Source organism: Rhamphochromis longiceps, linkage group LG1, assembly GCF_057381845.1.
Source record: "Rhamphochromis longiceps isolate RC_006_pf linkage group LG1, R_longiceps_female_GT1.1, whole genome shotgun sequence".
NCBI classification, from domain to species: domain Eukaryota; kingdom Metazoa; phylum Chordata; class Actinopteri; order Cichliformes; family Cichlidae; genus Rhamphochromis; species Rhamphochromis longiceps.
This window is the reverse complement of record NC_140557.1, coordinates 32,218,157-32,340,500: the sequence shown is the minus strand read 5'-3', so window position 1 is coordinate 32,340,500 and position 122,344 is coordinate 32,218,157. Positions and strand designations below refer to the sequence as shown.

Genomic DNA, 122,344 nt, shown 5'->3' with positions numbered 1-122,344 from the left:
CTCAGCCACTGTTTGCAGCTATGGTGGACCCATCACACGCACAACGTAGAAGAAAAATCAATCATGATCAAGATATGGATGGAAACACTTCTTTTGATGAAAGCCTAAGGTCTTCATTTGCTTCCGTAAAACAGTGTGAACTTATTTTTAAGAAAACTTTTCAGCAACTAGCACCACCTGTTGCCACTTCCCTTGTTTGCAGGATGACGAGCACACAGAGCTTCGTTTGGGACATCTTTATTATATTGCCAAAGCTGTACATATTTTATAAATACTTTTTGAATACTGGAATACTTACACCATCCATCTCATGTCATTTTTCCTTCTCTTTACAGCTATCAGATTTCACAGCAACAGAGATGAGTTGTAATAATCCAGTTTAAAAAAAAAAAAAAAAAGTTAACTCAAGCAGAAAATTCTCAGATCAGTTTTGCAGATGCTTCAGATCAAGTTCTGTCATTTATTAACAGCATCTTCTCCACATTCAGATTTCCTTTTGCACAGTTAAATTCCTTAAAAATACAAGCATGTCAGGATCAAAATAACATCTTCCAGCCTTACAGCTGTACTGATATATTGCTGATCTAGAGAAAAGTGTTCACCACATTCACACACGCGAACCACAAAAAACCCCAAAAAAACCCACGCACTCTCACTGTGAAAGTAAACGAGCCAGCGATGGGACCAGACACGACAAAGACTCAATCGTCTCCTTGGAGATCAGGTGACCACAGATGGCATCTTCAGCGCGTCTGAAGGGTCAGTCACAGGAGGAAGAACTGCTGCTGTGGGTTTGGTGGCTTATTTCTCATTTCTCCACACCCCATCAGTCGATTATGCAGCTCCTACACTGGTTTCGGCTTCTCTAGTGAATATTTGTGTTTTCAGTTGCGCAGGAATAATTCCAGCACGGATGTTACACTGTTACTAAAAATGCCTTCTTTTCCCCACTACTTTTTATTGGGGTTTCATTAAGTACCAGCGTGTAACTCCAGTGTTTGTACCACAGATATGGAAATATCTACAATTATGTCTCTAGATTATCACCCACCACTGAATGTTTTAATGACTTACATACTTGTATTTATGGTCAAGTGAAAGAAAAAAGTTTTGAAACATCCGTTGTTCAAAGTGGGCACACAAACAGCTCACATGTGTACCATCAAAGACATTTTGCACTGCCTTTAGTAGCTCATTATCCATGCAGCCTTTGCCTACAATTAAAAGCTGTAAGAAGACGGTGACATTTACCCCGGCATCCCCGCCGCCTGCTGTGACATCGCTGATTGGGGTGGGGTTTGTTAGCACCCACAGAGAGCGACACAGCAGCCGTCCTTTGCACCGATTGACCTGTGATCACCTTTTAAAACTAAATGCTCGTGTCACACTGAAGTCGTAATATTCAATCGATCGATGTGTACTATAGAAAACAAACTCGTTCTTACATTCGTCACCCTGTGAAAGCCAGTTCACTCGAGAAAACCTGGCTCTGGCAATGGCTAACTACTTTTTAAGTATTGCACATCTAGCAAATTAACAGTTGTAACATTTTGTTTTCCAGAAATGTACAGTCAATATATGTATATATTAAATAAATACTATATATAGAAATATATATATAATATTTATTTGTCATCCTTATAGTAACATGCAATTGATAACAGCAGACCACAGACGAGAAATTTTACAGTAGAACTAGAACAGTAATTGAGCCGGGTGGGCCGGGCTAGAGTACACATCTGAGAACACTCACAGTATTTTAGGGTTCAAACACCATAACGAAGCATTTACATGCGGTGCTCTGGTGCAGTATACAGTAGCATTTTCAGCATGGAACATCCCGCACTACACGACAGTCTCTGGTTGTTGGACCAACTGGGACAGACTGGACCTTTACAGTAACCACATATCACAGAATACGTCATACAGTCATATGGAGACAGGCAGGAGAGGGCAGGAAGCTACGCTGTACGTCGAGGCTGTGCGCGGGACCTGCAAGCACTCAGTGCCTCGGGGTTTGGGGGGTGATGGGGTAGTGGAGCCCTCACATCACATACGAGTAAAAACTGTTGGGTCCTGCTAGCAGGAACAAGGAGCAAAACATTCACCGGGAGCAGAGGAGCTCTGGGGGGAGCAACTTTTCCAGAGTAATGAAGCGGGCAAACATTTAGCTAGTTTGGGAAGAACATCTGGGCAACAGCGGTGAAGAGCTGGAAGTATTTACATGACATCACAGACCAAACATGTCTACACAATTGGATCTAAAAAGGGTCTCGGGTTTGTATATACACAGGAGGGGAGCGCGGGAGTTGTGTGCTTAGAGTGAAGTTGGGGATTGTCGAGTCTGGTTTTAGGAGCCGAGATGCCATTTTCAAGTAGAGAGAGGCACGCCAGGGATGAGGGAGAGGGGAAAGGGGAGGAGAGTGTGGGGTGTAGACTAGCTAGGAAGGGGTCTCGGTGACAGCATCTTGGGTTTTCCTTCCGCCTCCTTCCCCTTGACTGCCGCCACGTACGAGAAAAGGCAGAGGACCGAGTAACAGATCTGATGTGCCTGCAGAGGAGGAACAAACACGAGGAAGTGAGAGGGAACCACCTGCGTGCAGTTATTAATAATACAATGAACAAAGCTGGATAAGAGGCTCCTCTCGGTCTATATAGTGTGGGGTATTTCAAGGCACTCTGTCAATCATTTGCCACTAATGATGGTATGATGCACTTTTTACAAATGCTTCAGTTTTATTTGCGCTACGGGAGCTGGCATCATGACACACGTTCCTGCCACTGGCTGGAAACCACTAATCAGCGTAGCAACTTAATGAGCAGTTTAAAAAAAAGAGAAGTACAAAATCACAAATCTTTAAATGTCCCTGCACTTCTTTAATAGGAAGCACTATTTGACCTTTAACCTGAAGGCTCATCATCCTATGGTCTTACTTGAGTTGGGAAATGTGTCACTTTTTGACACATTATTGAGAAATGTCATCGTGGGGTTTTACAACTGCTAAAATGTCCTCATTTTCTGAGCAAAAAAGAAGCTACAGCACTGCAGTGTGGTGGTTTGGCAAGAAGCAGCGTTGAGCCACAGATACATGGAAGTGGGCATCTTTAAACGTTATATAACCTCAGGTGATGTCACTCTGCTGTTTACCTCTTGAACAGTGGTTAAAATGCAATTTTCTTGTGTTAAAAGAACCTGTCTAATACTATAAAATTAAGAAAAAATCCAATCAACACAGAGGTCAGGTCAGGTCTTTCACTTGTGTCAGCATACTGTCGAAATGAAATGAAAACCAAAGGCATTTTCAGACCAGAGCTCTACAGACGCCCAGTGCCCACTGGGGAGCTCGCCCCGAGAACTACGTTTACCTTCGGGGCTTTTTCCTGTTTGCATTTGCACCACCAGAGCGCACACGGATATTCTCCAGCCCACAAAAAATCTTCTATAAACTTTGAGAGTTCCTGCTTCATGTGGTGCAGACGCACAGAAAAAAGTCAGTTCTTTGACTCCAAGAGTTCAAAGAACTATGAAATGAACTCTGGTCTGAAAGCACCTTAAGTTAAGCGCTTTTATTTAAGGAACATTTCTGCTGTGTCCATCTTGTCACTGGCATTCAGCAGTCACATAGCTGTATGTATTCATGATTTCAGACAAAGGAAGAGAGGACTCACCATCGGGGTCTTGTACTTGTGGATCACCACTTCTTTAGTTTCAGGAACTACGCCGGTGCAAGAGACAAAACAGAGAATTCAAAGGCAGCAGAAACCTCAATGAGTTCATATTTGAGAGCTTTTGGGAGGGGGCGGGGGTGTGGTTATAGGGTTGGACTTTCAACAAGGTGTAAAAATGAGATGTGGGCCAAGAAAAGTTCACCATAAAGGTCAATTAAAGATCAGATTGAGGGGCAGAAGGGGCTGTCTACTTTTAGCTTAGATAAAATTCAATTGTGAAATCCTGCTCATGTTGCGTTTCCTTATTGTGACTAATGAACTGATCAAATGTTCTCTTTGTCTTAAAATAAGAAAGCAAAATGTTAAATTTCAGCTTGGATTGGTTGGTGAGACGTTCATGGCCCACATGATGAACAAATACGAGCACAAATGTCATAACAAGAGAGTTTGCGACCAAGAAGGCCGCAAAGTTAATATATGAAAAAACAAACAATAAAAAGGACGACCTCCCCAAGCCCTTCCAGCCAGTGAACTCAAAGTTAAACATCACAGAAGAGTCGATACAAGAGGCCAAAATCCTTCGACCCGGGACCACGTCGCTGTCCACGGGTCAGGCTGACTTTTCATTAGTAACTGAACCCATAGCAGAGATGGAAAGGCTGAGATCTGGACAGGTGAAAGGGCTGAGAAATCCTCAACCCCCACAAACTAACTGTCCCACCTAAGATCTCCGCTTGCTGAGATACAGATGGTCAGAGAGTGATGACCACGTGAGTGATGGAGTCTGGGGTGATCTCCGAAATGAATCCGAAGCAAGTGATGGAAGAAGCAGAGGAAAAATTAGCGGTACAGAAAAGGGGAAAGAGGAAGGGGGGAAGAAAAAAAAAATCTATGAAAAGGACGGAGTGAGGAAATATTCTGCACAGGTTTAGTTTCAATAAGAAAGGAGAAAGGTGACGACACTTTACCTGCTGGAGAATGAAGGTTTTCATAGTGGCAAAGATGAGGGCAACATTACAAAAGCAGCACAGAGACACAACAGTAACCCAGCCAGGCGCTCGACGTCTGAGCAAGTTTAAGAGTTACAGCTACTGCTCACCATTCAGTCAGACATTTGCATTTTCCATGAAACTTAACAGGAACCCACTAACTGTGTGACGCATCTCAGGTCGGACAGAATCCTCATACTTGAGCTGTACTTTCAGCTGCTCCCTGAAGTAGGGGGTCGCACAGCGGATGGATCAGTGTGACTGATTTGGCACAGATTTTAGACCAGATGCCCTTCGTGACGCAACCCTCCCATTCATCTGGCACTACGAGTACCTAGCTTGTGACCCCCTGAGGCTGGGTCTGTGTCTCCTCCGTAGGCAAATGTGTTAGCCACTACACCATCCTACTAATGAGACTAAATGTCTTCCTCTTCATGTATCAGGCACGATGCAGTATCGACCGCTTTTAAAGACATTCAGACTCTGCTGCTCTCTTCCCTCAGGCTGACTCAACATGGAACAGTTTAAACCAGGCCAAAAAAAATACATGGTTTAAGATCTAAAAAAGGTTACAGTCTTATTGAAAAGGTGGCAGCTCAAATTCTAGTAACAACTTATCTAACTCAGGGCTAGAACACATCACTGCTGTCATGGAGGACAGGCTGCCATTTAGCTACGAGGGGACTAGTGTTACTTGAGAGATTTAGATCTATTTATGGCTTTTGTCAACAAATGAAAACCATAATATGAGCAAAATGCCCTTAATGCTTACATATTTCCAAGCATTATAAGCTTTGATTATGTCGTTTCTGGAAAATCAGTTAATATGATGCTTTTATTTCTAATATTTGTATGGCACCTTTAAAGGGGACCCTGTCCTTATTTTCTGCTGAGTTTGTGTGTGTCTACATGTTAATACTACAGTGGTGGATTCTCATTTGAAAAATGTGCAATATTTTAAATATATAGAACCAAAATCAGAGCATTCAGACTAGTTTGAGAGCAAATATCTTTATACTGTGAGCAGAGCCACTCTACTGCCACGCTGTCCAAAGCTGCTGTTGGTGGGTAGCAGCGAATCACAGAAAGCTGGCTTAAAGTTAAATAGGAAGAGTGCAAAAATGAGACTAAACTGCTTGCACCATAATCTAGTATAAGATCAATGAGGATTACTAATTACTCCAACATAAAAATTGAATTGGAAACAAGCAGAACAGGTCCCCTTTAATTCACACATCTACACAAACTGGCATAGCTATTTATGATACACGTTTCAGCCTTCCTTCTCTACACTGCGCACACCATTTCTCACAAACTTTGGCTTTTTATTACCTTGCTCTAAACCTCAACACTTGCATATGACTAAGCGCAAACCACACCCTCGAAATAATGCATGACGCACTTAATCGCCTGCAGATGTCAGTGTCTCAATGCTCCAGAGGAGGGCGGCTATCCAATTTAGTGAACCCTTATTAGCTTTCATCAATACATTTGCCGTGAAGCTGAGTTACTGCCGTGCCGAGTACAGGCCTAGAATCAATAGATGGTGTAATTACCAAATTCCTCCAGGACAAAGACTCCCTTCACTGTATTGCACTTTTTAATGTGACTCAGCTCTATGAAAACCTAAAAACAAACAAAAAACAAAACAAAACAAGACAGAACATTATTAACTCAACAACACTGGATGGTGAACACGTCATATTTAAAGAATTAGCCATGTTTAAACTTGTTTTATTCAGTGTGAAAGGTCAAAATAAAAGGCTACACATGGAATGCAAGCTTTGAACGGCTAAGAAAGGAAAAGAAAAAGCACACTATGAGAAATTTTCCATGATCAAACGCATACATGGGCAATGAGGAGAAGCTCAACGCTGATTCAACGTGGCTCATCAATGAAATGAATCAGAACTGGGACAGTTTTGTCATGTTTGGTGTAAACAGCATAGATACTTTAAAAAAAAAATCTTTTCTTTATGCTCAAAGATGCAATATGGCCCATATGATGCATACATGGAAGTTCCATATAAAATGTAGACAAGGACACAAAATTAGAGTTGCCATACAGCTACAACAGGAAAGAAAAGAGGTAGAGAAAACAAAAGGAACCGAATAAGATGTAACTGCTAATAAGCAAACACAGCAGAGGTTGTGTACCTTCCGCTCCTTGCAGGGGGAGAGAGCATGGGAGAGAAATGGTTTGGATTATTATCGGACAGAAGAGCACAAACACTCGACGACACTCTGAGAGGGCACTGTCCACAGGAGCCTCGTACAGATTCAAATCAAAAATCCAGCTAAGTGGTTACAAGAGCCAATATGATTTGAAGGAAAAAAAAAATCCATCACCAGAGGACTCAGCCCACAAAAAACTACTAGGAAATAGGAAAGAAAAAAAAGAAGACAACAAAAAAAAAGAAAAGAAAAAAAAAAAGAGAAGACTAGAGGTTTGACTAGGGTATTAAGAACTGGATTCACCTCTGTTTTCCTGGACTTTAAACATCTCAGTTCCCCCCCAGAGCCCTCCATGCCTCCTCCTCCAGCAACAAGGGCTGGCACCAACGCCACTTGCTCACACAGCAGAACAAATAAATGAGGGTAGTTACTGATGGACAATAAATCCCACTATGTGCAGGATGCCTCCTCTGATACATCTCACTGCAGAGGGACCCAACAAGGCGGACACTCACTACACTGCTTAGTTTTCAGTTAGTCTTCTTGACCCCAACATGATCTATGAGGACGTTTATTGAGCTGATGCAAATACTGTGCATGGAAATTTTTAATTCATCATGTTGTATTTGGGATTAGTAATAGTGGTCTGTTGAAATATGACAGAGCTACTGGAATTATATATTACTAGTTTGATATTATTTGTCACATTAGGTGGGGAAAAAAACAAACTATGAAAGTAGACATGATTGTTAGTTTTGACAATGGACTGTATTTAAAAGATGGAAGAAGGCCTTTAGGCTTTAAAATACCAAGATGGTCATTTTGATTTCCTGGCATTTCAAAAATCATGTGGCTCTGTCTAAAAACAAAAACAAAAAAACTTCAAAACTATCATCTGATATTCCACAAGTTTTCCAAAAATGGAGTTACTCAGCATATAGGGAATTTTTTTTCCCACAATGTACTGAATCATATGAGGGCAGTATATATATATATATATATATTAAAAACTACCACTTATACCTAGAATCTGAGTAATTTTGAACCCCACAGCTCAATATTAGCACACCTGGCTGTGTAGCAAAACAAAGTTTACACACATTTTGATGTGAAAGCTGCTACACCATGAGCCAAAGCTAGCTAGATGTGATTGATAGATAAAAATCCTTCTAAACACATACACACTGAAGAAGATGAATAATTACTGCAGGACTGAACGGGTCGTTGATGGGATGTTGAGCAGAGGTGCTGCAAGTCAGAGCGGGGTAGTGTACGACTGTGCAGAGTGTGGAGAACAGGTTATTGAAAGGGTTTCAGGCCTGAGAAGGAGAGTTGGGGGGGTGAAGGGTGGCAGACCGATGTGGAGCAGTGTGGACGATGGAGGTGGTTAACTAGGTTCTAGTTTTAAACCTGCAGTCTTTCTAATGGCCACCAGGGGTTGTTTCCTCTGGCTGCAAAACCAACTGAATATGTAAAAGTTAAGTGGAAAACAGTCCCATTTCTCACTTGATCTATGATCTTATATATTTTCTGATTACTTTATTGTCTCAATTGTTCGTTTCAGTTCTTATTTAACACAAAATTAAAAGCATTTTGCCAATTAGTGTCCCATAAAGTATTAAAGCAGGCTATTATTTAAGGTGCCTGTCAGTTCCTTGGTTGGATCTACTTGTCATGTCTGGTTTCAAAGAAATCAAGATGACAAGGGCCAAAATGTTCAAGTCGACACTTCATAAACAGGGTCTACAATATCACCGTGGCTATATCCGTCTTTAATATACAGTCTATGATTGCTGACCAGCCAAACATTTACACACATGTATATATCTACAGTCAATAGTTTGCATACACTAGGTTGTTTCTTTATTTTTGGTTATTATCCACATTTTATCTCTACTGTGATTTGTGAATAGTTACTGTAGAGTTATTCACTGACCAACAGTAAGTTGAGCTCGTTTTGCTGTAGTACTGCGCTGTCCACCAAATATGTGTATCTTGGGTATACCTTACTTTTCTACTACATAGTTGTTTAAGATAAATCAATAGTAGCTCACTGAGAGAAAAACTAAATTATAATATTTTTTCTTGTTTAGACTGAATTTTAAGACATTTACATTTTCCAAAACACTTGGGAGTTTCAAAGAGTTTAATTTTGTGTAATTTTGCATCAGATTTTTATTAAATTCAGTTCATGAGAAATATGCATGCCCTCACTATGCCCAAAATTTTGACTGGTATTGTATTGGGCACCATCATGAATTAAAACTAAATAGAACAAAGTTCCTCATTTTGAGTACTGATATCCGGTCGTTAAGTCTGACATCACTAGCCGTGTCTGGGTCTAAACTCCGCTGCAGGTCCATATATCAAACGATCACTATGGCATTACTGAGAGTTGAAAAACTGTCTAAAGTCTTTCATCTTTAATAAAATGATCAGCGTTCTGCTCTACCAGGTGTAACAATTGAGTTTAACATCCAGGCATCCATGAAAACGGAATTTATGACATTTAACGGAGTTAGAAGTTAGCAGGGAGTTAGCTCGCTAGCTTCTATCTAAATACAATATAGCATGTCCTGACTGCGGGGTTTTGGAAACAAATTAAAACGTACAGCTCTGCTATCACTTCCAGCATAAATGAAGACAGAAAACTAAACAGCAGTGACGTTTGTAGGGTTACTGAAGTTTGGCTAGCTGGTATATAATGATGTGCTACGTGACCACTAGCGACACAGCTATGTTAGCATAATATAAACAAGCTAACTTTTTTTCCACTCTATAAAAGTTAACGTGAGTGTTCTCGGTGGTCAGGAACAAATGTAATCGCATGGCAGGATGCTGTAAAAGGACCAAACTTCAGCCAGGAGAACAACTGAGATAATCCATCCACAATACGAGGTTAGTCATTCATGTACTGCTGCATGGGCTGGGCTGTAGTTACATCCTAAGGTTTTAAAAACTGAGCTTAAATAAATTATTAGCGGCAATAAAAGCCGAGGGAGGCCAACAGGGATCACTGACTGTTTTAGGAGCTTTTTGAGATCAAATAGAAGAAAATACATAACATTAAACATGTTAACAACACAAAAGCCATATTAAACGCAGACTACTTTAGACCCGGAAGTAGGATTCGTCGCGTCATCACTGAACAACCGGATACAGTACTATCCCAAAAACTTGGGTTTGGGCATTTTGCTTCTAATTAATCACAACATCCAAAATATAACAAGGTACAATTAAGTCTTTTGCATAATACTGCAGTGCATGTAATTAAAATGGGAGAAATTTATGCGGTAACAGAAAAATTATATTTCAGTTTTTGGGGGGTGGAAAGTGGGTCCAATGACACGTCTCTGCAGTGTGATGGACCGTCCAAATTACCCAGAACACCACTGCTGCAGAATTTTCTAAAAGGAAAAAACAAAAACAAAAAAACGTAGGACCTCGGGTGAACTGATGCCAGTTTAAAGATAGTGGGTATCTAACAATGAACACTTCTACCCCTAATTTGTATTATTCAGCATAGTTCAATCAGAGCTACACATTTTAAATGAACCTGTGGAAACAAAGCACCCAACTATCACTACTGCTCAGACATGAAGACAACACATGAAGATGTTCAAGGGGTCCAAACTTAAAATCAAAGGTTGCTATAAAATAGCCAATTATTAATGAAAAGTCTTTTCTCAAGGTCATCCGTCTTACCACTGTGGAACGTCACTCTTACACACACACGAACAGATTAACATCTCCTCCCACACAGTAACTCAACATGAAATCAGAGCACCACAGATGTCGAAAGAAACTTGTGTGGAAGGATGGGTTAATTTTTTGGCAAAGACATGCACACAATCTCTCTCTCTCTCACACACACACACACACACACACACACACACACACACACACACACACACACACACACACACACACACACAGAAACGGGGGGGGGGGGGCAAATCCAAAAAAAGCAAAAGCACAAACAGGAATTCTTCCTCTATGGGAAAAACAGGTATGAGTAGATGCCAATCAAATGTGTTGTAAGGATTTTCTTAGTGATAGAGGAAGACGTCACACGATGAAAGGAAATGATTCAGAGGCAAACACGAGAGACGAGCGGAGAGGGTGGACAGAAGGACGATGAAGTCTGAACCATCATGAGTGATTCTACATTGTCATGCCCTTCTGTGAGATGAGACGCAGTTTCTTTGCAGTAGAACTGGTCTCTTACCTGGCTGTGCATGAATTTAAGGTTGATTCCCTCCAGTGTGACCTGCAGTAGTCCACCTTCACCAGTCTTCATGTCCTGGACGGGGAACTCGCCGCCCAGTTCGGGACCTGAAGGATGGACACAGGAACAGGAATGTCTGAAAGCTTGTCACATGTTCTTCTTACCTTAAACAACCTGGAAGTACTTGGAAATTTCAAAACTGCAGCAGTGCTTTATTAAACTTTAGGTCTGTCCATGTTTTGTGTTATTATCAACATATCTATATCTATGCAATACTGACTGCTCTAAAATATTTAATTAATCAAAATAAAATACTATTTTGTACTACTCAACAATCAAACTGTCAAAAGAAACAATGTCCATGTTAAAGAGAATAATGAATGAAATAAGATGCAAAAAGGAGCCTGTGGTTGCTCTAACTCACTCCATACCTGGTTTAATGCTTTGCTGTCTTGCTGCAGCCCTTTCCATACTGTCTTTAACACAGTAGTAGAGTTCACGACACTGGAAAGCAATCAGAAAGTTATTCTATTTTAGAATCTTCTTAAGAGATGCAGACACATCTCTTAAGAAGATGATGTGTCTGCATCATTTAACACAAGAGATGCAGACACAAGAAGCCTCTGACCTTTTTGGTATAGAACTTATTCAGCTGCGTCTCTTGGCCGTTGCGTCTCCAGAGACACAGCACCTTGGTCTTGGGGCAGTAGGTCATGTTGATGAGTTTCTCGTACCACCAGCGTTCATAAACGGTACCGATGTTGCTGCGCAGGACTATGCAATCATCGCAAACCTGGAACAATAAAGCACAAGTAAAATAAGCACACTATTTCTATGTTCAGGAAAGTTTCAGACACTCTGAGACCATTTGATATTTTAGAAAAATATCCTTTGCTACAACCTTTGCGTTATGCTACAGGCACACTGGTGAAAACAGTGGTTTAAGACCACAACATGACCTAAAATTACTGCGACTGTGTAATGAGCTTCCAATCTCCATCCATCCATCCTCATCCGCTTTGTCCGGGGCCGGGTCGCAGGGGCAGCAGCCTAAGCAAAGAGGCCCAGACCTCCCTCTCCCCAGCCACCTCCTCCAGCTTATCCGGGGGAATACCAAGGCGTTCACAGGCCAGCCGAGAGATATAATCTCTCGAGCGTGTCCTGGGTCTGCCCCGGGGCCTCCTCCCGGTGGGACATGCCTGGAACACCTCACCCAGGAGGCGCCCAGGGGGCATCCTTGTCAGATGCCCGAACCACCTCAGCTGGCTCCTTTCGATGTGGAGCAGCAGCTGCTCTACTCTGAGCCCCTCCCGGATGGCCGAACTTCTCACCCTATCTCTAAGGGAGAGGCCAGCCACCCTTCGGAGGAAGCTCATTTCTGCCGCTTGTATCCGCGATCTCGTTCTTTCGGTCACTACCCACAGCTCGTGGCCATAGGTGAGGGTAGGGACGTAGATCGACCGGTAAATTGAGAGCTTCGCTTTTACACTCAGCTCCCTCTTCACCACGACGGACCGGTGCAGCGTCCGCATTACTGCGGAGCTTCCAATCACATCTATGAAATGGTTACGTCAAAGACAGGGACTAAGTCTGCAACCAACAATGGTTGCAACTTTAGTGCGCCAATTTGGCAGTGAAATGGTCTCAATCTGCTATTGGTTGGAGGTCAAGTCGGCAGTTAAACAAACTCCATTTATGATAATGTGAAATTTACAAATCTGTTGCCATTTGCATACACAGAAATGCACATCATCTACTTACATTTAGAGTCTAGCCAGAACCTCAACCATCTGAAATTACTTCACAAATAGTGACACAGTTGCTGCATTACACCAATTTAACTGCAAAATAATATAAGCACTCTGCAAACTTGCTTTTATCTAGGACCAGTAACAGTTGAGTCCCCTGCTGCAACGAGATACACAATCTGTTTGAGTTTGTTACAATCAGACCAAGTCAGAAAATGATTGTTTGGAGATCGGTTGTTCCCAACAGGCAACCTGTGCAATTATCCGGAGGTTGACGGCGGTTACGTGCTCAACCTGTGAGCAAAAAGTTGTAACTAGTAATCAATCTGACAAACCACAAATTCTTCCTAGTCACAAGCAGAATGCCCTCTTATTTTTACTCTAATGTGACCAAGTCATTAGGGAGACAGTACACATAAAATGCAGACTTTGCATACCTCCATGAAAAAGATGTCTCCTGTAGTATCAGTGCCAGCATGAACAACAAATGTTTGTTTCTTGATGTGACGGCTTCCGCTGGGCCTGATGGACAGCTCTCGGCCGTTCTGCAAATGTAGTTCAGCACATATTTCATCAAAACAATGAACTGAAGTTTAACTGGGTGAAATAAAACAAATACAAATTTTTACCATTTGAGCCAGTTTGTCAAGTATCTCGTTGATCTCTTGGCTATACGTGAGGCCGATGTGGGACTTGCCCATCAGGCGCCTCACTTTCTTCCTGATGTCATTTTTGCTCACCTACATGAAAACAAACAAACACAAACCTCAAAGGCTGACATATTCACAGGGAAACAAAAATTTGTGTATATTAACAAACAGTTTTACTGTGCTTTGAATGAACTGACAAAAAGCACTCCATACTTTCATCATTAGCATGTATGCAATCATGTTGTGCAGCAGGGTGGCCAAAAGTCTGTCTTCATCATCCTCCAGGCGCTTGCGGTCATGTTCTCCCAGTGACAGGTATCTGTGTCGACATGCAACACAGAAGAACTTATTCACAGTCCACAATGAGTTCCATGGAGTAGATATGAAAACGGTGATGCAACATAGTGAAAAAACCAAGACCAAGAGAAAAAAAAAAAGCATATGAAAATTAACATAAATCACACTGGCTGAACTAAAACAATGGCCAAGTGGAACCTTTCAATCATCTCCTGAGGTCCTTGGTCCATGCCCATGCCCTCACGCTCCAACATAACAGCATCTAAGAAGGCATCCTCCCAGAACTGCACCTGGTCCCAAAGTGTGGAGCGCTCCTTACCTAGAAACATCAAGAAGACAGATGAAGCTCCCCAAAATTTGAAAAGCTTCTGTCTGCACCTTGGCTGGTAACATATTAACACAAACTACACCACATGCAGCCACCAAGCTCTTTCAAAGATTTGCATACATTTCTATAACAGGAGAAAATATGCGTGTATCGGGGTCTGATACATGCTGGTCGTTAACACATCTTACACACAATAAGGTTTACTGGAACATTTGGATGAGCATAATTAAGCGCACATCAAAACAGGTCAAATGAAAACTAAACCAAAATGGTTTGGTTAAAACACACACACACACACACACACACACACACACACACACAGCAGGTACAGTGTTGTCTGCTGCAGCTTTTAAGTGCGGTTTTTGTAACCTTTCCAAAATAACAAGTTAGTGGAGCTTTTTTCCCCCTTTAGCCTCAAATTAGTTGCTTTCACTTTCCATTACATCATTTTTTCTCACCCCTATTACAATGTGGTAATTGGTTACTAGGAATCTTGACATTTAACAGTATCACTCATCAGCTGGTTGCTTGAGTGTGTTCAGCTGGTAATTACATCTCTACCAGCACTTAAAGGTAACACTCATTCAGTGTGCAAACCCATGAAATGTTAGGCTGTTAGGTTAAAATAAAAGTTAGAGGGAAAATGTTTGTGAACAGAAAAATCAAAGAAACATTAACTAAAAGCTCCTAGTTTAACTGTGATCTTCCTGTGAGACATCTTCCTATTGCTTACATGCTCTACCCCTCTGTATGTTTAACACAGATGTGCAAGGAAAAAAGAAAACCCCACGGAGATTAAACACAGAGCTAGCTGGGGTGAACCGTGGATACGCTCCACAAACACAAAGGAATTAAAGGGCAAAGGCAAGAGATCAGCCCTACTTAGTGAAAAGGTTTCCATGGCAGCATCCTCTAGTTGATCCCAAACGGAGCTCTTATCACGGCCTGGAAGAATTCCCCATGAGGAGCAGCAGGAGGGAAAAAAAGCAGCAAAAGCAGGAGGGGGTTAGGCGAAGAGGTGAGTAGGTTTAATGGCAACAACAAAAGCGGAGCGGGTCGAAACCCACACGAGACGAACAAAAACAAGGAGAAATGGACAAAGCAAGCCCAGATATTCACAGATCTAGAACTTGGCTGGCTTGTTATTTTATAACAGCACTCAAGGAGATGAGCCACTATCTTACGTTCTTACTTTAGTTTGACATTCTGTTTTGTTACACAGAGTCACAGTTAGATACCATTTTTTCTGGTGTTCTAAATTACAGTCATTCAGAAAAAGTCACAGACAAGTGCCACCTTCAGCAAAGAAAATTAGTCATTTGCACAGGTTAGGAAGGAGTGACAAATTAAAGGAAAAACCTGGCAGAGAATAAAGCATTTCTATCTTAATAATGGGAGTGATCAAAGATGACAATTGTTCCAGCTATAAGGCCTTGTGGGAGGGGCTTCACAATTAGAAATATCTGTATACGCTTTTATATAAAGTCACCAAAAATTTTAACCAAATGTATATCTATGGAGATGTTGGACTCCATTGAGTCCAAAGTCAACAGCACTCTGAACCACCATGATGAAAGCATCAAATGAGGGAATGTTTTTTGGAGGAGTGATGTCTGAGCCTTCAGTGGCGTTCCAGACACTTGAAGAATCAATGGAGAACACTGAAACTGTTATACTGGCATGTAGTGGGCTACTACTATTATTACAATTATCTTTACAGTTTATTTTATTTTTTAGACAAAACAAAACAGCTTTTAACCTTTAGCTGTAGTTTACTGGTTTGTAGCATTTAACATTACATAATCCTAAATCATCACATGTCTGACTTCTGCTTTGCTCTATTATAAGCAACTCCCAAATTAGTGAAAGTTCACTGTGATTACATTAACTGGCAAACCAAATTAGGAAGTTGCGTAAGTTAAAGTAAGTAAGGGGTAACTGAAAGTGCTTCCGTCTTTACTTTAGTGGAAGGACCAATTTTAAGTTGTTAGTACAGCAACAAAGAACAGAAAGCAAGTTTTTACCAAGCATCAGCTGTTGGAGCAAACTGTAAGAGAAAGCCTTAGAACAAGAGAGCAGGAGCCTACCCAGCAGGCCTTCGAAAAGGTAAATCCTCATACTGGTGTCCTCGATGGGCTGTGCAGGCAGCCCCTTTGCCAAGGCAGGTAAATGATCTTTTACACCAGGTTTCAGAGTATGGGTCTTCCCCTTTGGAAAAAAGACAAAGTGAATCAGAAGTTATTACAATAACCCCAAATATGTTCGCAAATGTGCAAATATAGAAAACTAGCTTAAATTCATTTAAATACGTTGACACCACTTGGGCTTTAACGCAACACGAACACTGAATTGCTGGAAGATGTAGGTTTCCTTAGTTTAATCTTAGTTAAAGAAACAAAAACTATTTTCCACTTCAACTTTTTCAAGTTTTAACCTCTACTGGTTGTGACTGAACTTCAACTGAACCTTGAAATCCCACCAAGGCCCAGTACCTTTTGTGAAGCTTTCACTTATTTTAACTTGTGAAGTCATAAACAAAGCAGTGAGTCCTTTACTTACAAACACTGAGCTGGTGGCTGGGTTGGTTTCAATCTCGCTGTCAGAAAGAGTCCCCCTGGACTGAGTTAAATGAGGGGCGGTTCTCCCGCCAAGGCCATCGCCTGCTGTGCTGCTCAGATCACTGTCAGCTCCGAGAGTCTCTCCAGAGCTATTGCTTATCTACAAAGTAAGAACCAAGGTGTAAGAACAATACAGAAGTGGGGAAGGTTTATTCTTGGGAGTATTTAGTTACTAAAAAACATTAAAAAAAGAAAAAAAAGAAAAAAGCACAATCACGCAAAATAAATTAAACAGTTATGCAACATATTCCTCATCTTAACCCAGCACTACACCAGTTTTAAAAACCACCTTAATCAGATATACCTTGAAATTATTTTTTTTTTTTTCCTGTGTACTTTTATCAACCTCTCACATTGTGGAAGAAGTTTGGCCACAACACACTTCTTTACTCTGATACTGCTGTTTCTGTTCATTGAGGTTTATGTGCATTTCTTCTATGCACAGCTCTGATAAAGACCAACCACATCATTTCAATCATAGTGAGGTCTGGGCTTCAACTGGTCCATTGCAACATCTTAATTCTTTTCTTTTTCAGCTGCTCTGCTGTAGATTCACTGCTGTGCTTGGGATCATTGTCCTACTGCCCTACAAGCTTTAGCTGGAGAACCAATAGCCTCAGATTTGACTCCATGATATTCAGTGACTGTGAGGTGCCCATTTTCATTCTTCTTAACATCACTGTATGATGACTACATGTTTTTAAATGGTTGCACTCTTTGAGAATGACATCTGCATCATTTTTATATAATTACTTTTGTTCATGGAGAGGCTGAAAACTCATCATCTAAGGACATTTGGCATTTTCAGTCTTCACTAAATCTATAACCTAGCAACAGCAACGTCACAGCTCACAGAGGACTGGTTTGTTTTATTACAGCTAACAATATGCTAACACATACCACCCACATTTCTTGGTTCTTTTTTTTTTTTTTTTTTTTTAATTACTTTGTAGGTGGAATAAACCGAAATTTAGTGACTAATATCTGAGTTGGCCATGCCCTACCACTGTGCTGGCCTCTGAGTCCTGGCTGGTGCTCCTTGTCAGGATTGGTGGCTCTGAGCTTGCTACAGATTCAGTGTCACTCTTCTGTAACCCAAAAGAAAAAAAAACAAAAAACAATACATTGGTATTTTTATATGTAATGGTATTTTCAAGGGAAACAACATCAAAACTTGAATACTACAAGAATTACAGGCTCTGGCAAAAACATATACAAAGACTGGGGAATTAGATTGAACTATTAAGCTTTTATATTTTAAACCTAGTTTAATCTTCTCTATGCTTCACACATGTTTTCGCACAGTGCTGCATATACAAACCTGAGATCCAGATGTTACACTCAGGCCACTATCAGCACTGATTTGGGACTTCTTCTCCTCTGCATCTGTCACCTGGGGGCGCTGCTGCTTTGCTCCTTCTGACCCTGCAAAATAGGCATGATTATAAGCACATTTTCATGAAGACAACTACGCTGCCTTCTTACCTTATTCAGAGCCGCCTCACTCAAAGCCAGCACAGCACAGCGACACTGACGCTACATCCATCTGAAGTGCCAAAGCCTCAATTTAAACATTGCATTGCACTTGTGCACAGCAAAGCATACAGTATAACACTAGCTTATCAAAGTTTGGTATCAAAGACTTGGTGCCTTAACCTCATTCTAGCTGAAAAATACTGTAAGAAGAAAAATTAATAATTCCTGCATCTTAAAAAAAAAAAAAAAAGTTCTAATTATTTTATTTTTATCTTTCCATATAAAATACTGGTGTTATAATGAAAAAAAAACAAACAAAAAAACAGCTTAAGTTGTTCAAGACCAGACAGAGAAAAGACAGAAGGGGCAAGCAGAGTGCAGTAAAATTGGGAAAAGTTACAAATGAAAACAAAACTGCCAGAGCGTGTGACATTAAGTCTCAGTCAATGCTGCAAATGTGGCCCAAGTTACACCAAAAACAGACACAGGCAGTTAGGCATGCAGACAAACTGATGGACGGTAAAGGAGACATTTTCTGTTTCAAGTGTGATTTGCAATTTGTTCCATCACCTCCGCAGGTGCAGATGGTGACGAGTACATCCTGACCCTTCCTTGTTCCTTTTTCATTCCCCCCGTGATTTTGTGACGTTTAACTTTTCTAACATTTCATAAGGCTTTTAAGTGTACCTGTGAAATATTGGCTGCAAACACACAGTTTACAGCAAGCCACTTGAAACTGGAAAGAATACAGTTAAAAGAGGAGGACAGGGCAGCAGGTATTCATCTCTGTTCATCATAATGCATGTTTGCAAGGAAAAAGAAACACACTGGTAAAACAAAATGACATATTGAAATTCCCCCTTTTTTTTAAAAAATGTCAATTAAGTTCCACAAGATTTTGGAAACAGTCTCTATTAAACACAGCATGGCATTTTTGAAAATAAAATGCTTTCTTTTCCCTAAAAGTATTGTATTTGTGTAAAATGCTTTAGCCTTAATTATTTTATAGAAAAAACAGCCTGATACACATTTTATTTGTAAGAGTAAAATCAAGACCTGTGTAACTATATTTCTTGGGTTATTCTCCTTCATTTCTTTTTTATTTATTCATGTATAAAAGATCCTGGTAAGTTTGAAAAGGTAGACAGAAGGCAGCAGGAAAAAAAGGTCAGCAGCTGAACACCCTAATCCTTTTTTGTTGGGTTTTTTTGGGTGTGTGAAAAGTCTCTTACTCTGTTGTTTTTCCATAGCTTTTTGCTTATCCTGGTGCTTGCTCCACAATTCTACCCAAGATGCATTGCAAGCAAGGAGAGAAAGACAGAGAGAGAGTCAGAGAGCTGGTTGAAAAGGCATGTATGGTGGATGAGCATCAAAATCAAAAGCAAAACAAAGTAAGCATTGAGAATCTGTCAATATTGACGGAAGGTATTTTGTAATGTTTGCATGTAGCTCTGCTTTAATCTGGAACATTTTAAAAAATAGAAAAAGAACTTTTTTTTTTTTTTTTTTTTTTTTACATTGAATCCATCATGTGTAACAGCTACTAAGGGAACATTACAACACACCCGTAGTTCCTGGCACAAAGTCCTGGAGAGCCACACAGTGACGTCAGAATGAGCTTTTGCTCTAATTACAGGCCACTGATTTGCATTTATTGCATTTGTCTGGCTCTCCAGAGCACAAGTAAGACAGCAAGAGAGAGAGATCAGGAGATAGAAAGAGAGCGAGAGAGGGAGAGAGATGGATGATTTGGAAAAGAGCATGGGATGAGGTTGAGAGGCCGATTAGCCAGCATGTGAAATGGAGCAGTTGCAGAAGCCAGGATGCAAGTCTCACAGCTTTCTGTAGAATTGAAGGTGCAGCTTCTAACAAGAAAAGAAGGGGGTATGGGTAGGAGAGGCGTCAGGGTGGTTTAGCTGAGAAAGTCCCCTGTATACAGACCCAGAATAACTTTTGGAAATTGAAATCCTGAAGAGATTATTAAAGATTTTTCCACTTACTTCCATCTGGACCAATAGAAAAGCTTCTTAGGTGACATTTGCATTCTTACTGGGACTGTTTACTGGGGAGTGATTCTTCCACCCACCATGCTGAGAGCAAAGGGAGCTGCTATTTTCTACAGCACGCCTTGCAGAAAACCTGCAGTGAGGGTAGTCTCGACTACTGATGCGCATACCTCTGGTTTCCCTCATCCACTACTGCAGATTTACGTATTGGAAGACCAAAACAATGACATGCATTCAAGGTGCCGAGAGGCTAACGACAGAACTCTGGGAAGGAGGCAAACAGGGGCACAGATGTTTAAGGGAAGGGAGACAAGCACACGCAGTCCAGGCTGAAAGACAGGGATATATTCCAGACACTTTGCAAGGCTTTCATCATGTCTGCAACCAAGGCCTCATTCTGAATTTGAATTTCGAAAATCATCTAAGCAGAACATTATTGTTATTATTGTTGTTTTGGTTTTTTAGTTTGGCTGCCCACTCTTGCGATTATTTTTAGTCAAAATGTGTGGAATATTATTACCCTGCAAGAATCTGAGTCTGGAACAAGTGAGGGGATCTTTCTTTGAGACGGCTGGAGGAGGGGAGGGAGACTGGTATTAAGGGTGATGAGCTTGTAGGGGGAGGGGATTTTTACAGTGCACATGCAACCGGGCTGGAGTGGTGTACACACCAATCGAGGCAATAAAGTTCTCCTCATTCAGACTCCGGGTATCAAAATGGCGGGCTCCTTTGCCCGTTGTGTGGTGTGGCAGCTGCAGGTGGGGAATATTCAGAAGGCCCTGAGGTCTGGCAGTCTCCATACGACCAGAAGGACTCTCTTTACTCCCTGGGCTGCCAGCACTGTCTGTGGGGCTTCGCTTGCGCTTTTCTGGGTCTACCGAGTTACGGAAATTAAGGGGCCAAAAACAGAGGTCATCAAAAATACACAAAAACAAAAGAGGCGGTGGGTTAAACTGGGAATCAATTAAAAGTAAGAAAAATCACACTTTTAGTGCTTCGAAGTCTAACATGCAACACAAAGCTTAATATAAACAGTGCAAAGACGGACAAGTGTTAGTAGCACAGGCTCGCTGCCGTTACACTCCTCAGCACAAAGAATCTTAAACAAGCTGAGAAAAGTAAAAGTAAATAAATAAATCCTCTAACTCACTCATTTCCACTCCTCCGTGTTAAAAGCATGAGGCATACCTTTGGTTTGATAATGTGTACGTGCTATTTCCAGCAGGCTGAATACACTGGCCATTCCCCCGAGGCCTGCATTAGTGTAGGAGTGCTCCAGACTGGAAACGGTGCACTTCAAGATGTCCAACATGCCTTTGTACACCTTCCTGTTCACCTCCTGGAAACAAAACACAGTAACATGGTTTCTACTGAAAAACTGAATAGAAAAATACAAATAACACTACAAGCTTCCATCGTCAAAGACTATCATTTCAAAACCTTAAACAAGTCTCAGTTATTAAAGGCAAACAATACTTTGAACAAGTCCCAGATTGAAACACTTCATATATAATATATAATCTCATGGAATTATTATTCCAATAGTTATATTCTGAAAATTAAAAAAATCCTCGAAGTTCACTGTTCTTCTAAGTGTTTATACACCATAAAAACATGCAGGATAAGTTGCTCTCGAAAATCTTGTGTGATGGAAGCAGCTGCAGGAAGCCAACGGTGGGACCATCACTCAAACTCAAAGAGTACCAACCAGGGATGGGTGGAGAAGGCAGAAAGGATACCATAATGTTATACATTAATGTATGTATACATTATGGGGGGCTAGGACTCTTATTGAAAAGCTGTTCTTTTGTCACTTTTTGCAGTGATTATGTTTCAAACGAAATAACGACCGCTAGTGAAAAAGGAGAAGAAAACCTACAGCCAAGCACTTTTAACAGATAAGTGCTTTAACATGCTGCAGAGTGGTGGAACTGTGGTTAGCTTTATTTTGTTGCATCTGTATATGCAAAAGCCTGGCAGGTTGATATCAAACACAGCAGAGCCTTAGAATACTGTTTCAGAACTTCCTTCTATATTGTTCTGGCTCAATACTGGACCAATTCCAAATGTTTTTGTCCAGATTAATCATTTAGACTAAACAAAATGAGAAAATATAGCCCAGGTTTAAAAATACTCCTGGTACAGGCAAGCGCTGTCATGGAATAATGAATAAGAACAAAGATCTCACCACATCCCGAATGATCTCCTGCCTGGCGTCTTCCTCCGACTGGACGGCTCTGTTCAGCTTACTCAGCACAAACACACGAAGCTGCTCGTTCTCCAACAGGCGGCGCACCTTTTTCATATTGAGCCAGCCCACTCCCTGACCATCCAGAACACTCTGCACTACTTCCTTAAGGAACTGCTGGTTCTCACTGAATGGACATAACACAGGTTCAGTCACACTAAACAGCAATTACACAACAATTAAAATGCATCCAATCTAAAGCCTTTAGCTTAACAAATACAAAAGAATTAAGAAATACTTTTAATCTAAAATCGTTTACTACCTTGTGTTGTTTACCCGGCCCTGAGGAGAGGGCGATTCTCTTTTCACAGTCGGACTGTGTTTGATCACTGAAGACTTCTGGTCAACAAGTGCTCGAGGTGCGCGTGCGCCTGGAAGAACAACCACGATAATTATGTTTCTAATACATCACAAAATAATAACACACATAAACTACAAACTACTAGCTCGCTACACAGAGGAGCACTGGATTAGACTCACACAGAGGCACTTGCTAACCAGGAATTGTAATCCGGGGGGGGCTTTCAAATCAGATTTTTATAAGATTCAACATCAGATAGGAAAGAAAGCAGTTTACATCACTTTGTGAAGAGGACAAACACTGAAGGTTATCTACTGCTGAACACACAAATTACTGGCGTTGCTAGAGTCTATTATTACAACAGGAGAAGTGAAGGACAAATCAAACAGGGACATGGTGCACACACTCTTCTTCTCTTGCTCTCTACACACAAACACACACAGGAGTCCTAATGGTGCTCTTGGTGGTGGCATCACACATTAGCAGAATAGTGATTTGAGGTCAGTGGGAGGACAGTGTGTAGCAAAACTACATCAGTGATAACATGCATGAAGGAAAATAAAGACGTGAGTGGATGGATACCACAATGCAGTAGATGTTAGGACTGTGGAAATCATTTCATCATTGTAGTATAAAATGATCAAAAAATGATTCAAGTCCAAGTATTGCAATTTCCATCCATTTTAAACCTTTACCTAACTGTGTGTAAGAAACCTAAACGCTGTTACACATTCAGCCATTTCAGACAAAATAACTTCCACTGATCTGATATTTTATTATTGTTTTTCTATTCCAGCTACACCGTGTTGACTCAAACTACACATTTCAAAGAGCCTTTCCTAATAGAACCCGCTCCTTCTACGACTCACCCTGTATGTGCCGGCGTTCATGCTAAATACTAATGTGCGGCACACCTGTTCGGTTATGTCAGTTAACAATTCCAGTAAAAATTTTCCAGTAAAAATTATTCAAACACAACACTGACCAAAAAAAAAAAAAAAAAAAAAAAAAAGCATTAAATGGAGCTTTTTCACTATAAATGTAACATAGAAATAACAAGAAATAGGCATAAGTGGAGGAAGCCTGACATTGTGTTCAGTCTGGTGGCCCAGTTCTAAAATTGGTCAAAGGTTCCTTTCATTTGCTGACAGAGCATGCTGGTTCCGACACAGAAACTCTGCTTTGACTCATCTGCAACTAAAATGGCCAGTCATGCTGTAGCAGCAATAACCAACAATATGAAAGGATGCTGTCCATTATAACCACACATACAAACATAACACGCGGGAGCGCATCAAGCTTCAGCAGTTTTTAAGACTGGGCTGGGTGAGGAGCATCCCCCAAAAAGAAGGGGATGGAAATCTTTCTTTTTCCTTTCATCACAAGCTTGTTTACTTCCACTTTTATATGGCAGTGGAGATCTATTGTTTATTTCTGTTGTTGAAGTTTTATTGGAGATCAATGCTGTGACTGCACAAGAAGAATTTTTCAGCATGCTTTAGTCTGAAAACCAATAACTCATAGCTGTTCTTTCGGTTTTCCTTATGATTTATTGTGGAAGGGATGGCAACTGAAGCAGCACTTGAAACACGGGGAATTTTCAAGTATGATGAATGTTGCAGCAGGAAGAGGGTGGAGACTGTATGGACTCTGTCCACTATGAATATGAACAGATAAGTCTGAGGCCAAATGAAAAGAAGCTTGTTGGAAACTCAGCTTCTCTATCCGGAGACTCAACTTTCATAATTTTTTGTTTGTGGCTTCTTAAAGAAGCTAGAAAACAGGGGTAAAATGCTCGGAAGACCTGAGTTGAAAAATAAACTGGAAGTGAGATCAATCTGCATACCAGTCTGAAGCCTGGAAATAATATACAACTGTAAAAGCAGGTCAGGGTACAATGATTGGTCAGATTTTTGCACTGACTGAGCCAGGTGGAATAACAAATTCTGTCAATAAATCAGAAACACTGATTCATCATGATACAAATGAAATAAATCTGTAAAAATATAACAGGCATAATTTTAAGATATGATTTATAGTTAAGATATTATTTGTGGATCAGGTGACAGAGTTGGTTGCCCCACCATTATCAAAGGAATCAGTGGGTTCTCATTCCTAGCATTAGTTTCAATGTCTCCCCCTGCGATGCACCTCCCTGTCTATTCCTGGGAAGCTTTTCTCATTACACATATTCTGATTGGCTGGTGACTGCAAAGTACAGCCTGCATATAGCTCTACTGCACAGTCATTATTCAAACACCTCTTCTTGTTTCGATATGTTTTATAGGGTAGCCAGCTCATCCATCCATAGGCAGGTGTGCTTAGCCAACTTCTCCATCACCAGGCACTAACTGCCTTTTTGCTTCACCTCACCCTGAACATGAGTCTTCACCATAGGCTGGGACATCCCACCATTTAGCTATGCAGTAAGGTAGTTTCTTTGTACAGTTTAGTATGCCAGCTAACACATGCTGTCCTTTTTGTCAGTACTGTACTTTGATTTGTTCTGTTGTTGGTCTGTCTGACAGAGTGGCCACAGACCATTTGTACCATATGCTCTGCACTTTGCCTGCACTCATCAGAGGGAGGCAAAAGTGGCCTCCCTCTGATGAGATCTCTGTAGGCAGACGGGCCATCCTTTGAGAGCCAGCAGACTGCAAACATGCTAACCCTGCTGGACAATAAATTCCACTTTACCTGCCCACAGCCAGCATGCCAACAGATGATGGAGTTCCATCCGGGCCGACTATACCTTGGCCCAATGTAGTAACAGAAACCACCAGATCAATTTTAAAAAATTAAGAAATTGTCCCAGGCCACCAGCATGGCAAAAACAATGTTTCCTCCAGGCCGCTGCTTTCAAAGCAGAGCTATTTGAGAACGTGGCCCTTAAAACTGACCCAAATATGAGGTAGGAGACTAATGTGACTATGGACATTTGCATGCAACAGTCTCAAGTCCTGTAATGTGCTCTTGTATAATACTACTGGTGTTCCCAGAGCTATGGTCAAAGTTCCAGTAGCTCTATTCAGGAAGCGTGCTGCAGCTGAGGTGTAAAACAACCTACACATGTGATGTATTTCTTACATCCTTTTATCCGTCTTGTGTTTCATTTGCTTCTCTGGGCTTAATAGTTTTATAACATATTGCTCTCATTTCCCTGCGATTGCTGAAAATATCCTCATTTGTTTTAACATTTTGTGATATTGCTAGTGAAATAGATGAGGTTAAACATACTGTGGCATGAACAGTTAGTCTGAGAAAGAACAGTCACTATGAATGGCAGTGCGATAAGACAACACTGGACCTTTAATGACAAACACAGTGACTGAAATGGAGAGAGACACGAGGAATGCTGGGAGATGTAATTGACTGGCTTGGAGAAGCATGCAGCTCACGCGATAAAAGGGCAGAACCCACCTTCTCCGCTCCCCGGGCCGGCCTCTGTAATTATCTCCATTAGAGAATTTAGCCCAAATACTGCACACAAAACCCAGAATTAGTGCCGCGAAAAGGTGGACAGAGAGAGGGACACCGGCCCAGACACAACCAGTCTGAACATCAACCCATAATACAACACACATGCACACTCAACATGGCGTCAAACAATAGAAAAAAAAATATTGAAGGAAAAAAAAAAAAGGGTAGACAGAAAAGAGAAATACACAGTATGTACTGATGATGGTGTTGACCCTGAAAATGTTGGATAAAATGAACAATGCCAGCAAGATGTTCAACATTTACAACCCAAGTAAGAGCAGAGTATAGCTCATACTTTGTTGTGCACACATCAGTAGCCTGAACCACATGAATAATGCTGAACAGTTCAACATAGACAGTGTAAATCTAGTGCAATGGACTGAGTCCCTTCTTTTTGAACATGTGCATGAAGGAATTTATCACTAAGTGATTATCTTGTTTCAAGAATTAAAAACAAACCAAAATAGAAAGCAGTAAAATACTCAAATCTAAAATCATATTTGTTAAATAGTTCATTAAATCAAAAAGAAAACGCCACCAAACAAGCAAACAACACAAAAGTTTAAGAGACAAGCGGCCAGTGGGAGATAAACAGATCATTCAAAGACTTAAATGTTACTCCATTATATATATATAAGGACTTGACATTTTTCCTCTAGCGGTAATGATGAGCAGATGCCACACCAATTACAGATTATAGTCAAAAATCTTTTGACTGTAAATGTGTGCGTCACAGTGCATCAAGAAGACTCCCAACAGGCACACAAAGAGGGATGGCAAAGAAACAAAGGGGAAGATAGGGGTTTAGATCTGTGGTGTTATAAGTGTGTCTTAGTCTAAGAAAAAGAGGTATAAAGATAAGCAGAGGTCACTTCAAGGTTAAAGAAATGCCTATTCAAGAGGTTACAAACTATCACACCAGACATAACATACCCGGGCTTTCAGGGGAATCTGGACAAAGACAAAACACATCAAAATCAAAGGAACAGAACATTTTCTATGGCAGCTATTCCACATGGTGTGGAGCTATTGAGTTAGTTTATCATGCTTTACCTTTTTTGTTTTTTTTTTATATTATTTTGTTTTTCTCTCAGCTAAAGTGAAAATCCAGCCTAAACAGAATTCATTATAGAATTTCAATTTGCTCATCTCTGCAAAAACAACCTGCACAAGACCATGAAAATAATGTGAACTCTGTTTCTGAGTGGATTTTCTGACTCGAGAGAAATTTATTTATTTCATACATCCTCAATATTCTCCTTTAAATAGTGCCATATATGTTTGCCAATCCAAAAGGAGGAAAGTCAGGCTACAAAAAAAAAGCAAATTCTACAAACCTGCTTGCTCCACTTCCTCCTCAATATCAAAATTAAAATATTCTTTTTACCCCAAAACGAATTAGAAAAAGAAAAGAAAGGCAGAGAAGGAAAGTAAATTAATCAGTCAATAACATAAAAAATAAAAATAAAAAAATAAAAAAAATAAAAAACTTAAATTGAATTAGAATAGCATGTAATTTAAAGCATCCAAAATTGTATAATTGAGTAAATGAAGCCAGTGATGAACAAAAAATGTATCAAAATCATTTTTTTCCCCCACGATTCCTATTTTTAGGTCTTTTCATATCCCCACAAAATATATTACAATTTTTTTTAATCACCGCTGAAACCACGCTGAACAGATAAGTATACTGAACAACTAAGTGTTCACATAAGCCACCTACCCTTTAGACTGGGGAACGGTGTTGATTTCTCCCTTGCTGCCTTATTAGGAAGGGCAAGATTGGACAAGCTGAAACTTGTGCCGTGGTTCTTGTAGAGATTGCCTGTAAAAGGAGTGATGAGAAAAATCAAATACTGCTTTGTGTTTGAATTCCTCCTCCAACATGTTTATTAGGGGTGCAACGATACACAAAATTCACGGTTCGGTTCGATACTTTGGTGTCACGGTTCGATATTTTTTCGATACAAAAAAAATGTTCATGCCTTTTTAATTTGTCATTTATTAAAATTATAAATATATATTTTAACTCAAAAGTACAGTTTTTAAATTTAATGTTGCTGAAACAACAAAGTAATAAAAATAAATAAATCTGATTGAGAAATCACTCATCTTTGGAAAAGAGTTTATTACAGAGGAATGGCTCTTTCCAAAATAAAAGCTATACTATACGCTTCTTCTGGGCTATACTCTCGGCAGCATATTAAACAGCACATGATCCTCCTTATGGGGACCTGATATAACGGCTGTCTAAATGACTCGGGTAAAGTTTGTAGCATGCGTGCTTGTTGTTTTTGTCTACTTCCACTTGCACTAGGATGATGTCGGAGTAAATGTGCAGTCATATTCGTTGTGTTCCCACTAGTGCTGTCAGCGTTAATCTCGTTGAAATGACATTAAAGCCACAACACGGCAAATCTCCGTTAACGAGCTACCGCGGATCGCCCCGTGCATGGGGCTGGACGGCCAACACGTTAACGAGCTAACTGCGCTAACACACTAGTTCCCACCAATGTAATTGAGCATTGCATGGCACATCCAACATACTGTTTTACTTTAGTCCATGACGCGCTTACCTTCAGGGTCATACGTCACATGAAAACCAAAATAGTTCCAAACGCCAGATCTAAATGAGGGTGGGGGAGGTTCAGTTTGCCTTGTTGCAAGGAGAGCTTAACTTCTGTCTCGCTAGCTTGCCCTGCGCTCAGTGAATCTGCGTTCGACTACTCCGCCTAGGCTGCACTGTTGAGCGCAGATCCACTGAGTGCTGAACACAGACAGCATCATCAGAAGGAAAGTTGATAAAATAAATTAAAAATTTTGAATTGTTCGATACATATGCGTACCGAACCGAAAGCACTGTACGAGTATCGTTGCACCCCTAATGTTTATATCTGTGTTTATGCAGACCCATATCATATGCATATACAGTACACACATTAAATATACTGTCTTTGCTATTACATCATCATTTCATCTTGTTTTTAAGCCTCCATAGCATTTCATCACCAAAGGCTGTGACATACCCTGCCTTCTTCAAAATGTTGGTATAACTTTTTATGACATATATAAATTCCATATCTCAATATCAATACTATAGCGACACCATATGTTTACATTCCCTACTGAGCACAACAACAACACAAGCAGTGTGTTGGTTGTGATGGACAAGCGGTTTTATTTTTAGGTCCAGGGAAAATGGTGCAAACGCTACTTTTGTGCTTACATTTGACTTCTGCTGTATATAATGCTGTCACTATTATTGCACTATAATGCTGCTGCTAATAGAAGGTTTTTTCCCGTTTATTGACATAAACATCAAAAATGTCCTTGAAATGTAATGATTTAATTTTGAGACTATATTGCAAAAACTCTGTTTAACATCGCTGACTCTTATCATTAAGTTTGGTAAAACATGTTTACTCTCAAAACAAGCCTTGGGTAAAACGAGGAAACTTGAACTTAAAAAGTAAAACCAAAAGCAAATATGTAAATAAAGTATGTCACATAATAACAGATTTCATATAGAAACAAAATCTCCTAATTTAACTCATCTCATCAACCTTATCTGGTCTTTCTGGCACTGCTGGCAACATGTTCTTCATCTTAGCATACAGTTGCTTTTTCTCCATATTCAGATCAATCACATTATATTGCCTCAGGTTAGCCGACAATACAATAATATTTAAATGTTCTTACTGGCGAAGGACATGAGTCCTCCAAATCCATCGTTGCTGTTGTTGGAAATGGTGGAGTTTGGTGAACTGTTACGTGAGTCTCCCTCCCCATCGGACTCTCCTGGGAGCCTAAGGCTACTGGGGCGTAAAGGACGCTGTGCCCTACGGAAATAAAATGGTGAAAAGACATTACAGTGCATCGTCGACACGGGAAAATATACATACACCACTGGTAACCCTCCAGCATTCACACTGTATAACATAACACCACCAAAGATTCAAGACCATGAATGAAGAGAGTATTCTGACATGCTAGGTTTGGAAAGAGATCATTGCATGGTCAGAGAGCCCATTTGAATGAAGATAATGCATTCATTCAAGCGATGAACAAGCTTAACACACTTGTTGCCATTGAGGTTCTGGTTGAATCGAGGGGTGTATGATTCCACTTGCTCTTCTGCATCAGGGTCATCCTCTGAGGGGAAGCCATACTGAGGCTCAAAGTATGGGTTGTCATACTCTTGCTTTTTGTTGGCTTGCTCCACCAGACCAGCATCAGCTGCAGGTCTGAGGAACGGCTGATTGGCCAATCCCGGCACGGGGTTCTGTAAAGCAGCGCTTGCTGATGCCTCAATTTCAGGTACTTCCCCTTGCTCCTAAAAAACACATGAAAACACATAAGAAGGGAATTTTGTAAATGTTCCTCAATGTGCACAACTATCATGCTGAAAAAGATGCCCACTCAACAGATAAAGACAGTTTGTACACACTTATCATAAACAAAAGGAGATTTAGTTCATCAAAAAATAAAGAAAAGAAGAGAAGGTTAAAGAGGACCAATCTACACAAGTCTATTTAATCTTGAAATGAATTAGAAAGATCACATACATGGTTGACCCCCTGGATGATTGTGCTGGGGCTTGAGCTTGCAGTTGTGCTAGAGCTTGAGCGAAGAGGCTGTCCATCAGAAGGCTCAGCAGGTCCGTCCCCACTGGGTGGGCCTTCAGGGCCATGCCCTTCCCTGAAGTCATGGTAGTCTTGAAACTCAACCTCACTAGCATCTCCCAGTGCTGCATGGGTAGGCGGGTCCAAGCCTGAGACAATAAAGTAAAATTTTACAACAGAGGAAATGCTATGAATGTGGTCAAAGTGGATCATTGGGCAAAATAACCACATACTTGGTGTGTCTCCCTGGATGTCACCTTGAATCATCTCACTCACTAGGTCTCCAAGTGAGGAATAGGATGAGCTGGAGTCGTCGTAAGCCTCACTGTCACTGCCGCTGCAACATATTGAATTTATCACAACCGACAGCAATCAAAGTGAAAATATGCTAGTATATGGCAGAATTAAACAAAAACCCAGATAGTAGACTGAACTGGATTAAACAGAAAGACCTTGGTTTAATCCTACCTGTCTGTGGGGTCAGACTCATTGCCTTCATCCTCCAGCGGGCCAGCCATAGCCTCAACCAGTTGGGAGCTTCCATCATATACTCTGTAGACCACTGGCTGCAGCTGATGTGCATACCACTTGGGCTTGTCTCCAATTAAGGAGGGGTCAAACACATCTAAAGAGATATTCAAACGAGTTCAACACAAATTCTGTAATGCATACTCACATAAAAGACAACCTATTATGATCTTTAATGAGTCTTACTGTTATGGATTCTCTGAAAGGCAAGGTTTGTGGGATTGAGAGCCCACTCTCCATAGAACTCTACGGCCTGGGTGTGAGAAAGCTTGTCTGCAAAGGTAGAGCGTCTTGGCCGAGATGCAAGAAAAGACGTCGACTGAAAAGCAACCACTGGCCGCGGGAAGAGGCGCAGAGTGCGAGTGTGCATCTGGAACCCCTGAAGAACATTTGGAGAGTTGAAAAACCGTACCATGGCCACCCTGCAAGACAAAGAAGTTTTAATTAATTTTTTTTATTTAATTTTATTTATTAAGATCAGTGTGACTTCCGTGTTAACGGAAGCTCAGACAGATGCTGATAAACCCTGACAGTTCAATTCTTGCCTGGTAGCTACATCCACAGAATCGACATCATTGCCATAAATTAGAGGGTTGAATTCGGTGGATGACGGCGAAGCTTTATCTCGTCCAGGTGGGAGCAGGGGCATCTCCTGACCTTCCTGAAACTTCTCCAGGTTGAGAATTGGTTGGGTGTTCAAACTCATGCTGGTCAAAGCCTAGAACAGGTACCGGTGACATTAATTACAAACACAGCAGTGGCTCTGAATACAAAAACACTGCATTGTGATAGACCACACCCACATTTGGCATCAACATTTAGTTGGAATATAAATTTCTTTACTTAAATTGGACAGACTGGCAGGCAGAATTGAAATAAAAGGGGATTTGATTGTTGAGCCAATGGCTCTTATAGGTAGCAATTCTGCTGCTTAGCATTGTGCTAATATTAGATTATTTACCAGAGTCCCACGCCATTACATTACTTCAAGTAGCTAAAGGATGAGGTTTCCATATGTTGATGCCTGCAGTGGGTGTGTCACTTTGGAGTAGGAGGAGCAGAGGAGGGAGTAAGTTTGCTTTGAGGGGACTGCTGCAGACTCAAGAGTCAATGTTTAGCTTAGCATAATGGAACATTTAGTTGCTGCGTCTGGATGAATGTTAACTTTGTCAAAGTGATCAGCTTCATCATACAGGATCGTGTTTTCATTACGAGAATACTCACTGATGCCAAGATTAGATGCACGCACATTCAGTCATGCTCAAGCCAGAGCTAAGCAGTGTATCAAAACACTGGTTTGCAACATTCTGTGACGCTGTTATGCATTTTTGGGTCTTGAAAATAGGAAACAAGTAGAAGTGACAAGCAAAATAATGTGAGACAGAGAAGATATCCGTGCAGGGGGCATGGCACATTCCACAGGAGGAGAAATAAGTAACCTTATTCTCAGAGGAGAAGATCTGCTTTTGGGTGATCACGGTCAACCTAACCAGACACTAGGAAGGGGATAAGAGAGATGCGAGGAGAATCACATGAAGGCCTGGGATGACAACTTTGTGACTGACACTGGAACAGCACATGACGGAAGGGTCACCACCGTAGCCCTTTTCTTTTCTTTGTCTCCTTTCAACAGCAGTTCCCTATTTATTAGATTTTTTTTGCTGACAGGAAATAAAAATATTTGTAATTTAAACAGATCTAAAAAATCACGAGGGAAAAGGTTCCTCTTGATTTTTTTTGTGCAACATCAGACAGGCTTTGCTCTTTTATCATTTCCATTTTCAATTCTACTTTTTACTGAAGAAAGGAGATAAGAAAATATTCATTTGTGCCCGCTTTGAAAAAGTGATGAACAGCCTGGAGAGTAAGACTGAGTGACAGTGACATGTGACAAAGTCAGAGCAAGAGAGACAGAGAAAGATGAAAAATGGAAATGCTTTTATGTTTGATGTGAAAGACAAACAGAAAAACAAAAACAGAGGAAAAACAATAACATGACCAAATAATAGAGTTCACCTACAAAATCCAGCCACTACAAGATACATGAAGGACATCCATGGTGACCAGCTGGGACAAACCAGTGGTTACAATGGAGTGGTAATGACACACAGAAAACTGCAGATCTTTTCACAAATAAATAAAATACTTGCACAATAAAGCACCTGTAGCAAAATGTAAGCAGTATATAAACTTCTAGTCCTTAAGAAAAGTCAGGTAAGTTGTAATAATACAACCAGCCTTGCAAAAGTACACAAAAAATTATTGGCTGTTATAACCAGTTTATCTCAGTAACTCAACGGTCAAGTGCAAGTATTTTCAGAGACTGTAGCATCAGTAGCACTCTGCTATGGCATCAAAGTCTTCAGATAATCACTCCAACCATATTCAGTGACATTTTCTCCACTGCTCATATTAACACTGTGAACTTGTTTCCGGATATACAACAGCTATACTGAGCCTTGCACACTCCTACAAGTACACACAAGCAGCTCGGTCACACGCCCGCACACAGGGAAAGGGATGCTAACCACACACAGCTAACAGACTGGCTCTGATTCAAGGTAGAATGAACTAAATGAATGTGCAAAGACTTTAACTGGATCTTTGAAAAAGCTGTGGTCTGTGTTTGCTTCATGAATGCAAGGGTGGCACAACAGTTCTGATGAACACCATATTTAAAATGAAATATCAACATCAGATTACAGACTGCAGATTGCCTACAGACTCAAATTTATTAATTTAAATTTTAAAAAAGGTTATTTTTGCAAAAATATTATGATTATTATCATTATTATGATTAGTTTTGGTTACATTTTCAATGACTTTACTGATTATGATCTGATATTTCCTACAAAACAACTATTGCTGTTCATACCTCATATTAAACATATGATTACAAAGTGAATAATAGGTAGTCAGTATCTTTTGTAAATAAATATCTTTTGGAATATTAATAGTGTAGCTGTTCAACTAGGAGAGATAAAAAAGTAAAGTCAAAATGTAATAACATAAATTAGAAAATAAGGATGCATGGTATTCTGAATATCAGCAGCTAATGCCATCTAAGAATTAGCCATAGCAAACATTTCCTGGCTAATGAGCACACTAAGTAAACACATATTGGTAGCTTAAATATTTTTAATTATTTTAAATAAATATATTTAATTACATTAAAGACGTGAGCGGATTTTGTGACATGTGCTGTATTTCCATGAATCAGAACCAGATTCTGATGTTAGATAATCAGGTTAGAGGCCAAGTTAGTTGCTACCAGTAATACTAAGTATTTATTTTGGGTAGCAGCGACCTAGCATCTGATTTTACCTCCAAAAGCTAGAGCATGCACAGAAAACAGAGGGAAAAAGAAAAATTTGTTTATGTTAGTGCACTACAAAACCAGTTTCAAATGCCCCCACACTCATCTACAGTACATACAACTTTGATGAAGAAGGAAGCCCCTACTCTTCACATTGCTGAAAGACAAGTTTTACATTCAATGGGATTAACTAGCAATCATGGGATTAAACTTTAACGGTCCAGAGAAGTACCCGGGTTCCAGAAATTTCTCTGTGAAATGCTCATGTGTATGCTAGTCTCACTGTATTTGGGGCAAATATATGGCTGCCACAGTTGAGCAGAATCAGACAAATTTATAGTCATAACAATTTAAGAGGAATCAAAACAAATCGCATACATTACCTGTTTTAGATGTTTCTTAAGCTCGCCTGCTTCAGGCTCTGGAAGAGGTGGTAGAAGCTCTGCATTGGTAGGTGCTATAACCTGAAGGCAAACATAGCAGTCTTAATTTTTGCAATGTATTTGAGCTTTTTAAAAACAAATTTTTTGTGCAAGTCAATAAACATTAGGTAAATGAACCACAATATAATAAAATAGAAAATCCAAGATGAGAAGGAGCTCTTGTTATACAGACCTTGCTGCTGTCAAGGTCAACAAGCCAAATATCGTCTGGCATTTTGAAGTCTGATTTGTAGAGGAAGAAGCTGGCTGGTACACCTATAATGTAGGGAGTAGGAGCAAGAAGGAGCTGCCAAAGGAAGAAAAATGTTCATTTAAGCAAAGCTGTTATTAAATGAAAAGACACCTTTTTTTTTTTTAATGTACACATACACAGAGAAATGACTTATTTATTTAACGTGTATCTGTTACAAACACTAAGTTTCACCTGTTCAGCAGAGGCCATACATGTTGGCAGTAAGGGAATGACTGGGAACATGTACTCCAGTGGGTAAATCATGGCCACAAAGGCCATGACGCTCATAGACAAAGCATTATAATCTCGGGACTGAAGAATGACCTGGGGAAAACACAAAAACAAAACAAAAACATACAACATGCAGAAGATTAATAAAGTGAGCGTTACAATGCAACAAATTTTGTATTTAGTTGGTTCTCACCACCCTGATACGTTTCCACCACTTGACGGTTTTTGATGTATGATTTGACTCTGATTTTGAAGCCATGTTCCATTCTTTGTTCATAATTTAAAGCCATAAAAAAATCATTTTCGTTATATACATATGGATATTTAACAGCAATAAAATCTCAGCAAGAGCGGCAAGAAATCTCTGAGTGGCAGAATACATATCAAAATAGAATACCTTAAGAACCCCATATCTGCTAGACACAGAGTGACAGAAAAGTAGAGAAAAAAGTCCAACATAATGGTCTTTAAACAGTATGACTCAATCTGAGAAGCGTAGGTTTGATTTGGTTGCAAATGAGCCCATGTATCAGTGTCAACGTATGCACAGAGTAACACTACATCAAAATCAATTAAACAAAGAATCCTATTACATCTACACTAATGACTCTAGTGTTAAAAATACAAGATGACAGAGTCTTTCCTCTCTATCATAAACTATTAACACTCTTTTTACCCACTGTGCTCTGTCCACACGGCTTCAGTGAGCTAACAGCAGAAAATGTGGACATTTCAGGACATTTCTAACAATGTCCTGAAATGTCATTGGGAAAGAAAAAACAAAAAAGACAAAACTCGTAGACATGCAGCTGCACTCCAGAGGAAACCACTGAACAATCAGACTAAATATAGCCTTGCTTGTACCTTTCACTTCTAAAATCGGCATGATCTTTAATAAAATCCCAAGGGTAATTTGACCGCAGCTTAAAAAGAAAAAAAAAAAAAAAAAAAAAAGGAAAGAAAAAAGAAAAGAAAAATACGGGAAAAAAAAATCCACATCCTTCTTCTTGTCCTTTAGTATATATGCACAAAACACAAAAGAATATAAAGAGACTGGACCAAGAGGAAGAACACCTGTGCCTGTCCTTACTTTGTGCTCCAGCAGGACACAGCTGAGGACCTGAAGACAGGCATCCACACCCAACAGCTCTAGGGGCAGGTGCAGCGGGAAATCGACCATGGAGAAGCGAGAGCTATCAGGTAGGGCAAAGGTGAGTGGCCTTTTGAGCTCATGGGGCAGCACTTCCACATCCACACGTCTCTGACCCGCCACTGGCACTGGTGAACGCAGCAACCGGTACACCCAGGATTCGATCTCCCGCAGGTCGGCCAGCAGCTGGCTGCCTTTCTCTTCCACCGACAACGCACCGGTAAACACACGCCACATGGTGTCCCTGGGAAGGACATTAATGTACATTTAAAGGTTTTTAGATTTTTCAATGAAGTGTGCGTTGTGACACAACATTCAAGAAAAAGACTGAGACAAACATTAAAATGCATGAACTGATGGTATTTCACTTTTCAGGGGAGGAAAAACAATCTGTTTGGGCAGTAAGGAAAAATAATAATATAGTTTTGTTCAAAACGACATATTACGTGACAGTGTGTATACTTACTGAAAAGCTTAACAAATTTCTGTGACAAGCAGATAACGCTAATACTAGGGGTGCAACGTTACTCGTATCGATATTGAACCGTTCGATGCAGTGCTTTCGGTTCGGTACGCATATGTATCGAACAATACAAAATTTGTAATTTATTTTATCAACTTTCCTTCTGACGATGCTGTCTGTGTTGAGAGCTCAGTGTATCTGCGTTCGACTACTCCGACTAGGCTGCACTGATCCACTGAGCGTTCAACACAGACAGCATCATCAGAAGGAAGAGCGCAGGGCAAGCTAGCAAGATAGAAGTTAAGCTCTCCTTGCAACATGGCAAATTGAACCTCCCCCACCCTCATTCAGATCTGGCATTTGGAACTATTTTGGTTTTCATGTGACGTATGACCCTGAAGGTAAGCGGGTCATGGACTAAAGTAAAACAGTATGTTGGATGTGCCACGCAATGCTCAATTACATGGGTAGGAACCAGTGTGTTAGCGCAGTTAGCTCGTTAACGGAGATTTGCCGTGTTGTGGCGTTAACGTCATTTCAACGAGATTAACGCTGACAGCACTAGTGGGAACACAACGAATATGACTGCACATTTACGCCGACATCATCCTAGTGCAAAGACAAGTGGAAGCAGACAAAAACAACAAGCATGCATGCTACAAACTTTACCCGAGTCATTTAGACAGCCGTTAGCACATGATTCTCCTTATGGGGACCTGATATGTTTAATATTGTGGCGAGCTCAGACAAGGAGGAGACGGAGGTGTCGTTTGGTCTTGCTTCCCGTGAGCTAGCCAGGGAGCACAGCCGTTTATTGACATCTGCAGAAGAACACTGCAGCTAGCTAACTGCTCAGCGCGGCAACCGCACAGCAACAACAACAACAACACACAGAGCGCCCTCTGACCCCGGAAGGACACACCGTCGCAGCGAGAGGGCGTCACCCGTCACTATGGCAACATAAACAAAACATAACTGTACAAACAGAACTCCGAACAGCCCTGACCCGCTACATAGCCCCCTACTTAAGGGGTCAGTCGTCCCCGACGACCACATTGCCCCACACAAAGTCCTGCAAATGTCTAGGTGCCTTCTTTTGGCGCACCGGCCGGTCAAGTCCGGCGGGGGAAAAGTCACTCGGGTCAGAACATGGGGTGCCACCATCATCCCACTTCTGACACCAATGTGGCGACCTCAGACAACGAGGAGACGGAGGTGTCGTTTGGTCTTGCTTCCCGTGAGCTAGCCAGGGAGCACAGCCGTTTATTGACATCTGCAGAAGAACACTGCCGCTAGCTAACTGCTCAGCGCGGCAACCGCACAGCAACAACAACAACACACAGGGCGCCCTCTGACCCCGGAAGGACACACCGTCGCAGCGAGAGGGCGTCACCCGTCACTATGGCAAAAAAAACATAACTGTACAAACAGAACCCCGAACAGCCCTGACCCGCTACAATATGCTGTTGAGAATATAGCCCAGAAGAAGCGTATAGTATAGCTTTTATTTTGGAAAGAGCCATTTCTCTGTAATAAACTCTTTTCCAAAGATGAGTGATTCCTCAATCAGATACAGGTGTTACCGCGCCAGATCCGCGGCCCCGAACCGTAGTAAGGAAACCTCTGGCAGTTATTTGAAGGTTCCGTAACTGACTCGTAGCCGGCAACAGCTTACTATACAGGTCAACTCCGCTAGCAAAAAGATCGAAGGAGGCGTAGGAAACTGCTTCACCGAACTTTATTTCTTCTCTAAGGCACGAACACCGCGTACAGTGGGCTGAAACAGTTTACTCACAGCGAGCATCGCCGACACAACTCTGGCTGTCGAGGGAGTTATTATATTCCTTTTCTTTTATTTTCGTCTCTTCTGTAGCTAACCGTTACTTTTTCCCCTTCTCCGCTCTCTCTCTTCACACACACACACACACACACACACACACACACACACACACACACACACCAGGCAGTCCCGCTACACACATCCCGAATACATTTCCCATCAGGCTTCATCCTTAAAGGGCCATGCCTGTAACACAGGGCTTGCAAAATCGCTAGCCCGACGTCCCGGAGCTAGCGATTTTTCCAGTCGGGCTACCAAAATCTATCTCTGCCCTGCCCATCGGGCTATTGTAGGAAGGAAAAATATATGTCAATGCTTTTGCATTCTTTCGGAAATGTCGCTGGGTAATTATGTCATTGGCATCGGTGAGCCACTGTCAATATGTGACATATTGAAATCGCGTTTGAATTTGCGCTTGTTTTTTGCTTTCACTTTGCAATCGCGCGAACTGTGTATAGAGAGCGACAGCACTGATTGGTGAGTGATGATAATTTGTGCACCAATTCCCCTGACATCGACTTATCAATCGTTAGCTTACTATGCAAATATGACAAGTGAAATCTCCCGCAGCAAGCTTAAACATATGAGAGGTTGATCGCGCAGAGAATCGCTGACCGGTGTGTGTGTGTGTGTGTGTGTGTGTGTGTGTGTGTGTGTGTGTGTGTGTGTGTGTGTGTATAAAAGCAGCAGGATATATATTTTAGTTCTGCTGAGCCAAATAAGACAGGTCAGGGTGAAGATGTGACAGCCAAAGAAAAGCTTACCACAAAACGGAGAAGTTAGGACAAATCAGACTATAAGACAAAAAGAAAGTGCAGCTTTATGGTTTCATGGACAAAAGAATTTCTGTGGCTGCAATATGACGAGCTATATTACCGGGGCTGCACATAAGTGGTCCGCAGGTGCGCATTCGCTGTCAAAAAAAAAAAAAAAAAAAAAAAAAAAAAAAAAACCGCGCACAAGATATGAAGTTGCAACGCGTGTTTGCAAACATAAGATTTTCTGGAGGAGGACAGACATTTGTTTAAAACTCTTAAAGATGTCGAAGAAGCTCCTTTAAGCAATTACTTTGGTGTTGCTCTACCTCCAAAGAAATGTCAGGTGAGCTGGCTTCAAACAAATGATGAACGCACAGAGATGTGGTGCGGAATGTGCCGTGAAAATCCCACTCTAGCGGACAAAAACAGTGCTTTTTATACACAGTTCTTACAAGTTCATAGAAATTTCTGTTCAATTAGAACCAAGTATTTGAGTTGATGATTGTAATTTTTATACAATGTTGTAATTTGTTTTTCAACAATTTTTTGATTAATGTTTTGTTTCCTTTACAATATTATACTTTAATGTATAATATTGTAAAGGAAACAAAACAGGAAACAAAACATCAATCAAAAAATTGCTCTCTTTTTTATTCGGGCTACTTACATTTATTTTGGGCTACCAAAAACTGAAGAGTCCCTGCCCGAAGGGCTACCAGGGATTTTGAAATTTTGAGAGCCCTGAGATATATTTATTTTTTTAATTACTTTTGTTTCAGCAACATTAAATTTAAAAACTGTACTTTTGAGTTAAAATATATATATTTATAATTTTAATAAATGACAAATTAAAAAGGCATGAACATTTTTTTTTTGTATCGAAAAAATTTCGAACCGTGACACCAAAGTACCGAACCGAACCGTGAATTTTGTGTATCGTTGCACCCCTAGCTAATACATATATTGATAGATGTCCAGGGCAATTTTAAAGTTAAAAACAGAGTTGATGGGTTTTTTATTTTTGTTGTTGTTGTTTTGTTTTTCCCCTTGCTGTTGTTCATTTATTTTATTATTTACTTTGTATCTGTAATTTTCTTTTCTTTTATCTCTTCTTCCCTCTCTGGCTGGGTTTTAGTTACACTGTTCTGGATGGGTGGGTGGGGCACGACTGTTTGTTAATATTGCCGTAATTGTTGTTGGAAGCAATTCTTTGTTCAATAAAAAGACCTTGATCCAAAAAAAAAAAAAAAAAAAAAAAACAGTTGATGAAATCATCAGGTCATTTTATTACTGCAGACAGCCACAAAGAAACCTGAACAAATAACCAGTGAAATCCCTAATGTGATGAGCAAATGAGACAAATGCACAAGAGGCTCTTAAGTAGTTGGCGCTATAGTAATGTGAAAACCCACTACTCTATGCACGCAGTGCTACTACCCTTTCTAAAGTGCATACTTATATATGTGTGTGTGTGGTAAAGAGTGAGGGAGGTAAATCATTAGCCGTTTGGATCTCTCCCACCAACTGCAGCTGTTACCCACGGGCAGGCAGAGACCTCAATCTGTCAGAGCCGCCATAGCAGAAAATGCTCGCAGTCATTATGTGATGACTCTACTTCTTTGTCACTGCAACACCACATTTCAATCAACCATGTCAAAGGGGGAAAAGAGAGATTCTCAGGTCTGTTCAGCCTTCGGCTTTTTAAGCTTGTCAGAGAAGCCATAGTTCTATATTACTGATAAGTGGAGTCAGAGCGACATTTTATCAAAGAAAAAAAGGCCAAGGTATGAGCTTAACTGGGTGCTAGACGTTCCAACAGTGCCTTTTAAAGAAGACGGGAAAAGCTGCGCTAGTTTAACAGCTATAAATAACAATCATTCGATGAATAAGCTCTTGTGAAGTGACAGCCTAATTAGCACTTTGTCAATCAAAATTTGCAATCTATTAACTCACCCATGGCAACAGAAAAACCCAAAGAGCACCGAAAAATACTGCCACATCACGCCACCGCATCAAATACAGGGTACAGCTGTGAGTACTCTGCAGCTTAAATTAAAAATGAATTAATTAGCCTTCAAGCTTAATTAAGAAAATCGAAACATGATCAGCAATTTGTGTTAAGTCTAATAGGCAGAACAGAACGATAAATCCCCTTTTATCATATTATTGGATATATTGGGGGTATCCAATTGAGACCTTTTTTTCTTTTCACTCTCTGGGTTATATTTTCACCTTGGCGTGGATGATTGTGGCCAAAATGATTCCCATAATTATTTTGATCATTATTGAGATGACAATTACATTACACTCCTTCCACATCTATGTGCAACATTCATGCTATTCTACTAAAGTCTGCATCAAAATGAAACTGGTCTTCCATATCTGCCTAAATTCAGCGCCTCTGAAGAAAAATCAACAAATATAAATAAAAAACCTGTACCAAAACTTAACACAAATTAAATGAATAAAGTACTGTTTTCCCTTTTACTCTGTGCTGTATTATTAATAATTAAAATATGAGATCCCTCTACATTCCCCTGATATCACTACTTTGGAAGAATAATTGTGTTTCCACTATGTTCACCCTTCTGCTGGAGTTTTTGTTACTCACTTGTGTTTTTTTGGCCACATGGAATGTGATTGCTGAGTTGATCATGGACAGTTCATGTTAACAACCACTGCATTGTTTTTCTTGCCGTCCATTCATTAATTATACTGCATTTAGAGGTGTGTTTTCAGGCAGCTGAATGAGTTAGTTGTTTCTTTGCTATCTAGACTAGAACAGGATTTAGGACAGAACAGGTACCAATAACAATATTTGGTGTAAAATTCCAATACATGAGTCAATACCTCTTGTCCTTCAGGCACAGGAAATGAACAGATTTCCCTAGCATTTCTTATGTATAGAGTCCTTACTAACATAACTTGATAATGCAGGAAAAAAACATAAGCTACATTTTGAAATTTTCATTTATTGGCTTAACAATGGCCAATAATACTGGCCGGCCAATATACTGATCAAGGTGTAGTGCAGACCCAACTATAGAGCACTCTTTGCATATGTATTTTTGGTTGACATGTATTTCCAAACAACAGCTGATGATCTGCCTAAAGGGAAAAAGGTCTTCACCTTCTTGTTCTTGATTTTTATTGCATATCTGTCTTAATATGCAGTGTTACTTGTCCTGACTAGTCCAGGAAACTTCAAGCTACACAGTGTAGGGAAGAGCTGTGGTTGGCACATGCAGCCAGGGGGTCAAGAGCTGATTAAGGGGTCACTTCATTTGCTTTCACTTGGTGTTTAATATTGCCTGATTATGTTCATTTAACTGTGGGAAGCAAAAGACCATGAAGTCTGTACAGCCCTATTTTCTCCTTTTATACAACAGATAGACTTTGTGAAATATTTGCTGCTCTGAAAACTTTTTTATACAGTTTATTATAGTAATTTAGCCAAGTGGGCAGTGTCATATTATTTGTTCAGTATAGTGCACTCAAACTCAATTGTTTACCTTCCTCTCAGCATTGTCTGCAGGACATGAGGAAGAGTGCATGTCACACTTGAGCAGATGGTGATGAAGTGGTGTCCTAACAATAAATTGCTTAGTAGTTTGTGAAAACAGCGACCCTTCATTTTCCCAAAAACCCACTATCTGTCAAGCTTGGGTGTACACACAAAATGATTCATTAGAATTATGTAACAATTGTTATTCTTCCTGAAATAATATTTAATGTAAAACAAACCACTCAAAACAAAGTTGATTTAAATGCACTGTGGACATTTTGTTTGGCATTATTTGTCATTGAGGTGGAGCTTGAAAGCATAAAGCATACTGTGAGAACAAGACACACGCCACAGATGGCCTGCAAAACTGTGCGGCACCACAGACAAAGGCTCCTGTATAATTGTGAAACACAAACATACAGCTAACAGGTGGACAACGGAAGAAGCAGACGGGAGTAGAAACAAAGGAGTGGGCACTGCAGAAAACATCAGCAGGAACACTGACAAAACAAGTTTTCTCCAACTTTTCTAGCCTTTAGAATTGAATGTGAAATAATAAGCTGTGTGAATGGTTATTAATGTGCATCAAATGCACAGACATTATTTAAAAGCTTGCACAAGAAATTCAAGTGAGTTGAATTCAACTGAAACTGTGCTTTAAAGGAGCGCTAATTGCTCTTTTTACATAAACTACAGGTGGGTATGAACAGATGTATCATCTGCCAACTGCTGTCTCTGGAGACTGAAGTATGTTACAGTCAACAAAAGAAAACTTTGAAGGGAATAAACAATGTACTGATTAATATGGATGCTAAAATCCTTTAAAATGAATCCACTCTGGTCTCTGCTTATGAGATCTTGTCATCTAACTTGGTATTTGCCCCTAAGGCTGGCACAACGAGAATGCTCATACAAAAATAAGTGTTTAGTGGGTGTTTAATGGTTTCATGTGCTTAGCAATTACACAGCAATCAACAAGTGGATTCTGGTGTTTCTATACTACACAACTTATTTTGACAGGATGGGTTCTTGGCAAAGACCTACTTCAAAATAATCTGTGTGTTATTTATTTGGCTAACAAAGCTTTTAAAGAAAGATTAAGACTATAAAACCTGTTTGTGAGTGAAGAAGCATTAGTGCATGAAATCTGAAACCTCACCTCTGGGTGGCACGAGGAAGCCCCGCCCGTTGTGTTAGCCTTTGACTGCAGCAGTCCACTAACCTCTTGAGAATATATAGGCATTCCCTAAAGGTGGAGAAGAAGGGGTAATGGCTGAGTATGCACAGAGAGGTCAGTGTGCTGTTGCGGTTCCTGGCCGCCACCTTAGCAGCACTCCGTTTGTGCTGTGGGGACTTGCCGGCATTTTGCTCAGCACCTTGCTGTCCACCCTCTTCTCCAGAAGCAGGCGGAGGTACTGACTCTGCATTCTTGGGTGGAGAAACCACACGGTGTGGAACTCCACCTCCACCACTATCAGACCCTTCGCTTGTGGTCTCTGTTGCCCGTTCTGCTGTCTCAGCGTGACTGCTCTTCTCTCCTCGAGTACGATGATGTCCTCGCTGAAAGGAGCGGTAGAAGTTGACACAGATTCCGTAGCGAGTAATTCCTGAGTCCTTGTCAGTCAGGGTGAAAACAAAAGAGGAGTCATCGCGAAGGCTGACCCTGCGCTGGCGTATACTCAGGCAGCCCTCCGGTTGGCAGAAGAAAACCACGTCTGGTGGGAGTGGAAAGTCTTGGTGGTCCTCTAGTGGGTAGCGTCGGAGAAGCTGAGGGGTCTGGGCCACACTGTCACTAGTAGGTTGCCTGGAGGTTAAATGGCAAACATTTGTCAGCAGTGCCCAGAATTATTGCTTAATGTGTTCTTTGAGCACATTACAACTAATTCCTGATGCAACTGCAACTGAGTTCCTATCACATGTTAAGAGGGGAGCTTCAAATCCCTTACATGAAACATCAAAATATCAAATCAAGACATTAGTGTATTTATGTGTCAAATGTGAGCGACAGCAAATATGAGAAAAGAATGTAAAAGACAGACTTCTGTGCTCTCACTGTTACCTGCTTTCTGTTCAGACCCTGTTTCTTTTCTTTTTTCTTTTTTTAAACGACAGCCAATTTGAATAAAGCTGGCTTAAGGGGAAGAGGGAAATATGCTAAAACAGCTTGTTTCAGACAGTGGAGGAACTGAGGGGCTGCACCAACGCCCACTACAAGATACATTAAGATTATTTTTAAATTGTGAAATAACCAAAGCTAATCTAGCAGAGTATCTGAGGTGTAACAGGTTCCCTTTAATATGAAAGACATAAAAGGAAAGACAAATTTCATAAAGGAAGAAATGGAAACCACAGAGTTCAAACAAAAACATTGAACAAAGCCTCGATAGTATTTCTGTGGTTACAGAAGCAAATGTGTAACCAATTTAGCATTTCAAACTGAAGTGTTTGAACTGTTTGGAAATCTGTGCAGAGGAAGTATGAGGCAACAACCATTCCATCCAATAACAAATCTGAAATTGTTCTTAAACACTTAAATCACCAACCGCTCAAATAAACAGACACAGTGACTGAGAGTCCCCTCTGATTTCACTGTATTATGTCAATATTTTTTTTGGGCTCAGTCACTATGTTTGAAACAATATACTACTTTTCTTCATTTTTCATAAGGGTTGAGCTGTTGTATAAACACCAAAGCAAAAACATAAGCTGTGAAATCATCAGATTTCAAGGTTGCAGTTTTCCAAAAACCTTCAAACACTTGCAAGGATGCATTCAAAAGTGCTGAGAATTTTCAACAGAGTAAAAATAGAAGATGATATAAAAACCAAGAGGTCTACTTTGTATGCCTATTATATGTCAAGACACTAAAGAAAAAAGTATTAAGGTTAAAGGGTAGTGGGTGCCATGTCTGCCTAAGGGCTTACCTTGCTCCAACCACTACCAAGTAGTCGAGAAGGCGGGGGCACATTTTCTTTTTCTCCATGTTGGACTGACCATGTCCTGTATGTCACAGCATCCAGGATATACGTCGCCTCTTGAATTAAGGGTACCTCTCCATCACAAGTGAGAAAGCTCAGGTGTATACTTGAAATGCAGCTCCTTTACTATCATTATGATGATTCCAAAAAAAAAAAAAAAAAAAAAAAACCCATAAAAGAAGAAGAAGACTGGGTCCAATCTGTAACACACAAAGAAGAAGAAAATATATATTATTGTATGTTTTTATGACCACAATATAATAAGCTTGTGTCTGCACAATGAAAGCACCTGGTGCACACACTGGATATCACCAAACAGCAGCGTAATTTTTCAGAGTAACAAAATGGGGTCAGATTGGGTTTTATGATGTATAGTTATGACTTTTCAGTAAATGTCAAACTATAATAAAGTATAAATCCACTCAGCTCTGCAGCATTCTCCACTTTTCCTCTATGTACAATATATATACTACCTTTGTCCACAACACCAACTCTTCACAAGGCTTTTAACCCCACACAACAGCAGAAGTTTCACATGGAGGTGGTTTTAAGATGGAATAAAGCATTTGGAGCCTTTTCAGCTAAAGAGCAGACAAAGAACTGTATTGTTCTGTCCTTGTGGTATTCGAACAAATAACAAATTATAATTTGTTATAAAATTAAACTTATCAGAAATGCTTTCTGATATTACCAAATTTCACAAGACATCATACTACTATAAACAAAGAAACAAAATACAAAAAAAGGTGTGTGGATGTGTTTATAGGGTATATGTTGGACATTAAGACGACATAGGAAGAAGAACCACAAAAACCTATAAACAGAATTGTTGGAGATTAAAACTTATAATTTTGGGTTAAATTTACATAGACATAACTAAAGAATCACTCTAAACATATTACAAAATATTACTTGCTGCACTTTAGAGTTGACAATAATGCGTTGCCTGGTTGTTTTTGTTGGAGGGTAAGGAGAGGTAAGTAAGCAGCTTAGGGGCCTTGGTGGAATGAGCACACTTCACAGCTTGGACTTTGTCCAGCAAACTAAACCAGCACCTCTACAGATGGCTATTAAACACCAGGAAGCCACTTGTAGCTCCAGTCTAGTTCCCTTATCGTGACAACAGACAACTTAACATTCATATTAAGGCAACATACAGTGCATGACTACAGTTTAGCGGGCATTCCCTGACACAATAACAACACCATCTCAAAATATTAGTTGAGTTGCTTTTGTGAGAATAAATTTAACATGAGCAGCTTTACAAACAGGTGCACAAGCTCTGGATCTCCTCTTGTAAAGTAATGACAAAGCACTGGCCACTAAATACAAAAAAAAACAAGTCTGGGCCAGGATTATGTTAAGCTCAACTCTTAAGACTTTTCTGAAAAACAATTTAACATCCCCACAGCCATGGCATTTCATGCTATTTTCAGCAATAATTTATGCAGCTATATGATCTGCTTTTTAGAGGAACTCACTCATGTTCTATAACTTACAAAATCTGTGTATTTATTTCTTTGTCTCACAAATCCTCCTACATTAGGATCAGGAGTTCAGCAACCAGCCTTGGCACACAGCTACATCTCAGGCCCCTGACAGCTCTTATCAATAGTTATCATGATGATGTCATCACATCGCCTTGCAATCACCTAACGACAAGCTCAGATAACCTTTTTTAAAATGCCTTGCAAAAGCACTGAATCATTTGTGTTTCACAACAGTAACATTAATTTATATTCACTTCGCTTATGCATCATACAGTATAACGCCATCATGTTGCCTTGCAACCACCAAGCAATGAACACATATTTGTCTAACTTGTTATAACCATCATTTTACAATCATTTGAATTTTACAACCAACACCACAAACTGGTCAAACTATACTGTAGCATGGGCATGTACTAGTTAAACAAATAACAGCACTGCCAAACATGTTAGTAGTTATGACACAATCAGGACAACCCTCATGGGAAGCACTTGCAGGTGTAACCAATGAACTGGAAGCCCACAAGAAAGAAAAGAACAGCAATGAGATCCCCTTAAAACCACAAGACACAAATTGACAATTTCAGTCCCATGCTCAACTTTTCGACTTGTAACTTTTCAGTGTGAATATAATCAGAGCAAAACCAACATGCTGACATTCAATTCAAAGACTATAATGTGGCTGCAGTAAAACTACAGTCTGAAGTATCTCTCTTTCCTCCCAAAACCATCAAACATTACAGAATTACTGCTCTGCTTTTTGTTTTTCTGGAATAAGCAGCAAAATCTGAAGCTTAAAACACCTCAGAGGAAAACACCATAACTGCTAATGTTCACATCAGCTAATTGCACAAAACAAAACCACAGTAACGTGATCTACTTGAGCTATCATGCGATGCCAAACAGCGTTTACTCTAAAACTAACAAATACTACAGGAGGCCATGCTACTGAAACCCCACCCTGAAACACAAACACTCAGGACCCAGAGCAGTTTCTCACTGTCACTTAAAGGCTGTTATCCAGCTGAAGGAGCTTTAATTTAGTCAGTGGTTCATACTGCATCATTGATGCATTCCCACTGAAAAGCTAAGACCAGGATTCTTTTCTAAAAGCTTAAGATAATCTTACAATGACCACACCTCTATCAGTGCAATTACTGCAAAAAAGATTCAAACTTCACATTAATAAAAAAAAAAAAAAAAAAAAAGACCTGATTCATAAGGACTGAAGGATGAATTACTGAAGTCTAACAAACAGCAAAACTTGTGCACATCTATGAAAATATGCCAATTTCACTGCAGTTCCAGGAGTTGCTTTTGAATTAAACAACATGACCGCATCTACTCCATCACACAGACATATGAGAAGCAGTATATCCTATGTCTGACAGAACCCGTGTTGCTTTGTTCTTTTCCCATGTCGTTTGGACTAGTTACATGTTATAGTAGGGCTGCTCAATTAATCGAATTTTAATCACGATTACGATCTGGGCTTTCAACGATCATTAAAAATGACTGAGCCGATTATTAGCCCCTCCCTAATTTATCCGCGACACCTTAAAGGCCGGTCCGTGAAAATATTGTCGGGCATAAACCGGTCCGTGGTGCAAAAAAGGTTGGAGACCGCTGATTAAGAGGACCCGAGGGAAGCTCGGAAAGCTAAGCAGAAGTTATTTGGAGAGGAGAGTGACTGCCGTTGGTTGAAAAGAGAGTTTAAAAAAAAAAAAAAAAAAAAAACTTCAGTGGTGTTGCACACTATTTTATATTATTTTTTAAAGTCATTGTTAACCCTTTAAAGCCGGTCAGAGCAGCATGCTCCGTTTTGCGTAACTATTTTTAAATCCCTGTAGAACCTGAACCGTGTAAACTAGCGCAATAATTTGTTTTGCATATGAAACCGGAGGAGTTGTACTTACATCTGATGCCATCAGCTTGTCCTCGGTCATGGTTTCGTTCCACATATAGCTTTGCAAAAATTGCATAAAAAGCGCTTGCAGGAACAAAAACATAATATTCCAGAAACACGCTTTGCCGTTCCTATCAGCTGTTCGTAACACTTCCCACAGTGAAATGATGCACATGCTGTTTTCTTTGCAAATTTGCATCATAGGATTGTTTTTTGTTTTTCCTGCAATATATAAAAATTGCTGTATCTCCAAAATAAAACTATGAAGACACTCAAAATAAATTTCCTGTGGTGGGAAACTATTTTTTTGCAACTTTATTGTATTTAAAGTTTTGAGGGATAAACCTCTTAAATTTCTCCAAGTAGAAATATATGTAAACAAAACAAAAGCGATTTTCAATTTTTTTTTGTAGTTTATTGCACTTTTTTGCAATTTATGTAATTACTATGGACTTAATGCATACATATTATTAAAATATGGGCTATAACAGTTGTATTGATGTATAGCAACTTGAAATGCTCCCACAAATGGCACTACAGCATGTAAAAAAATAATATAAGCTCTGGTGGACTTGGTTCTATAGTAGGTCTTAAAGGGTTAAATAAATATCGTCAAATAATCGTGATCTCAATTTCAGTGAAAATAATCGTGATTATCATTTTTGCCATAATCGAGCAGCCCTATGTTATAGACTCAGTAGCTTTAACTGTAGAAAACACTTCTGACCTAATTTGACTCTTTCTTCAAACAGGAAGCCCGCAGTCCCCCTAAAGACTCATTTACACTTCCAGTTCTGTTTTCATGCTCAACACAATATTAGAAAGAGCTGTCAGAAACTACATCTATTACACTAGAAAAAAAGGTTTCGCTCTATGAACATTAAAATTGCAGCGACCTTCAGTGAAGTGACACCACACAGAATGCTTAAAATGAATCTGCACCAAATATAAATAAATCCTGATATGAATATCGTGTTTCGATATGTGCGCTTGTGTGGTAGAAACAGAACAGACACACAACGATAACAGGGCAGACAAATGGACTGCATGTAAATCATGAGTGGGACACGATAGTCACACATTCTGACAAAGGTGGTCATTAACCCCCTCAGCCACAGAACTACCAGTGCGTGACACAGCTGTGTCCAGCGGACATTATTACAGAAGGCTTCAAACACATTATAGGTGTAATTATGTCTAATAGCTCCACTTCTGAGCAGAGAAGCTGCTCACAGAGGGACATGAACCATTAGAATTAAAGTATTCTTGATGCATGCTAAAATGTTCTAATGTTTTTATTTTTATATTTTTATTTTACGTCAATTTGGAATTGAGTGAATGTTTAACACATTTCACTGAAACTGCAGTATTAAAACACTGATTCTTAAGCTACCACAGATACATAATACCTTCTTATGGTTTTGGGAAGCTTGACAGTGTTTAATGTGAACTTTCACCACACTGTTAAATCCAAGAGTATCTGATGTGAGGAGCCACACAAAGATGCAGTTCAAACAGGCCTGCCAAGTGGGATGACACATCTTAGGAAGTCAGCTTAATGTTCACACTCATCACACTTGGTAAAGTTATTCAAATACCCTAAAAGCCTGGCAGCTTTTTACTGACTTTTGCACACTGATGTACAAGAAGGAAAAGTAAACTGTCACTTAACATTAATGGGTAAATGAGCTCTGAAACGGCGGTTTAAAATAAAAAAAAATAATCTTTTCAGCTCAAGCTTTAAAAGATAAATAAAATACATGGAACAACTTCTACAAGGTTGGATAGCGGCAACAGCATAAACCTTGTCACAGCAAAGAAAAACTACAAAATGGACAATTCAACAGGCCTATAGAGAATACAATGTAACAATTATCTCATGAAACCATCAGGAAAATGAACCTATACACAGGTCTGGCAGCCTGAAAGCTTCCTGGTACCAAGCCAAAATGGCTGTTTTATGAAGCAGTAGCGCTGCAGGCAGACTCATCCAGCACAGAGATACTGGCTCACAACATTATTTTTAGATAAGGATGGCAGGACTGTGCCACTTCACTGATTGTCTTTAATTACCGAGTGTGGTACTGATCCCCTTTTCCTATCTCTAAAAACCGGGAATAAAGAATTGTCACAACATTACAACAATCTTCAAAGGCTAAATAATGATGTACATTAACACAACAGATGAATCTCTTCAGAGTGGTCTGCAGGCAAGCAGTCACTTGTTATGTAAGCATGGAGAGGAGACAGATATGATTCATGGGCCTCCAACATGGTTAACATTTACTGCCAGTCACAGTAAACAGCAGTAAGTACAAACAGAGAATGCTACTGAAATCGATCAGGTCAGCAAGGCCGCATAAACAAGTAAGGGATAATGTGTAGATTAAGAAAGTATTATTCTTAGGAGGCGCATCTGTAACCGGAAGGTCGCCGGTTCGATCCCTGGGCTCTCTGTCCTGGTCGTTGTGTCCTTGGGCAAGGCACTTTACCCTACCACCTACTGGTGTTGGCCAGAGGGGCCGATGGCGCGATATGGCAGCCTCGCTTCTGTCAGTCTGCCCCAGGGCAGCTGTGGCTACAACCGTAGCTGCCTCCACCAGTGTGTGAATGCGAGAGTACAATAGTGGCATTGTAAAGCGCTTTGGGTGCCTTGAAAAACGCTATATAAATCCAATCCATTATTATTATTATTCAATGAGTTATCACTTTTAAATTATCATTTTATTGAACCAATGGTACAGTGTTTAACAACTGGACCAGTATTGATATATTTTGGTCCCCTGCCGCTCATAACCTACAAGGAACGAGTGCTGCAACTTTAAAATGATTTATAGAAGTTCGTAATATATGCTTGGTGACTGGCCATGTTTCTACATCTTGAAATTGTGGTCACAAAATGAAATAACCAACACGTTTATGGTGTTCAGTTATCTGTTTGACTGTAGAAAACTAACTATGTGCTAATAATTTGCATTGCAAGGTGTGACGAAGACTGGCTTCATTTGAATCAGGTTCCAGGTACCTTTTTTTTTTGATAAAATGGCAAAGCTGAGTTCAATGTGCATTAAATCAAAAAAACAAAAAAAAAAAAACAAGGACACTCATGCCTTGTTTTGATTTAACAACAAGTTACATACCAATATGTTTGTTTCACAATATCTTATAAAGCTTAATTTCGTTATCACCCAGATAACCCCCCAGCCTAAAAGCTCCAGTGTATAATAAATTATATTTGTCCTCAGAAACCATTTGTGATTGGCCTATTTTTACATTTCTCCCCAGAGGCTTTGAGATTCAAATCAAATTTTACCCCATCATCAATCAAGAGGATATAGTCAAAGATCTGTAGCTAGTCTGTAATGCATTGGGTGAATTACATGTGACTGGGACACACTCCTTTCTCTGATAAAGTTCTGGTAAATGGAAAAGACAACCACTTATTGATTGGATCTAGTGTATGGACATTGATTGCACTGTTTAACTCACACTTTAACACAATTTCACATGCAAATAATCTTGTCATTATTAAGAATGAAGGCTAGCTATTCAGTTATGTTAAAAGTTTATTCCTGAAGGTTTAGAAATCCACCCAAAACAAATATGCCCAATGCTGACAGGAGACTTCGGGGATCTTTTTGCCGTTCACCTCAGCACCTCAAAGACAGACGGAAGGTGCCTGATTCCCTGAGCCAATCCATACCTGTCACCAGCAAGAAATACTGGCCTGCCTGTGGGACCACAATCAATCAATGTCCTTCATTTGCAATGCCTTTTACCACAGTCATTCGCCCAAACGCTGAAATGTTGACATAACCAGAAACATCATATTAACACACGTTCACTGATTGTATTGCAAAAGCACAAAATAATCACGTGTCCTTAAAATTTTGGTTTAATATGATAGCTATTTTAACGGTGAAATCTACATAAAGCCTGGGTTTATTATCTCATTCACCTAAATGTCGTCATATCAATAAAGACATGCATGACAGCAAATAAAAAAGACCGTGTATAGTTATCCATTGAACATTATGTTCCAGTCACCCTCAAATCATCTTTATTAAAATATGTTGACGTATATCTTAAATTTCTGTACATATTAACATACTTAGTATCCACATGAAAAAAAAATACTTTCTCTTTCTTCGATGACGAAACCGTGCTAATGTTTTCACACGTTAACGTTAGTGCCCAACGTTTATGTCGCAAGCTAATGTGAGCATTGTGTCAAATTATCCAACTGTTAAGCAATGCTTCAGGCGTGATGACGGACTTCACAATGGCACACTATTTCAACAGAAAACCGTCACGGGTTGCGATTGCAGAGCACAAATCCCGCATGACTAGCCTGTCTGGGTGTGTAGTCTAAATTTTACTGGAACAAGTTGAGATTAGCCATGGTGAGGACGTATGCCAAGAGGAAGGTAACATTAACAAACAGCACTTAGAAGAAATGTGATAAGGCAATGTCAGCGCCTCCCAGCTCAGATACAACCGTCCTTGGTGCACGGTGGTAGTGCTGTCATTTTTTTATATTATATATGGATAAATATTTCAAACAGGCTGTCTGGCTTTGATTCGTCCTAAACATTAACGCCAAGGAAGCATCTTCTCACCCCTCCTCTGCTAGCCGTATGCTTTCCTACGTCACGAGTGGATTAGCTAGCAAGCTAGCTAGCGAGCTGCCTAGCTACCACCAGTACGTTAGTCTCATACACATTACACCTGTCAAACGTAACAAACGCAATGACACAGTTGAGAACACACGACACATATGCGCTGAATGCGTTCACAGAGGACAGGCGTTAATGGGAATAACCTTACCTACGTTAGCCGGTTAGCCGCTAATGCTCGCTGCCAAGCCAGCCAGCTGCCGATGACGGCCTGGATGGTGGGCGCTCTCCTCGGTCACGGCGGAGAGGCAGCGATGTTTGTCAGAATTCAGTCCTTCTTTTATCATTGAAAACATCGAGCGCGGACAACCGCTGAAAAGGTTAGCCACTCCGTTTGAGTGTCCCGGAACATAATAAATTATGCGAAATATGTGTCCGCCTGCCTGCTCAGTGAAACGTGTGGCTCGGTCAGTTACAACCTGCCTTCACAACATCCTCCTCCTCCTCCCCATCATCATCAGCAGCACTAGAAGCCTGCAGGGAGTTCCGCATACTGAGAGGCCGACCTAACGGAAGCGACAAAACAAAACGGACAAAACCCACCTAATGCTCCCAACTGGGGATCGTCACCATTGGTTCACTCTAAAAATCTATTTGTACCATTTTCCTGCGTTTTATCGCGCAGCAGGAACGCCGGGAGCCATTTGGGTCCCCGTACATTATTTATAATTAACTAAAGTTAAAAGGACCAAAAAGCTAACAAAAAGTGACTAAAAATAATCCAAATAAATTTTAACTGTATGAATTTTAGTAGGCTACTTGGTTTAACGCAATGATAAAGAAATTTCGTTTTTTTAAGTGAAATATGTGCCACATATCCCCAAAAGTTTCTTCAATCAGCCAACCTGATGACAGAGTACTTCATGCTGACTCTAGAGCAGTAGTGTTGAATAATCTGTCAGTAACCCGGGGCAATTAAAATGTCTCCAGATCATTCAAAAAGTGGAATTTGCATTTCAAAGCTCTCGCTTTGAACACTCAGCATGTGTTGCTGAGAATGAAAATGAAACGGTACATGTTGAACATCTCTATCAAAGATAGCATTAACCAAATTAATGGCTGGGTACATTCAGAGAGAAAAAAGCTATGAGGTCAGCAACATAAAAAGGCTTGAAGATCTGCTGAAGACAAACCAGAACTGCACTGAACGAGTCTCATCAACCTCTCAATCCATTACAATTTATTCCTTGTAAAACAGCAAATGTGTGGATGAGCTAAGAACCTGAGATATCGGCAGCATTACCACAATATACATATACACAAAAATAACTATTGCTCTTTGATTACAGTACGCACACTAGAAAATAATAATAAAGGTAATCATATTCCCTCTGTGAACCGAAATGGTATACAACCAAGGGATATTAATAGTAATATTACAGAAGCTATTTTTAGGTCCTGCAAGCATCAAACCAAAACCCAAAATACAAAAATTCACATTTTGTTAAAAAGGGACCTAAAGGAAAGTTTTGCATAAGCATTTCACCGGTTTGGTTACACGCTCCTGCATCCGTTCTTGTCTTAACCTGCTCATTATTTTTTTAATAAATAAAACACTATATCAGAGATTGATTATATGGATATCAACAAAATCCAAATCTATAACCAAATTTTAAGGATTGACATAGTACATGGTCAAAAATGCCAGGACACCACCATCTTTTCTGTGCCTACAGAATGAAAAAAAAATTGTCATAGCTAAAGTTTGTTTCCTGATGTTAGCTGCTGTTCCATTCTTCTTCTGGCAGGAACAAACCCTTATGGATGGTCTTTTGTTAGACGTTTCCCACAAGCAACTACTAAGTAAGAAAATCCGGTCACTAGGTTTTCCACAGCTATTCTAACATCTTAAGAGCACCCCACTGTAAGGAATGTGGCTGGACAAGCATTTGCATTTATTCAGCCAACCATTAAGTAACGTTTACTGTTTTTATCATTTTACACATTTTCTTAATGTTAGGCTGTGTGAGACATTTTAAAATCAGTTTTCATCCAGCTTGGTCAAAGATGCATGAACCAGGCTAAAGGATTGTATCATTAGATCATTTAATCCGCATGGTGAAACATAAAAGTCAAGTTGTCATAGAGGACACGTCATAGACGATGTCAAAGGCAAATACAAACTAGGGAGTTAATTCACCAATTAATTATTGTCATCACAAATTTTTTTTTAAACCACTAGAGTTGTCATTAATTTAGTATATCAATATATCATTTTCACACAAGACATCCTTACATGTCACAGGCAGGAAAGCAAAAAAAATTAAATTAAAAATAAAGTGGAAAATAATATTGTCAGTTTCGGGGTTCCCGATGCTGTGCATGGTGGTTCACAGGAACACTTTAATAAACAAAGCCAATTTTATTAAAAGCATGAGCTGAACATGGGAGAGATAATCAGTTTAAGCTAATATTATACAATACAGACATGTTGGTCAATATGGCGATAAAGTTTATAAAAAAAAAAAAAAAAAAAAAAAAAGGGGTCAGTTTGGTTACACAATCCAAGCTTAACAACCAAAAATTCAAATAATTAAACATCAAGTCCACCAGCAAGTGCTTTTGGACAAAAATCTAATGTGCAATAAAGTGAATTTTGAAGAGTCTACTTGTGCCTGTGTGACATTTGTGTAGCAGGTGTAGATAATGTCCCATTTAACCAGCACGTTAGCCGTCTGATGGAATTTATTAGCTAAAAGGTCCCCAAAAACATGATTCTGGACGACCTCCCGGCTGAAATAATAGAAGTTGTTTGTTAGGACAGAGCAAACTGCATTTTACATCTACAGTTATTGAGAAATCCAACCTTGACATCTTGTAATGGCTACAGAGGTAATTAAATTACTGTAAAACAGACTGCAAAGCCATTAAACTGTCCCAATTTTCAGCCGTCTTCACTCAACATAGGAAGAGAAAACAGACTTCACAATTATTGGCAGTCCTTTATCATCCATTATGCAGCATTTCAGTGTTACACCGCACAGGACAAGGCATGGAAAACACAGCAATAAGAAAAACATATATATATCTCTAGTATAGTTCTTTCCTGTTGATTCCTGCTCCCTGTTAATAAAGATTTTGGTACATGTTTTTAGTGAGGTTTCCCAAAATCTGACCGGTTAAAGCTGTTGATGTTGAGTACCCATTCAAGGAAGATACTCACACTATTACAGACCTTTAGATCAAGTTAGCTTTCTAACTAGAAATTCAGCTTGACATTTATTGTCCTCCGTATTAGTTACATAGTAGATTATCAAAAATAAAATGTCACAAAACGTCTCCTTTTCTGCTCAAACATTTGACACACTTTTAAATGCTAGAGCGAAATCACAAAAGTACATTTCACTTACACAGTTACAAAGATGGTGTTAATCAAGCCAATACTTTTCATTTATTTGTGAATGCAACTTTGACAGAAAAGGGGCTTTCTCACTGGGGAAAACAAAAAAAGGCTCAGAGACATGGTAGATTGACTTTGCCAAACTGAAATTTCATCTTTCCTTACATCTTAAAGACAATACCGCCTGTATTTCAGGGTACCATTGCACTGAGTGATAAAACAAAACAAAACACACCATTTCCTGTGAAGGGCCCAGCCTACTAGTCACCTGCAGAGTTGTACTTTCTTGTGCGTTAGCATGTGATTGTACAATCTTGAGGATAAGCTTTGCATTTTTTATTTTTAATGTAAACAAATATACAATTTACACTAACTGTAATGGGCTTCTACAAACGACCAAAAAGGTCCCTTATTCATCTGGAAAAACTAAAGTAAATCTATTAAACTAATAGATATTAAAGAAGCCTCCAGTTCTCAGACGTCTACTTCACATTACCTGAGCAACTACACCAGCCTTTAACTTTTGTACTTACTCCAAAGGGAACAAAAATCTATTTGCTGCCATATTAAAATGCATATTACGTATCAACCAAATGGCCTATATTTTAACCTAATGTCAATAAAGTGAAAAGCTGTCGTGGGTCTGATTATGCCCATCTTTTCCCCGTTCTATTGCACAAATGCAAATATCACCATTTTAACTGAATGTGTGACTGTAATCCTGACGTTTGAAAGAGCCACAGCCAAGACCTGCTCAGTTCCTGTTGATTATTATTGTTAGAGGAAAAGGATAAAAACCGCACTAGAGATTGACAAAACGTTCAACAAATATTAAATCAGAGATAACTGGCTAAAGAGCCGAATGCTGGTATTTAACCACAATCACGTCAGTATCTACATGGAAGAAAAGAAAAAAAAAAAAAAAAAAGCAAGGTTCAAAGAAAAGTAGGCGTTCATGTTCCTCTTAGGAACACAAAGCCATATAGCAGTCTGAGAGCAAAGGGCAGCGTTGCTCTCCCTTCCCCATGAAAAAGAAAACAACCAGTCCTTGACAAGATCGTCAGAAAGGAGTCAGTGATCTTGCTGGATGCAATGTCTGTCTCAGGCTTAACAAAGCCACGGAGTGTGACATCAGGTTTGCAGTCACTCATTGACGTCCCAGATTTCAGATAGTAGTGGGGGAAGCTTCTTGTCCTGGAGGCGAAGGGCAAAAACCTGCTCCGAGTGGACGCTGCTTAGTGTACGAAGGCTCACCAGCTTCATCAGCATGCGGGGGAACATCAAGTGATCCTAAGGAAGTTCATTTAAAAATAAATGAATAGTTTCCAAAGCGCCTTTCAAACACAATCACTTCACAATATGTGTGTGAAAACACACAAATACCTATTATCAACTCAGCTGATAATGTATAATTGTTGCTGTTTTTAGATAACAATATGTGGTCTACATTTGATTCCTTTCACCACTCAGCTTTATCTAGCACACAACTGCTCTTCTAACAGTTCAAACCCCCTACAAGTCTCAACAATACAATATGACCTTAGTCATGACCTAATGTGCTTGTTGTGATGATGACAGCCTGATTATACTGATGTTCAGTCTGTAACAAAAGAAAAAGCTACAGATATATCTGGTGCTTACATTTGGTCTCTTAATCATGATATAAGAGCGCAGTGCATCCACATAGGGCTGTTGCAGCCGCTCCACCAGATCATGATCTTGCACATTTGGCCGATCTGAAAGCAAACACACACACACACACACACACACACACACACACACACACACACACACACACACACACACACACACACACACACACACACACACACACACACACACACACACACACACACATTAATCTCTCCTGTTTGTTTATGGAGAAAAAAAAGAAGATCTATTTTGGTAAAATGCAAAGAAAGCCTTCTGAGGGGAAAAATGCTCAATCTGCAAATGCAACCAGTTCATTTCTCCCAAAGAACTAAAAAGGGAAGGATTAGTTCTCAAAGCATTTTCACTATGAGAAGGGTGTGTAGCTTATAAATTCTGACCCGCAGAAAAGATGTTGATAGCAATGAGCAGAGCATATTCGGCCTCGTCCAGGTGCAGGTCATTCATTCCTTTTGAAAACTCAAAGATGGGGTTGATGAACTCAAACTGAAGCCCTGAGGAGGTAAGAGTGGAGAGAGGAGGGAGGAAATGAAATGTCATGTTACAAATAGAAACGCACTGCAGCTGCACGCTGTGGATTTGAGCATTTTCACAGTAAGGGAACATATGAAAACATATTTTCTATACATCTCTGTAATCTTTGACTTTCTGCTAGAAGGCACACGATACAACCATTAAAGCATTAGATGCAATTAAAGCAGAGTTTTTAATCATTACTGATGGGACTGGTGCAATAAGGTGAATGCAGGGACTGGCGTACATGTGCTGAATTTTGTATATATTATTTCTCCTTTTTAACACTATAAGTACTGCACTTAAATTTTTGTCATCATAAAAACATTTTCATTCTGACAGATGAAATGCACACACTGTGGTTAAGTAATAAAAACAATTATTTGGTAGGTAGAAATGAACAAATGAACCTGCTTTGGCGAAATCCTCCTTATTGTAACTGAAGTCCTTCAGAAATGTAATGCTGTCAATGGCAGGATTGTATCGCCGAGACGTCTCAAGCAGCATAATCTGAGAAAGACAAAAAAACCCATATTTTTTTGTCTTTCAACTACACCAGCCTTTAACTTTTGTACTTACTCAAAAGGGAACACAAACTATTTGTTACAATGAAAATGTAATAGTCAGTTTGTACACTACAGATTCACAGTTATTAATCAAAAGCAGAAGCAAATTTGCTCAGAATATGTATCTTATGAGTCATTATTTGCTCTTCTTTTTAAACTAAATTTCCTTTGTTAAGTATTTTGGGTTTTCTCATCATAAGCAATGTTAAAGTATACTGTAGTCATCCTTGGATACTATTAATTGTTTTCACTACAGAGCTTTCCTTTCAGAAATATACTGATCATATTACTATTTCCGAGCACTGGGCTCTGTTGAGGGTTTGTTACTGCCACAGAAAAACAAATACTAGATCAGAAGGCTTATAAGACCGTCGGCTGCAACAATTTCTAATAACACTGAAAACAGCTGAACCGAAAGATCAGCAGAATTTTTTTTCTGACGTGTTTGATTCTCACTGGAGTAACTTGGAGTTTGCTTGCTTGATACTTAACAGTTAAGATTTGAGACTTGCACTTGTGTTTACTCCCACCTCTGAATCACAGAGTACTTGCCAAAATGAAATGAAAATGCTAAAGTATTTTTAGTATGTTTAGAGTTTGGTTGTGGATTATTCACAGAGGCAAGACAACAAGGTAGCTATTCTTAGAGGGGCCGAGTTAAAAATCAAGCAATGGACAGCCAATCCAAAGAAAATGGGCTCATAATGAGGCATCTTAAATCTTTTCATAAAAGGGCCAGTAAAAGATAGAAACCATTCCCCCCCCTCTAGTTAGTGTAATGGGTACAATTTAACAAAAGTCACATTTCTAGCAACAGACCTCAATAGTAGATGTCTTCAGTAGAGCAATCTGGTCTTCTCTTGTGAGCTCAAGGAAACCGGGAAGCTGCTTAGCAAAATCCACAATCTCTTGGACTGACATGATTGCCAGCTCAGTGAAGTGAGCGAACCGCTGCTGCCGCACTTCTCGATTCTGCAAATCCTGACTCTGTGGCCAAGGCTGGAATACATTAACAGTAAATATACAGTAGTGAGATAAATCTGACTCTGAGACAAACCCGCCTCAGCATTTGAGACACTGTCTCTATAGCTGCTGCCATTTCAGCTCCAACTCCCCTCTGAAGCACTTACCGTCACTTTTGGTCGGTCAAGGAAAGACCTCTTGTTGCATTGCTTCTGCATAGCCACCAGCTTCTGAATCATCTCCTGCTGCTGTGGATCCAGTGTGGCTGCTTCCTGAGGAGGGGTGGGTGTGACCACCGTGGACGTGCGGGCCGTTTCCTCCTCCTGCTGCTTCTTCAGCTTTTTCAGTCTAATTTGCTCCTCAGAAAGCACACCTACAGGTCAAAAGAGGATGCACATCCTAAAGCTCAAGCTAATTAAAGAGTTTCTTTTCATTGTCACGACTTGCACTCTGGCTAGAAACCCACATGCCAACATTGCATGTGGGTTTGCAAGTTTTCTTCATCTCTGATTCATTTGGCGTACAGACACTCACACTGCTCCAGCATCCCCGCCTCCCGACACTTGCGCAGGCGGCACTGCTGGCACTTGCGGCGCATGTACATGTCCATTTCGCAACGACCATTGTTTTTGCAGGAGTACTGGGCACTTTTAATGACGCTGCGCCGAAAGAAGCCCTTGCAGCCCTCACAGCTCAACACGTTGTAGTGGAAACCAGAGGCCTTGTCGCCACAGACACTGCACACCTCGTTGCCCAGCATCTTTGGAGCAGGCCCCTTCTTTCTTTTCACTGGCTGACCATCTACACACAAATGAAAGAGATATGACACCAATGTGAACTCAAGAAAATGATCTGGGTTTAGTTAAGATAGTTTCTCAGAAGCAGTCTGTTATATATGCTCCTTTCAAGAAACAATGGTTACTTCTAGGTCTTGTATCTAAACCAAAATAGAACAGAATAAACACACTCAACGTTACTGACTCATCATAAAGGTCAAACTATAGAATAAGCATGTCTAACATCAAGAGATCAGAAGGAAATAATACTGGTTATACTGGTCTGTGGAAGTTGTCACTCCACTTGCAGTACAAACAGCCATAACTGAGATGGGCAAGTTTAGTCATGCCTTTTTCTAATTTTTGTATTTAACAACTAGGTCCTGTTTTCCACTCAACTATTTACAATAGTGACAAATACAAAGACACTGTTTTCCTACCCTCCAATTCTTAATAACCAACTCACAGAAGAGCATTGTTTTCATTTAAAAACAATGTATTTAATGCAGGTTTGCTGAAACAAACTTTTAAAACATGCACCTGTGCTTGCAGATGTGTCACCTGCAGCTGGATCCAGCTTAATGTCATTTGGTTCTACTGGCAGAGGGCTGCTCATCTCAGCCAGCGAGGGGCCATTATGAGGGGGGACGGGGAAATCGTCTGGGTGGGAGAGGTCAGTCAGTGACAGCAGGCCATCATGCTTCATTGTGGTACTTCCACTGCTTTCCTCAACCATGCAGTCCAGCTGCAGCTCAGAGGCCCCATCAAACACCTTACTCTCATCTGAGAGAGACGAGACAAACACAGCGAAAACAATAATCATCGTCCAAGGCCGTTCCACTCGTCTTTATCTTTATTTTGACAGTTGTCTGACATAAACAGCCATGTTCACAAAAACATATACAACATGATGCAGCAATCACAGATTCAATGGTAAATTATGAGCTGGTGAGAAAGGGCCAATGTATTCTGTGCTGGGTTTAAAAGGGCATGTTGGACCATTTGCTACGGGAGAGGATAAAGGAAGCTAACAGCACTTCCTAAGCCAAAAGCTTTTCACTTGAACTGCAAACTCTGGGTGTGTCTGAGATGTCACAACTAAAAAGTTCTGAAATCAATGTGTCTCTGCCCCTTTCTCGCTGTCACTCGAGTTATTTTTGATCTAACACTAGCTTGGACGTTTTTATTGCAATTAAAATAACTTAATTACACATCACCTGTCTTTTGGCAGCTCATCTCCATATGTGACACACATGTGTATGAGGTGAGAGCAGGGAAAGGAGAGACTATTACAACTGTAAATGGTTGAGGTATGCAGCAAAAACTTCCATAGTAAGCTTAAATAAGACTACCGGTAGTTAAAATAAAAGATAAGCCACATAAATAGATAAATTACTTATTATTTCACTAAATTATTTTAGTATTATTTGTTGAGAAATGCACAAACTGCATTTATTATAAAGTAGGATATTTCTTTTAGGGCTCTCTCCCCACTAAAATAAAAAGATAATACAATATAAAAAACATATTTTATACCCACTCTTGGAATGTAGAGCAAGTACTTCATATACTTCATGGCATAATCTAACAATGACACGTATTGGAAGAATTGGCTCCTGCTCAGGTAAACCTCTCACTTTGGACTGACAGAGATCGTTCCTCTTACCATGACCAACATCTGGGATATCAGTCACAGACAGCGTGGACATCTTCTGCACAGCAGCTTGTCATTACGAAATCAACACGTACCTGCGAAATGAAAACAACAGGACATTATGCTAAAAGTTACTATCACTACAAAATCCTCTGAAGCAAAGTTTTTCCTTGGATCCTACCCGTAAATATGGGTAAGATCCCCCTTGGACTGACAAAGACAGCTTAAGGGTCTCAATGCAGGTTAAAAGCAAAAAAAAGACAGTTTAGTCTGTTCTGATGACAGACTTTAATTTCAGGAAATGTATTGTCTTCTTTAAATATATAGTCTGCACAACCCATGTAGTCAGCTGTTGTGGCTACAAAGCATTTCTAAAAAGAGAGTTTCACAGACAACATGTTAGCCACCACCTGAGACATACTCAAGTGTGGGTGACTCTGGTAGAGCTATGCCACAGAGTTACAAAACAGTCAAGTGTGAGAAACACACTTAGTTCTCTTGAAACCTCTTGGTTGGGTGTGTAATTAAGAAAATAAGGATGTGGTTTGAAGATATCGATGACAAGTGGATTATTATGCTGTTACGCAGCATAACACAGTTCTTAGAAAGAATTAAAATAGATCAAGGCTTGTAGTTCTGGCCACTTGGAGCCTGGCTATAAAGATGTGCATACAGCAAAGCCAACTGGATGTAAAAGCAGAAATGAAAGCATGTCATGTGCCACATATGGATACATTTCAGGAAACTGAATCAGCAGGAGGCTATTTGGCTGTTCTTAACCAGCCTACAAGAAACAAGCAAGTTTGGAAATGAGGGCCGAGTTATTTTTGTGACAAATAAAAACGATAATGTTCAAACTTTCTGACATCTTTGTCACACGGCATGATAGAGAACTGTATTCTGTCTGCACATCTAATGCAGTTCATTATTCAAACCTACAATTAAAAAAATTATTATAATCCTTTTTTGGAAATGTTTTTAAAGCAACTACGGTCACTCTTGGTTCACTTCAGAGGCTGTAGCTGATGACAATTTGAACTTTACTGCCTTACATTTAGGGATGCTTCTGATATTTAGTCTACCCCCCCAACACAAATGTAGTGCATAAACTAACCAATTAGTAAACAATGAATTACTCGACAACTTAAACTACTTTATTTGATGTAATATGCTCAGTGACTGGAATAAAGACTGTAAAGGTCTACTATAGCCAGAAAGTGATGAGCATAAAAGACATAGGCATCAAATTTATGGAAACTCATGGTATGCCAATTGGTGCAGGTCCTTTCTGTGGCATTGCAACCTCAAAAACTGGTTACTCTGCAAAGCACCTGCTTCATAAATGGTGATAAAGACTCGGCAACCACTCCTGCAAGATTTCATAACATAAAAAAAACCCACATACAGGTAGGTGTTCTAGTTGGTATAACTATGTAGTAACATCCGTACTTATCAGTGTAACAGTAGTACTTTTCCATACAAGTATCATAAAGCCTTTCTGTGCATTTTAAAGTTCCCCATGTTTCCAACAAGATAAAGAAAGACAGAGAAAAGAGAATGAAACTGTGAATATATGTGACTGAAATTACATAACTCTGCTGGGGTTATGCCAGTTGAAAAATTAAAGGGAAAGCCGGTAATAAAATGAAACAAAGAACACAGCTACTATGGCAGTAATGTTCCTAGTCTCACTGATAAGCTTTTACATACCCAATGAAACCAGTAAAATCTTATTGTTCCTAACAGTTAAGCTAAACGATAATGAACACAAAACTTCTGTTGGCATAAAGAGGCTTTGGTAACATTTCCATGATAGCATTTGTGATTGTTACACCATGTTGGCTAATGGCACTAAACTGAGGCTATGTATGAATAATATCAAGTTTGACTTTCAAAGCATGCTGGCAATTTCTAACATTTACTTTTTGGAACTTAACAGTTTCCTCACTGAAAATGCAGCTTTGGTTTGATGATAAAGAAAAACAAGGTCAACGACACTTTGACTCAAAGCTCTTATCAGCTAGAATTGAACTGCGAGACCGACTGTGACAGGCACAGCGGTGGAATGACCTTACCTCAGAATCTGGTGTCTTATTTATCGCCTATCCATCTTTCCCATTAGAGTCCACAACCTCAGCCTGCTGATATCTCTGCGGTGATGCTAAGGACTAGCTCGCCTGATGATCCTTAAAAGGATGCCAAAACCCCTGTGACTTGTTGGGCAGAAGTTTAATGACTTGATATCTCGAAGAGGGCAAGTACGAAAGAAGACAAGTCCCTTTCTACAATGCCCTATGGGAGACAGGAGGGAAAACACACAGAGAGACGGGGAGGAGGGAGGGAGGTGAAAGAGGGAACACCATAGGTTACTATTGGTCATTTGCACAGCTCTTAAATCCACACAGGGTTGTGGTGTTCGATTCTTTTTCTCCAAGTATTAGAGTCACCCATTTTCAATCTTTACAAGGTTCTTACTCCATTTTTCTCCAGTTCTGTCAAAACATAGCATCTACTTGTCCTCTCTGTCACCACTCTAAACCTTCCTCACAAAAATGCCACACAGCTTATTAGAAAAAAATTTTTTCTAACATATAACAGTGAATTATCACTCATCCATATATTTTCTTCCACTTATCCAATTCAGGATCATTTCATTAAGGACAAAAAAGCCTAACCTGGGGGTTTGAGGTTTGAAACGAATGATATTCAGAATATGTTGATTATGATGTATTATTCTGGTCATACAAGTCTAAGCTTAGTTGATTTACTAGTTAAAATGTACGATGATCGAGGGCATCGTGGTCTCCTGCATGAATTAACAGTCTTTTGCTGTAACAATTCCTATCTGCATGTGACCTTAAGTCATCCCTGCTCTCGTCTCGCAGATAAAGTCCAATGTCCCCTGCAACTTATCAGTCAGTCACCTTTGACCATGTTTTCACAGACTGTTGGAAATTAAATGAGAGCACCAACAAACAAACACAAAAGAAAGAAAGAATTGATGCAAATCTAAAATCGCCCATCAATAATAACTTAAATGCAGTTCTTATAATGATTTGTACCTGGTTTGGTCATCATAATCTTTTATAGTTGATGATCAATCTAGAGTCAGTATTATAAAATACAGAGAAAAAAAACAAAAAAAAAAAAAAACAGAGAAAGGACCTGTTCTCCATTTACACTCCAGCAAGTCAAACATCAGTCTGCTCTTTAATAAACAATTTGAGGCCAAATAAAATCGATGGGCGTCAAAATTAGGCTTTTATAAAAAACTTGTGAGATTATTTAGCAACTAGTATTTTTGCATGTGCCAGTCAGATAACTAAATAGTAGAAATTTAGAAAACAAATTGTTCATTTGGTCATATTTAAGTTTAAAACCCTTAATAAAAATGTCCGCGTTCATTATGGGCTTTCTGAGTCTTCAGTGATTGTGAACTGGTAAGTAATATGCAAACAAAGCTGCTGAGAAAGATTCAAATTACTGCGCGTGTCAGCAGCCAGAGTGGCGGGGAAGACTGAATGTGAGAAAACACGGCGTGAGAAGGTGCGAATCCAGTGTCCGAAGACAGCATGACTACAACTGGGAAACATCGCTTTCTCAGAGTAACAACGGATGCAACTCTCTACGGTGAAGCAGAAATGGATTACTGCACTCAGCAACATCTTGGTGTGAAAGGAAAGAGTCAGTGCTTTCAGGGATCACAGATTCCACAACCAATCAATGTTCCCAGACAAACACACGCACACAATGTGGTGGAAGGAGAATAGAAGAAGTGTATTCACTTGCAGATCCACCCAGATGTTTTCACTTCTTTAGCCTCCATACTTCTCTTCTGAGTAATCTTTGGTGGAGCCGTGTTGGGAATTAAGTCAGGTCACCGAACTAAAAGATATGATAAAGATATGATAAAGATATGATCCACCCCGCTGAGATAGCAGGTGCAACAGATGTCACCTCTGCACACAGCACTTGTCAGGAAAAACAAGTGAAACCACCTCTACGGGTGGGGCAGGTGCATCAAAGGGTTTTCACACTGAAAACAAGCACATATGAGGGAGTAAACAGCCTGCCTGGCTTGTCAAGCTAAAGTAGCTTTAGTAGTAGTACCATTAGTTTTTTGTTTTTTCGCCCTTTGCAACCATAGTAGGAGCACTTGAAAGCGCAAGTGAAAACTCTTAACACGTATGACAAGTATTGCTTTGACAGTACCGGTATACTGTGATGTGGCCGTTTTGACCGCAGATTTGCTGCTAACATTAGCTTAGTTAGTTAGTTAGTTAGTTAACTAAGCTTAATGCCACTTAAGTAGTAACAAACAAACGCACACAGCTAGCCTCAAGTTTGGCTTGTAAACATCAGCCAGCTTACATCGACATACGTTAAACGGTAAACATGCCATCAACACTGCTATTCAAGCAAAACAACCAGGTGTTTAGGTGAGATTAGCTTCTTGGTCGAGCCGCACAAGGCCAGTATCGTTAACGTTAGCCGAGAAGCCCCGCACACCAAACGAACTTCCTATAAACAAGTTTAACTTAGCTAGCTTGGCTAAGTTAACGTCTCTGGGTCAATAAAAACGTTCAGAAATGACACAGAGCTGCGTTTTTAGACTCACCGAGGACTTAAGGACTTTGGGGCTGCTTGTTAGTTGGGCTACTGCGTCCGTGTGCGATTCCTGGCAAGGGCTTTAACAACATACGCTAACATGTTAGCTCGCTAGCCAGCGTCGTTCTATCATGTGATCCAGCGGCCCCGGGGAGCTCCGGCTGCGGCTGTCGCAGCAGGAAGCAGGTTTCATCAGGCAGAGGGGGCCGGGGCCGGGGGCTTCTCTATTCCGGATTTGGTCTTGCAGGAGCGGAAAGCCGCAGCACATTTATCGGCCACAGGGCCCACTTGTTTAGAATTATAGCCTTTTAGAACACAGACTTTTTAAAATATATATACATTTAATTGAGGCCCTATTTATTTATTTACATACAGAAAAAAAAGTCGTTTAAATTATACTTAAATAATATTCAGTCTCCCCTTTTTCCTTTTTCATTTTTTTTGTGCTTTAGGAATTTATTCATGATTTCATAATCAACTAAAATGAAATGAAATTGTTGAATTTGGACCCTCTATATGACACCGATAAATTATTGTAATAATGTAAGATGCGCCTTGGTTGATGATGCTGCAAACTGTGAGAAATTTACAGGGAACCTAATAACAGAAGGACTGCAGCAAGTGTGAACGGGGAGGTTTATAACATGGTAATAAGCTCTGATATGACGTATGGTTTGGAGATGGTAGTGCTCACAAAAAGACAGGAGGCCGAGCTGAAGGTGTTCAGATTTTCACTGGGAGTGACCAGAATGGATGAGATTAGAAATGAGAGGGACAGCTCAGGTTGAGCAGTTTGGAGAGAAAGTTAGAGAGGCAAGGCTGAGATGGTTTTGATATATCAGAGGAGGTATGGTGGAAATGTTGGACAAAGGATGCTGAATATGAAGCTACCGGGCAGAATTGAAAGAAGAAACCACAATGAAGATTCATGGATTTAGTGAAAGAGGACATCAGAAAGTTGGTGTGACAGAGGAGGATAGATAGAGGGTGAGATGGAGGCAGATGACCTCTAAAGGGAGCAGCTGAAGGGTAGAGAAGAAGATGAATTTGTAGAGGGAACCTGGTGTTTGTATTGGTTGCTGCTGTAATTTATAGTCCATCTTTATACCGTATGTACCTGCTTATACATGTGTAAGACTCTGAGAAAATATGGGGTCTATTCCTGTACATTTTACAGAAATTGAATGGATCACAGACTTTATACATACTTCTATTTTCCCTTTCTTATTACACTTTCTTTTCCATAATCCAACACAAAGTCTCATGACCCTCCATTTTTCCCATAATAAATCTGTAATAGGACACAAGGCTGAACACGAGCGTGAAAGCCATGCCCGATGTTTTCTATACCAGTTTTCTATACTCATTTTATTTGTGATTGCCTATGGGCCCCACCTGCTGGGACTGTGAAGGTCATATCACACCAGTAAAATAACCCACAAGTCCCCTAGCTGAAGTGATCAAGTATTCAGCATCCATCTCAGTACACCAGGCTTTATTTCTGGTCCACTGAACTTTTAAATGAGCACCCATCTTTGGGGGATTTTTGCTTTGTAACCCTACTTAAATAGCCCTGTATTCTAGTTTCCCTTTACTGTCGCCCTTCTGTATGCACAGTGTATACAGCGTATGTAGACAGTGTTCAGAGTTACAACATGCCCAATAAAGTCACTGCGCCTGCTCAGCTCAATTCCACTGTTATACTTTGACTTATAAGTAACACTTATTTGTTCAATTTGGTAATCAAAAACACCCATATCACTCGTAAGTCATTGCAGGGCAAAGTCATTTCAATTTTTTGGTTAACATGGTAACCAACATGGCTGAGGAGGACACATAGTGGATGGGTCAGACTTTTGGAATAAGAGGTCATTCATCAGCTTGTTCCGCTAGTCTGTAAGCACGGCTGTTATTAAAAATTGCAAAACAAATGGAAATGTGTTGTTAAGGATATTCTGCACTCGCTGTCAACAGTTCTAGTGTGTGTGGTGAATTCATTGATTCACTTCTGCACCTACAGAAAATGTTTTTGATGTTTGTCCCGTTAGTCTCCTGCGTTGTGTCTGCAATCTAAGACAGATAATTTTGCACTTTTCAAGCTGTGACTATATTTTTCTGAGTGATATATGCATGTGTGTTTTCTATTTTTATTGTATTTTATTTTATTTAGAATATCAACGTAACTTGAGCCGAATGACTGCCTGTCAAAGTTTGTTTCCCATTTCATTCATATTGTGCATAAATCAATAATGTTCATGACTGTTTTCCAGTGTTTTACATGTATGTGAATATCACGAACCGCCGCCAGAGGGCAGACTCTTCCAATGGGAAACAGGAAGCTTAAGCAGAAATACAGTAGTTTGGCCGAAGAAGACGGCGAAAGGAAGTTTGTAAACTGCTGTTGTTTTATTTTTTCATTCGTATTGTCATATAGTTTAGACAAAAAGAAGAAAAAAGAGAGTCACTATGCCCGTTATATGTGCGGCAACAGGATGCAACAATAAGTTTGTCAAAGGGTCGGAAATAAGATTTTACAGGTAAGCTTTCTGTGCAGCGGAGGAGCTAAAGTTTCTCTTTAGCTTGCAACGGTATTGTTGCACAGCGTTGGTGTGTGTTTTCAGTCGCTTTAAGATGGCCTCAAGATTGAATGCAACATTAAAAGGTTTGGACATTAGCTTCAAGAAAAGCTGCCGTGATTTAACTTAGCATTAGCTCCACAGAGCTAGCTAACGTTAAACGTGAGGGTGCTGACATTATACACCGCACCACGACGCCACACAGGTACAACGTAATGGCTTTTTCTGGGCAAGTTACTTCACCGCTTTCCTGATTTTTCAAGCTTCGTTTTCTTGAAGGAAGAGTATCTACTTAAAGCTAGTTGCTTATGGTTACGGCTTATGTACATGTACACGGTGTTGATATGTTAATGCAGCCCACCAATAAACCTATTTAACAAATTCCGGTTGCACATAAGGCTTTCAGAAGTGAATAGAAGGTAAGTTGACAATAATTTGGTAGCTTGATAAAATGTTACTGTAATAAATGTAGTCACTCGTTGATGCCTCGGTCAGTATCTGCTTTTAAGCAAAGATATAGTTTACAGATTTGTAAAACATAATCTGGAATTTCCTTGCATGTAAAACAAGTCCATGTAGACCAGAGTTTTGAGGTTTTGGCCGTTCACCAAAGGAAAGTTATCTTATCATTTAATTTATTCAGTTGGCAAAAGATGAGAGGAAACTGTAGGAGGTTCTGTTAAGTAGGACTGGTACATGCTTAGGTGTAATTCATGGTCCTGCAAATGCGTCCCTCTGCGTGCACGTTTCTTGCAGTCCTCCTAGATTGTAACTGCACGTAGCTGGAAATGAACGATTGGTTGACAGGCGGGCTGGAAAGATTAGCAAAAGTACCCCCACAAAACTTGAAAGATCCAAAATATACAGCATGAAAAGCTCAGCCAGTGACTGCAGTGGAGACTTAGGGCTCATTGTTTCTAACATTCGTTTTCAGTTCAGCTCTTTGTATGTTAGAACTTCCACTCCTCTCCGTGGCTGACAGACCAACAACGGCACAAACAAGAGTTTGTTTGTGCTGTTGGGTGGCTGTAACTCAGGTGGTAGAGCAGGTTACCTACTGATCGGAAGGTTGGTGGTTCGATTCCTGGCTTCCCATAGTCTGCATGCCAAATATCCTTGGGCAAGATACTAACCCCAAATTGCTCTCCGATGCATCCATCGGAGTATGAATGTGTGTGAATGTTAGTTAAAAAAAGCACTTAGACAATTGTGCTTGTCTGGCATCCCCAGACTACCAAATTACCTTTGCTGAACCATAATTTCTTTACATCTTTGGTTAATCACCAAATATTCATTTTAAGCCAGGATGTGTTGGATTAACATTCACACTTTGAGAGCAACTCAGGGTTCAGTATCTTGCTTAGGAATACTAGGGCATGCAGACTGGAGCATCCAGGGTTTGGAGCATCTCTTCTCTTTCTTGTGTGTCAGGTTTCCTCTTAGCAAGCCTCAACTCGCCAGCAAATGGGTGCACAGCCTTGGGATGAAGAACTTCATCCCAACTGCCAACACTTGCCTCTGTTCGGAGCACTTTAGGCCAGACTGCTTCAGAGACTACAATGGCAAACAGTTTCTCCGAGAGGATGCGGTGCCCACCATATTCACCCAAGGACAGGATTCCTCAAAGGTGCGGTCTCACAACAGGATCATGCTTATTCTAAACAGGTGACTCTGCTTTCTTTGTTTGAGGTGATAACGCTGTAAATTCCACAGATTGAACTGCGTAAAAGAGGAGTAATCCTGAAGGAGACAAATGTCGCAAATCAGATGACGACACAAGCGGACAGAGACAGAGCAAAAGAAGCTGCTCTTCGCAGAGACAAAAGAGGAGGAATGAGGGTGAGTGTCTCTTTTACTATTGTGTATACTGTGGGAGGGTAATGTGTGCTCACTTTTTTACCCCTCAAGAATTATTTTTAAAAGTCTAAAATGCAAAAATAATAATAAAGTGTCATGACTGTTGCATAAATGCAACAAAGCCATGATGTTTTGATATAACATCAGAGGTATTAGAATATTAACCAGAAGCCATTGACTGGATCATTTGAAATAAAGCAGTTTCTTTGTTGTCATTAAACCACGAATCTCTTTCCCCAGTTGTCTCTGTGTGTAATATAAAGTGTATTATTTATTTTAGGCCTAATTTATCTCTGCATGAGCTATATTTCTTTGTTATTGTTATTGTTGCAGGGTGGACGAGGTGGCCGTGGAGCGAAACAGCTGTCAGACAGGTGAGAGATGCTTGCTGTACATCCACAAAAATGCATTCTAAAGCATGAAACCTTTATTGTGCTTACACCTACCACTACCACACACGTTTTGGAAATGCTTGCTGATCCAGTTTGGTGTTGCTGCTAATGCTCTTGTGTGTTTGCATGTTTGCAAGGCGAAACATCACAGCTAGGCTCACATCCTGTTTTCTTTGTTTGTTTTTTGTCATGGTTCTTCTTCCCATTGTTGTGGCTTCTCTTGGTGAATAATATTATTAAAATTGGGCTAAAAGTCAAGCCTGGACAGGGATCAGTTTTAGTTTTAAAATAAAAATGTTCCCTGTGTGGATGCAGGCATACAGTATCTCCACTGACTTTGTTGGTAGAAGCATTTGTTTGTGCTTAACACTAAGTTCTTTTTGTCATGAATCCTTTTTTTACTGTCTTGCACTTAGTTTGCTAATTAGATGTGAACATAAATTATGCCTGCGTGGATAACATTCTCCTTTTCTGGCTTAAGTGATTGTGCCCTTATGCAGACTGTTGGAGAAGAAACACATTAACAAAAAAAACCCCAACAAAAACTTAAATTAAGACCATCTGCTGGTGACATTCCTCAGATTTCCGTTCTCATTTGCCAGAGTGTGTATTGATGAGCCACTACAGTGACCATCAGAACGATGAAAAAATATTGCCATAAACAGTTTATTTTGCGACAGCACAAAACAAACGATAGCGTAAAATGAAACGATAGACGTTTTTATATCGTCATCTGATATATATCGTTATATCGAACAGCCCTATTTTTAAGTATTATTAACATTGTCAGACATAAGCATTAAATTGGGTTCATAAAGAGGTGGTTTACATTCAGTTATGACCTTCTTACGTGACAGTTTCAGAATGAAATTTAAAAAAAATGATCAAAACTATCAGAAGAGAAAAGCTTTAAAGAAAACCAGATGCAACTGTTCTATAAGACATTGTCTGTTTGAATCACGCAGGCAGAATGTTGGAGCCAAAAACAAAGTGTACGACAACAAAGGGCGACTGCTCTCCAATGGCAAGGACTTGTGTGACTGTTTGGATGTGGACTGCATGGGCTGCTTCTACCCGTGCCCTGAATGTGGATCTCGCAGGTGTGGCATTGAGTGCCGCTGTGACAGGAAGTGGCTTTACGAGCAGATGGAAGTGGAAGGTGGCGAAATCATCCGGAACAAGTTCGCCATTTAGTTTTCAGATATGCTTTTCTTTCTCTCTGATTTCATATCCAAATCAGGCTGATGGACCATTCAAGACTATGATGCACTCTTTAAGAAATAATCCACAATATTTATCAAGTTTTACAAACCTAACAGGAGAAGAAAACTCTTTTTTTTTTTTCTCTCTTCTTTAAATAAAGATTTTTTTTCTCAATATTTAATGTCTGTGCTGTTGATATAGTGTAGCATGTTATTTTTAAAAAGGACTTTTCTGTAGTATTATCAGCAGTTTGGTTTGTAAATGGGGAAAACATATGGAGTGTAATGTATACATTGTATAGTTTGTATAGATGATTGGAGCATGAAGTCAGTAACATATTCATCAGGGAATGGGATGGTGACATAGTATCATCCAAACACTAACAGGGTTTTAAAGTTAATCATAAAGTTAAGGTGACCAATTTATTATATATTAAAACACTGCCTAAATAATAATAATAATAAAAAAAAAAAAAGGGAACACCCAGTCATCGCCCAGGGCGTCTTGTCTTAATACCTGTCGGGCACACAACATTTCATTTAAACATTTCACTGTCACCAAAGCAGGGGAAATGAAAACTGGTTTATGATTCTTAAGTGGACGAATCGATGTCCCTGAATTTTAATTGACTTTGAGTTATACTGTTCCCTATAATTGTTCCCTTAATTCTTTTTTTTAATTTAGTGGTGTGGATTTATTTTATTTGTGCGGGATGAGTACAGAAAAACATTAAAAATGTCAGCCTCTGGAAGTGTGCAGTGTAGAGGATTACATAGTGACCTAACAAATAAATGGTCGCTGGTTCAATTCCAGAACACAACTCTCCTTTTGGGTTGTGTCAGGGAGGGCTACTGGTATTAAAAACTGCTGAACTACCCTTATCACAAGAGGTCTGCTGAATGTAGCTCTGTGGGTGTGTATATATACGATCACATTGCAGCAACTTAATGCATTATTAAAGACTGCAAAAATGACCTGCTGAGGTTCAACGCAGTGCTTATGCAATACAATACTACAAATTTGGGTATAAATCCAATATCAAGTGAATACACAGCCAGTATTGCTGATACAGATACTGATATTTTTAACCTATAAAAGCAGCGTATGTAGGGGAGAGCAGCGGGTCGTGATTAATGAGATGAATCATTATGTCCCACAATATTTAGTTAAAATGAAAGAATACACATTTCAGCTTTTCGTGTATTTTGAAACTGTTTTTTGGAGACCTGGAATGTAAATGTGCCTGTCTCTAAGTCACTGTCTGTTGTTTAAATGTGCTATAGGTAGGCTACAAATAAAATAGATGTGACAGTCAACACAAAAAGGTTCAGCCATTTTTCATAGCATATGTCTGAGGTATATTTAAATAAAACATTTCCAACACAATTCAGTGGGCTTCATACTCGACAGTATCACTTCTATCATCCTTTCATCGTTTTGATACCAGACTGCTTTATGTTTGACAAGCTGTTAAGACATTTATCGACAGAAACATGAAAATAGATGAAAAGCATTAATAACAAAGTAAATAAAGCCAGTGACCTGTTTTAAAATCACAGAATAGTGTGATGACAAATGAAATTCATGAGCGGAGCTCCTCATCCCCGTGAGTTAGACTGACAGATAATTTCTCAGAGGTTTGAATGTCAGGACTTTGCTCTCATTGTATATCTGATCCGCGCTCATTCAAAGGCGGCGCTGAAATGGGAACTAATCCTTCCTACATGTATTCCCACCTTTTTGACACAGAGTCTTAATTATTTATATTACAGAGAGCACTTTGGCATTAGCTTAAAGGCTGTTTAACGACAAATCGTTCGTTTTTAAGTACACGTTTTATCAGTTATCCAGCTAGTAAATGATTACCCTTGAAAATGTGATTCATGCTAAGTTCCACAATGATCTTTTTGCCTGATTATCACAGACTGGACACACTTCAGCAGCAGTCTTTTCACTCCCTTCTTCGTACTGACCTAAGGCCATAGACAACAGCATGACACAGCAGTTCATCGTGCCGGCTGGCAAGAGAATTGCAGAACTCCTCAGACAGTAATGTCTCATTTGTACACATCCCGCTGTCCTTGAGCTCAGCTGTAGGTCAAGAGTCATGCAGCCCAGGGTAGCTTCGCCTCCATACCCTCTTCTTATTACCACAGATTGAGCAATGGCAGCAAAGGCTGAAAACTATGAACTTTAAAGAACTGCAACGGTGGATATTTTACTTTTTAAAGGGCATGCTAATAAAATGCAAGTCCTTTTTTTTACTGTACATATTTTTTGGAGAGGAGGGTGCAGTCATCTCACTGCAGGCTGTGTTATGAAATGGAGGCATGCTGCCCTTCTTTATTTACCAGCACCACTGTCTTTATTTATAATGCTGTTAAAGGTGTACGTGTGAATGAATCTTATTAATATTTATAAAAACATGAGAATAGACAGTTGATGCAAACATCGTTCATCACAGCCCGTGAAGCTTTGTTGTCTGATTTAAATTCAAGTTGAACTATTTTCCCCATGCAGTACAGTTTGTTATGCAGCGACTCAGAACACTGAGGACGCTCCAGATACAGGTATGGGTCTTCAAAGGACACCTGTATGCTCTCTCGTCATCGCTGCCGGTGTCGTTATGTTTGATGTTGGAATCGATATCAGAGCACTTTGTTAAAGAAGCAGTTTCCTTTTCATTTAGAACAAGTTTCCTGTTTAATGAGCTCTTGAGAATGAATATTTTCCGCTCGTAATATATGCTGTCAAGTCATGTTTTGCTGTTGTTGTTTTTGCCTTACAGCAGTGTGGATCTAGTGATGGCAATGTCTGTTGGCTGGTTCATTACATGGATTCAGACTTGAATCTTGTCAAGTGTGTGGTAGATTGGCACAGTATTTGTTAGAAACACAAACACACCCATGTATGCACTGCAGTTGTAATCAGTAATCCCGACCCCCTTTCATCTGGTGCTGTGATCAGTTCCAACCACTTCAACTCAATTTAGTTGTACTTATATAACACCAAATTACAACAACAGTCGCCTCAAGGTGCTTTATTTTATAAGGTAATGATGCTACAATGGTACAGAGAAATTTCTACAGTCAGATTACCTCTATGAGCAAGCACTTGGCAACAGTGGGAAGGAAAAACACAATTTTAACAGGAAAAAACCTTCAGCAGAACCAGGCTCAGGGAGGTGCGGCAATCTGCTGCACGTGGTTGGGGGGGAGGGGAGGTAGACAGCACCAAAGATGCTCTTTTAGAGAGCCAGGTTTAATTATAACTAATGATTAAATCCAGATTGGTGAAGAAGAAACACTCTATTGCAATCTAACTCATTAGTCAGGTCACTTTACTTTTAATATTAATTAAAAGTGATTACAATTTTACACACTACAGCCAGGTTAGCACTGTCAAAATGAGCATTTTTCAAAAGGTCTTTTAGTACTAGTGCAAGTACCACTAGCCTGGCTAAGTTTTATCTGTCACATCAGCGCTCTTAGCAGATTAAATCATATCAGTTCAACTCAAGCTGGATGCTACACAAAAACCTGACACAATTACTGGAAAGCACAATAAAACAGTTTACTGGAGAAACTTCCTAAAGTACTCTAAAGTCCAGAAAATAGAGTAATCTGCAGAGTCCGACCTCAGCGTCTTTAACAGCTGTTAGCATTAACACACACAAACATAAACTTCTAAAAATGGTTTGCCCTGTTTTCTTACAAAATTCTTCATCCAAATAAATAAATAAATTCATCATAGCCCGAGACGTAGCCATCCACTACATCACTGCGTCCATTTCCTCCCTCGAGCAAAGAAAGCCATATGACACCTCATCCGTAAACTTGATAAAATGTCTATTGCAATATTGGCTGCGGCGGTCATCAGTGAGGACGGAGCACAAACCTCCAGGGGGCTACTGGATAAAAACAAGCCACCGTTAAAGGACACCGGTGACCAGAACGGACGGAAATCTGTCAGCAGATATGCAGCCTGCAGTGTTCACAGCGAACTGGAGATGTGAGCCAAGTGAGTTGGAGGCTGGAAGTAAATCCATGAACATTGCTGTGAGACGACCAAAGGTCTGTTGGGACGTTGACAGAGAAAATGGAGTAACGGGGCTGTCACATCTTTCGCTCCTGTAAACTAACAGCTTCTTTTATTTTTCAGTAGAAAGAAAATTCATTGACAATTAATCCATGCTTTGAGCTCAGTAGCATTCTAAGATTTTCAAATAATGTTTCTAGCTACTTGTATTACCAGCTGATGACAGAATTACATACAAAGGGAAGCATAACTAAAATTAAGCTTCCAGCTTAAAACTTAAGAGCATGCACCTATGTCAAACACCCAAATGATCTCTTTTGGCTCTGTTCAATGCAGAGGCGTGGCATGTCTACCCTGAGCACCTTCCAAGTGATCGAGATCCTCATTATAGCTTTTAGGCAGCACGCAGGCATCTTTCAGTAGAAGCTCATTTATGCAGTTTGTATCTAGGATCTAATTCTTTGTTTAATACCCCACACCTCTGTCCATTAGCGAAGTTAGAAATTGCTGTTGATATCCGTAGAGGTCAAACCAACATGTCTTTTGCAGGAATTGTCTTATTAATCCCCCCACCCTCAACCAGTTATGGCACATGGCTGCCCCTCCCTGAGGTTTCTTCCTGCTAAAAGGGAGTTTTTCCTTCCCACTGTCATTGAAGTGTTTGCTCATTGGGGGTCGTCTGATTGTTGGGGTTTCTCTGTATTATTGTAGGGTCTTTACCTTACAATAATAAGCATCTTGAGGCGATTTTATATAAATAGAATAGAATTGAACTGAATTAAGCAAAACATCAAACAGTAGCTTTAACCTTTTGAAGTGGAGAAATGTTGTTTTCCTATATTTGCCCAATGCTTTCTCCTAATTGGAAGGCATCTATTTATTTAATCATAAGTTCAGAAGCCAGATAAGATGAGCTGTCCAGCCAGCTCTTCCGGTTCTCCTCTCAGTTGGCATGCCTCTGAGACCTCCAAGTTTGCCTGAATCATCTCAGCTGACACCTTTCAGTGCAAAGAAGCCTCTTCAAGGATGAGACCAGCTACTTTATGGAGTGAACTATAAGTGACTTCGTTCTTTTGGTCTAGATCTAGATGCAAAGGTGAAATGTAACTTAGACCTGATCTTGGGTCCACTGTCCTTTCGGTTGTTAACATGCAACATGTTTGGTTATCAAGCTAAGAACCATGGCTTCAAACCTGGTCCAGGTGGTTTCATACTCAGGTAGAGACCGCACCAGTTTGTGGTGAAGGTCATGGTCAGATGAAATGAAGACTCTTGTCCATCCACTGAAAACATAGTGGACTGTGCTGAGGATGTGGATATAGCTCTTGCATTGTATGGTTTGTTTAAAAATCCTCCTTCAGGCTGCTTGTATGGGAACAGAAAAGGTCCGTTTGTTGTGATGTGGTCAGCACTAAAAAGGCTGCCGCCTCACACCTGTGGGCCATGCTCCATCTCTCTACATGCCAGCGTGGACTCTACTGCCTGCAGCTTAGGTCAGTTTTGCCTGTAGGCTTGATTATTACTCCATCTTAGCTCCTCTTAGTCTCTGACTCAAAACAACAAACTGAAAATTTGTTGGTCCAAACAAGATCCTGAACTTCAGCAAGCTGCTGTTGTACAAGTGCAACAATACTTTATGTAATCATTGCCCATGGATTTCTGTTCTGACCTCTTTTGCTATCATTGATTTTCTCGCTTGTGAAGGCACTTTAGCTTTGACTTTTGAGCTACAAGCCGTGGAAATATTGATATCCACTGAATACAAGTTTCTTGAGCAGCACACTTTTAGAATCACTCACAAACTTTATGGCAAGCGTCTTTTCATCACCCACTCCACAGCACCCACAGTTGTGATATACATTAAATAAAAATTGAATTAAAATGTGCAGTATTATCATGCAATTGTAACACAACTTACCTACATCTTTTTCTCCCTAACAAGACCGACAAATGCTTTACTTCCTTTCAGGATTCCAGTGGAATCCCTCACACGGATGGGATCCATCCATCCATCCATCCATCCATCTGTTCTCTTCTGCTTTTCCTTGTCAGGGTCACAGGGGTGCGGGCTGGAGCCTATCCCAGCTACCATAGGGCAGGAGGTGGGGTACACCCTGGAGAAGTTGCCAGCTGGATGCAGGGCTAACACAGAGAGACAGACAACAGTTTGCACCACATTCACACCTATGGGCAGTTTGGAATCACCAACTGACCTAACCCTTTGGACCTTTGGGAGGAAGCCGGAGTACCCATGGTTATTAAAGTTAACAAGTAAAATTAAAAACTAAAACTATACTGGACGTCTACAAGACTGAGTGCACTGCTTTCAATGCATCACACTGCTCTGCATCGCTTCCTGCTGTTTCAACCCCTCCATCACCTCAACATCCATCAGTAAGACTCCAGGGAGATATCTACTTATCACTGCCCAAATCACAACAGCAGTCGCCCCAGGGCACTTTATACTGTGGAATAAAGACCCCACAATAATACAGAGAAAACCCCAACAATCAAATGACTCCCTATGAGTGAGCACTTGGTGACAGTGGGAAGGAAAAACTCCCTTTTGAAGGGAGGAAACCTTCAGCAGAACCAGGCTCAAGGAAGTGCAGGCATCTGACTGGATAGGGGTGATGGGAGGGACAAACATGAGTTATGTGACTGAATTGTGGCCTTTTGTTATGCTGTAGCTACCTAAGATGTGCCATACCTCAAAAATATTAAACATAGATATATCTCTGTGTTGAGAGACCCATTCCTGGGCACTGGAGGAAGATTTTCACAGACTGAAAGGCTAACTTTCACACATGCTGATGTGTAATGAACAAAATCTCATTAGGAACCTGATCCAGACTGGAGATTCAGAGTGTCAGGATAACTTGTCCTTTGTTGCTTTGAATGTAACAACTTTTAATTTAATCTATCTCTTCTGAACCTTGAGACCTAATTAAAGGAATACTTTACATTTATGGAGTACCCAATTAATTAGAAATATCGTGTTAGATACGGTTGGAACAAATTATTGATAGACTGATAGAGCAATGCATTAAACAACAAATGATCTCAGCAGTTAAGCTTACCATAATCACTACTTGATCAATCCTCACTGTGGTAGTTATCAAAAGAATAGGGGCAAAGTGGAAAAAAAATCACAGAGAGGAAATGGTGGGCAGGAAATGACACATTATTAGAAAATAATAATATTGTTAATGCACACGCACACACACACAGTGACACCACAACCTGCAGTGACGCAGATAAGACATAGCAGTGCCTCAGCAGGTAGAGTGGGTCGTCTTCTAGGGCTAACAGAAAGGTCGGTGGTTTGGTCACTGCAGTCTCCTCCAGTCCAGACGCTGATGATACTGAACCTTAAAATGTAAGAGCGTGAATGTATGTGTGTGCATGATCATTTACTTAACAGATGTATGTAAGGCCTGTAGTAGAAAAGCATTTTGATTTCTCAGTCAGAGTAGAATAATGCAACATAAGTGCTGGTCTATTTACTTAATTCCTGATCTTTGCCTTAGTGGCATTTTTTTTTTATTGGTCTTGTCAGTGTCGCAGATTGTCATGATCCATTATACGTGATTGTCTCACAAAACACTGAGACTGCAGAATCACTGTATCATGATCACATCATTTTTTGTGCAAAAAGCATCACTATAGTGTTGCGTTGCCTCTTATTGCATTCCAGCCCCTGAAAAGGAAAAAAAATATACACTTTAGTTCAACAATTAAACCGTGTTTTGTTGTTTTTTTTCACCAACAAACCCACATGCTAAAGCTGTTAATGAATGAGTTGCTGTCCACAATGCAGGATGATAAAGCCGGTGTGTTGCCAGGTAACAGCACTGTAGGTAGTTAACAGCTTGTCATATTAATGAGTGAGTTGTTGCTAGCAGCAGCCTCAGGTTTGTCTCTGGCCTTATAATAAGATTTTATGCTAACAGTCTGTAGAGTCAGAAGATGCACCTGCATTGGGCTAAAAATAAGTCTGTTCCAAACTTTATCGTAACAGACTTTTTCAGACTTCAGGGCGCGAAGGGCTCATTTATTCTTCTTCTCATTTCTCTGCAAAGGTGTCCATTAATTTTGCCTTTTTCTTTTGTCCCAAATTTTGAAAAGTCCTTAGTTTGGATCAGAGGAGAAAAAACAAAGCTTGCAGGTGCATACTCTGTTTTATATTCATTTTTTAATCTATATATGTTTTGAGGCCTCCTCACACCCAAGCATACAATATTAGATCTGTATCTTTAGCTGGCTTATAGTTTCCACCACTTTAACAGCTCTGAGGAGGTTTTCTGCTCACTAGGCTGTGTTGAGTTGAGTAGAGAGACACCAATTTGCAGGCACTTTGCAGGGGGAGGGGGGGGGGGGGGGGGGGAGTTCAATATGCTGCAAACTCTATATTTTCATTTCCACCTGTCAAAAGAGGAGAAGTGTTCTGTTTTCTTTGCAAGATTATATCCTGTTCTCAGCAGGGAAACCTGACTCGCAGGATTATTGACTTTCAGGGGTCAGTCACCCCGCTCAAAACAAAAAGGGAAACTGTTGGGTGGTTGCTTTTCTAGCTGACTCTACAGGTCTGCTGCATCTACACAGTTTCTTCTGCTGTGACTTATGACACTATAAGACTGAAGCGCGCCACTAATAATGCAAGCGGTCTAATAACGACTATTGATACCTGTGTTCTGGTGTGACCACAATTACCTACACGTATAAAGAGAATAACTTTTAAGGGAGGGGTTGCATTTATAAAAAATTGTAATAAAACAGATTGAAACAGAAAGGCTTGTATCACTGGTTTATTTCAGAGGGAAGAGGTGCAAAGAAGATAACTGTTAAGCGCAGGATGAATACTGGGGTTCTTTAAAAGGGCTAACAGCTGGGTATGTATCCAGACAAGGTCCCGCAGTCTGTGTTTGCATTGCATGCAGTGCACTCACACTTCCTGGCCACAGGGTAGATGAAACCCCGTGGACATTGCTCTGTGTATTTCACCTCGTAGGACCACTCTCCGTTGCAGGTTTTCTGTTTGGGCCCGTCGTCAGTATGAACATAGTTGGGATCCTACCAGCAGAGCAGAGGGATCAGACACATGGATATAAACACAGTCAGTTCCATTTCTTTAAAGGGATTTCATTCCAACTTCATGAATCTGACAGCTTTTGACTTTTGCTGCCACTATTTAAGATTATTTAGCTTGTGAGACATTTAAAAACTCAAAAGTACAAGATTTTAATCGGCTTTGCAAACATTTTAATAAATAAACTAATACCGGACTACAACCCTTTCAAAAGGGTCACTTGTGGTATCTTTTGATGTTAGAGGTCAATTTTAAATTTTCATTTTCTATATACTTGTACAAAGTTTGTATAATTTTGATGGTCATTGAATGTGTGCTTTAACCCTAAAGCTTGTATTATGTAATGATCTCTCATTATAGTATTTTTCTTTCTTTTCTGTTTTTATGGAGCAGTAGTATGTAGAGAGGGAAAACAGGTGGAGGGCCAGGGAATGACACAAGAGATGGCTTGGTGAGGATCAAATGTGTGCCCCTGCAGTAGCCTTTAAGAGGTCTGCTATAAAGTTGTAAATGTGATTTATCTTTAAAGAAAACTTATAGCAATACATAATCTTACTGAACACTATAAAATTTTCAGATTGCAACTATTATTGTCACCCCCAGCCACTCAGACTGGATGACTGCGAGGCTGGTTCTCGGTTCTGGAGGTTCCTTGTTGTTAAAAGGGAGTTTTTCCTTCCCACTGTCACCTAGCGCTTGCTCATGGGAGGTTATGTGATTGGGCTTTTCTCCGTAGTGCCTTCACCTTACAATAAAACACATTTAAGTGACAGCTGTGGTGATTTGTATAAATCAAATCGAAATGAATGATTTCCTCAGGAGCACTGAGCTCAGCTTAACACATCACGTCTAAGCAGAATAAACGCACATGTCTCACCGGGAAAAACAGTGCACAAGTAGCACAAGTTAGAGGAGAGCGAGTCACTCTTCACCTTTTGGAAACACTGTCCTTCACAAATGGTGGTGTCGACGAACTCGGTGGTGCCGCAGGTGTCCACAGGGAGGCTGATGTTCTTTGGGCGACAGCCGGAGCTGCAGTCTTGCTCCGCCCCCGCCAGCGCCAGCACTGCTGCCATGACAACCAGCTGCATCCTCTGCCGGATGCACTACACGCTGCTGCCACAAGAGGGGATCGGGTATCAAATGAGGCGCTTTGAGACAATGTCAGAAGTTTAGTGTTGATTAAAACGCGGCTGTGTCATTATACATGATTATATTATGGAGATGTGGATTAATGGCGTTATTTCCTCTACAGAAGAGTAATGTATACACTCAAATGTGCTGGTGTGCATTTACAGGAGTGGTGGCTGATTTAGTGTGCTGTAAAACAAAATGTATTCTGAAATGAAAAGCGGGAAATAATAGTCGAGATTATTTTTTATTTTATTTTTCAGAGTTGGATCTTATTTAACTGCACATTTTTATTCATCTTGTAGACTAGATCCTAAAAGAGTGGTTCACTTAAATTAAAGCATCCAGCCATGTAAATATAGTCATAGCTTCTGTCTTTTCAGATTAAAAGACATCCATCTCTGAAATGTCTGTCTTCATCTCAAGGTAAAACGATAAATATTGTAAAACACGATTAAAACATGCATTCTTAATGGTATTAAAAAGATTACATTTCCAAAGCTCAGCACATTACTCAAGAACAATAGCATGTCTTTCTGCAGAGGAGCATTCCTGACTGCAAACAGATGACCTTTAATCTAATAAAATACAGATAAAGCATGATTAGCTCAAGGCTCAGTGAGTTTTTCCACATCTCACACTGATATGTCATTTAAAGTATGCGGAAAAAGGGAAAGAAATATAAAATATATTTTGAAAAGCTTCCAAAGTTTCCAAAGCTAATAATAAATTTCCACTTTGAAAAACGTTTTTTAAATGCTAAGGCAATTATGGTTCGAGAAAGCTCAGAAGCAGTGCTTTAAATTAAATTATCAAATTAAATTTGGAAAATTTGACCTAAAACTACTATAGATACAAATGAATAACTGCAATAAAAATAAAAATAAAAAAACAAAGGAAAATTGTGGTTTAGCATGAAAACGATGAAAAGATGACAACCTATATCTTTTATTAAAGCCAGATAGAAAATGAATTCTATTATTAAACAGCCTAACAAAGATGATAAACGGATGATGCACAGAATTTAATAAACCTCTTCTAATTAACCCCTTTCATGCACACGGCTGTTTCTTCAAACTAAACCCTTAAATGACATCATTTAAACTCTTTGATATGTAATATCACAAATTTTTTTTTCTGTTAAACCTCTTTCTAGAGGAAGAACTCAATCTGCCACGTCCCCACAACTATGCTATAACCTCATTCTGTCTTTAACAGCAGATCCGTGACAACGTCTTCAGCAGCTTTCTTGTCATCTACATGAACAGGAAACATACCTGTAGAGCTCTGCTGATGCTTTGAACCTCTGCTGAGAGTCCTGTCCCTTCGTTCGCTCTCTAAACACCTGTAACAGCTTTCAACCTGCAGCTGTCTTTATTGCTTAAATAGCACCGCTCACAAATCTGTTTAATCCTATCAGCCTTGGCCAGGGCGATAGTTTTCCTACCTGTTTATACATAACAAGCAAATCCTCGTGTCTTTCCTTAAACACTGCAGGGACGTCCCATGGCTCGAGGCCTTTCCTCCTACAAACGAGGAGGAGTGGGGCGGTATCTTCAGAAATCTTGTTTAGGTTATGTGAGTGAAAGGCGCAGATGGACACCAGAATTATAAAAATAAAACTGCCCCCACAGTGAGATGGCAAACATAGATATGAGATGCACTAATTAATTTGTGTGCTCCATCTCCATTACTCCATTGTGTCATTTCTTCTTTTTCCACTGTGTCAACAGCGCTGGCACATATTGTTGTATTTATAGATTTATTAGACCACCTGCCATGAAAACAAGAAAACACAAACAATTTAGAGATCTGTCAAAAACTTCATGAATTCATGTTTTTATACCCAAATTTGAGGCGGCACGCCGGACTTCTCTGAGGAGTCAGGAATTAATCGAGCGTTACATTCAACCAGGAAAACTATATTTTCTGTTTACGAGTGTAAATAAATAACTGATTTGACATCTTAATCCAAAAATAAAATAATCTTGTTTATTTATTTATTTTATTAAACAGTAAATTTGAAAATTCTTGGGGAAAAAAATTAGCATTAAAAATATAAAGTGCTTGAGCACACGGGTGGATTAACCATTACAGAAACTTACAGAAACCAGTACTTACCAGCAATGTTAACTTAGGGCAGCATACGCTTTACACTCGATGATGGTCTCTTAAATTTATTAAGCACTGTGTGTACAGGCCAGCTATTATCCAATATGTAACATACAAGTAAAAGTAAGTAAAGTATTTTTCTTGTCATGATCTGAACAACGATATGTCACTGTCTGTGAATACAGGAAGTCTAATCAGCAAAAAATATTTGCTCTAAATGAATTGCTATTTTAGGACTGTTCCTGTTCCTTCACATCATTTTATCTCAATGAGGTAAAATTTCATTTTCTCTTGGACCCAGTGATAGAAGGCACATTAAAGAAACAGCACTTCCACAATGAGCTGATTTCTTTCAGGTAAAAAGGTTTATTGTCTGTCTGGTGTAGCAGACATTCTGACTCACAGCAGACACTCATTAGTGTATTAAAGAAGGCTGCATTATCTCAGGGGAAAGCCATTGCTGTTGGTAAGTGTCCTGTATGTGTTAGCTCAAGGCAGATACTTAAAAAAGTAAACTCCTAAAAACAAATGAATTTGTTTCGTTGATTTGCATAAAAACATGGAGGAGGACTATATTGTGGTGCTCAGTGCCTAGAATTACTGTTAATGTGAGATGTTTTATTATAAAAGGATAATTTGAATGCATATGGCATAGCTGAGCAACTGCTACAGAAACACTCTTGCATCCCTCGCCTCTGGGATCATCTTCATCCAGATGTACATCTTCAGAGCCCTGTGTTGTCCTTGGTTACATTATGCTTGTTAAAATTTAAAAGATTTGATTTTTTGGTTGTTTTTTTGTGCATTATTAGGATCCACATTAGCATCAGTGTTAGTTACTCTTGATGATGTCCTCCATTCATACGTACGCATAGAATCAACATTCACAAACACATGAACATAAGTAAAAAAAGCAAATCTTTACAGATATTATTTTGATTCATAAATAAATCTTATTTCCTCTATAATGTCATCTCATCCATTTTCTTAAATGCTTCTATACTATTCAAGGTTTCAGGGGTAACTGGAGCCTATCTCAGCTTAATAAATCTTGAAACTGCTCCTACTTTAAATGAATCTTATAATTTTATGTTGACCATTTCGTGACAGCATTCTATATAGTACATTATACATTTATTCCAAGTCACGTTTATAATATATTCCTTATTAAAATAGAATATTCTGACTGATGTTTAGCGGTTCGCCAGTCCAGGTTACATTGCATTGCAGCGTGCAACATGCAGTTTTATTCTGTACTACTTGTGCACCTATGTGAAAAATAGTTTCCACGGGACTACCTACAGTAAGCACACAACGTCAGCAGCTTGTAGATCCACATTCAAGTAATCTTAAGTGATCATTTTCTGTATGACTTTATCTGTCTTTCACATTGTTAGGAAGGAATTTTGGCCAACTGTTCTTTACAGCACTGCTTCAGTTCATTGATATTTGTGGGCATTCGTTTAAGCTCAGCTCTATCCAGTCTCATCTGTCCAAAGGATATTGTTTCTGAACTCTTTAGTTTGTTCAGATGCAGCTTTGCAAACCAAACTGTGCTGCCACGCCCTTATCAGAGAGAAGAGGTGTTCCCCTGGTAACCATTTCAAACAAGCCATACTTGTTCAGTCTTTTTCTAAATGTGCGGCCATGACCTTTAACAGTTAACATGCTAACTGAGACCTGTAGAGTCTGATATGTAGCTCATAGGTTTTAGCATTTTCTCTGAGCATTGTACTTTCTGACCAGGGGGTGAATTTTCTTGGATATTATGTTAACACATCTGTAAATCCGATCAGTAAAGAGCAAAAACTTCACTGCTCACCTATGTATTACAATAAAGTTTAACTTTGAGGCATGTATGAAAAAAAGTGGATTTCAATGGAGAAGTAGGCAGGAAGTCAGCTTGCTAGTTTCTTTCTAAAGATGATATGCCATACACCATGATCTGACCCAGGGAGGAAGTGTGGTTTCACATAAATATAGACAGATAACTAGACAGCAGTGATGTCTGTGAGGTTAGTGAAGTTGGGGTAGCTTGCATAAAATGGCGTGCTACCTGGTGGCTAGCTGCAGAGCTGTGGTTGGGATAATATAAACATGTGTCCTTTTTTTAATGTGAGGTTCCCTGATGGGAAGAGCCAGATGCAATCCTTTTGCAGGAATGTGATTGAAATAGAATATCTGAGAGGATCCATTCACATTCACACAAGGTTAGTTATTAACATGCCGCTGTGTGTTTGGATGACTCGCTATGAAAGATTCCTGATCCTAAGCCTCATTTACCGATTTAAATCTTAGAGTGACTCTTCCCTGAAGCATTCAAAAATTTGCGATTTGGCACCGTGAGCCCGTGGGCTGTAGGTACATCGTAAGGTTTTAAAAACTGAGTTTAAAACCGAGCTGCAAATTTTATTTTAATAATAAAAAGCCATAGAGGCAGATTATGACCACTGATTGTTTTAGGGGTTGTTTATATTAAATAAAATATTTAAAAAATGTTGTTAAAAACAACATTCTTAATAAACGTAGCAGGATCTATGACTTAGAAGCAGTATTGTAATGTAATCACCTAACAAGTGGATCCAACTCTTTGAGTAAGTATAAGTATTTTTGCACTCGGGTACAGCTTTAGATTTTATAGAGCACATACAGATTCCAAGATTCTGTGAATCTTCGAGAAATTCAGTGTTCTGCTGCTGCACTCGGTAAAAGTTAGCACTGCACCACAATCTGGACAAGCTGCAGTGACAGTAGAATTTAACTACCTGGGCAGCAGCCATCATAATTCACCCAACTGCTGCTCCGTCTGCCCTTGCAGCCACTAGGGAATCAGGTTTCCCGGGCATCCTGCTAAAGTGCCGTACCTGCTTAATAAGGCTGCAAGGACTTTTATTGAGTCAACCCCATCCTCTGCGGTGCTACTTCTTTTTAGGAAATTTTGGCAGAAATGCATCATGTTTTTTGTGCATTTTGCCCTGAATGAACACTAGGCAGATTTGATTAATCTTATATTTAGAGCAAAACGGATCATTAGTCATTTTCTGAGAAAAAAATGGTATAACAGATGGTAGTTCCTCTTAAAAAAAAGCACATCTGCTCTGAAAATTGATTAATTAATTGCGGTGCTGAAATTATATCATCCATTCATGCATTCTGTCGATATGCTGGCTATCTGGATAGAGAAGGTAAGACTTTGAAATTCATGTCTGCATCACAGTCTGAAAATCAGCCCATATGCTCTGCAGCAAGCTAAAAGAAAACACCAGCAAAAAATTGCTGAAATTAGCAGGATGTTTCCAAGAGAAAACACCTTCCCACAGCCATGAGAAGAAGTCCTGCCCTGTCACATCAGGGTCCACTGGGAATCAATTGGGCAATGATGAACTGTTCCCGGGCCCGTGATGATATTCTGCTTCATAACTCGAAGCACTGCTATATAAAATGGGCTCCTTTGGGTGTAAAAGCTCATAGCTCTAGATGAAGCCACATATAAAACAGCTCCAAGTCATACATCTTGCTGACATCACAGATTTCATCCATGGGTCATTGGTTTTAAGCTTAGGAACAGAGTCCCATTGCTTTCTCTCTTTTCTTTTTATCAGTGCAGCATAAACACTGCCATAACCGCATCAACACCCTGCACAAACATGCTCAGTCACACCTCGCCCCTGTCCTCTGCTGCTCCGTCTGCTAATGCATGAAACACAAGCAGACTTCTTTAAACTCGTTTTGTCGCATGCAAACCCCCCTAAAAAAAACAACAACAACAAAAAAGACTCAGCAGTGCCCTGAACGCACTGCATCACCCCACACTCACGCTCTCTTCCGCCTTCCACCTGGTCTAAACAAACGCCTCCACAGCACTGCCAAGGACAAGACTTTTGTTTGGTGACTGCGCTGGATATTTCTGCGTGCAGGTCGAGTGTGGAAGTAGGTGGTAGGTGTGCTTATGTGTATCGACCGCTGATGATTCTTTGCTGACTTCTGTTGTCTACCTTTTCTCCTTTACATTTTAATATTCAGTCTCATTTCATTATTTGACTTATTTTAAGCAAATGTAAATGTGTTCTTTTATTGGTTATAAAGTCCTTAAAAACAGCTAAAGATGTAAAATACTGCTCAACAAAAAATTAAAGGAACACTCGGAAAGCAAATCAGATACAAATGGGGAAAAAATCATGCTGATATCCCTGCTGTGATGGACTGAGTAATGTGTTAAGAAGAAAAGAATGGCACACGATTTGATGGAAATTACAATCATCCAGCTATAGTGGGCTGAATTCAAAGACACCCACAAAGTCAATATTAAAAATGATGCAGCAGGTTAATCCAGTTTGCCAAAATATTACAACTCAGAATGGTGCTTTATTTTATTTATTTTATCAACTTTCCTTCTGACGATGCTATCTGTGTTGAGAGCTCAGTGGATCTGCGCTGGACAGTGCAGATCCACTGAGCGCAGCGCAAGCTAGCAAGACAGAAGCTAAGCTCCTTGCAACATGGCAAATTGAACCTCCCCCACCCTCATTCAGATCTGGCGTTTGGAACTATTTTGGTCTTCATGTGAAGTATGACCCTGAAGGTAAGCGCGTCATGGACAAAAGTAAAACAGTATGTCGGATGTGCCACGCAATGCTCAATTACATTGGTGGGAACTAGTGCGTTAGCGCAGTTTGCTCGTTAACGTGTTGACACCGTCCAGCCCCATGCACGGGGCGATCCGTGGTAGCTCGTTAACGGAGATTGGCCGTGTTGTGGCGTTAAAGTCATTTCAGATTAACGCTGACAGCACTAGTGGGAACACAACGAATATGACTGCACATTTACGCCGACATCATCCTAGTGCAAAGACAAGTGGAAGCAGACAAAAACAACAAGCACGCATGCTACAAACTTTACCCGAGTCATTTAGACAGCCGTTAGCACATGATTCTCCTTAGGGGGACATGATATGTTTAATATGCTGCTGAGAATATAGCTCAGAAGAAGCGTATAGTATAGCTTTTATTTTGGAAAGAGCCATTTCTCTGTAATAAACTCTCTTTTCCAAAGATGAGTGATTCCTCGATCATCCATCCATCCATCCATCCATCTTCATCTGCTTTATCCGAGGCCGGGCCGCAGGGGCAGCAGCCTAAGCAAAGAGGCCCAGACCTCCCTCTCCCCAGCCACCTCCTCCAGCTTATCCGGGGGAATACCAAGGCGTTCCCAGGCCAGCCGAGAGATATAATCTCTCCAGCGTGTCCTGGGTCTGCCCCGGGGCCTCCTCCCGGTGGGACATGCCTGGAACACCTCACCCAGGAGGCGCCCAGGGGGCATCCTTGTCAGATGCCCGAACCACCTCAGCTGGCTCCTTTCGATGTGGAGCAGCAGCGGCTCTACTCTGAGCCCCTCCCGGATGGCCGAACTTCTCACCCTATCTCTAAGGGAGAGGCCAGCCACCCTTCGGAGGAAGCTCATTTCTGCCGCTTGTATCCGCGATCTCGTTCTTTCGGTCACTACCCACAGCTCGTGGCCATAGGTGAGGGTAGGGACGTAGATCGACCGGTAAATTGAGAACTTCGCTTTTACACTCAGCTCCCTCTTCACCATGACGGACCGGTGCAGCGTCCGCATTACTGCAGCTGCAGCCCCAATCCGTCTGTCGATCTCCGGCTCCCTTCTCCCATCACTCGCGAACAAGACCCCGAGATACTTGAACTCCTCCACTTGGGGCAGGAACTCATCCCCGACCCGGAGTGGGCACTCCACCCTAAGACTCTTATGAAAAGGACACCGAGGGAACAGTTTACCCTGCCCGGGATAGGGTTACCGGGGCCCCGCCCTGGAGCCAGACCCGGGGAGGGTGCCCGAGGGCGAGCGTCTGGTGGCCGGGCCTTAGCCCATGGGGCCCGGCCGGGCACAGCCCGAAGAGGAGACATGGGCCCATCCTCCCGCAGGCCCACCACCCGCAGGAGGCGCCATAGGGGTCGGGCGCATTGTGTGTCGGGTGGCGGCCAGGAGCGGAGGCCCTGGCGGACTGACCCCCGGCTGCCAAGACTGGCAATAGGGATTTCTCGATCAGATAGATTTATTTTTTTATTACTTTGTTGTTTCAGCAACAATAAATTTAAAAACTGTACTTTTGAGTTAATATATATTTATAATTTTAATAAATGACAAATTAAAAAAGCATGAACATTTTTTGTATCGAAAAAATATTGAACCGTGACACCAAAGTGTCGAACCGAACCGAACCGTGAATTTTGTGTATCGTTGCACCCCTAATAGATAGATAGATTGTCAATTAAGCAGATATAAGGCCTGGAGTTGATTCGAGGTGTGGTGCTTGCATTTGGAAGATCTTGCTGTGAGCAGACAACATGCGGTGAAAGGAGCTCTCCATGCAGGTGAAACAAGCCATCCTTAAACTGCAAAAACTGGAAAAATCCATCAGAGAAATTGCTGCAATATTAGGAGTGACAAAATCTACAGGTAAACTGGTGAACTCAGCAATGCAAAAAGACCTGGACGTCCACGGAAGACAACAGTGGTGGATGATCGCAGCGTCATTTCCCCCTTCACAACAGACAACACTCTCCGGGAGGTAGACGCATCAATATCCAAGTGTACCATAAAGAGAAGACTGCATGAAAGTAAAGAGGGTTCACTGCAAGGTGCAAACTAGTCATAACCCTCAAGAATAGAAAGGCTAGACTAGACTATGCTAAAAAAAGCCGACACAGTTCTAGAAAAAACATTCTTTGAACAGATGAAACCAAGATCAACCTCTACCAGAATGATGGCAAGAAAAAAGTATGATGACGGTGTGAAACTGCCCAACACATACCACATCATCTGTAAAACACAGTGGAGGCAGTGTGATGACTTGGGCGTGCATGGTTGGCTGTGGCACTGGGACACTAGTGTTTGTTGATGATATGACACAGGACCAAAGCAGCCGAATTAATTCTGAGGTGTTCAGAGACAGTGTCCGCGCAAATCCAGCTAAATGCAGTCAAGTTTATTAGGCGGCATTTAATATTATAGATGGACAATGACCGCAAACATACAGCCAAAGCAACCCAGCTGTTTATTAAAACAAAGAAGTGGAATATTCTTTATTCTGATCTGATCTTAACCCAACTGAGCATGAATTTCACTTGTTGAAGACTAAACTTTCGACAGAAAGGGTCACGGCTAAGGGGATGAGCTGTGTGGAGAAAATAAATGAGGATCCAAGCACAGGCACTCACTGAGATGTGAAGGTGGTTTATTGTAAAATAAAGCACAAGGTGAAAAATGGCAAAACGGAACAAAAACTAATCATAGTGGGTCAAACTAAACTACTAAATAGCAAACATGAACACGAACATGTAGGAGGATGAACGGTGGCGTAAGAAGGTGGACGGCAGGGAAAAACACACGGAGATTCGCAGTAGATTCACAGACAAACCAGCAACTAGTACACACAGAAGAACACAAGGAGATTACACACAGGTGGGGAACACAGCTGGAAGTAATTGACAAGACGAGGCAGAGGAAGCAAAACTGAATACACTCACATGAGACACGGACCTTCACAATAAAACAGGAAACAAGAAACAATTCACAAGGACGCTGACTTGACGCTGAACTAAACCTGCACTAAACACAAGACACAAAACCTAGGAACTAAACCCTTAAGCAGAATAAACTGAAGCAGACTAAATAATAATAATAATAATCATCAAAGCCCAACAAGAGATCAAGAATATAACCCATCCATCCATCCGCTTCCGCTTATCCTTTTCAGGGTCGTGGGGGCGCTGGAGCCTATCCCAGCTGTCATAGGGCGAGAGGCGGGGTACACCCTGGACAGGTCGCCAGTCTGTCATAGGGCCAACACATACGGACAGACAACCATTCACACCTAGTGGCAATTTGGAAGAATATAACCCAAAATACAAAATCAAACTAAAGCACAAGCAACTCAAAATGCTGGGTCAAAATGACCCAGAACCATGACAGAAAGGACCACAAACAAACAACAACTAAAAACCCTGCAGAAAAGGGGCTGGCCGAGTATTAAAATAGAGGAAACCCCAGCATCTGGTGATGTCCATGAGTTCAAGGCTTCAGGCTGTCATTACCAGCAAACCAACTATTACAAATGAACCTTTTATTTTCAGTTCTTTGATTTGTCCAATTATTTTTGAGCCCCTGACATCAAAAGATTGTCTTAAAAATTGCTGCATTTTTCTGCAACGTTTTTGTTCAAGCCACTGAATTAAAGCTGAAAGTCTGCACATCAACTGCATCTGAGTTGTTTCATTTAAAATTCACTGCGTTAATGAACCAAAACCCAAAGAACCAAAATTAGAAAAAAAGTTGTCTGTCCAAATATTTACGGACCTAACTGTATGTTAAACCTCTTAAATTAAAGCTGAAAATCTGGGCTTGAATAATGTGTTGTTTGTTTGATTTAAAGCGCACAGTGCTGGTGTACAGAAGCAAAATTACAAAATATGCATCACTGTCCAAAAACATACCGAGATATCTATGATACAGCGCTGAGTTTTATTACATACGGACAAGCTGTAAAGGTTATCATTGCTTCCTGTACTGCATTTTAAAGTTAAGTAAGTAAAGTTGTAATTCTGCATGATGGCTTTGAAAAAAACAGAAACAAATATTGATTGTGTCTCATGCATAGAGAGTTTGACATTTCCCTCGTCTTTTTATGAATTTGGAGTGCTGGATGTTTTTCAGCGGGTATGCTTTGTGAGAGGCAGAAGGGTTTTTGATGAGCTCTGGCACTGGTTCAAAGTGCAACTAAACTTGTGTTTAATAAGGCACCTTGCATCCCCACTCTATCACCTCTTATTATTACTGACCTCTGGTGCTGACTGAGGTGGATACTCGGTGAATAAGAGCAGGGGTTGAGGGGAGCATGATGTCTCCGTGTGCGGTGGGTGGAAAGAGCTTACATGTGGTACAGACTAGAAAAGACCTCCACTTAAGTCTTAGTTAAGTATCTGAGAAGTACAGAGAAGGAGAGAAGACTGTGAAGATGAGGCTCTTTAGAGAAGCAGTGAGTGAGATTTGCACTGTCAGCAGCATTGATTACTTCACAAGCACAAGCATACACATTGGGTTTTACATTTCGTTTCATATTCTCTGGTATCAAAATGTAGCACAATGGCCGTATGAAAGAGTTAAGAAGGAGACTGCACAAGCAACCAAAAATATCCCAACAGGAATATTAGAAGTAGAGATTTGGTAAATACCTTAGAGGATTATTAGGATTCCTCAGAGGAATATTGTATCTGGAATAACAGGCTGTCCGTGTCCTAATTAGTGCTTTTGTTTCAGATGTATACTTTGAATCAAATGGACTGAACTCAATGGGCTATAGCTACTGATTGCTTTGTAGCCCAGCAGTAGGCCTGCAGCAGTACCTGCAGAAAAACTAATTATGTGTGCAATCAAACCTGGGAGGTTTCAAAGGTGCAGTGAGTAAGACCTGAGTGCAAAATGATCCACATAAATCTGCGGCAGCAATAGGGTGAATAATCGATAACACTGACTCAACAGTTACCTCACCAGGTGCTGTGATGTCTGGTATTTAAAGTTACGGCAGTTGTTATCCCAAAAGACGTGTCTATGGACACCTTTGACCCGTTAACAGACGGCTGACAGCACAAACAAGCTGAAAGTATTGCCAAGCAATGATGAAATTACAGAATATGATATGTTTGTGAACTGCATTTGTCCTCTACTTGTTTTGGTCAGTTGCATCCTTGAGCACACTAATCATCACATTGCCTATTGTGTGTTTCATGCACCAAATCTGTCTTCTTTTGCTTGGAGTATCATCATTTTCACAAAGTCTTACAGCCGTATGCAAATAAGAGCTAATGTGGCCACATTAATGAAAAATCCTTGTGGTATTCATTATACCCACTTGTCTGTGGTTTTCAGTACTCATTACTCAAAAAAGTAATGCATTCCTAATCGCCTAGTCAATAGTAATGCATTGTTTGACTAATTAATACCCTAACACAGTAATTTGTTAGCCTGCTTGTTGTATTGCACTCTCCATTCTTTCTCCTGCAGGCTAGTTTCGGCTGAGAAGATGACCTCTAATTACACAGTATATGAATTGTTGTGCAGTCGCTTTAAAGAATATATAACAAATTAGACAAGAAAGGTCCTGAAATATTTTGTCTTTCTGTCTTTCTTGGCAGGGTTACTGTTTACACTGTTGACACTATGTCAACACTGCTAGTGCTAGTTTCAATCAGGTTTGTGTCTGGACTTTGAGCAGCTCATTGCATCACCTTGTTTTTTTTATTTTTCAGCCATTCTGTTGCAGATTTGCTGTTGAGATTGGGATCATTGTCCTGCTTTGGGCTGATATTGGTCAAGCTTTGGCTGTCGGATGGCTTCACATTAGACTCTAGAATGCTTTAACAAACAAAGTTCATAGTTGACTAGGTGACCAAATCTACTGTTGTGAACTTTAACGTTTAATAATGCACAAATTTAAATGATTCAGACCAACAAAGAGCCAAAACCTGCTGTTTGTACAGAGGTGCTCACACTTGCTCATGACTGGTTAATCCAGTGCATTTGATGAGCAGCATATTGCTACTATTGACCACCTTAATTCCTATGGAAGCATTAAGGGTGTGTGTAGTTTTTCACTGGACTGCATAGACTCCTGTGAATGCGTTCTCATGACTGTATATTGACCAGACTCTGGTGATTAATGAGATACATCCCAGTTACATGCAAACAATTTTATCCCTTGAACTATGTTTTAAATTTTTTTTTATCACTTATGACAAGCCTTACTGATGTAAACAAACTTTGAAAAAGCAATAAGAAAGTGTTTTCTGCGTAAACTTCAAAGACTCCAGCTCTATAAATCAATTTAAGAGTGAGCATGTTTGAAATTTTCTTTCTTTTAGTTTAGAAGTTAGCACTTGTTTGGCTGCACATGTAGATTTGATTCATGTCTTACTTGATGTTTCTGTACACTGCAGTGTTTTATACTGCCCAGGATTAATTACAACTATGGCAGACAAGAACATTGGATTATGTCACGCTGTTGAAGCTCAGTAACAAAATAACTTATTGAGACCAAGAAAAAAGTTGACCCCAAGTTGCTTTCTGATGCATCTGTTCGAAGGTGAAGGGAAGTCATGCTCGGTGCTGTCAGGAGATGAGGTAGAGGAGGGACAGACATTATGGTTTTTAAGTTGCAGGACTTGATTTCCCTACAACAAACTGCAGTAACGGATCATCTGGTACTCTAGAGTTACATGTGAATTATCTACTCATCTACACAGGCCTTCCACGATCTCGGCAGAATGAGGCCAACAGAGCACATGGTTTTTTTTTTAATGACATCTTTATGGCCACATAGGAAGGTTGACTGAAAGGTTTTGTTTGGGTTTTTTTTGGCAGATATTATGTTTCTGTTGCTAAAAATCAAATTGTTTTCTAAATTTGAGAGTGTTAACTGGGTTGAAATTGGCTCTTTTTTTTTTAGCATGGAATATGAAACAGGTCAATGTGGCCATAAACGCCAAGACAGGTGGTTCCCTGTTTACATCAAACAGAAAATAGGCACTACCAAAACATCAGAGCCACGCCAGCCAGAGAAAGGTGGAGCATTAACATCAAAAACATTCTTCTGCATATCCATGTTGATGGCATGACTCAGATAACATAGGATGGAAATGTACTTCCCTAGTTATAGTGAATTCAATAAGTCAAGACAGATTCATCAAAAGTAGGCAGTCCATCAAAGCGACAAATGATATATTAATACATAAATTATTTTGAAAACAACAATTTGTTGTAATGTGTTTCTTTCAACCACAGTGGTTAAAAATCTCAGTATCAAAACAATTTCTTGTTTGGGCCTCAGGAGGAAGAAAAACATCAAGATCATTTCTTACTTTGAACGACTGCCTAATCTTAGCCTCCTAAGACCCAAACTCTTCCACTGCATGCATTTTTAACTTCTCTTAGATATTTGGGCATATTGGGGCCCGATAAATGTATAAACAAAGAAAAAAATGGTTTTTTTTACCTTATTTTTGTTTTAATGAAAAATCAGAGCCACATATGAGGATATTCGTTTAAAATTTTGATAGAACAGTAGCAGTATAATGTCCTCGTAAGTGGATATCAGGCCGTTGAAAAACAAAATTTAGTGTTTTGGTCTAAATCACCCAAAATGTGATGTCCACATATGTGGACGCCAGGTCCTAGGGGGTTAAAGAATCTGTCTTGACTTATTTAACTGGCTATAAATGGGACCCAGTATATCTGAGTCCTGAAGGTATCATGCCATGAATGAACACCTATTTACTGTTCAAAGTAGGGTTCAAACTGGATTCTCAATGGCATGTCCTCCACTGAGCGTTCACCTTCCTGCTCTGTCTGGTCCTCCTCCACCTCATCACCGGACAGCACAAAGTCTGACTCCCCTTCTACAATTCTGAGTAAAGTCCTTTCTGCCTCAATCTTTCCTTTGCTTCTTGAAGTGTGGATATAGGTTGAAAACAGGAATGAGTAAGTCCTCCTGTCCACTACACAGAACACTGTCTGTGTAATGGACAGTATTCACAGTTCTTTGCATTTTCCACAGTTTGTCATGTTACAGCCTTATTCCCAAATTCATTTCTCACCTCAAAACTCTACATGCGATACCCCATAATGACCAAATGAAAAAAAGTTTGCTTGAAATTCTTGCAAATTTAGTAAAATAATTATATGAGCAAGGGCCATCATTTTGAAAAGAAAGCCCATGTGGAAACTTGAAACCCTGAGATGTCTCCTTGACAGTACAGTAAGACTCAAATAGATTGCATGAATTGTGCTCGTGGAGGTCTCAGACTCGTGTCCCCCCAACAGAGGACAAGAATGAATCGCTGGGTCATAGGAGGTTAATGAACACTTTGCATTCTGTTTCGAGTGCTCTCCTAATCAAATATCAGAGGGAGGGCAGGCACAGCGAACATGAATTATTGGTTTTTGTGGCCTCTGTGAACATTTTTTTTGTTGTTGCATGAGCTAACCTTTTTTCCTGTGATAATATTAACAAAAACAATGTTAAACGATTGTTAGGTGAAGTGAAATTGTATGAAAAGTATTTCCAGTGCTTTAAATTCACACTTTTTAAAGTTACAATATATGGACGTATGTAAATAAGTGATGTATGCATTTTCTGATTTAATATGAGAAAATAAACAACAACAACAGCAAAAACACCGATTAATTTTTTTAGGAAAGTGGTTGGTGACTGCAAAATGCATAGTTAAAATATTATGTTAATGCATTACTTTTTTTAATGGTGGGGAGACACAAACACACCGGTTGCTACCCAGCAGTGACAATGAAGGGCAGATGAAGCTCGGGTGAGAGACTGCAGCACGGTGCGCAGTGACCGGCTGCAGCCACTGGGGGAGGACCGAGCACCGCCTGCACGAGCTGCGGTACACGAGCGACTTTCTCACTGAGACTCTCCATCATCACACAGAGACACACACACACACACACACACAATGGGAGGGATCCAGGAGTATAGGTAGGGATACGGCGGCAGACAGACAGATGTGCGATGCTCAGACTTAAACCATGAAGCCATTCCCCCTCGCCCGTGCGAAGGTAAACTTTTACCCACCCTCGTATCTTGTCTTCGTGTGGAGCTGTCATTGATGCCAACTCGCTACGCGCACACCTGCTACTTCCTCCTCTTCTTCTCATTCTTTTTTTCTCCTCTGGAGGGGGTAACATTATTGCTCTCGGCATACCAGAAGCGATGCAGCAGAAACGGAGGCTGAAGTGGCGATAGATCCTGTTGAATTGAGACAAGACGTCGAGACGCAGCCAAAAAAAGTGTCCTCTCCAGAGTGCGTCAGAGCACGGATGTGTGTACTGGATGTGGATATGGTCGCTGCGTGGATACAGCGAGGGATTTTGCGGCGTTACCCTCCAAAATCATAACGGGGATTTGAGCGAGAGTGAACAACTGCATCCTCACCTAGCCTCCTTCCCCTGCTTCCTCCATCAGATTGGTTTGTGAAGAGGGGGGGCGGGGGAGGGGGGGGGGGGACTGAGGCGATGTCGTTTTGGCCCCCTTTCAGATGTAAGTATGGATGTTAGAATAAAGGGAGGATACTTTAATGCGTAAATTGTATTGTAACCATAAATGTCTTCCATATTCCTTTGTGTTCACTCCATAGTAATAATGATGGTGATGATAATAACAATGATGTATTTTGATTGTGTATTCGATAAAACAACACACATCGATATGAAGGTTTTGGTTTTATTTGCCTAAACCAACTGCTGTTTCCTCCTCTCTTCTTGTTCTCGCAGCTCCTGAGAGCGTCAGATGAATAAAGTCATTCAAATTCACCGGAGCTGTATAAAATAACGGAGATCTCTCTTCCTCTCTCTCTCTTTTTTAAACTCGTCCTAAAATGGCAACCATGAGTGACCAGGGAGGATCAAAAGACGCATTCGGGCGCAAGCCCGCCTCGCGGAGAAATTAACCACCTGATGGGCACCGGAGGAACCGAGGAGAGACTGTTTAGGTGTCGCTTGTTGACTTGGTGATTTACAATGCTGAGCAAATAAGGGGCGCTGCAAGTTTGACCGAGCGTCTGCGTAACAGGCTATGCCACCGGCCTTTACATCTGATCTTTTTCCTTCTTTCTTCTTCTTCTTCTTTTTTTTTTGGATATGGTAATGATGTCATGAAATACCGGAGGAGGGGGGGCTGTACCTAAACTGGAAGAGATGGCAATCAGTATCATGTAAGTAGGATACATGGGATTCGCTCAGCATGGACCCATCTGAGGTGTGTTTGCTATTCTGACTTTCTCGCATTCACGACTGATTGGTCGAGAGGCTTCATGCCTCATTTTGTCTCCCTGCGCGCGCTGAGCTGCAACTTTTGTCCTCTGGTCTGCGTCCACATCACAGCGCGCGAGCGCTTACTGTAAGCGTCCGCGGACCGAAGCGCTCACTGACTTAAAATGGAGTTTGCCATGGTGGGCGCGGACGGTGGGTGCAACAGCCACCTGCCTTACGGATATGCCCAGGCTCGCGCGCGGGAGAGGGAGCGCGAGAGGGAGCGCCAGGCTGCCCACACCAGAGCGGCGGCCGCAGCGGCTGCTGCCGAAGGTGGAACGTGCACGGAGGGAGGTGGAGGAGGAGGTAGCTGCGGTGGCGTCGGAGGGTCCACCTCCAACACCTCCTCGAGCGCTCATCTCCTTAACAACCGCCAGCATCAGTCTCGCGCCGCCTCCTCCGCGAACGCCAACATCAGCAGCGGCGGTACCGCCTCGCGCCCCTCCCCCTCCTCCTTCACCTCCACCACCACCACCTCCACCTCCTCCTCGCAGCAGAACCAGCAGGAGCCCGAGCAGCAGCAGAGATTTGTCCGAGAGCGGAAAAAGCAGCGCAGCGTCGGACGCTGGAGACGGAACCGGGGCACTCTCGGTGGGGACCTGCGCCACTCCGAGCTGGCTCTGCTCGGATCCGAGGAGGACATCATGATAGAGGAGGAAGAGGCCGAAGGAGCCGAGGAAGAGGAGGAGGAGGGGGGCGGGGGCGACCGGGGGAGCAAAAGGTCGAGTTTTTTGTGCAACATGGATGATGATGAGGAGACCGTGTCGATCACCGACAGGCGGCCCCAGTCCGGATACGAAAACGTTTACAGCGAGTGCGGCTGCTGCGAGAGAGTTGTCATCAACGTGTCGGGTCTGAAGTTTGAAACTCAGCTCAAGACGCTCACTCAGTTCCCGGACACGCTCCTGGGAGATCCGGACAAGAGGATCAGGTACTTCGACCCGCTGAGGAACGAATACTTCTTCGACCGGAACCGACCGAGTTTTGACGCCATTCTTTACTACTACCAGTCAGGCGGGCGCTTAAAAAGACCAGTCAACGTCCCATTTGACATATTTTCCGAGGAGGTCAAGTTTTATGAACTCGGGGAGGAGGCGATACTAAAGTTTCGGGAGGATGAGGGCTTCGTCAAAGAGGAGGAGAAACCTCTGCCGGAGGATGAGTTCAAGCGCCAGATTTGGCTGCTCTTTGAGTATCCGGAGAGCTCGAGCCCTGCCAGGGGGATCGCGGTCGTGTCCGTCCTTGTTATTGTCATTTCTATTGTGATTTTCTGCCTGGAGACGCTGCCGGAGTTCAGGGATGACAAAGAGTATCTACAGCCACGAAACAACTCCTCTCAAGCCGATCACGGATTTACTCCTTTTAACGACCCTTTTTTCGTCGTGGAAACGGTCTGCATCATCTGGTTCTCGTTTGAGATTATAGTTCGCTTCTTTGCCAGTCCGAGCAAAACTCTCTTCTTTAAAAACATTATGAACTCCATAGACATTGTTTCCATTTTGCCTTATTTCATTACTCTCGGCACGGACCTGGCGCAGCATCAGGGCAACGGACAGCACGCGATGAGTTTCGCCATCCTGAGAATAATCCGCCTTGTCAGGGTGTTTCGCATCTTCAAGCTGTCCAGGCACTCTAAGGGGCTGCAGATCCTGGGTCACACCCTGCGTGCCAGCATGAGGGAGCTGGCCCTCCTCATTTTCTTCCTGGTCATAGGTGTCATCCTGTTCTCCAGCGCGGTGTACTTCGCCGAGGCGGACGAACCCACCTCGCAGTTTACGAGCATCCCGGACGCGTTTTGGTGGGCTGTAGTGACCATGACCACAGTGGGTTACGGAGACATGAAGCCCATCACTGTGGGTGGGAAGATAGTGGGCTCCCTCTGCGCGATCGCGGGCGTGTTAACCATTGCGCTCCCGGTCCCGGTCATAGTGTCCAACTTCAACTACTTTTATCACAGGGAGACCGATAACGAGGACCAGTCGCCGGTGGTGGAGAGCATGCCCCCGGGCTGCCCGTACTTCCCTGACTTTCTAAGAAAATTCAAAGGCTCGCCCTCTGGCTCCTCGCTCGGTGACAAAGCGGAGTATATGGAAATGGAGGAGGGGGTGACGGAGTCGCTTTGCGGGCTGGACAAGAGCCCCAGTAAAGGAAACGGCACAGACATAAGCAGAAAAAACAGTACTAACTCAAAATCCATTCAGACTGACGTGTGATTACAATTAGAGTTTATTATTATTAATTATTTTTCCTGAAGAAGAAGAACACGCCCTATAAAGATAATTTTGAGCATCATTTCTGCCCAACAGCAGGTGACCCCCTCCCGCCCTCACATCCCCAACACAAGTTTGAAACACGCCTCAGACACACACACACACACACACGCACACACACACGCACATTCATGCCACTGATTGGCAGGTTGTGATGCTTCTCTCTCTTTCTCCTGTTTTTAACCATCGCGCACTTCTCTAACAGCAGCCTTTCCCCCAAACCATCTTCACCACACACCAGTCTATTTGTTCATCTAAGCTGTGCGGGCTTCCAAATCTGACATCAAATTGAAATTCTAGTAAAGACAGGCTATGCATTCGCACTTTATGAGTTTCATCTGTCAATAACAGATATAGGGATGATCGTTTTTGCTGTTATGCAATAAAGTTCAAAATCTGTTTGCACTAATGTAGATTTTTTTTTTTTTTTGCGCTGGGTTTTGACAGATTTGTATTCAGAGACAGAAGCTGTAGGCCATGAAAGTGGCGCGTATTTAGTAATCCTCTGACCACTTCGCTAAAGAATGTTTGAACAACTTCCTCACAGAGAGCAGACTAAGGATATTAATAATCCCCTTTATATGCTGCCAGTAAAACTAAAGAAAAAAGAAAAAATTGGAAACGAAAATACGGATAAGTCTTTTGTAACTGTTCCAGTATTTAACATTAAAGAAAAGCTAACTGATAAGACAGCATTTAGTAAACCAGGGCTACAGTTATTTCTATGACACCTACACAACTATGTTTTTCCACAACAGGCCAAAAGAAAAAAAAAGCCTTCTATTGCTGACCCACTGCGAGAGCTAAGCACAGGAATCACCAGTTTATAAAATGGCTGGAGAAATGACTCGCCCCAGGTTTTGTATGGACATGCTTGTTGGAAACTCGGCGACAGCAGTTTCCCCCAGTTTCATTTAAACCACCTCAAAATGACAATATCCCTTTACAAGGAGGCAGATGGAAAGTTAAAGCAAAAATGACTCATCGTGGAAACTCATTGGAAGGGAGCTTGCGAGCAATTTTCTCTCCTGTCTGCTGGACTTCGTGCACAATTCCTTCCCCCCCCCCCACCCCGCCTCACCCCCCAAGAGGACTGCGATTATCTGCGAGCTCGGAGGATCGTCATGATGTGGATGTCTTCCAAGGTATGTGGCCCACAGCTTGTGTGTGAAAATTATTATTTGTTTTAAAAAAACAACCTTGTAATGATCAAAACAGCGCCAGTCACATGTTTTTAATGGAAAATATATGCCACTAAACAAGGTCCCATCTCGAGAAAAACACTTTCATTCCGAGCACGACACCCTCACTTTTATTTTCAAACACTCCCGTGTTACTTTGACAACAGAACCACGCGTGAATGCGCGTGCGTAAAGCCCTGTAGACGCTGGAGGAATGTGGCGCACATTTTTCCAGTCTTCATGTGGCCAGTTGATGTTTCTGCTGTACAACATTTAAGCTGTGTTCAAGTGTCATATGCAAAACCAATAACTGCAAAACTAATAAGGTGACATAAGTCAGATTGCTGTGATTTTGTGCCAAATATTTGGAAAGATCTAACACCAGGAATTGTGTTTCTGCAAAACTAAATTCTAAGTATGATGGCAAAGTGCTGCAGAATTTACTCCCTGCTTTGCTGCACATCAAAAGATCATTTTACTTGTTTACTTGTTCTGTTTTGTTATATACTGAACTGCTGCTTTTATAATTCCAAATGCTTTAGTTAAAGATTTTTAAATCGCAGTTTTCGCTTTTCAGATGAGGAAAAAAACAAGAAACAAGTTCCTCACTTGAATGTGCGGGTGCTTGTGTGTGTGCGTGCTTGTGTGTGTGTGTCTGGCACTAGATGGATGTTTTTACAACCATCTGCTGAAGGAGGAAAGTTTCTCTGAGTGCTTACACTAAATCTTAGTTTAGGACATGGATGCACAAGCAGGACTGTGTGACATCAAATAGTCTGAGAGCCAGTCAAAGTTAAATATGCCATTTACACAAGTGGGATGTGGAAACTAAAAGCTTCCAATGCACAAGAAATAAGTCAAACTTAGAGAAGTAAGAGGCATCCTGTGCCAAGCAGTTGAACTTTTCAAATAAGCAATCAAAGCAGAGTACTACAAGTTTTAAAGCACATCTTTGTGTTTAAAATTTGAAGTGATTTAACGCATATTTATACATTAGGCACATTAGGCCTTTATTTCCAATAGAGAAGTAGTGCAGTAAGAACAACAAACAAAAAAACTGTTTAAACTCTAAAAACTGTGTTGCATGCTGGGAAAAGTCAAGAAAACAAAAGTTGATTGTCTCAAGACTTTTCAGTCTTCTGAATACTTACAGAATGCATCAAAAGGTGCTATGACATCAACGCTCAGTTCCCATCTTAAGTCAAATCTAAATGCGTCTGTATTCATAAAATCGAACCAGACACCTCGCCACTCACTGTCATTGCTTCTCAGCGTTTCTCTGCACGCTAACACTGCATCAGCATGTGATAATTTATCTCACGGAGCGCTTTCTATCCTCAGAGGAACTCTTCACGCGAGATATTCTCAACACCTGCACCCACAGCATCACAGCACACTCTTGGCACAGGGCCATCGCCTCTTGATACCTCACACTTTGCACTTACATAATGTGGCTTATGGCAAGAGGCAAAATCCAAAACATTTTTTATGCAAATTGTGTGGGTCAGGCATATTTTAAGGCTTGTAGCTGCTGAGTTGACTGCAACAGCGTGTGTCATCCTGAGCCATGGAAGCTCAGCGACTCGTACTGTTCATAGAGTGCTTTTGCCACGTACTGGGGGAGTCTTTGTAGTGCAGATTTAAACCATATGGCTGGGCCATGTGACCAAGTGAGAGTTATTTATGGTTGTTTTTCAAAAGGTATTGCTTTATTTACCACTTTTTATTGTACCAAAGAACATAAAAGGGAGGAGCACATAATGTCAGATTTGGTTATGTAAGAACAGGAAGTACAGATGAGGTGAGGTTATCAACTCAAAGTTTTCCATTTTTGGCAATCAGAGACTAGTTTGAGTAATCTCATCTGCATCAGATTTTTCCAGTGTCAAGATTTTGTTATTGCTTCTGTTATACAGGGGTGAGTTTTGCTTTTCTTATCCATTATATGAATAGATGGATTTTAAAGTTAATTATTTGACTGAATCCAACAGCTTTACTGATGATAGAACTAATAATAGCCCAACACGTGTAAGAGGTGCTAATACAGCCATACTACTATACCACTGCCTGTTGCTTGTTGATAAATGTTGTCTACATTGCTCCTGTGTACTACACTGTACAAACAACAGTGAACCGCAGCGTTTCAGTCTAGTGGTCACATTTTTGCTATACAGAGCCAAAGCCGGGCAAACGCACATGGCTGCCAAGTAGGATCTCTGAATCTTGCTCACTTTTTGAAGTTCATTACAAATGTGCTTGTTGATGTGCAGCTCTAAAACACAAAGGATGAGGTGGTTTATGCAACCTTAATGTTGCATAACCTAATGTAATAGTTTGGACTCAAACGATTACTTTATTGGAGATTATGTATCTGAATTTCAGGAGCAGGACCACGCCTCCAATCACGCTCCTTCCACCTGCCATCTATATGGGTTCCCCTAGTTCTGCAATCTGTTCATTCTCGTGTAGGTGCCCCACCCTCCCTCCCTCCTTCTTCTCCATTCTTCAACTTCTTCACTCCTATTTAGTACATGAGGATCTGCCAGGCTGCCAAACCGCAGCTCAATTCATGTCAAAGTTCTGTCTATGGCTTTCACGGTCATTACACCATCTCGTGAGCATTAGTGGTTGTCTGTCTCTCTGTGATAGTATGGTGACCTGTCCAGTGTGCTTCTTAAACCTTTCTGCTCACACATACAGGAGAACTGAGCGAGGGCTATATTCCTATTTAGAAATAGTCTGGTTTTTAAGATGGAATTCTCTTATATGTTTTATGCGTTAGAAAATTATTGTTTTTTTGGTGCTGCTAGAGCTGACGTGGTTAAGCTAGCAACCCACGTACCAAATGAGCTGCAGGGGCCGGGGTTCGAGTCTTCTCCGATCGTTTCCTGCGTGTCATTGCCCCTGCTTTCTCCGCTCTTCCTTGTCTACTGCCCCTCCTCTCCATCCACAAATGTTTGCACCCAATAGTTTTCAGAAACAATGAAAACATTGCAAATGCATTTAGGTATGGTGTGTGGCCTTTCTTCTGTGGGAAATCTAACCCAGTGGTTAGCTCGTCCATGAGGTCTGTGTAGGTTTTCAGTCATCCAGCCCATGGTTAAGAATAATCGATTGGTACTCAGTCTTTTGTTTTTTTTTTGGAATAGCTGTCACACGGGTTTCTGTTTTAAATGATCTGTTGATTTTAGCTCCTCACACCTTTGAGTCCATTGTCTACATTTTATGTGAGAGTTGACTCCTCTGTGCTGAAACAACCTGCTCTGCATAACAGAAGCCAAATTGTGCTGACAACCATAGGTCAAAGTCACGGCTGACCCCTGTGACAAATGGCTCATTTAGCTGTTTGGAAAATGACTTCTACCTGCAGCCAAGACATCCATCCATCTTCTACATCAGCTTATACCCACTCAGGGTCACAGAGGGCTGGAGTCTATCCCAGAATACACTGGGCAAGAGGCAGGGAACATATCAAAGATAGTCAATGACAGACCGATAAAACATATTCAGACTGAGCGCTTGACAGTCTACTTACAATGAAGACCAAACTATGTTCAGTGACAAAGCAAATATTACATATATTTATATTTAAATTATGTTTATTTATTTAAATATATTTAATTGTTCCTCTTTTAATCGTATAATAAATAGGCATAAACGTTCAAAAAATATTTACTGACCATAAATGTGATTTATCTTTTCCATCTCCATTTTCTATTCTTGGACTCTACTAGAGAAGTTTGAATTTCAGGATGTTAAGTTTCAGGACCTAATCTGCAGTGACTCAGTCTTTTACTTTGAAAACTTATCAGATACTCTATATTAGCAGTAAAGCATGTCAAGTGGAATAAAAACCATTGAGTAGTGGGTAGTATCAAGCCCTTCAGATCACCTGCGTATGAAACAAAATATTTTAGTGTGAATAGCAGGTGGGCGGGGTATCTTTCTGTGACATCACGAAGTTCTAGGAGTAGAAAAAAAACAGTGTTTAGAGCAGCCTGAAACCTGAGCTTTCAGCTTATATGATGCTATTTTAATACCTTAACGACCTTATAACACCTAATATGTTACTAAGCAATGATGTTATTATGACTTATAATTGGCATATAACCTACAAACTAATGTTTATTCTGGGAACAGTAGCTTGATTACACGGCCATTCAAACTACGTGTCCTGAATTTATGTAATGCCTTTGGCACAGAAGAAGACCGTGAAACAGATGCAGCCAAGTTTCTCTGATTGTAAGTATGACATCAGAAATTATGGAAATGAATAAAGTAGGAACTGATGCTGAAATTTAATATCTGCTTAATATTTGGTTGTACTGTAATAGCTCAGTACAGAGGCTTTTGTTTTTGCATTTATAAAAGAAAGTTTGTTTTTAGTAGTTGATTCGACCTCGGCTTAGCCTGAAGGTGGGTGGAACTATGCTGGGGGCTACATGAAACTGCAATACTTAGCGTGGCATGCAATGATTTGGCATCCAAGCTTTAATTTGTCTTCATTCGTTTCCCCTTGTTGCCAGTGCAAAGCTGCCTTTTCTCACCAGTTCACTCCACTTGCCGATCAAGGGAATGGACCTGCCATGATTTTGTTATGTGTCGCTAACACGTTTGAGTGCTCGTATTTTCATGCTTCGTGGCCACAGTGGTCAAAAAGTCATCTTTTCCTGTAATGTGATTACCAACAAGCGACCTAAACAAGTCCTTTTTATGTTTTCTATTTGCCACTTATGTGAGAATGGTGACTTCTGTGTGAAGAAGTGCATTCCCTTAGCATCACCGTGTAAAGTGGGATGCCCTGGTAGAGATGGGAAGCTGTCAAAAAAATAATATCTACTTGCCCACACAATCACTTGAGGACATATCTTATCAGCCAAAATAAGTGAAACAAACCGTGATGTGTACAATTTTCAGTGTATGTCATTTCTTTTAAAAAAGGTAACCAAATATTTGGAATTTGAAGAGTAAAAGCTCTTATTCTTCTCACAGTTTCCACATTATCCACATGCACATTTCTTTTTTTAAATAAATGCAATGACTTTGTGAAAAAAAATCATTAATGTGTCAAAATATCGTAGACCGGAACAACACAATAGTGACCTCTTGTTTGAGAAAGGAATCCTTAATTTGCTGTTTTAAGTAATTATGGGAAATAATCTTCTCATAGACCAGCCATCATGCCTCAATGATAAAATCTTTTCCGTTGAAGTATCCAGAGCAACAAGAAGAGAAAACAAGCAAACAACAGAGTGGAATTTCATGAGGCTGGAATTCTTCTCCATTCATCTGTCTTGCCAATACATTAATCAGGCCTGATAAAACTCTGTCAGCCGGCTGTGTTGCCAACGTGCACAATAGATGATCCCAGCTGTTGTCACTGTGCGAGTATTTGTGATAATTGTTGTTCTTTTGTTGAAAAAAGAATTCAATCTATGTTCCTGTAAAATCATTAGTAAATAGTTCAAAAAATGCAGGAGTGATTAATCACTTTAAACTCAGGAAGGCTGTTAACAAGGTATTGCTGAGCTGCCGTCCAAATCAATTGGTCAGAGAAAATTGAGAGACAGACAGCTGACAGAGAAAGGATTAGAAAAGAAGTGCTCTGTTAATCAAGCAAAGAAGCCTGATTAGCATTTCTGGGTTAGTTTACCTGCTGTTAAGAACACCTCCCCCAAACAAACCTTATCCAGTCATAGCCTAACAACCAGGGATGGCAGTAATGCGCTACTGTAATCTGATTACTTTTTTCAAGTAACGAGTAAAGTAAGGGATTACTATTGCAAAAAAGTAATTAGATTACTGTTACTTTCTGGTAAGCATGCTGCGTAACTGCGTTACTAAACCGCGATTTTGTTTGTGATAGTGTCTCGTGACAATGAAGTACGAGCGTGCGACGCCTGTGGCAGCAGACGTGTGCAGATCAACAATGGATAATATGGAGTGCGGGAGAGAGTACGACCATGCAGCGTTTAAAGGATGAACGTACTTAATTACTTTAAGTTTGATTCCGTAAAAAGTGACAAAAACATTAGCGTCTGCTGTACACTCTGCGTGGGAGGAAAACTTCTTTCTACATTGAAAAATGAAACTTCAACTTTGAGCAAGCACCTAGCAAGCCGCCACGGGAATGTAAAATTCACAGAGAAAACCCCGGATCCCCCCATTGACATGATCACTGTGGCATCGGCCCACCACTCCTGCTAAACATGTGAAAATAGATTTAAGAGTGACAGGACTCAGTGCAGCTGAGTCTTTGATTTTATTTATTTTTTGCTGTGTTTTACTTGCATCTATTTGAAAGTGAATGTAAACACAAAAATATTTTATTTTATATGCTGGAGTATACAGAAAATAGGTTTAAATGTTAAACAAATTTCTTCAAGTCAAAGACCGTTATATATAATTTAATTTTTGCTTGATGCAATGTGCATAAAATTAAAACATTAAAACTAATAAAACAAGTTTTAAAAACAGACCTTTTCATTTGATTCAATTTTATATGATGGATTATGCAGAAAAAGTAGAATAGGGCTGAAAGGTCTATTGCTTTATTATACTTTCAGAGTGATGATGTCTATGGTGATGGTATCCCAGAGAGTAAAAACAAAACAAAACAAATCTTAATTATTGAAACAGTTTTTATATGAATAACAAGTTAGTTTGCCCAACTAACTTTAACCCAGTGGTGTCAACCATACATCACATGATCTGGCAAACGGTCAAATTGAGCCCAGTGGACAGCTTTACAAATGGTGGGTATGTTCTGGCATGATTTCTGAATGATCCTTACAGGTTCGTGTTGAGTCATTATGAATGGATCAAAATTATACCCTTCTTAGTGAAAAAGATTACATGCGGTGTTCCGTATCACACCAAGGCCGGAGTCACGGTAGGTGGAAAACGGTGTTGGGAGACCAGGATAAAGTTACTGTGCATATGTGCAATAATAATAAGCACTCACAGTTATTTTCTGGCTTCAAAGTGACTTTGGTGTATCAACATGGTGATAAAATGCCAATAACACGAAATCAGTCTGCTATCAGTTTTTGATTTAATGGGGTCAAGTTGGCAATTCCATGCAGTCTGTTTGTGATACTGTGGCTATGAACTGGGATAAATTGCTGAAAAGCACAAACCTGCTGCTGTTTGTTGTTAATCTGCTGCAGTCTATATAAAGAGTAATTCAAATAAATTACTTACATTCATAGTGTAGCCAGAACCTCATAGATTTAATAAAGAAATTCATAGTATAGTGATGCAGTCGCTGCAGGTTGGGGTTTTTACTGAAAATGACACAGGCACCCAGAAACTCTGCTTTTATATATAGGAATATAACCAGAATACAACCAGGCTGAGTCACAGTAGTGGTTGCACAGGGGTTGAGGTTGTTGTGCTCTCAACCTCTGGGAAACCAGATGGTTGCTGCAACTCCTTGCACTCTGCCTCCAACTGGAGGGAGGTTGCTGTATATTTTTATTGTACTGTGTGTACTTGTGAGCTATTCAGCATCATTTGTAATCAAAGTACAGTTTTGGATAACATCTCCGATTATTCATTATCTTTTATTGCAAATGGACGGTTCAATAAAGAATGCACTTGATTTTAATTGTTAGACCGACTTGAGATGAAGCTTATGAAATACTTTTACAGCCCAGCAAGCTGTAAAAGCAACTTTTGCAATAACAACAGTATTTGTGCTGCGGTTTTGCTTTTAGTCAGAAAAATCCAGAGTATTGCTAATCTTTACTTATCAGAGCATATTGTTTAAAAGATTAAACAATTAATGGTTAATATGGCATCGCTATCACTGTAAACTACCTTTATTTTTATTTAACGTGATAAACAACAATTTGAACAGGTTTGACTCGCTAATTGATCCATGTCAACATCCTAATTGCTCCAGCCCATCATGCATTTGACAAAGACAGTTGGGTTCCTCCAGTTTTCCATGTATCCGCTGTATTCACAGCCCCATTGGACAGGAGCAGTTAATAAAACACACCTGGGATTACATCTCTATTGTAAGTTTAAACCAGCTTGTGGTTTCCATGTAGCAGTTACATAATGTCCTTCTATTGAAGAATAGCAACCTGATTCTCTGCACCCTCCACTGTATACCCTCTTTCCAACTGGCTGCATTAATCTGACAGCATCTCTGGCTTTATTGTGTTACTTCACTCTAGACGTGAAGATTATATTGCTAATTACTCATATGCTTCCGTATTGGATTTCGCCGCCCACAGTTTATGTTATTGCCTTACAGTTATTAAAAATGGTGCTTGTTGCATGTTCAGCATTTAAAAGAAAAAAAAAAGCTGGTTTGTTTTTATTTTTGCTTTTGTTTTGTCCTATAAAGAGGACATTCAGTCCTCTTCATAGTACCTTATTATCCTAACAGAGCACTTTGTGCTCAGACTACAGGCTTACTTTTGATTCCAGTTTTCAGTAGTTTTCAGTCCCCTCTGTTATGGAACCAGCTAACAGTTTTGATTCAGGTGGCAGATATTAAGTGCCGATATTGATTTTTGATTAAGCTTATATTTAGAGCTGGACCAGATGACCCCGAAACCTCCGTTAGTTATGGTATAATACAGCAGTCCCCAACCTTTTTTGCACCACGGACTGCTTTAATGTCAGACAATATTTTCACTGACCGACCTTTAAGGTGTTGCGGATAAATACAACCTCCTGGAGGACACGGCGGGTCTGGGCCCGCACTGGGCAGGATGGCTGCTGTGTTTGCTTCGGATTACTTCTCACCCCCCACCCAACCCTGTGCCTTGTCACGTGCTCCATAATGTTGTGCTGTGGACATTTATGTGTTTTTTGTGCAGAGGAGTTTTTTTGTTTCCTGTTCTCATGCTGTCCTCCCAGCAGCCCAGCATGAGTAGAGGTCTCTTTTTATCCTCTTGTACTTTCCCATTGTAGTGTATATTTCAGTGTTTTTCTGTAACGCTACCGATCTCCGACCTGTATCCCCATGTGATGTCTGTGTTGTGTGTGCAAGGTCGGGGGGGGTGGGGGTCCCAATTCACTGCAGGGCAACCTGCATGTGGCGAATAAAGCCTTGATTGATTGATTGATTGATTGATTGATTGATTGATTGATTGATTGATTGATTGATTGATTGATAAATTATTAAGCTCTGGCTCTTTCTCCCATGTCTCGCTTTTGTCTTGTCTTCCTCCGCTCACCCCCAGATGGTCGCGGCACCTGACTGTCCCTCCCTGAGTCTGATTCCGCTGGAGGTTTCTTCCTGTTAAAAGGGAGTTTTTCCTTCCCACTGTCGCCAATTCCTCATAGGGTGCAATCTGATTGTTGGGGTTTCTTTCTATATTGTAGGGTCTTTACTTTGCAATATAAAATTCTAACTTCATTTTGTTCGAATGCAGAGTTTATTTAGTTTCTAAAAAAATGGATTAATATTTCAGTATTTAAATGGCCAGTTTACCTGTAGTGTACACAGAGGTATGAGGGGTCAAAGTGTTGATGAAGTTTGCTGTCACACACAGTCAATCTGGGGCAACAGAGGATTACAGATTTGTTATGGCATTGGGAAAGGTAAGCATTTCAAAGATTTGTCATATCAAGTTGAGGCTTTTTTCACCCCTCATTTTCCAGAGTGGTACCTAAAACCCCACAGCGCTGCAGCTTTTTGTGAACAAGCTTCAGATTTGATTAAATAGAGCAGCTGCTCAACCATTAAAAAAAAAAGTTTTCTCTCCTGCTCCCTGTGAAGATGAGCTGGCGAACAGAGGATGGGTGCCCTGCTGGTCCTGTAAACGTTTGAGAGGCTGCAGATGCTGTTTATCAACTGTGGAAATCTAGAAACACACATCAGCATGTGCCAGAAAATCACTGAAGGGCAAGCCTGACAAATAGTCAAATATGCACTTTTAGATTGTATTGTAAACCGTACGTGGGTAATTTAAGTTTCATTTATATTTGGAAACAGAAATAGTGTTTGGATGGTCGCAATCTGAGAACTCTTAGGCTATAATCTAATAACTTAGCCTTTAGAGGAAGCAGTAATTCTTCGTGTTCTTTGTGTCATCACTGTTTAAAAATACTAATAAATCAAAAAGTGCCGTCAGATGACTTCGAGATTGGATTTCTGTACTTCTTAGGCTGTACTTTTGAAACTAAAAATGTGGCCACTGCTACACAAACTACAACTGTCAAGCAGAACGCTTGTTAAAAATGTTCCTTTAGATCAGATAATAGAGACTCTGGTTTTTATGTCTAGCTGTTTATTAGTTTCCATGAATTACAATTAGTTTTATCATTAATATTCAAAGATAAAGAATTTTAAGCTGTACATTGAAAATCTATTTAGGTACAAATGCACAAATGCAACCCCCTAGGGCTAATTATTGGACCAAAAGATAACTACATGTACCTCTCTGAAGTCCAAAAAAGGTAGATTTATTTTCCCAAACAGTTAAGAAAAATTACCAATATCAGAAGACAGTATGCTTGGACGCATTGGAAATGAAATGGGGTAAAATATACATTTTACACTTCTATTTCAAGGTTTTTGTTTTTTTTTAATTTAATGTAGCTATTTGAAAAGCATTTAATTCCCCCTTTCATTCTGTATGTTTTTCTGCATATCAGTGCCACAAATGTCAGGTAGTTAAAGATACATTTTCACCCTTTTTAATCAGTCACTTTTTGTACAGTTGCATTAAAGTACAAAAATTGTCAGCAGAGTTACGACGCTGATGAAGATCAAGACTGGAAATGACAAGAGTACAAATACGTACTGCCTGCCAAGTGCGCGCAGCAGTGCTTGTGTAATGCCGCAGTGACAAGCCATTATACCCTAAAGGTGCAATAAGGCTCTTTATTTTCTGAGGCTACAACTGTGAGATCAGCCACAAAAGGTGATACACAATGTAGAGAACAGCAGATAATGTTCATATCATTTTTATCACCATATAAAGTCAGTATTATCTACAGAAAGGCTGTCCAAGAGTAAAACATAATTAACTTTTTCAAATGCTCTTTGAAGTTGCAATTTTTTTTGTTCATATTTATAAGATAAGGGACTTGGTTGAAGTCCTGACCATATACAGAGCTGCGGCTGTCTTTGAAATCAGTTACAAGAAACAAACCCAGGGAAACCCGAGCATCTCATTAGGCCAGATGTCTCTGTGTTCTCTGTTACTAAAGAGGTACAAGTACTGCCAAAGTGGACTTATCTCACTGTTATTTGCTCCAAGCATGTCAGCACTGAAATGGACAAACATATATGCCAAATACTGGTTTTAGGCTTGAAATCGTACATACATGTCATTATAATTAGACTAGATTAGACTAAAATCATTGCTGCAATTACTAAACATAAGACTCTGTCTGTCTTATGCCAGTGCATTTGCTTGTCAGGAAGAAAGTATTGATTCATTGGACTTTTCTCTGTGTTTCATACATTTAGCGGCGGTCAGAAGTGCAATTAAAGTGTGCTGTCGAAACTGTTTGGTCTAAATGCTACAAGCTACTCGCGATTAGATAACAGACAAATTCTCCTTGAGTGGACTTGAGTGGATAGGACAAACAAAACCTGATGACAAGGTGGTGTTAGGGTCAGGCAGTGCATCATGTTAATACAATGTCAGTGTCTACATTTCATTAGATTAGAGTGGAAATGAGATGACACTTGTAGTTACTACATATATATATACACACACACATATATATTGCAGGGCGCATTTAAATTTCGCTACCCTTTTAACGCAGTGAAGACACTGCAGTTGTAGCCCACAGCATAAACTGATCCTGAAGCTTTGTATTAAGTGTTTCTGAAGCATCACGCAGCCCCAACATTAGCAACATAACATGTTAAAACAAATATCATAGTAGCTTTTCATGCAGACCTAATCGTGTTAAAGCAGCAGTGTGGAGGAGTGTTTCTTAATATTTCTGGAGACTAAGCCTGCTGGACCTTATGTATTTAATTTAATGATAGGCAATATTATATGAAAACCGAAAGAGCTACATGCTCTCCATTATTGATTCAAATTACTGTGTGCAATGTGCGTGCTGGATTGATGTGCAACTTTCTAGCCTCTTTTAGATAATTGATTTATCCACAAAAGCTGCAAATTGTCTACATGGCTCTATTGCTCTCATCAATCACTTATACTGCAATCAAGCAACAGATAGCAGCAAGGCAAAGTTAAAAACAGACCGAGGAAGAAAGTCAAAGACTCAAAGAGGGCAAAGGATAGGAAATAGCAGGCTTGAATTTATCAACTGGGCAGACACATGACTCCAGTGAGGGGATAGACGTGAAAGAAGGGGCAACTGCATGCCAGCCTTATCAGAGCTAATATTGTTGCAAATCACATATTTGTCAGCTTGTTTAATATACTTAAAGCATTTCCCAATAATCTGTTAATGCAGCTTTAAGTTAGTGTACCTAAAAAAGTGCTTGGATTGAAGGGGCTAGAAAAGACACAGACATTCAGACATGGACATAGCACAACTCTCTTCATGCCGATCAATCAGATGAAGAGCCAACTTTAAGTAGTTATCAAAAGAGCGCTTCATTACCGTAACAAAACTAGGGGCAAGCAAGGTACAACCAAACACATTTTGCTTTTGATAAATGAAGAAATGTTTTTGCTAGATTATATATATTTTGAACAATCAACACAGACATCCCCTACTACTACCAAAAAAAAAAGGAACACATTTTGATGATTTAAAGGGAATTCGTTTGAACAGTTCTAGCTGTATTTAAAAATATGTGACTGTGTGTGTGTGGCTTAGTCTAAGCCATATATATGCATCCATCCACATTTTCCAAGGCTCTTTAGACTAAGTCACATCTTTAACAATACTTTAATATGCATTTTATTTTTTACTCTTGAAGCGCTTTACCTCACATTGGTAGTCATTTACCAATTAACCTGACATGTATGTCTTTGGGACTGTGGCAGGAAGCCAGAATACCCACAGGAAACCCACACATCCACACAGCCAGAGTATCACTCCACCCTAACCATTAAGCTATTTTCAGTAGTTTTGCACCTGGGGGTGCCTTAATTGTAGCACTATGTTACAGTTGACATAATGCTACAAAAAAATGTACATGCATGAATTTTAATTTGTATCAGTTGTCCAGCGTTTATTCCTCGTAATAGCACTGCATGTGTCTGATTGGATATCTGGTTTCACAGGGGAAAAAATAACAATGACGATATAGAGGTCTTCAAAACTCATGTAATATTTTACACTTTGCATTGCAGGGTTGAAAGCAGAACATCTTCCAGTCGGGTGGTAAACTGACCAGAAGCACACCCTAAAAAAAAAGTGCCTCGTGCACTCCTAGCGAGAGTCGTTTTACGTATACTGTACATTAATTGGAAAGCTGTGTGCTTTGTGGTTTGCTACAGCTTAGTGACTTGTCCTACAAAACGTGCATCTGCAGTTAGAAATCTCACTGCACCGAGCAGTAAATGTATTCATCACCCACAATATAACGGCGCACAGTCTAGAATACTAATAATCTCTCTACTGCTTTCCCCCGAAACCTGTTTGCATTTCTGCATTTTTCCTGCTCAGTCAGATACCAGCAGCTTTACAAAATGTCTCAGTGATTACATCTTACACTGTTTGATAGCACTGTCAATAAGTAGTTCATCACCATTATCTAACAGGCATTTCAGATTCAGAGAGTATCACCCACTTGCGGTGCTATTGAACAAAGACAGCTGAACTCAGGGCTCGAATTCAAACCGAAAGAGAGTTGTGCAGAACTGAATGCACACCTTTGATTCACATAGCTTTCTGACTAGTCCTGGATGGTGTAGCGACCACAAATGTTAAAAGGCAATAAGTAATATACAGTTATGTAAGTGTGCCACGTGTGCAGTCAACATCAATTACAGTCAGATGACCTCAAGTTTCACCCTGTGGTCAGTTTGTTCAGTGTGGACAATGAAAACACAAATCCCACATGAGCCTGGATCAGGGGGCGTCTCCTGTTCTATCGATCGCTATTATGTAAACTTGAGCCCGACTCTGTAACATTAAAGCGTTCTCGGCTTTTGTCCTGCCCGAGCAGCATTTGGATGTGTTGGAAAATGGCTGCCGTGACCGGACCTCTACAGACCTCGTCTCCCACTCGTTCTCTCTGCTCTCCTGCTTTGGAGTGACTAGATGCTTTTATGTGGAGTGACTAATGCTCGCTCTAAAGGGCCTGGGGTATATCTCATCGGGTGTGCATGCGTGCATTTGTGTGTATGTGCATGTGTGTGCGCTGTACGCGACCAATCCGCATGCCAGGACTTGACTTGCTTACATGAGGATGAGTCACTTTCATGGTCTGCAAAGACCAAGACCCCCCCACACACACACACGCACATCATCTTGATCCATGCAAATGATTTGATTTTTAAATGTTTATTGTATAGTATCAATTGGATTCGAGTTACAGTAAGTGAAGGAGGTTTGAGGTGCAGATTGGCACAAACAGTAATTTTCACTGTGTGAATATAAATGATTTCTGTGCCCAGTTATGCCAGATCAGATTCAAACAGACATTCAGTCGTCGTTAAACGCGGAAGATGTGTCCTTAACTTTTTAAAACTTCTACAGGTGTTCGGTACACAGATTCTGAAGAAAAATCCAGAAGCCAGAAATAAAACAGAACATTTACTAGTTTTTTGGGGTTTTTTTTTTTGTCTCTTTATGTTAAACTTTTAGTGGTGCACAGTAAAATCATGTGCCAGCTTTAATGGCTGCTTTACACATACAAGTACATGTGGCATTCACATACTTTTATTTAAATAAAAGATCTGGGTACTTGTGGACTGCAGAGAACAATAGCTGGAGTTCATTTTGCTGTCTTTGGCTCTCTTCAGGACAAAGCCAATTTTTTTCACCCATCAGTGTCAGAATGAACATCTGTCAGCACCTAGATGAGCTCCTCACTCCTTTCCCCTCGTACAGTCCCTCTTTGCATGTGATTCAACATAATGTATTTAAATTATGTAGGTGGGATAGCGCAGCGGCTCAGTGCTCGCCACTATCATCCCACAGCAAGAAGGTCCTTGGTTTGGTTAGAGATAATGAACGCATGAATGGCTGATGTGGGTGTTTTACTTCAGCAGCAGAGCACAGTTGGTGATTGTATTCATGTTGGTTTTCAGGCCATGTGTTTTACCTGCAGCTGCCTTAAATCTTTGTAAAACGGGAAATTTTAAAACGCTTAAGACGTTTCACACTGATTTCATCATGTCCCGTGAGATTTCTCGGACTTCGTTTGCTTAAAACCTGAATTACAGTCCGCTGCATAGCTGAGGTTAAAGTGGAGTTTGAACAGAAACATCACGGTGCACTGTGTCCATCAGCTCTCTCTGCAGGCTTCAGTCAGTGTAAACAGAAAGAGAGCTGAAAGGATTTTATACAAAAGTTAATTCAAAGCAGCAGCCGGCCAACAAATGAATCACTGTAAGTGAAGTATCCAGCAGTCCATTTCTCTTCAAGAAATCATGTCTGCGTCCTGCTAATTAGTTTTCTCGGTAATGTGACAGGGATATAATTACAACGTGGATTATATTCATAGATTTTAGTTTTTTGTTTGCTTGCTTTTGTTTTGTTTTTCTTTGTTTTTCTTTCTTCTTTTTTTAGCCATTGCATGGTCACAGTTCCAATCCAAGTTGCATTTGAGGGATTCAAGTCCTAAGACCCTTACAGGATCGGCTGAAAAAACAAAAAAAGATTCAGGGCCTTTTGTTAAAGTTAGGAAAAGCTGTGGTTTCGTTTAGACATTGAAGCAAACTCTTAGACTTTTTCTGCTGTAAACCAAGATCTTAAAATCCCTTTCTCCTAACTCGAGTGAAGGGAATGAAGATTGAGATTTGGGGAATTAAACGTACATTTCTTTTTTTCTTGTTACATTGAGATTCAGAGCACTTTCATACCTACATGATAAAAAACCTACCAGTCCACAGCGAATTGGTCTGGGCTAGGAAATAGTCTCACACATAACATCAAATAAAACTGTTGTTTTTACATTTTAGTTTTAGTGTGAAATAAAACAAACTAGAAATAGTTTCGGGTTCATGCTAAGCTAAACTACTAGCTTCTTATTTACATCACAGGAATGACGGCACGATCATCACCATCAGTCATCGACCCTTCACAAGAACCGATGTTGTGTTGCAAAAGGAAACAGGGTAGAAAAAGAAAAGGAATTCTTTGTCAGGTAACATTTTACTGATCTGTTGTCAACTTGTTTGATATTTTAATTCCCAACATTTTCCCCATCGTCGACCACATCAGCTGAAAGCTTTAGAGAATTGGAAAACAAATAATCTGATAATTAAAGTGAGAAAAAAACCCTCTAGTGTGAGAATTCACTGGCTTTTAAACTGCAGTGAGTATTTCAGGGCTTTTGCGATGCTAGTTGGCAACGCGAGAAATGCAACGGCATTGCCATATTTTATTGTTTCACTGTTTTCTTGTGCTTTACGGTCTAAATGGTTTGTTAAGTGTTTATTAAAACTATTTACAGGCGAGCCATCCTATTTAGAAAATGGTTTATTGTGAAACTTTATGTTTAAGATGATGACTGGTTGGGCAGCAGTTTAATTGACTGGTGCTTTCGGTTCTGCTTCCCTTTGGCTGCCATGTTGGCACAAACACACACACTCATTCTATCTTGTGCAGATATCTGTTGCATGCAATCTTGAGAGCTGCGTGATTAACCAAACTGCTTGACTGCTTCCCTCAGTGGCACATCGCAGCCTCCCTCCCTTGCTTCCCGTTCGCCTCTTTGATCACACACATTCTTACATACAACACACACCCTCCCACCGGCTTCCACAGTTTCTGTTTTCCTTTTGATTTCATTTACTGCAGCAGGTCGGTTTTAATTTATTTATGCTCCCTTACCTCTCATTCAGATAATTTGTTATCATGCCTTCCTGCTCCGTGTCGCTCTCTGCTGATCCTATCCAATTCGGCTTTAATTAGTGTGTTCTTGATGACTTCTTTTGAGGTGCCAACTCAGATTTTTTCCCCTTTTTTAAAAAAAACTATTCTCTGCTGATTCGTGTAAATGAATAACCTCAAGATCGGGTTTAGCGTGGGCCAGGGAATGATGCTTTATCGAGAATTCCCATTGAGTTTTAGGGAAATAGTT

At 40.4% G+C, this 122,344-nt stretch overlaps 5 protein-coding genes across 29 annotated transcripts; 2 read left to right on the top strand and 3 right to left on the bottom strand.

Annotated features, from left to right (window-relative positions):
- Positions 1 to 1,605: 1,605 nt before the first annotated feature.
- On the bottom strand, positions 1,606 to 54,829 carry madd (MAP-kinase activating death domain). 21 transcript variants are annotated; one of them, XM_085407256.1, is made up of 38 exons: positions 54,503 to 54,828; positions 46,226 to 46,479; positions 44,461 to 45,105; positions 36,676 to 36,979; positions 35,547 to 35,678; positions 35,295 to 35,408; positions 35,063 to 35,143; positions 32,803 to 32,859; positions 31,909 to 32,081; positions 31,550 to 31,785; positions 31,304 to 31,460; positions 31,069 to 31,172; positions 30,779 to 30,984; positions 30,293 to 30,546; positions 29,913 to 30,052; positions 27,937 to 28,038; positions 27,147 to 27,164; positions 26,154 to 26,213; positions 22,695 to 22,803; positions 22,373 to 22,559; positions 21,373 to 21,523; positions 20,855 to 21,058; positions 19,411 to 19,461; positions 18,024 to 18,127; positions 17,710 to 17,790; positions 16,644 to 16,802; positions 16,172 to 16,292; positions 14,967 to 15,029; positions 13,955 to 14,075; positions 13,673 to 13,778; positions 13,439 to 13,549; positions 13,247 to 13,354; positions 11,690 to 11,854; positions 11,493 to 11,565; positions 11,062 to 11,168; positions 6,215 to 6,284; positions 3,670 to 3,716; positions 1,606 to 2,551 (listed from the first exon to the last, which is right to left on the bottom strand). In XM_085407256.1, the coding sequence occupies exons 2-38, from the start codon at positions 46,282 to 46,284 to the stop codon at positions 2,438 to 2,440; spliced, it is 5,094 nt and encodes a 1,697-aa protein (XP_085263382.1). In that variant the 5' UTR covers positions 46,285 to 46,479; positions 54,503 to 54,828; the 3' UTR covers positions 1,606 to 2,437. The 21 variants fall into 21 exon arrangements, with proteins under 21 accessions (XP_085263382.1, XP_085263366.1, XP_085263375.1 ...); XM_085407240.1 differs by having other exon boundaries at positions 17,707 to 17,790; positions 54,503 to 54,827; XM_085407249.1 differs by having other exon boundaries at positions 17,707 to 17,790; positions 54,507 to 54,827.
- Positions 54,830 to 56,462: 1,633 nt separating this feature from the next.
- On the bottom strand, positions 56,463 to 68,622 carry nr1h3 (nuclear receptor subfamily 1, group H, member 3). 5 transcript variants are annotated; one of them, XM_085407228.1, is made up of 12 exons: positions 68,453 to 68,622; positions 67,620 to 67,719; positions 65,910 to 66,126; positions 63,847 to 63,929; positions 62,742 to 62,963; positions 61,939 to 62,205; positions 61,572 to 61,777; positions 61,261 to 61,440; positions 60,286 to 60,385; positions 59,743 to 59,856; positions 59,333 to 59,427; positions 56,463 to 58,981 (listed from the first exon to the last, which is right to left on the bottom strand). In XM_085407228.1, exons 4-12 carry the CDS (start codon positions 63,887 to 63,889, stop codon positions 58,835 to 58,837), a joined length of 1,374 nt encoding a protein of 457 aa, XP_085263354.1. In that variant the 5' UTR covers positions 63,890 to 63,929; positions 65,910 to 66,126; positions 67,620 to 67,719; positions 68,453 to 68,622; the 3' UTR covers positions 56,463 to 58,834. The 5 variants fall into 5 exon arrangements, with proteins under 5 accessions (XP_085263354.1, XP_085263323.1, XP_085263352.1 ...); XM_085407197.1 differs by having other exon boundaries at positions 56,469 to 58,981; positions 62,721 to 62,963; positions 68,453 to 68,621; XM_085407226.1 differs by lacking the exon at positions 65,910 to 66,126 and having other exon boundaries at positions 56,469 to 58,981; positions 62,721 to 62,963; positions 68,453 to 68,621.
- Positions 68,623 to 70,794: 2,172 nt separating this feature from the next.
- arl14ep (ADP-ribosylation factor-like 14 effector protein) lies at positions 70,795 to 74,646 on the top strand. The gene is made up of 5 exons (XM_085407185.1): positions 70,795 to 70,979; positions 72,450 to 72,645; positions 72,732 to 72,857; positions 73,209 to 73,249; positions 74,233 to 74,646. The coding sequence occupies exons 1-5, from the start codon at positions 70,909 to 70,911 to the stop codon at positions 74,459 to 74,461; spliced, it is 663 nt and encodes a 220-aa protein (XP_085263311.1). The 5' UTR covers positions 70,795 to 70,908; the 3' UTR covers positions 74,462 to 74,646.
- Positions 74,647 to 83,389: 8,743 nt separating this feature from the next.
- Positions 83,390 to 86,115, bottom strand: LOC146679029 (gonadotropin subunit beta-1-like). Its single transcript, XM_085411915.1, has 3 exons — positions 86,006 to 86,115; positions 84,530 to 84,710; positions 83,390 to 83,581 (listed from the first exon to the last, which is right to left on the bottom strand). Exons 2-3 carry the CDS (start codon positions 84,686 to 84,688, stop codon positions 83,390 to 83,392), a joined length of 351 nt encoding a protein of 116 aa, XP_085268041.1. The 5' UTR covers positions 84,689 to 84,710; positions 86,006 to 86,115.
- Positions 86,116 to 101,860: 15,745 nt separating this feature from the next.
- Positions 101,861 to 104,304, top strand: kcna4 (potassium voltage-gated channel, shaker-related subfamily, member 4). The gene has a single exon (XM_085411902.1). It carries the CDS (start codon positions 101,861 to 101,863, stop codon positions 103,946 to 103,948), a length of 2,088 nt encoding a protein of 695 aa, XP_085268028.1. The 3' UTR covers positions 103,949 to 104,304.
- Positions 104,305 to 122,344: the final 18,040 nt, after the last annotated feature.

What these genes read in the sequence shown, in the direction of transcription:
- madd (XM_085407240.1), bottom strand. Translation starts at nt 46,284, where the DNA reads ATGGAGAAAAAGAAAATGTGCCCCCGCCTTCTCGACTACTTGGTAGTG. An exon ending in GTATGGCCTCTGCTGAACAG is followed by an intron (nt 35,409 to 35,546) that starts GTGAAACTTAGT and finishes TTCCTTTGGCAG; the next exon opens with CTCCTTCTTGCTCCTACTCC. An exon ending in TCATCCAGGGGGTCAACCAT is followed by an intron (nt 30,547 to 30,778) that starts GTATGTGATCTT and finishes TGTGTTTTTTAG; the next exon opens with GAGCAAGGGGAAGTACCTGA.
- nr1h3 (XM_085407197.1), bottom strand. Translation starts at nt 63,889, where the DNA reads ATGTCCACGCTGTCTGTGACTGATATCCCAGATGTTGGTCATG. An exon ending in TGACACATCTGCAAGCACAG is followed by an intron (nt 62,206 to 62,720) that starts GTGCATGTTTTA and finishes ATTTGTGTGTAG; the next exon opens with ATGGTCAGCCAGTGAAAAGA. An exon ending in TATCAACATCTTTTCTGCGG is followed by an intron (nt 59,428 to 59,742) that starts GTCAGAATTTAT and finishes GTTTGCTTTCAG; the next exon opens with ATCGGCCAAATGTGCAAGAT.
- arl14ep (XM_085407185.1), top strand. Translation starts at nt 70,909, where the DNA reads ATGCCCGTTATATGTGCGGCAACAGGATGCAACAATAAGTTTGTCAAA. An exon ending in AAGGACAGGATTCCTCAAAG is followed by an intron (nt 72,646 to 72,731) that starts GTGCGGTCTCAC and finishes TAAATTCCACAG; the next exon opens with ATTGAACTGCGTAAAAGAGG. An exon ending in GCGAAACAGCTGTCAGACAG is followed by an intron (nt 73,250 to 74,232) that starts GTGAGAGATGCT and finishes TGAATCACGCAG; the next exon opens with GCAGAATGTTGGAGCCAAAA.
- LOC146679029 (XM_085411915.1), bottom strand. Translation starts at nt 84,688, where the DNA reads ATGCAGCTGGTTGTCATGGCAGCAGTGCTGGCGCTGGCGGGGGCGGAG. An exon ending in AAGGACAGTGTTTCCAAAAG is followed by an intron (nt 83,582 to 84,529) that starts GTGAAGAGTGAC and finishes CTCTGCTGGTAG; the next exon opens with GATCCCAACTATGTTCATAC.
- kcna4 (XM_085411902.1), top strand. Translation starts at nt 101,861, where the DNA reads ATGGAGTTTGCCATGGTGGGCGCGGACGGTGGGTGCAACAGCCACCTG.